The 128,967-nt window shown below is 40.6% G+C and overlaps 5 protein-coding genes across 7 annotated transcripts; 3 read left to right on the top strand and 2 right to left on the bottom strand.

Moving 5' to 3' along the window:
• Nucleotides 1-12,282: 12,282 nt before the first annotated feature.
• Nucleotides 12,283-21,072, top strand: c1ql4a (complement component 1, q subcomponent-like 4). The gene is made up of 2 exons (XM_031746948.1): nt 12,283-13,101; nt 19,725-21,072. The coding sequence occupies exons 1-2, from the start codon at nt 12,556-12,558 to the stop codon at nt 19,902-19,904; spliced, it is 726 nt and encodes a 241-aa protein (XP_031602808.1). The 5' UTR covers nt 12,283-12,555; the 3' UTR covers nt 19,905-21,072.
• Nucleotides 21,073-23,692: 2,620 nt separating this feature from the next.
• zgc:153867 (uncharacterized protein LOC337226 homolog) lies at nt 23,693-29,152 on the bottom strand. Of its 2 annotated transcripts, XM_031746826.2 has the most exons (7): nt 29,031-29,152; nt 28,599-28,626; nt 26,366-26,509; nt 26,090-26,263; nt 25,799-25,876; nt 25,278-25,312; nt 23,693-24,201 (listed from the first exon to the last, which is right to left on the bottom strand). In XM_031746826.2, exons 1-6 carry the CDS (start codon nt 29,031-29,033, stop codon nt 25,284-25,286), a joined length of 456 nt encoding a protein of 151 aa, XP_031602686.1. In that variant the 5' UTR covers nt 29,034-29,152; the 3' UTR covers nt 23,693-24,201; nt 25,278-25,283. The 2 variants fall into 2 exon arrangements, with proteins under 2 accessions (XP_031602686.1, XP_039460521.1); XM_039604587.1 differs by lacking the exon at nt 25,278-25,312.
• Nucleotides 29,153-39,060: 9,908 nt separating this feature from the next.
• Nucleotides 39,061-42,701, top strand: neurod4 (neuronal differentiation 4). The gene is made up of 2 exons (XM_031746815.2): nt 39,061-40,016; nt 40,967-42,701. The coding sequence occupies exon 2, from the start codon at nt 40,973-40,975 to the stop codon at nt 42,029-42,031; it is 1,059 nt and encodes a 352-aa protein (XP_031602675.2). The 5' UTR covers nt 39,061-40,016; nt 40,967-40,972; the 3' UTR covers nt 42,032-42,701.
• A 4,870-nt stretch (nt 42,702-47,571) lies between these two features.
• Nucleotides 47,572-50,109, bottom strand: birc5b (baculoviral IAP repeat containing 5b). The gene is made up of 4 exons (XM_031746938.2): nt 49,936-50,109; nt 49,146-49,255; nt 48,709-48,823; nt 47,572-48,621 (listed from the first exon to the last, which is right to left on the bottom strand). The coding sequence occupies exons 1-4, from the start codon at nt 50,059-50,061 to the stop codon at nt 48,538-48,540; spliced, it is 435 nt and encodes a 144-aa protein (XP_031602798.1). The 5' UTR covers nt 50,062-50,109; the 3' UTR covers nt 47,572-48,537.
• An 8,001-nt stretch (nt 50,110-58,110) lies between these two features.
• On the top strand, nt 58,111-110,423 carry znf385a (zinc finger protein 385A). Of its 2 annotated transcripts, XM_031746896.2 has the most exons (8): nt 58,111-58,399; nt 84,790-84,941; nt 90,500-90,610; nt 95,907-96,081; nt 102,296-102,655; nt 106,121-106,305; nt 106,558-106,650; nt 106,966-110,423. In XM_031746896.2, exons 1-8 carry the CDS (start codon nt 58,390-58,392, stop codon nt 107,212-107,214), a joined length of 1,335 nt encoding a protein of 444 aa, XP_031602756.1. In that variant the 5' UTR covers nt 58,111-58,389; the 3' UTR covers nt 107,215-110,423. The 2 variants fall into 2 exon arrangements, with proteins under 2 accessions (XP_031602756.1, XP_039459828.1); XM_039603894.1 differs by lacking the exons at nt 58,111-58,399; nt 84,790-84,941 and adding an exon at nt 87,753-88,122.
• The last annotated feature ends 18,544 nt before the right edge of the window (nt 110,424-128,967 follow it).

The raw sequence follows: 128,967 nt of genomic DNA, 5'->3' as shown, positions 1-128,967 counted from the left end.
GCATTTTAGAATGCTAATAATGTATGAACAGCATAGCACGAAATGACATACTGGCTCCTTTGAAAAGATTAGAAACAAATCCAGATGGAACAGATGAAGCTAAAAATGAGTGTTTCCACAATCATAAAAATGTTGATGCAATGTAGCAATGTTTGTATTTGAGCAGGAAAAAAGAAAAGGCAGAGAAGTTGCAGACATGTGTTGTATCCTAATTTTGAGTAGGTATTGTACGTATATTAAGTAAACTTTTGCTTTATGTATGTGCTTTATGTATGTGTTATCACATGATGTGGCTTGCAATAAAAGCATAAAATTGCTAAAATGACATAGTGTGTATGTGCTGTTTGCTTCAAAGTGCTGCTAGCATGACTGTAGACTACACAAATGCAAGCACACTGTGGTGAAAGTTTTTTAGCCTTGTTTCAGATCATCAAACACATTTACCACCACCATGTCTGACTGCTGGTATGATCCTCTTTTCATGAAATGCTGTGTTAGTTTTACGCCAGATGCAATGGGATGCAAACCTTCCAAAAGGTTCTGATTTCTTTAGATGTGGTTCTGGGTTCCTTTGTCACTTCCTGGATAAGTCACCAATGTCTTCTTGGAGTAATTTTTGGTTGGGTGGCGACTCCTGGGAAAGTTCACCACTGTTCCAAGTTTTCTCCATTTGTGGATAATGGCTCTCACCGTCATTCTCTGCAGTTCAAAGCCATAGAAATGGCTTTGTAACCCTTTCCAAACTGATGGAGCAGATGTTCCTGCTTGATCTCTCATGATAGCATGATGTGTTGCTTTTTGAGATCTTTTAGCCTACTTCACTTTGTCACATCTGTAGATTAGGTTAGATTAGATTAGATGAAACTTTATTAATCCCTTGGGTGGGTTCTGTTAGGGTTCAATGTTGAGAGAGGAATCCATAAATAACCACAGATCCAGGCGTGTGCAATTTAGACGGCATTTTAATGAATACACATGTGCGGAGTCCGAACGCTGTACAGATTCAGCGTCGAACTGAACTTACAATAATTAGACAAAGGTTTTATAGAGGTGAGCATTGTACCACCCCCTCTTCTGTTGTTAGGCAGATTTATACAGCATACATCACTCAAAACCACAAATGTTCTGTCAACAACCTTTAACATAGTTTTAAAGAACATTGTCTTCGGGTCGGTGCTTCCCCTCAGCTCGTTTTCGCTATCGCTTCCCTCTGGGAGATCTGGTGCACTTCCTCTAAGTACTTCGGCACAATTCTGCAATTGCAGCAAAAACCCATCTTCACTTCTTACTTACCAAAATAGATCTATTATGGTGTGTATGTGTGTGTCTGGAGTGTATGCTATGTATGTGTCATGACCTCGTCTGCACCCCAGATCACCTCACACCTCTCGTCTTAGCCAGACATAAGGCCCGTGCTCGTGCACAGCTGAACTATGTGTGACTTCTAAATGTCACACTCAAATGATGATACTCAAACCATGAAGGAAACTTACTCAAACTGAACATAAATGAAACTTAAGACTTACTCAAAAGGATATAAGTGATAAATGATACAAACTTAACTCTTAGCTCTAAAGAATATAAGGATATAAGGATATAACTCCAGGCATATGTCATGTAAGCAGGTGTGTTGCCATTCCTTTCAGAGCTCCTGTCCTCCTCACCGTGTATTGGCTGATCCTTAACGCCTGCCAAGAGTTTCTGACCTTCACTTGACCAGGAGCCACAGCTCTTTAATAAGTTCAAATGCAATCATGTATATAAGATTAAAATCATTTTCATAACACAGGTTTTCCTTCTCAGATCTGCCAATATGTTTGCTCCTCCTAATATAGTCTAAAAGCAACCCCAAGCAAAGCAATTTGAACTTTCCCCTATCGGTGATCCCTCTAACTAAGTGTGTGTATGTCTCGTCTGTCTGTGGGTGCACAGAGTGTGCATCTGCTCTCTGAACAGTTTCACTTCTGCAAAAGCATGTCTTGCAGACGCATTTCCTGTCAGCCTGCAGTCAGCTTCTCACCCACTGAAGACTTCAGTATAAGAATACAAAAACACCCAAAAGCCCCAAAACTATAGACCCAACTCAACAATCTGAAGTGAAAATAAAATAATAAATCAAAATGACAAAACATAATACTTCCACCGGGAAATTCGGTTTCCAATAGCACAGCACCGACAGAAGTTACAGAATAGGAGCAGAAATATACCATATATACACATATATAAATACAGAGTATACAAAAGGGATAAATAGAATAAATAGGAATAAGAATACAAGGGAATTGCACATTTCAAGTATTGTGAGTTTATTGCACCGTTGGATATTAACAAAAAGTATTGCACAGTGAAAAGGCACTACAGCTTAGTTGTTCCCCCCTCCTTTGTCCTCCTATTTCCCCTCCCTCTCCCCTCCAGAGAGGAGTTAAACAGTTTGATGGCGTGTGGGACAAAGTATTTATGTATTTATGCTAGTTATCTGTAGAGAGATAGTGAACTGAGCTTTCCAAAAATATGCTTAATTCATGATTTAAGGGCTATTACGTTTTCACACAGGGCTAAGTACATTTGGATAGCTTTTTTCCCCCTTAATAAATGAAATCATTTAAAAAACGCATTTTGTATTCACTCATGTTATCTTTGTCTAATATTAAAATATGCAAAATCCTAAAAAATCAGAAAGGTGCAAATACTTTTTCACAGCACTGCAAATGTCTACAGAATATTTAAAATAGAATTGACAAGTGGTCCAGATTGACTGGTTTATGTTATGCAAATCTGAACTTATCTATTTACATGCAGTGATATTTTTGAGAAACAATGGGTGTCTTGAAAATGGTAATCCAGGTTTACATGAAAAAAAGGAAAGACTTGAATGATCCTGAGGGGATTTGAGGGTGTGAACCTGGTTTGAGGGAAACTGAAGGCAGAACCTTCTCTTTTCTTTACCTTTCAGTAATTACCAAGCAAATAAGTGGCAAACAAAGTGTGTGTGTTTCAGAGTGTGTATTATCAGTAATGTGAAGCAGCGTATGTGCACTGTCGGGCTTTACTTGTATTGTATGTTTATTTTGCCTTTAAGTGCATTTACACACAGTTAGCCATGGTCCTCTGACAAAAATAACATGGCTATCGATCACCTGTGTAGCTATAATCTCCATTGCCACTGCTGGACCATGACTGCTTAACCACAAACACACAAAGCTTTGTTGTTCTTAATATCCCCCTCCAAAGTAGCCAGATCCTCTGTCACCTTGAGCCTGGTGCGTCATGCTTGTGTGATTGCGCTAAAGGTCACAGCTTGTAGCTACTGTCATTAGCTGTCACTCTTCCGCACTCCCTCCCGTTTCCCGCTTCTCTCCTCCTTCAAGTCGCTCTCTGTCACGCATTTCTTTCTTTGGCTCTGGAACACGGATCAAAGTGCCATCCTTAGTTGGACCTTGAAGGTTGAGGAAAGTGAGAAGCGACCCAGATGCACAATGAGTGTGCTTTGTGTGTTTGTGCATGATGTGCAGTGAAGCTGATGAGGGTAGCTCTGCCGGGAGCACAGTATCTTTAAGTGTTAGAGCGTATCAGACGGTTATGCCTATTGCAATTACACTTGTATTTGAGGCAGAGTCTATTGCTATTTGAGGATTCACTGCCTGAGGGGGGAGGAGGAGAAAATATGTGTTTTTCAGCACTTCAGTGACTAATCAAGGCCTAATATTTGAGACTGCAGTGAGATGATAGATGATTGCATTTTTTTTTTTTCATGGACACGTAACACATTGCTTTCTTTACAGAAACGCAAGAAGAGGCAATTCAGCATATTGTTTGGAAATCCGGCGAAAATTGTGAAGACACGAGTAGTAAAGAATCGTGGTGCATTCCAGCACACAGAGCGGGACCACGTGTGGTTAATTGAAACATGTTTGAGCGAGAGGAGAGAAAGAAAGAGGAGAATTAGTAAAGAGACAGCAAACACAGATGTGGCGTTTTATCTGTTGGGGAGGTGAGGGGTAATCACTGCAAACTTTAATCAGTTCAGATCAATTATTCATGGTCAGGGGCCTATCGAGCTGATTTCTAAAATGCCCCTTCTCTCTCGCTCTCTCTCACTTTTTCTGACAGCCCTGTATGAATAATTCAGACTGCATTTACACAAAGAACTCCATCTCTGATACCTGATCAGTCAGTTAGAAACATTATGCAACTGGGAATGTCAATTAGAAATGGGAAAATGGGTCTCCTGGTATGTTCACAATAAAAAGAAAAACAAAACCACTCAAGGAGAAGCACAAATATAGCGAACGCCATGAAAAGTCTTGAAGAACTCCAAACTTCATTATTCACTGAGAGAGAAGTTCTCAGCCTTAATGGGTTCAGCCAAAGTCAAGATTGTCCCTACGCTGTGTGTCTACTCATCATCCATCAGTTTGTCTATTCACTAAGTGGACCCCACACACAGCTTGCACTGCGTCAGACCAGCTCCATGTTGAAGCTCTGATCGTTTCTTTTGCGCCTTTCTCCTCTTGTTCTATCAAAAAGACTTCTTGCAGCTCCCAGTGCTTGTTCAGATTGATTTGGCTGCCTAATCGCTGTTACCCCCATGTTTTGCCAATTTTTTTTAATTTATTTTTTTACAGGCTGTCACGTTTGCTTTTATTTTTTTGGTGTCTGATTAAATTCCTCACTATTTGGTGAGCTCTAGTGGGCAGGCTATATGCAAAAGTCCCTACCAGCCTTTGAGCTGTCCTTCCCCTGGTCTTATTTTGCCATCGAACTCCATTCTCTGCCTTCGAAGAGAGAATAACTTCTCTAGTGTCTTATGGTCTTTCATATCCATCATTGTGTATTGAAAACTACCTTTAAAAGCTTCTCTAATGCACAGTTTCTTAACTGTGAAATTAAACAACATGGCCTTGAGTATTGCTTTAATTGTAATTGTGAAAATCCATAGGAATTTTGATCTTTTTGATCTTATGTGATGATCAGTTGGACGGCATGATGGTGTGGTGGTTAGCACTGTGGCCTCACAGCAATCGGTGCGCACGTTTTCTCCGAGTTTCTCCGGTTTCCTCCCACAGTTTCAAGACGTGCATGTTAGCTTAATCGGTGCTTCTAAACTGTAGGCATAAATCTGACTATCTAACTGTTTCTATGTGTTAACTGTGCAACAGACTGGTGACCTGTCCAGGCTGTACCCTGCCTCTCTAACCATGACCACTCAGAAAGGCTCCAGCCCCACTGCAACCCTGAGCTGTATGAGTGGAAGCAAAAGGACATATGATCATCATTTAGATTTCCTAAACTGTAACTTAAAAAATAGATTAAAAATTTTACAGGTATGATAGCAGGTGAAGCCGTCAGTGGGTCTTGAGTCTGGGACACCAGTTTCACAAACAAGCTTTTGTTTTTGACAAATAACTGATCCATTAAAACAAAATCAAACACCAGTTGATAACACACTACATGGAAATTTGAGGGAAAGAGATACTTATATATATCATGTCATGGCTGAGATATTTCAGTCTAAACTAGTGTACCAACTGACCCACCATACTAATGGAAATCTGCATCTGCAGCCATGCTGCTATGCGTAAAAAGCATGCTCACACCTGAGAAAACCTTGCAGTTGTCGTGCCGCCTTGCTGCAGGACTTTTGAGGGCATGCCCTTAAAGTTGGTCTGAAAACTCACTAGTACAAGGACAGAGAAGCTAGTAGGATAAGTGTTCAATAGCAGAAGGGTGGTCAGGGAGAGAAAGGCAGATAAATAGACACTGTAGAAATGAGAAAGTGTAATTCTTGCTTGGCACAGTTTGTCATACCGTACCTGACAGCCACCAGCCATAAGTCACCAAATAATCACTCTCAATAATTCAGAGGGATCTCTCCTGTCCTCCCTTCCCCTGTGCCTGCCCTTGTAAAGCATTCCCATGACATGAGGTCAAACCACATGGCCACACAGACATTTTAAGCTGCCTGTAAATGCAGAACGTTTAACTTGACTGACTGTATTTCAACAGGGCAAGACAACAGATTTGGGGGTGGCAGTGGGGGTGGGGAGGGGTTTATAAAAAAGCAGGAAATGTTGTTCATGCCTCCCAGCAGTCCTGCATCTCAGCAACTGGACTAATAGGCTATCACAGTTGACATCTCCATGGGAACGTCCCACTGTATCACATTCCACTGCTGCTTCCTTTCACACCAATGATATCTTCCTGTGAAAGCATTAAGAGTTGATGATGTTTTGCTTTCCTTTGTCTTGCATTTCCAAATGTGTACTGTTATAAACACAGCGGACCATTGCACAGTTTGTCAGTGGACAACAAAGAAGACATGCTTATGGAAGGAAATGTTGCATATAGTCCACACAAACCTTTTTTATGGCTGGAAAGATAATTAAATAAAGGTTGTAAAGGGTATAAATGAAAAAAATAAATGGAGTGGGTAAATATATAATTTCCCTGACAGCAGGTATTTTGGTTGGAGTGACTGGACAGTCTATTCATCCTCGTCACAGTGCTGTCACAGTTCTGCTGCAGTCGAGTGATGACCATCCTTGTCAGACCAAGTGCTGTCTGTCTCTCTCTGAATGATAGAAATGTAGAATGTGTCCGTACAGATGGACGGATCAATTTCTTTCAACGTGTCCTCTATTCCTCTGTTCTTTCTTCTGTCATACTTTCAAAATCACTGTAATCTCTCCTCTCCTGAAAGATTTGTGTGTGTTTTTGTGTGTGTGTGTTTGTTTTCTTTGACCATCTGGATCTTAATCCACACCTATACACCGGTAAGGTTTTTGCTCTGACATCTGTCCCCGCTGTGTGTCACTTCACGACCTTTTCTCTTTGTGTGTGTCCATCATCTCTTTTGTCTGCGACTGCTGGCTTGGGTGATCATGTGTGTGGCGTGTGTTTATTTCACAGTGTAGCACAGGAGGGGATCGCCTCCGACTTGGGGATGCTCTGAAAATGTCATTGTTTGGTTGCGCTCCGCTTTATGACACAGTTTATACAGCGCCAATGATTTTTCTTCCCCAGTGTGGCCCTTTTGCTTTGTCTGCCTGGAATCATGAACGGTAAATAAGTGGTAATGGGAGTGAATGGGAGGGGAAGTCAGCCAACGTCTTTCTGTCATCACTTTAGAAGGTTGCGACCCTAAAGCACGCTGGCACAGAGCTGTTAAATTATTCAGGCTGTGTCTCAAGCCCCGATCTCTGGAGAAGACGGGGCTGTGATTGCTGGGAGCTGACTGACTGACATTTGCACATGAAAATCGCCTCTGTTTCCCCCAAACACCGGTTCTGCTCAAAGAAAACAGTAGAGGGACCTTGGTTCTGGAGGGTGTAGCGCTGAGCAGCGGAGGGCTGGTTTGGTTGCGGTGTAATTAGAAGAACAGTGCTGCACAGCAGTGGAGGCATTGCTTTTTAAATCTGCTGCAGTGAACAATCAGACCGATTTCACACGTCTGTAACTCTTGGAGAAACGAACTAGGAGAAAAGTTCTGATGTGTGGTAAAATTGGACTTCAGTGTAAATGAATATCCTGAAAGTGTCAATATAATGAGCGTAACCTTACCCTGAAAATTGGAATGGCAGAGCAAGACCTAGGGGACCGGCTGACTCATAAATCATCTTTCTTTGTGGGGTCAAGGGCCATTTGAATGAGACATGAGCAGAAATGTGATTTTTAGTTATGAGGATATTTTCGCACCTATAATGCAATAATACTTTGTGCATATCTCCAGCATACATATTGATTAAATGCCAGCATTTGTGTAAATAGAAATTTCAGATGGCTGGGATTAATGCTAGAAAGAATCAATGTTTTCCAAAAGGCCATTGCATGCTATCTCACCGAATGGTTGAACGTCCATATAATGATGCATTACAGTGTACATGGTTTGGATGTGTTGCAAGTCCAGCAACGTGCATCATAACTGCTCACTAATTGCAAATTGAGGTTTGTTTTATTGCAATTTATTATAATCTTCAGTAAATTGTTACTAAAACAGTCCACACAATCCAAGTTGTTAACTGTTATTTGGCCAATTAAGCTGGAGAGCTTTTGATTAATCACACTCGATCCAGAGTGCAGTTAAAGTGAGTGGGAGAGTGTGTGTGAGTGGAGAGAGTGAGAACATCCCTCTGTATGCTGGACCATGTCTCTGAGTTGATGGCGAATGGAGCTGGTGTAGAGGGTGGGAGGAGGCGGAGGTGAAGAGGTGCAAGGGATAACTGGCCCTGTTGGGAGGGAGGCTGGAGGAGAACACAAATAAAGAGAGGGAGGGTATTCGAAAGGGAGAAGGAGAGGGTGGAGCATCGGACAGATGACAAATTGTGATTAATAAATGTGGTTCAGGACGGCAGTGTGGAGGGTTGTTATTAATAGAGAGAATTAGAGTGGCTGTGCAACTCAATCTGCACACTGTCACTCTGCATCAGGCCCCATAATCAGAGCCTAATGAAACAGCAGAGCACCAGGATGTAGGCACATCCACACTCATCCACGCTAAGCTTATAAGCCTACTCTTTCAATACAGTACAGCACACACTCCCAGGTAAGAAATAAAGTAAATAAAGCTTTCCAGATAGTTAGCCAAAAAATAAACAGACATCATATATTTTCAAATGCATTTTGTGCCATGTTTTTTGCATTGCGCTTTTCTTTTACTCCACCATACATCCAACTGGAACCGCATTTTCAAGAGACAGACTAAATGAAAGAGTCCCTTTTATATTACTGATCTATGTTACTTTTGATTTAAAGACAAGACTTGTCTCACTGTACATTATTTTTTTCATCTGTACAATTTAACACTTGTCCCGGACCACCTTTATGCCCCTAATGACCTCTAAATTGATCCACTAGAGTACAATCTACATAGCAAAGAACAGGACCTTGATAGTTGAAGAGCTGTCAGTGTTAACTATGGAAGACGTGCATGGTGGTTCCCCAGGGAGTAATAGTCCTCCTACAGCTATGCACCTCTTGGGGACATTATGCCATCATCCATGAAAGAACTGATGCTCAGTATGAGAAGTTTGCAAAAACGTATCACATGTCGTATGCAACGTATCTATTCCTGGTTGATTCCTAGTCTGCGAGCAAGAAAGATTCCGTTTTTTTGAATGTGAAACTATTTGACGATTGCTATGGATCGCTGCACTGAAGAATTATTATGTCTTTAAGAAACTATGCCGACAAAAGAACAATAGCAGAAGACAAACATAACGTGAGTAATGTGGCCATAAATAAGTTTCTGCTTCGCTCTTACTTATTTACACAGAGGAGTTGAGAGAAAAACTGGTGCTCGGATTATGCAGGCGTGTGCACAAAAGACAGAGATTTATTCTTGGTGTATCATAATATATGAAATTAATTATTAAACAAACTAATAACTCAAAAAGCCCAGTACTTATTCTCCTATGGCCCTTTTGCTGCTGGTGTCAGTCGATTCTGTGTGAGTCACAGTGAAATCAGAACAGGTAACATGATAAAGCAATTGCACTGAATAAAAAGAAGACACACTTCATCAACATAATGCATAATATTGAAATTTTAGGTGAGCGCGAATAGTCAGGGGAATGAATCAAGAGGAGAATAGGGAGAGAGGGAACAGACAGCTGAAAGACATGCACATATTTCAATATTAATCACCTCAGTAATATTTTAACAGGCTTTAAAAATCCAATCCTGAGCATATTGCCTCTGACTGTTGGCAATGATTATCTTCCCCATGCTGCTTAGGAGCTCTGAGCACTGTTCTAGTGGGACAGACTGACTGACCTGCAAACTGGGACTGACACAGCATTTAACTCATCCCGGTGCTGCCCAGCTGCACCAACATCTCCCAACAGAAATATTGCCCGCTATCGCTCCCCAAACCTTTCCGACACCAATTTCCCACTAAGTCCAAACCATCCTTAGAAAGCCACCTTAAAACTTGGTGATTATTTATCTCTCCATGTCCGGTGGGATAAGGTGATGATCCCTACATTACCAGACAGTGGTCATCGTATTTGAGGAGATGGAGGTCGAGGGAGGTGGGGGTTGATGAAAAGGGAATCATCAATACTGAATGCAGACCTATTCCCCTTGCTGCCACTGCTTCGGCCATTAAACTTTAAACTCGCAGATGTGTGATTGTGCCTGTCAGACAGGTGACACGAGACTCCAAGGAAATGATGATATGAACTAAAAATCTGCCCAATATGTTTCTGAAATGAAATGTGACCACCAGTGAAAGTGATGCCGTGGTAACTAAAACTGTAGGGAATGCTGATACAAGGATGCAAAACTTGCCTTTCCAGAATTAATGGTGTAAAATCTCTTTGTGTGTCTCCATACAGCCACTATGATGCATGTGTATAAACACTGAAGTGGAGGCATTGTATGTGCCTGTGTGTGAGTTTTTAGGTAAAAGAAAAAGAGCAGCACAATGTCTGGGGCAGGGTGTCTCACTAATGAGGCTTTATAGCAGTGGGATGCGAGTCACACACACAGACAATGGTCTGGGGAACATTTAGTGTCTCCTCTCCATTCCTCACACATCATGCCGAGGCAGCTTTTACTTAGTCACCATGCTCTGTCCTCCCTTGCCTGGCACACAGAAGATGAAAACATCTGCCTTCCTTTTGCAACACTCTATCAAACATTTTGCTTGCAAAGAGTTTGCCTCTAACAACAGGTGAATGTCGGGCTAGCGAGATACAGATGGAACAATATGTGTGGTTTAGTCCACATTTGTGTCAGTTTGAAGGTAAATAAATGCAGCATAATGACAATATGAACAACAGCAACATAATACAACAGCCATAATAATGAAATAATAATATTTGCTATTGTGTGTATCAAAGAATTTAGCAAAAAAAACATCCGTTTTAGCAAAAAAGAAAAAAGAAAAAAACAAAAAAACAAAACGGGGATAGCGCAAGGGAGAGAGAGAGAGAGAGAGAGAGAGAGAGAGAGAGAGGGGAGAGAGAGAGAAATCTAACAGGTGTAGACTAGGACTGCCCATGGACCAAGCGCTGCGAAAGGCGATACAGTGGACAGACCCTCTGGATAGGAGCGTCAGAACGGCGTGCGCTTTTCATTTGGAATTGCGTTAAAAAAAAAGTGCTAAAGCAGATATTTGCAAGGTTTAAATTCCTCCGAAGTTTATATCGTTTAGACTTTTTTCTACCTGGAAAGAAAGGAGGGGATTATGCTCTGATTGAGAAACTCACTTTCCTGGCATTTCCTGCGCGCCCGTCGGCTCTCCAGCTCTCCATTTGGCACCGTAACGGTCCAAAGTCCTTCAGTCATTTGATGGGACGCGTGAAGTACACTGAGGCACACAGATTTTTTTCCTCCAGAAATTAAGGGATTATAAAGAGCCGATGGTGAGTTTAATTTTTCAGTTTTATTTAGCAATTTACTTTTAACCACAGACTCGCTGCAGATATTTTGCGTGAATAAATAAATCACCTGTAAAAATATGTATATCTGTTTGGCTTATTTCTATAAAAAATTAGTCCTATATTTATTTTAAACTGGACATTTTAATTCAATCACTTTATTTTAATTTCATTGTTTTATTTTTTTTCTTTTAATGCTGTCTTCCATTTAAATTGTGTACATGTGTGTAGTAAGTCAGACCAAATCAGTTATTGAGTGTCTCTGCTCTTTTTACCATCCTTTTTAGATCCAGCTATAGCCAGAAGAGGAACGTTTGAAAAGCACGCCCAAGTCAACAAAATCGCTTTTGGTTTCCTGAAAAACATCTTTTTAATGTGAACAGATAAAAGTGGGAGGTCATAGGATGATTGTGTCAGCCAGAGATCTTTGATGAACTTTTTTTTACTTTCAGCCATGGCATTAAGTGAGATGCACACATGAAGTGAAATCCTCTGCTTTGGAGGGAGGACTTAAAAGAAGATTTTTCATTGAAAAAAACACAAAACAAAAAACACAAACTGTAGATTATTCTTCATCCAACAAAACAAACAAACCTCTACTCCCTCTTCAGTGAGATGAATTTGGCACCAGCTCTCATTTCAGCATACTTCTAATTAAGCTCCGGTTTCACAATCACCATCTCACTGCCAACTACGGTTTCTGCTTGATGCTGAAAATTGAACAGAACTCCAGGACTCCAGGAGAAGTCAGAAAAAGGCAAAGCAGACTTAATCATTTAAATTATGTTTTTTGTACCATGTCACCACAAATCTGAAACATCAAGATTCCTGTGCTTACTTCTCTAAAAACTGCGGTGTGTGAAGTTTGTATTATTTCAGTCATATAGTCATAATATTTTGAACCCTGGACATTTCAGTTTTCTCTTGGATTTTCTCCCGTGGTTGTTTCCTTCGTGGCTCTCTGCCATTTTGTGCTCTCATTCATAGTCGCTCCAGTGATACGCTCTTTCCCCCCCCAGTCCTCCTCATCTCTTTTGCAAATCATACTGGTTCTCTGAGAGGCTTCATCCTGGCCGGCACTATTCCAGCCAAGGGGGAAGAGGACTTCCTGACGCTGGCCGCTTCACGGCTCAGCCGCAGGAAACGCGTCATTGGAGCCGCTGTAGGTGTAGCAATGGTTCTAATACTCTTGGTTGCCATTCCCTTGCTGGTCCACACAACCAAAGGAGGGAATGCTGGAAATGCAGGGAGCCATTATGAAATGCTTGGAAGCTGCAGGATGGTATGTGATCCCTACACCACGTCTCAGCCAGGCCAGGAGCTGACAGCTGTGTCTCCACCCCCCCAGGATTACTCTGGAAAGAAGATAAAGTCTGGGCTTCGAGGGCCTCCAGGGATCCCTGGGCCTCCAGGAGAACGTGGACCCCCTGGAGAGCCAGGCAAACCAGGGCCACAGGGTCCCCCAGGTCCAGGCCCTGGTGGCTATTCTCCCTCACTCTACACTCCCAAAATTGCCTTTTACGCAGGGCTACGAAAGCAGCATGAAGGCAATGAAATACTGAAGTTTGATGATGTGGTGACCAATGTAGGTAACTACTATGAGCCGAGCACTGGCAAATTCACCTGCCCGCTGCCTGGCATCTATTTCTTCACCTACCATGTTCTAATGAGAGGTGGTGACGGGACGAGCATGTGGGCAGACCTGAAGAAGAACGGACTGGTGAGTGCAAGTGTGTGTGCGTGTGTGTGTGTGGATGCGCATGCATGAAGACTCTGAAATAGAGAATGTATAAGTATGTATTTGTATGCATGCACACACATGACCATGCAGCAGATTTATTTATTTTTTATTTACTGCTGACCATCCTGTCTTACCATTGACTCATATTCACCCCTTTAACATTGAGCTCTTCAGATTCAGAGCACATTCCACTTAGCAGGTGGCAACATGACAGCCAAAGAATGAAACGGCAATCTTTCTCCTCATTAAGGCGAATTCATGCTATACAGTCTAAAACTGTGGCTACAGGTATTTGCATTCCCACATGTACTGTGGCTAAATGACAAGTGGCAGAATGCAGCCGCTGCCGCCGAAAGGAACAGTCTAATTAGTAAGTATCATACACAGAGCTTGATTATCGCCTAAACAGAAGTGCAAAAGAGCACAAGAGAAATGTCTGTCAGAATGTGGACCAGCCAGTTTACACCTCAGCTAAATAAATAATGAATGTAAAATTGACAGTCCACTCATCCCCTCCTTCATTCCCCAGACACTAATTAAAGACAGAGGGGCTGACGGGGGGAGGGGAGAGGAGAGGTGGGATAAATCACAGGGATTTTATCAGAGAACTCCAAATTCAGGAAACATTCTTCAAGATTCTTTTTACGCATTCATTCATTCATCAAGGACTCTAAATGCAAATACACTCTGCTCTGAACTTACTCTCTAGACATGTAGTGTATCAAGGACTGTCGGTCAACATAGCTCAGTGCTGGTTCATGTGTACAGTTTACTTTATCATTGCAGCCCTACTAAAGTAGGATGATTTAAACTTGGTTTTGAAGATGCAAAATTAATTGTTTAAAATAATTCATCACCCAGTGTTTGATATTTGATGCACTGTTATATATGCATGAGACCACAAAGGTGAATATGTTTTTAAGGCTGTCTGCCTAATGCTCCATATTGTCATTCAAGTCATTTTAGACTGCTAAATAATTTATACATCTTAGATGAGATCCCCTGAACACCCGCTATACTTTCCTCTCCTAACCCCTTCCTAGCTTGTTCATTGATTCTCCATTAATTATCTTTTCACTCAACTCAATTATTTAACCTCACCCAGGTCCATTTGACACCCGTGAGCTGGCCTCTTTAAACAGTTCTGTTAAATAGAGCACTCACCTAACAGGGAGCTACCCAAACAGAGCTGCCTGTAGATGGAAATGGAGTGTAAATGAAATTCTGCAGAATGCCTGATCATGTTTGGAGTTATTGAAGCCCTGAGGCAGGCGGGTATTGTGCCTGAGGCCAGTCAGTGGCTAGGGTTTACTAAAAGGGCACTGTGTTTGACAGGTTGCATTCCTGGCTATAGAATCAAACAGCCTGTTTTACCATTGCCGTAGGTGCTGAAGCTTTATTGGATATTTTTTCTCTGCCTGCTGCTTTTTTTTCCTTTTTTTTCTGTTTTTTAGTTGATCGAATTGCTATTGCCACAAATTTGCCTTTCAACTTGTGTTGTTGCCTATCTAAGGTCATTTATAACCTTATATGTTGTGTTACGGCAGCCAGGCCAGGGGAATAATCTCAGAAAGATTCAGCAAGAATGAATGAAACATGAGAGACCGGACATGGCAGGGACATGCTGAGACGTCCACTTAAAGACTCTGAAAAGGGAGAGCAAAACAAGACAAGTGAGTTGATGGCAAGATCAGGGGTGGAGCAGAGGAAGATAGATGACTTAATGGAGGTATGGAGACAGTGGGCTGGTAGACGATGCATCTGGGAGGCTGGTGGTGAAGGCCAGGATGAGATCAGGCATGATGACCAATGGACTCCCACTCAACACGTCTCGACTTGACAAGTGATCAAGGTCGACTAGAAAAAGAGAGAGCGAGCGAGAGAGAGAAAAACAGGTCTTGCGAGCTCTGTTTATGCACTAGTTGAGCAAATGTAATGCTTGTTAGAGACACTTTAAGATGAGTGCATTAATTAATTCAGAATGCCGATAAATGCCTTCTGGAAATATATGAGTTGTATAGCTTCATTTTTATCTCAACTGATAATGTTTAAAGCTGGCGTGCTGCACGGAGTCTCCGAGTGTGTCACATGACATGATCTCAGGAGGATGTGCTGACTGGGGCGAGGCTTCCATGGGATTCCTATAGATCCAATACCTATTACCTTCAATAAATCCCCTCCCTGTAAAGCCTACCTGCACACACCTCAATCTAACTTTCACAAATCATTGCAGCATGACACCGTTTCAGAGCCAAGGGATTTGTGATTGAAGGAGGGAGGTCACACTTCAGCTGCTTCCATGTTTGTAATCGACTTACACTTTAATTCTAACGTATGACATGAAAGTTTGATCAACACTTTTCTTGCCCAGCTGATTAACTGCCCTTTATATTATTTGCACGGCCGCAAAACACAAGAAATAAAAATGGGTAAATATGCTAGATATCTATTATATCATTAAGATACTTAACGATTCAATATATCCAGCCTTGCTCTGCAGAAATCATTTTAAAAGCCCTTCTCATTGTTGACAGTGCTCTTATAAATGTGTTGAATCCCTCCATCATCAAATCACTGCCTAGATTATAAGAGTTACATTCTAGTTAATATTCCAGATTGGTAACAAATGCTATTAGTACAGACCCTGCTAATGTTGGCATGCTTTATGCTGTGAAGGATGATAATACACCATGCATAGCTTCTCCACTGTATGTCTCTCCTTTCCCCTCATTAACTGATATGCAAGCTGTTCACCTACTCATTTACAATTCTATAACACTCCACTCTGTACATATCTATATATTAAACTTTCTTGGTGCAATATGCAATGTAGACAAACAGACACCGCTTTGACTCTCATTTTATCTCTCCCTTGTATTTTCACCTTACACAGGCTCTTTTAATAGCTCAGTTAAAGGTCAAGTTATTTCACACGGTAATGTTAAAATGTCATCACTTGCTGTAATGACCGGTACCTGAATTAACTCCCACAGAAGGAGGCGAAGAGGGAAAGACATTGATACACAGTAAGATTTGCTGTCTGAATTTTGATTTTTAAAAAAAAATCTGCTTAGATGCTCCTGATTAAACACAATAATTAAAAGAAGTCACAGTGCGCACAGGTGCCATAGACCACTGACTACAATACAGAATGGCAGGTAATAGCAAGCTAAGGCACGGTTCAGTGCTTAAGTCGCTTGTCGCCATGTAATCCCTGGGCTCCCAGAGGAGAGGGAAAACCTATTCAATAAATATTCTATTTCCACAACATCGTGCCCCCCACCCCAACACCCCTGCCATGTGCAGGAGTCCCTTAGGTAAGTTTAACAGCTACTTTTCTATTGTCTCCGCTCTAAGAGGTCAGTATATCACAGTGAATGAATCCTGTCAGTTTTATTACCAGTGGAGCAAAGCACCACAGATAAAAACAAGACTTCATATACCCCCACATCTCCCTGGTCTCACAAAATAGCCTCGCTTGATCAGTCTGTTACTCTAGGCCCCCCTTCCTCAACTCTCTGGCCCTTGTTTTTCTCCACTCTCCCTTCATTTTGTCTATCCTTGTCTGTCTTTTGTGCTGCGGCTCCACTTGTATAGAAAATGACACTGCAGCTGCTCCTTACAACCCCCCCCCCGCCTTCTTTCTCGCCCGTGGCCCTCAGCTCCCAGGCGTGTTTACTGGAGGCCCTATAATGAAAGGGCTAGGCGGAGACAGAGACAGCCACAGGCAAGCCCCGGGGGCCCCTGCCTCACGGCTCACAACCCTTCCAACTCCAGGATCAGCACTGTATGCTGCCTGCTTCACAAGGATCAGTTTGTGTCCTCCAGCCGTATCCATCTCTTCTGCCGGCTTCCTGCCCTAATCCCACCACGTCTCCCTCATGCCTCTCTGTCTGGTATCTGCATCACTGGATGGGTTGTATTAGTCCTTCAAGCACAGAAACACAAGCTGAAGTATCTATTCACATAATGTCATATACTATTTAAATTGTATATGCTGACTGATCAATGCTATTCTTATGTATAGATTTAAAAAAAAAAATTATTAAAGTCGTTAGAATATGATATGGCCTGAGGGATGAACAGAGCTCCCTGAATCGCTTTCCATTACACTGTTTGGCCAAAATAATGAGCTGGATGACATATCCCTGGTATCAATAGGAAGTCACAACAACAGCATCACTGTCAGAAGCAGCCAGTGATGCAAATGTTTTATTGGCTGTCACTACACGTGTCAAGCAGAACAATATAACCTTTACGGATGACAGTGTATTGGTTTTGTTGTTTGAGAGATGGTCTTCTGAGGGTCTAAGAAAGGGTAAATTACAACTAATGTTTAATTAAACTAATTGGTCAGGTTAGCAAAAGGGTCTCCAAAATTAGAAAAAAAAAGTACGGTTCAAATTTTAACAAAAATTGCATTTGTTATTTGCTAAATGCCTAATATACATTTTATAAATTCTGTAAATGTTTTTCTTTTTAGGCATTTAAATGTGAATCAACTGGTGATGATGAAAAATACATGTGAGAAAAGTTGCTTTTGTTGATATTGCTTTAAATATAGAGAAAATAGCATTAACAAGGACAGATAATGATTTAAAGAATGTAAGATACACTCAGCTTTACATGAAGCATGCAGTAAGTTGGTTATTAGGTCTTTTTGAGATAATCTTTTACAGATTTAGGAAAATGTAAACATTATAGGAGCAGGCTACCTGCTTAAATGAAAGGAATTAAATGAAAAGAAACAGAAAGTGTTGATCTAATGTATGATAAAATGTATATGAAAAAAAATCTATTTTTATTTCTCTTCCTATCTGCTGTTTTCAAAAAGCAGCAGCCCTTTGTGGCTTTAGTCAAATCGTTGACTACCAACAAATATGTGCATCCATTCAATCATTCATTAGCTCATTCATGACTTTCATGAAAAACACAATTTTTATGTGTTTTTTTAAATAACACATTAAAATTAGAAATATAATTTGATCTAAATCAGTGAGAATAAGCTTTTCAGATAAAAGTGTTTTTAGGTCATAAAAATCCCCCATAAACTACATACTATATCTGTAGCATTCCCTGGTGGACTGGAGAATATACATTATATTCCATCAGGGAATCTAATGTAATGAAACAAGACTATTGGAGTAGCCTAACAATAGCTGTGGTTAGTTTTACTGAGTGTCTTTTATGCTGCGAGCCCCCAGAGACTGACTTCTCTGCTCCTTAATCAATCTGGTTTAGAATGGACAGGGCCATGCTTAACAACTGGTCACCAACATGCAGTATCATCTCATTTAGGACCACCTACAGATATTATTCACGCAATACAATCCAACTCCAGGCTGGACAGATGGTTAACAGCATGTTCAGTTAAGGGAAAAACAGATTGGTGCAGTGGGAAACAAGCATATTTTTTTCAGTTACAGTAATTCGAGCCGTGTTGCTCTGCGATTGACTGTTTTCAAATTGATGCATGCTCATTGGGGAGAAAGAGGCACCGGTGATGGGAATGACATGATCGTAGTTGAGTTGCAGATCATATTCTGTGGCTGTCATGGATATGTGCGTGGCTTGTCTGGCTGCTGACATAGATTGAGTGCTCCCACCGTAGATGGACACTGAGCCAGACATAAGGCCACTGATGGCTGACATGTGTCTGATGATTGGAGCTGCTACATCAGAATTATTGATACATCCTACTTAGAGGGGTTTCTTTCTTTTTTATTTTTATTTTTTTAAGGAGTGCTGATGTTCTATGTATTTTTGAAAACACTGGAACTGCTTCAATATTGTTTAAATTCAACTCTGGAATGCCTGAAGATTATTTCATATTGCAAGGCATATACTTACTATCTATCCCCCTTACATGTATATGCAAGTTTAAATAACACACTTAATACAAATCCTATTTCTTGTACAACAGTAACTCAATCTAGGCATGTGTATTTGTCCACACACAGCAAATCCAATTAAACGTGTTAACAAACAAGTAAAGATCCACTGCTGCCTGCTCAATAATACCAAACTCACGCACAGCATGCAAATGTGAAACTGTCTAGCTTAAGCATAGCCACTCAATATCATGCATATTGAGCTGGTCCGGCATCATAAGCAACAGGTCAATAGACGATGTGGATAGCGATGCTGTTTCTCGGCTAAACCACTTTCCCCATAGACAAAACGTTGTCTCCAGTGAGTCCGCTTGTCTCCAGCACCATGCAGCTCTCCATCACCCAGCATTTTGCCCTCAAGTCCCACGAGCAGCTGATCAATAAAAGACATAGTAGCTGTGTTCACCTCTGAGGTTACAGGTCAGTGTTCCATCCATGTGTGTAAGCAGCATCACTGATGGAGGTTATGTCACAGCCATAACTCTGAGGTATAGGCTGTAATAATGAGTTACAACCCATCCTAAAATAAATAAATATTTTTAAAAAATACAGTTTTAAAAATAAGCATAATGTGATGAATGTGGAGACAGATGCATGACACTTTTTGCTATATGGAGCTCTCGCTGACTATGAGGCGGTGTCACTGGCAGCTGTTTGTGCAGTTTTGTCCGTGTTCTAATTGTCAATGTGTATGTCCTCTGTCGGTGACAGGTAAGAGCAAGCGCCATTGCTCAGGATGCTGATCAGAATTACGACTATGCCTCCAACAGTGTGATCCTGCATTTGGACGTAGGTGATGAGGTGTGTGTGCAGCTGGACGGAGGGAAGGTCCACGGAGGAAACACAAATAAGTACAGCACCTTCTCCGGCTTCCTCATCTACCCAGACTGAATTTAATCCCTGCAGAGTGCAAAAAATAAAAAAATAAAACAAAACGCCACTACCAACATACATATAGACACACTGACACTTACACAGACATATACGTATGCAAATTGATGCACAAACACAGAAATGCAGTGCACACACAAAAATATGCACATAGATGAATACAAGCAAGCACACACACACACACTCACATGTATCTGCATAAAGACATTTTGAAACTGCAGCCTACAACAAAGTAATAAATGAAAATCAGAGATAAATGGAATAAAGTCAATCTTTGCCAATAGTCAGTTATTGGTGCCCTTTGAATACAAATATGAATTTCAGAATATGTACAATATAGGTTCAAATTCAAATTCTACATTGTGGCTCTGAAATATCTAAAGGATTCTAATGTATTATATATTAAATGACATTGTGCAAACTAGAATAAATGAAACACCATAAGTCTGGCTGTCGTACTGCAATGATGGTGTTAAGGATGCCATTAATTAACAAAGCTGAGACAAATGTGTTCCAATCTTTACCTGCACAGCATTTATTTACACATTTCTGCTCCGCTTTCCAACAATCTGTTTGAATGGCCTGCATACATTTTGCAACTCATCATTGTAAAATACTTTCCTCTAAGCTTCAAAGTGAATTACACCAATTGAAATGAATTAAATCCCCGTTGTGATTCAGCAAGCATTGGGACGATACTGATTAAAGCGAGGCCATTTGAATAAACAGATGCTTGATTCCTCTCTCCTCTTTTGATTATGACACCGAATGTCACTTGGCAAGACAAAACAAAGCATCTGAACATTGCAAGGAAACATATCACAATGCATTTCATCGATGGCACTTTTGTGTACTGAAATTTTAATTGCCAAGTGCATTATATTGTGCGTGTTTGAGAGCACGTGCGTGTATGTGAGTAAGTGGGCATGTTAATATGTGTGAGTGGATATATAAATCATGTAAGATACTGGGGAGGTGAAACATTGACAAGTCCAGTGTTTTATTTTCATTAAATGTTGTACATTTCACACCTTACTAGAATTACACTGCCATGTCTGAGATACCTTGTCAAAGAATCACCATATGTAAAAGAGTCGTTTTGGGATGAGCTATGAAGTATATTGAAACGTTTGAGTTGACAGTTGCTATTAAAATATCTATACCTACACTTTCTGTGTTCTTGCATGTTGTTTTGGCATGGTGAAGGTCAGTGCTAAATATAGGCACCTACACTCATAAACATGCACACGACCTTTTTATTTTTATTTGAATTGACCAGCTGGACTGACTTGAATTGAGTAGATGACATGACTCCGTGGACCTATAGTCAAAATCGAAACAGCAGCCTGCTTCAGTGTGGATTTCCAATATATGTTAAGACACTAAGACACAAACAAATATTTGACAATATTGACCTCAGCTTATAAAAGACTCCACTACATGCAGGTAATGTATACATTTAAATGTAGAATCAGCTGTGCAAACAATCCAAACTGGTCTTGACAATTATCTATTATGCTTTTGACACAAAGCTCCCCATTAACGAAAAAATACAACTGTTTTCTTTGCAAATATTGGCTGAAATCTGAATTTACTTCTTAAGGCTCAGTGATTTTATGGACGTCATACTCGGCTCTTTCGTTCTCTCCTTCCCTTCCTCCCTCCAAATCCCACTCTCTCACACAGACACTCTGTTACTCACCTAACCCAAATCTTAACCAACTTAAACTAAGTGTAAAACTTAATAATTTACATTTTGGACACTAGATTTTTGTCCCTATAAGGAAGATAATAATGTTATTATGCAAATAACATTTGAGCAAAAAAAGCAATGCCAGTCCCACACACTTATCCCCTTTGGTCTCTTTATGTGAGACTATCATGACATATCAGGACACATTAATTATAATTAAGGTATAACGCTATTGTAAACATGTTTACCAAATTCCCTCACTCGTTCACCTCAAATATTTGATGAATCAAACTCACGGTTATTTTCATTACTGTTTATATTCTCAACCCAAGAAAAAAAACATTGAAACCCATCAAAATTTCCTAAAGCCTAAAGACGCATCATTTCATGTCTTATTTTGTCCAGCAGCAAAGCACGCTCACATTTGAGAAGCTGGAACTAGTGCATTTTTGCCTCAGAAATTACTCGAGTGATTAGTTTTGGAATTTTCTGTCTATTGATTGAAAGGCTGAAAATCTCAGCCCTGGTGTTTTTTCTTACCCACGAGCACCGAAATCATATTAAAAAGAATATGCAGTCTCTTATTAATCACATAAAGAGTTAAAGTAATTGGAATTCCAGGTTTTTTTTAAGTTATCTAAGTGGATCAGTAGCTTTTCATTTTACCACAAGAATTTGTGCAAACTACTAACCACCTTTATGCTTATTAATAATCATTAAAGTCTGATATTACACATGAAATTATCAAGATTAAAATGGGTGGGCAATATTTCAGATGGTGCATAATTATTGGGTGCATTGCACAAAATGTTTTTAAAGTTCATAAGAAGGCCCAAATGTGATGTAAAAATAAAGTTTGCTCACAAATTCCCAAATCTTGCTTTCTGTGAATAATTTCCCCACTTTCAGGACCAGTAGCTTTCAGTGTAGGCACTTCATCACTTTTTAAACCAGTAAGAAAGAGACATCATCTCCATGTTGAAGAGAACGCATCTTGAATTTTTCTTAGATCACTGGCTGAAAGTGAAGTATCTAATTACAGTAGAGAGCTGAAGACAGTCTAGACGTAAAGGATTTGGTGAATCTGTTGCTCCTGAGCAGAAAAAGGAGGATGTAGCCGCACCGTGCCTGGGCCCAGCCCCCGGCTCTCTCTCCTGGCAGATTCCAGTTGAAAGTTAATTGGACGGGGAGAGGTCTGAGACAGGCTGTGCTGAGGCCCATTAGTGATTCCCCTGTCGAATGCAGAGCCACGAGGATCACAGACTCACAAATAGGAGGATTAAAATAATCAATAGCCTTGACTTCCATCGACCACACACATACACACACACACACAGAGTAATTAGTGGACAACCTATTCAGCACTGGACTATGACACCCTCCTGAACCTTACCCCACACACACATAAGCTCCACACTCCAATAGCTGTAGTGCCTAATGAGGGGAAATAGTTGTGGCTGCTTGTGAGGAAAGTGAAGAAAAGGTCAGGAAGCCACCAAACAGCCTTCTACTGCTCATGTCTGTGCTTTGTCATTTCCTCATTTCTCTGAAAATTTACAGAATGGCCACAAGAAATATAAAAAACAAAACTTTTTAATGTTTCGAAACAGCTGCTGCAAACAGATGAGATCCTACATCAGAAACTAGTGTTACCATAAACACAAACTCCTGTACAATAAATCTAATTTGGCTGGAGTTAGCAAAAAGGGCTTTTGAAGGCATGTCTTTGGTATAAACTGTAAATTCTGACAGTCAATTAATGCAAGTGTAGTTGTTTACAAATTTGCTTAAGAAGTGAAAGATCACTGGTTTGATTCTGGGAGGATACAAGAATCCCCTGGGGATTGCACCGGGAAGGGTATCCGGTGTAAAAATCAAAATCAAATGTGTGCAGCTATCCGCTGTGGTGACCCCATGTGAATAAGGGAGCAGAATAGAGTAGCTTTCTGCACACACTGAAGCCTCAAGCAAGACAGATATCAGCAGTAATACTGCCCTCTTGTGTCAGCAGAAAACCCCCCCACAAATAAAGAAAATCAATATAGACAAAAAATATCTTTCACTGCATCATACTAAATCAAACAAAACAACCACATGGGTTCCCAGAAAACATTTATTTAAATGCAGCAACAAAATCTGTTTGAATTCTAAACACAGAAAACTTTTTTTCTGCCTTAGTATGGCTTTAAATACACTGGTTTACCGTACAGTCAGAAACACTTTTATTCAGCCGTAGCAAGTCTTAGCCAATGACACAGCAGTTTGGTGACAGTATATGTATTTTAAAGGTCTTATCTAAAAAAAAAAAATTATAATAATCAGAAGTTATTGCATAATGATTTATGTGTTCTTACATGATGAAATGCTGCTGCAGGTAATATAAACCCAAATGAATAAAAGTTGGTCACACAGGTGAAAAGGCCTGGAAGCAAAACCTGGATCTTTTGTGAGGAATGTAAAGGCACTTCTTAAATTAAAGATGGAGTAATAACTCATGGAAAGAAGCTAAATGGAAAAAGGGGGTACATGAAAAAAAAAAAAAAAAAAGAAGAAAAAAGTGGGTTGCTCTTCGTCTTCACCCGCTCATAACCATTCTGACCAGTTCTGCAAAGGAGAAATAAAAGAGACAAATGTGAGTTTCATGGTATCAGTTTTGATAGAGACCTCCTCCAACTACAGCATGTTGAGGTAATGCCCCCTCCTCATCCGGCTTTGCTGAGCCTGGGTGGAAGATGCTGCATTTGGAGGCAGATCTCTCCACATTCTGCTCGCCCAGAGCAAAAGAAGGGTTGAAGAGGGGGATGAGAGAAAGAGGTGAAATCACCTCAATCTCCTATTGAGCCAAAGCAACTGGAATTCTAAGATCCAAAAAGAGCTGGTTAGAGAAGCCATCCTCGTTGTATGCTTTCCTCTAGCTGAGAAGAAGAGAAAAGCGAAGAAGGTCAAGGGAGCTACAGTCCAGTTGAGAGACGGCCAGCTACAAATTCAGTTTCCAGTAATACAGAGGAAAGAAACAGTCAGCACAGGAGCGACTCATTGCAATTCTCTTGTTAGTAGAAAAAGGGACTGGTCCACTCTCCCAAAGCTGGTGACTATACCATCTAAAAATGTAAAACATGACTATCTGAAAAGGTACATCTTATATGTGTGTTGCATCTGTGAAAAGACTAGTACCTCTGACACCAGTATAGTAAAGGCCTGTTTAATAGCACCAGTGACATGCAAACGAGATTAGAAGAGCTGCATGATAACCACACCACCACACCAGTCAGTTCGAATGCCTTCGCATCATGGCCACCAGGCTTTTCCTGAATGAGACCAGTCTCTTCCCTGTGTGTCCACCATATCCCCATATATAGAGGGGGGAGTCATAGACAGATGCAGAGGGCCATGCTGCAGGCCAGGGGCCAAGACAGAGGGCTGCAGGAGAGAGAGGGACAGAAGAGCAGGAGGCTACACATGGGTCAGAGCCTCAAGTAGAAACAAGGAAGACCACCAGGCTTTCCCACATACATCTATGGGTCAAATCTACTTAGCAACAGCGCATTGTCCCAATTTACCAATACAAACAGCACAACTAAATCTGACTAGCGTTAGGATGGCCTAATGCAGCTGGATTATCGGGAAACTAAAAGCAGGAAAGCCTGGAGGTGCTATCCAATGGTATACAATGCCCGTACCGGCCCTCAGCCTGACATGATGTGACGAACAAACGCTGTGGAAGAAGAACATTAACACACTGTCAGACGCTGACATTTAAACGGAGCCTCTTACAGAAGTCGATTAAACAGAAGAGGTAAGAACAGGTATAAGAAGACGCCAACATGAATGATACGGAGCCCCCTGAAAGGTCACAGGAAGGAATTTTGCAGGATTACATTTACGCTGAAGTACAGGAACGTTTGCATTCCTTCAGATCCATATGAACACTTGATATGTTTAATAGTACATTTATGTCTATGTGACACTTTACTTTTTCCCCTTTCAAAAGGCTCAGTGAAATGGACGCCCAACTCAGCCATACATAACTTTAAGCTACATTCAGTTGACTTTTCAGAAAATGCACAATAACTGAAGTCAGCATAGCCTACACACAATGTCATGCATGAATTTTGAGATGAGTTGAGATGATGACATCCTGTTGCATTAGCTTAATTGTAGCCAGCATCCCATCTTGACCTTTTATATCATTAGCTCTCACCTTCGTAATTGATGCATCCATTTGCATCTTCGTGTCCTGCCAAGAGCGTCTCTACTTCCTCCTCTGTCATTTTCTCACCTGATAAATGGAACATAACAGAAGTAATTTAAAACTTACAAATTAAAATGTTGGAAAGATAAAAATACATTTGCAATTCCCTGGATATCAATTTGTATACCAATTTCAGGAACAATACGCTTCTGGAACTTGAAATCAATGTTAGTGTGATCCCAACCGAGTCCAACATTTCCATTTGAATAGCTATTAAAAGATGATAACAATATGGCTTGCCTAGCGTGGTGAGGACATGACGTAGTTCTGCTCCCATTACTGTGCCGTTGCCCTCCTTGTCAAAGACACGGAGTCCCTCCACGAAATCCTCCATTGTCCCCTGATCTTTATTCTTAGCAATGGCCTGGAACATGGGCAGGAACTGCTCGAAGTCTAGCATTTTGGTGTTCATCTCTGCAAAAAAGTAAAAATAAATAAGACAAGCCTGTGTCAGAAAAGATTCCCTTTTGTCACTGCTGTATGTAACACCCAGTAAGTTCAATCTTGTTCCCTCACCCTCGGCCTTGGGGTTGCCCAGGACTTTGAGCACCTCGGCGTTAACCGGATTTTGCCCCAAGGCCCGCATGACATCCCCACACTGGCTGTAGCTGATCTTCCCATCTCCTGTCCTGTCGAACAGCAGGAATGCCTCCTTAAACTCTGCAGGATACACAGACACGTGACAAATTAAAGTATGAACATGAATTATTCAAGACGAGATGTTCGTGAGTATGAGCAGAAATGATAAAGAGATAGGAAATGAACTGGAAATGAAAGCAGAAAAGCAATGGATTGGAAAAGAACATGAGAACAAGCAGACTAAAGAAAGATGCTAATTAAGACTAAATTGTAAACTTACAAGTTATCTGGCAAAACAGACAGGCTGCAAAGCACCAAACTGATAAACCTGCCCAGCTTTTGTATGACACTCAACGCATGAAAATGTTAGCCAGTCTAGCTAAGATAACTGATCATATTGCAAAAACTTACACTTTACACAAATGAATCTTTGGTAAAGTGTGGTGCAAAGTTTGAAAAAAAAAAAAAAAAAAAAAACGACAACAAAAAAACAAAACACTATCTGCACACCATCTGATGATACTGCAACCATCACTTCCTCAAAAACACTTTACTACAGTTACAGTCGATTTACTGCAGTTAATGCCTGCATTTTAAGGGTTTGTGTATTTCCCACCTAAACTATTTCACAAGTTGTGTTCATTCTTAAACAAAGGTTAAAAAGACTCAAACCTGTATTAATACAAGGCGTCAAAAGCAGGCAAATCTCTCTTACAGGCAGTGACATGTTTAGTAATTTTACTAGAAAACAAATGCAACAAACAAACTCAATTCAGCCAACCGCTGCAAAAATATTAATCGAATAACAGTTTCAGTTAAGCTTCATGCTGATCTAGTATCACCTCTAATAACTTTTGGACACCCTTTTTGCTTTGATCAGACAAAAGGCCATCTAGCACAATAGTCTTGGAGGTAGCTTTTGAAATATTTTCTTGCCAATGATCAGAGGAGCTTCATTTAACACCATCACTGTTTGGCAACTCCACATATTAATATTTTATACTACTAATGAATAGTTAATAAACCTCTGAGGCACCTATGCCTTCTAAAGCCTTTACATTAAAAAGTATTGAGCATCTTTGTTGTTGCTCAAGTGGAGTCAACTTTATCAACTGTCAATGATCTAAAATCAGCCATTCTACAGTGTCAAACAGTGAAATAAATGCTTGCCTAAGCGCTAACAATCAGGGAGACACGGAGCATGATTACACAACATCCGGGCAGCAGGCAGTTCCTAATGTTATAGAAAAAAAATATTCGCCCCCCAAAAAACAAAAAAAAGGCACAGGCACTGTTGTGGAGTTTGTTTTTTTTTTTCCTGTTCTGAGGAATGTCTCTCTTCCTTTCTCGCCTCCGAGCACTTTTCCCAGCACCATATTTGGTTATTAGAGGAGTGGAGAGAAGGAGGAGGAGAGTGAGAGTAGCTCTGGCCTATTATGTCAGCTATGATTAAACAAACCAGCCCTAGGACAAAACCCATCCACCACTTTATCCAGCACCAAAAATGGGCAGAGTGGAGATGAGCTATTTGGAAGATAGCAGGCAAAGTCAATGATACACTGACAAAAGCGGGAAAGCCTGCGCTCTAACAGAACAAGGCTTATGAGAGCAAATATGGACTCTGGCCATGATTGGCTTTTCAAAACTTCTAGCTGACCACATATAAAATAAAATAAACCAAAACAAAACTGCAGCACACATCAAGGCCGGTGAGTAGTACAACATTATGTGCAACTATGGCTGACTTTAACATACCAAACACCAGTGCAAAGCAGCTATCATACACATTTACGACGGATTTGGCTCCACAACCGACATGCAGATCACACCCTAAAACACTCCGAGATGGCCATCAGTTTAGTTTAAGGCGTTCCCTTTACAATGACTTACCATGAATCTGATCCAGGTTAAATTCAATCTGGAAAAGGACAAGCAGTTGCAAGTGGAAAAAAAGTGATGAAACAGTACGGAAATATAAAAAAGGAGAAACAGAAGGAAAACTTAGGTCTAAGGCCACGACTGCTACTGCTGCTGCTGTGGCGGACGGAGGAGTTAGAGCAGGATGATAGTGGAGGTACAGGGCAAAGTGTCATCTGGAAAAAGCACGAGTGAAAGAACACCAAACAGGAGAAATACGATGGACATGCCACAACACAAAAGCAAGACTCACCGAGGATTTGATCTTCTGAGAAGTCAGACTGTTTAAAAAGAAATTAGGCTACATGAAAATGGTTCCTTAAAGCTGTGCAAAGCTCGCTCGCGTTTACATCAAAGGATCTGTGAAATACTTTACAGTTATTTAGATTGCCTTAACTTGCAGATAATATTTCCCACCGTTACCACATTCACCAATGCTTAACCTAAACGCAGTCATTACATTAGTCGACAAGTCGTATAATTGTTAACTTTATCCGCCATTCAAGCTAGTGCTAGCTTATCTGAAGTTGTACTTCCGCTTGTGCCCAGCGGTCCAATTCGGATATTCAACTTCATCTTAACATCTCTGCAAAGTTCGGCCATTTTCTTAAAAGACTGAAAATAATACCTAACTGTATAACAACTGCGGCAATGCTAAAATGTGAATGAGGGGAAAAAAACCCACCATGGTTGTGTCGGCTAAGGTGTGTCCGAGACGACGGCAAACCAAAGAATGTGACGGGTCGAGTGGAAGGTGGGGTGAGAAAAACCAAGCAGGCGTACGTCATCACGCACAGGACGCAGCTGACGACTCGGCAGCTGCCGCGCTCCATATATAGAAACAAAGCTGAAGGTATGGTATGTGATTTACAATACAGGGATATGGAGACTCAGAGCGTCTTTAAACCATTCCTTTTATGATTAAGGTGGCAAGTAAATGGAATAAACGGCTTAGGCCTTAAATCTGATTTTAGGCTAAAAGTAGATTATGATGGTCGGCCTGTACTTTCCTTTATGGTTATGGTAACGTTATTCACAAATGTCCATTAATTAAAATTTATATATTTTTTTAAATTTTGTTTATCACATTGGGAAGAATGATGCTATTGTGATGATGTAATGATGTCTGCTGCTTCTTTGCAGGCTGTGTTTAAGCCACATTTTCTTCAAGCCATATTTTGTGGCAAGCCCTCAATCCCGCTCACACTGTAAAGTTGGACAAACCTTGTTTTAGCTCTCTACTCTGCAAATGTTTACAGGATCAACATTTTGCATAGTCATAGAATTGGAAAGATTCTGAATTTTTGACTGAGATTAAACTTAAAGGAGTTAATTATTAATTCTATCATTAATCAATGAGCCACTAGACCCCTTTTAAAAGAAATTATTTTAAGGATGTTATATAACAAAAAACACTTGCGTGATTGAGCTAAGGGACCTGCATTAGTGTTGTGGGTGTCTGGCCATCCAGGAAAGATGGATTTTTTGAGTATAGTGAGATCATGGACTGATGTCACATCACTTTATAGGCCAAAGATCTTTTTTTATTTCCTAGATGGCGGCCCAGCTTCTTGCCATGTCTGTGAAGTGGGTAACTTAACATGGCCCACATATCCTCACCAGCTAAATGGGACAGTCTCACTCTATAAAACAGTGCATGCAGTGGCAACACTTAAAGCATATGAGGATGGCAGCAAAAGCTGGGGCACAAACCAAGCTAAGCTATATAACTGCACATATAAATACATTTTTTTTAATTAAGAATGATTGCCTATTCCTTCTTTTAACCTTTTAACATTACAAGCCCACATGATTTTGACTTGTAATGTTCAAATGTTTTTAAAAAGTGGTCAAGGTTAACTCAATTCCTATATACACCGAGGTTTTTATATCAGCTCGCCCTTAAAAGGACTAAAATCCCCATAAAGCAATGTTATGACATTCAAAAGTATTCAAAAATCCTGCAGCAATACTGGTTTATATTTGTTTAACAGATAAAAACACTTTTTAACACTAATCTTGTAATGCCAGAAGGACACAACTGGTGGCTGGGTATTTATAGCTGACAGTTAAAGTGTAGTGTTAAACACACACTGCAGCTGGTATACACTCACTGACCGCTTTATTTGGTACATCTTACAAGTCCTGGATTAGACCCCCTTTTTTCTTCAGAGCAGCCTTAATTCTTGTGACATAAATTCAGAAATGTGCTGGAAACATTCCTCATTTTGACACGTCAGCAGGCATTTGCTGGAAATTTATCAGCTTCACATCCGTGATGCAAATTTCCCATTTCGCTACTTACCAAAGGTACTCTGTTAGAATGATATCTGGTGACAGTGGAGGCCATTTGAGTGCAGTAAACTCACTGCAGTGTCATGTCATCACTGTCTGAGATGTTCTGAGCTTTGTGATATAGTGTGTTATTCTGTTGGAATCAGCCATCAGAAGATGGATACCCTAAATAAAGGGATGAACGTCTGTAATACTCAGGTAAGCTGTGGGATCCAGATTGCCAAGAAAATATCCCCCACACCATTATACCACCACCACCAGCCTGAACTGTTGCTACAAAGTAGGACGGATCAGTGCTTTCACGTTATTCTGACCCTTACTGTTCAAATGTTGAGGCAGAAATCAAGACTCATCATACCAGGTAGTTTTTCCAATCTTGTGTAATCCAATGTTGGTAAGCCTGTGTGAAAGGTAACCTCAGTTCCCTGTTCTCCTCTGATAGGAGTGGCCCTCGGTGTGGTCTTCTGCTGCTGTGGTGATCTACGTCGGGGTTCCATAGCTTTTGCATTCAGATATGCTGTTCTACGTGCCTCAGTTGTAACAAAGGTTTGGGTAACAACCAGTCTTGCCGTCCTATTGCGTCAAAGCAGTTTGCACGTTAAAAATCACCTTTCTTCCCCATTCTGATGCTTGGTTTGAAATTCAGCAGGTTGTCTTGACAATGTCTACAAGCCTAAATGCCTTTAGTTGCTGCGATGTGCTTGCTGATTACACATTAGCAAATAATAAATCAATAAAGTGCTCAGTGAGTGTATGCCACTATGCCAGAATAGTGGATGCAGATAATTGTAAACAATGAAATTAATGCAAAGTAAAATAATGTCACTTTCTAAATGATCTCATGATCTTTTGACAGAAGAACTTATCGCTTTATTGAATTTTTGAGGGTAAGCTAAGAAGTAAATGTTTTAAGATCTTTGGATACAATAACTGTAAAACATCAGAGAAGTATGAGAACGTCTGTTCTTTTGTTTTTTAAACTCATTACTTTATCTAGAAAGAAAATAAGAGTTTGCTCACTTTGAATTTCAGTGGTGTTAACTTTCTTTTTGTAGAAATCACTCTTGTGTGGGTGTTGAGATACAGGCCAATAATTTTTTTGAATTATCCTTCTGATGAGAGAAATAGCACATGCTGTGACAGGAAACTGTCTCTAAGGGGGCCACTCACTGACTGACAACCAGTGCTGCTTTTACTGTCCCATTTCTTTGATTAGCTTAGATTCTCTCTTGGTCTTTTTTAATTAGCTGCACAATTAAAAGAAGCTACTTTGCAAATAATTAGAGATATTATTTGGAATAAATTTCATAAGAGACCACTATTATGTATCTTTCACTGAGCTTTAATCTGTTTTCTAAGAGGCATTAATGACATAGCGGGTGTAAAACTAGACTGGCTAGATACGATTGCCATTGCTGTAGTCATACTATATGAATGCCCCACATAAGCTCTGTTACAAAAATATGTACTGCAGACAACCCACTCACCTCCAAAGTACTGGGATCAAACGGTGAATCAGAGGGACGGAGCATCCTAGGCTTTTGCTCCGGTTTTGGAGTTGCAGGAGCTGAAGGCATGCAGGGATACGGAGGACCGAGTCTGGGCTGGGTCACTGATGAGGGAGACTTCTTAATGGAGGGTTCTCTTTTTGGAGCCATTCCTGATGTCCTGGTAGAGTTACACTCAGTGTCAGATCGCTGCACTAGCAGCCAGTATGGCGCTGAGAGAAAAAATATCAAGCTATGAAGTAAGTTGGGTGTATCCTGTCGAGAAGAGGGGGGAGGAGATCAGATTTATGATGCTGATGATGCTCAGGGACTGGCAGGTGGATGAGGCAGAGGTGAATTAGTGAAGCAAAGTGTAGGAGGAGTGGAGATGAAAGTGAGGGTGTAAAATAAAGAAGGGCCAAATATAGAAATCACCATCCTCCTCTGACTTCATTTATTTGGGTCAGAAGAGTGTGTGTGTGAGAGGGAGAGAAAAGAGAGAGGATTGGGTGCTGGTTTATGCTATAAATGCCTAGAAACAGATACAAAGCATTAAAGAGCTTACATTTCCTGAACCAAGAGTCTAGAATATACATAGTTCAGTGAATTCACAGAGTCTGACAAGTGTATAAGGTACTATGAATGGTCATTGATTGGGTTGTTGGGGTACTGAAGTATCTCCCAGACAGGCTGTACACCAGACAGATCACCAGTCTATCACGGGTCCAGCACAGGAAGACACACATATTCACAGCCACAGCCATGTCTTTGGATTCTGGAGTTCCTGCAGGAAATTCACACAGGTACATCGAGAAGATGTAAACTTTACAAAGAAAGGCCCCAGCTGGCCAGGTTCACCTTCTGGCTGTACCACTGCACCACTGTGCTGCCCGAGATTGTAACATTCATTCTAATTTTATGTTAGGGATCACTCAAGGTTGCTAAATTTATTCTATCGTTTTATTTTATTATACATTTGGGGTTAATTCACAATAATATTCACTTAGTTGTCCTGTCTCGTGTCCAAAAACAGTTGTAGATTTTCTAGTGCAGACTCTGCCTATAAAATATGAAAGAATATCTAAAAGCACTGACAAATCAAACATGTGTTTCTACCTGCTTGCCCTTGTGACAGAGACTCAGCTAGAAGAAGCTTTATTTTTACATTGTGATGTTGTGCTTGTAACTCCTGTAATATTATATGCACTACTGTATATGTAAGCCTCTATGGTAAAGTGTTATAGCAAGCCATCATCAAACCTCAGACCACCATGGTCCAGTTTGAAATGTGACAGTGTTCAGTAGTCAAAACAACCCTTTAATCACAGCTCTGATCATCACACAAGCAGAAATGTTTTAATTTATTTCCTTTGTGTTTTCTGTGTTTTCATCAATTAATCATCTGCTGATGATTTACTGGTTGAGGCTCATTCTCAGTCAACAGCTTTGTTGTCAGATTAAGTTTTTTTTCTTCCCCCAAATAACAAGATATGAGTGTGTTCAGGATCAAAAATGGATCAGGAAAAAAAGGACAGCAGTATTTGTGGTTTCATTAGTTCAGTTTCTTCTTGAAATGAAACTATTTCATTGTCATTTTAAACAAAATTAAAAAAGCCGATTTGAAAAATATTTTAGGATTTGATTTTTGGAACCAACCCCCCAAAATTTACATATACAATTAAACCAAATGATTATTATTTGATTCACCACATTTAAATGCACATTATTCTATAAGTTTATCCCACAGGATAAAGTTGCATAAAAATGTAAAAGATGTGACCTTTAAAATAATTGCTATCTATTCAAATTTAATTGAGAAACAAATAAATAAACCCGATGTAAACCTCCTGCGGCTGCCCTGCAGTACCTTCACGACCCACCAGTGGAGCGTAATCCATACTTTCGGAATCACTGAAAAACGCCATCAGACGTGAGATGGTACTCTCAAAATATATCACTAGATGTCACAATTGCACCACAGCACCGTATGTACTCGACAGCTTAAAAATTTGCCCTTAAATGATGATGAATGAATACAATACATCCGCTCACGCGTTTTAATGGGCCTTTATGGGTGAAGTTTTTATAATAAATTATCGAACTTTCAACTGTCAGTGTCGAAACTTTTTACAACTTCTGGTTTCGCTCTTCCAACAGTCTTTGCTCTCCGCTAGTCAGTCACATTTGGGGACAATCCATCGCGCGTTCAATGGGCCTTGAAATCATCATTTATGTGTCCAGTGCGTCTAAACAATAGCGACATAAGACCCTTGCTGTGCGCCCAACGGCACTTCTGGTGCTTTATAATAGCCGATCGAACATGCAAAACGAGGGTAGGAAGGAACAAAATTATCAGCCCATTATCAAAATAAAACGAAACAAGAGAAAATATAAATAAGGGAAATATTCAGTTTTTTTTAAAATTCACAATATTTTTTATATCCTTTAGTTTATTTTTCAGCGTTAATCCTATTAATGCTTTCAGGATGCAGCCCATTCACTTGCCAGCTGATTGCTGATGAGTCTGCCGAGCAGACAGCTCAGTGTCAAATAGTTTAAGAAGATTACCAGGGCTTCACGTTTTCCTCATCATTTCCAACAATAATCCACCGCAAGAGGCTAATAACTCTGAGAATACCCTATACGTCTGCTTTGAAATAGATTATCAACCACATGCTGTAATTAGTAAATTGAAATATTGTCCTTTTGTGTTTTCCAGGTGTCTGTGTATACTTATGAAATTAATTTTCTAAATAATTGGGGGGAAAAAAACACTACCATCATCGGTTTCTTTATTTTCCACTTTGCGTTGATTGTTGTGAAAGCAGATTCAATTACTTCAACTTAAAGGAAATGTTTCAACAGATCCTCTGAGCTGCCCCAATTGTCTAATGAAATTATGGCACTTCTACCTAATGTCATTCAAAGTCCCCCGCCTGCTACAGCAAATCTCCACACCACCTGATTTATTTTTAATGATATTACACCCCTCGGTCGCCTGTGTCATGGTAATAATCAGGGCTGCTCCAGCTGCCTCTAGATCACATTAGCCAGGCTTAATATTGACAGTGCCGGGCCCACTGAACAATGAAGCTATGGGGATAGAGGGAGCTTAGAGGCTGCCTAGCCAGTGGGTATTCTGCAGGAGGTAGTGGAGATGCAGGCCAGGATGCTCCAGTTCCCTATGCCCCGGAGGACTGGCACCATCATTAGGCAGCATCTTCTATAGTCCTGTGGAGATTTAAACCCACCACTACCAAATCCAGACCCCACCCAGGCCCAAGACATCAAAACCATACTGACAGGGAACAATGAAACTAGTGGCAACTTGATTCCCTGCTATTTCTTCACTGGAAGGAGAGACCTGCCAGGACAGCAGCTCAACAGCTGCACCTTGTAGGTTCCTGCTGTGACAGAGTATTTGGATAAGGTTCAAGGAGAAGCAATCTGCAGGGCTCACCTTATAACATCATAAAATAGGCTGTTAGAAGTTCACCCTAATGGACATACAAACCTTTTTTATCTAAAAAAAAAAAGAAGAAAGAAGTATAAATAATTACATAATATCATGGCTAATGCATATATTATTTTGATTTATTAACTGATTTTTCTTTTTTTTTTTTAACTAAATGTATTATAAGAAAAAGAAAAACCTTTTGCATCCAGATCTGATTAGAAAAGTGCTTTTATCCGTTAGACAAATTTATGTTGTAGGCTTGTCTAGTTGCTGTATTTGCATAATGGTCACACTGGGATTCAGACTAGGCCACTTGTGGGACACTTGCACCTGATCACAGAGACACTATGGCTCTTTGCCAATCACACCTTCGCAGTTGATTCTCCCAATTAAAAAATCACCTGAATTTGTCATCACGTTTATCAGGTTGTTCAATGTCAGTTGAATGTCTGTATACTCCGATTTTATCGTCTATCCTAAATTGTTGTTTGGATCGAAGGGGATTTTGTATTGGGGGCCCACAGATTACTGCCGTTGATTAGTGGTTGGGTGTAATCCTTTCAGACCCTCTCTCTCCAAAACACCCCTGGGATATGCCCATCTCCCAGAGGACCGGCAGCATGGCAGATGGACCCCCCCCCTCCCCCTTCGGCCCCCTCTAACAGCACAACCAAAAACACTGTTGATGTCCTGGGACGGAGGTTGTAAAGTATCCTGAATATGAAACCACAGGCACCTTTGTTTAATGGCTCTCTCCCCACTTAGTGAGAATTGCCCTCAGGCCCGATTCCCATTCTGTAGGCACATTTCTGCTCGATTGGAATGTTTTCCAAATCCATTAGCCCAAAAGAAGAGGAATAAGCTGCAAACAATCTACTCATATTTTGGAGATGAAATGCTGCCTGATCTTATCTAAATGCCCTTTGTGATCCAGGAGACTCTAATTTATTGGCACCATATGGATATGACAAGGGATTTTCCAGAAAAAAAAAGGTATCAAGTTGAACATGGAATTATGTTCAGACACAACAGGATAAATAAACCGTACACTTTTCTGTGGAGCATCACTGCACATACACCTTTATTCAGTCTGCCATGCTGAATGTCAGCAGTATGAAGTTCATCTAAATGGGCCACAGTCGCCAAAGTGTGAAAACTTAACATTTGATCTCTGAGCTCTTTACATTTAATTTGCACAATTTAATTTGGGAGAAACACTTCATTTAAAGATCTTTCCAGTTTCACCAAAAACAACTGAGCTTAAAAGTCTACAATAAAAAATTCTGAGAAGTCTGCTGTGTAATCGTATTTAGCCACGATGAACAGCAAATGGAAGGAAGACTAAGACTTCTTAACACGCAACATAAAATAACTTGAAATCGGTTGGATTAAGTGCATGTAAAATAGATGCCGACAGTCTTAGAGAGAAAACTGCATCATACACAGTAAAAATGGGCTCAGGACACTAAACTTTGAACAGTGAAGTTTCATCTCTCTCTAGCCTAACCACCCTGTGCCACATCACCCCGACTCCTTAGCATGCCAGCTCCTCTCACAAATCCAAGCTCGCTGCATCTTTTATGCGTACAAGGGGGCTCAGCTTTCAGGAGCGAGCCAGGGAGCATGTGTGTGGAGCTTTAATTCCTATTGTATTCGTGCAGTCTTGGTGTGTGTGAGTGTGTCTGTGTTTTAGCAAAAGAGGGAGCGGGAGATAGAGATGAAGAAAAAGACAGGAACAAGGACCCATCTGTCAGCACAGTGCACCAATCCCTCCCATTCCACTCGGAGTCCCAGGGGACAAGAGCGCGAGACAACTCACTTGTGGCAGTGGTTTTTTGTAAGGAATGGGGTTGCCCCCATTAATACCAACAACAGCACTTAAAAAGCTAAAGTGGGGCTGGTACTCTTTTAGTCGTGAACATAAACTTGTCTTGGACAGCTCATGCCAAAGCTGACTATGCATTTCTTTTTTGGCCAATCAGTCAAACCAAAGCATACATTAAAATCTGATTGATGTTCACAAAATCTTCATTTTTAAAATCCATCCTTTACATCTCTTTGAAACACAGTACGTCAGTTCAGTAGACTGTGTAACTTTACTTGTTGCAAAGTTAAATATGTAGAACTATCCCAAGTTCAAATCATGCAAACTCATCAAAAGTTGGTTCAGATCATCTGTGTTCACCATGACCTCTTCCGGAAGGTTGGCTTTCTATGTTATTGCTTAAATGGGAGCAGGGCAATTCCCTTTCCGTTAGTCAGTCAGTCATTTGGGAAACCGATGGGGATTGTCGGAGACTGCTAGGCTCCAATTCCCCATGCAGGCTGCAGGTGTGGCGTGGCCATACTCACACTCCTGGGACAGAAGGAGAGTGTATGTGTTTGGGGGTGTAGAAGTGCATCCACCAGGGGAGCTTTGGGCACATCATATTAGCCACATACACAAAGGACAAGGCTTATCTTTCTGTCCACATACCTTTATGGCCAGTGCACTGACCAGGAGTGATTAGAGAGGTGGATAAATACTGTTTCAAGCACAAGATATCTTCTCGCGAGTGACGCCTGAGCATCCAAGCAACAGATGCCCCCACCCCCAGTGCCTCCCATGTTCAGCCATCTGTTAGCCTGTGTCTAATAAATCGTTTGATAAGTGCCTGTTTTCAAGCGCTTCTTGTCGATTAATCGCGTGATTATATCTTTCCCCCCGGAAATACTGCATATCGCTCTTAAAAACAAGGAAACTCCACCGGATAGTCGAAAAAGTTAAGTCACGAGCACAGCTGTGTGCAATCGCGTGCACAATTGGGATCAATGCGGGGGCACGTGCGACTCGCGAGACCCCGTCTGTCAGTGGCCGGTCGTAACAATAGACCCCCACTGAGCTGCGGCTCGCCACGCACGACGACTGGCGGGCGTTTCTCGTGCTGTGGCATTTGTAGTGAAAAGTGTGCAAAATGACCAATATTTACATAAGATTTGTGAAGCCTAATAAAAGATCACGTGGTCTACGCTTTTGAGTCAAAGGCTCTACTGAAAAGTTAAGTTGTTCGTGTTTAAAGTTTAAACAAAAGACGAACAAACAAACAAAAAACGGCATAGAAAGCAAAGCGTAAAAGCAATTAGTCATAAGCCAAATGTATCATTGATAATCTAGTAACTAGATGGTGTAGCTGATTACATTTACAAATTGTTTCTCACAAGGATAGCTGATCTAAATGTGTCTCGATCGCTGGACCAATCGACTCAGTAATCAGATTGCCAACTCCTTTGGGCCAAATATGACGCTAAAAATTGAAGGAAACAATTGAATGAGTGGTTGAACAGCGCACACACCTGCTCTCCGCACACCACGCTGTCAAAATCACTTAAATACGCACACAAGGAAGAGCGTCTCTTAACTCATTGAAGATCAAGCCCACACTGCGTTTAATGAAGTGGAAAATGTATAATCCAACCGACTAATGAAGAGATAGACAATCGATTACGATGGTTAACACACTCACGCAGTAGCAAAACAGTCCAGTGGATTTTACGATTTCTGTGTTTTCAGATTTGAGGGCAACAACAAGAGATCTTCATTCAAGTCAGATCTAATTGGAAATCTAACAGTAAACTCCTGCGTAATGCTGAAATCTGTGATGGGAAATTATTGAGATTATTATCGAGTTTGAGTTATTTTTTTCTTCTTTTATTAAAAAAATAGCTTTAACATATATTTAAATTTGCGCGCAATCGTGGTACGTGTAGGCCTATAGGGGCATTAATTTTGCAACACAACTTAAAATTAGAAAAAAAGTAGGATAAGGCGTGATTAGCAGAAGGTTAGAAAATGATTAGTTGTGTTTTAGACATAAATATATTTTTAGATGGTGGTATTCTAAGCAAAGTCACATTTGGGGAAAGAGTATTATGAAATCTGACCGCTGGAAGGATGTGTATAGGCTATAAGATGCAAAATAACACTGCAAATTGCATATGCTCCTTAAACTGCTACCAAGTGTTTTCAAGTTCCTCTTTGTTGGCCGCTGTGCATTTCTGACCTCCTATACACCCATCCTTTCGTAGTTCACGGACTTCATGATTTAAAAAAAAATTGTTACGCATGTACCCTGTCGCACTCTCTCGCTCGCTGCACATTTGCCAAAACTTCTGGTCACGAGCCCGCCACGCGCGTTTGGATAAGTTGACGGTGGGTGGGGCGGCAGAGGGAGGGACTTACCCGGTTAAGGCAAAAAGAATATCAGCCCGATCGTGTCATTTGGAGATGAAAGTTCCAAGTGTACTCATGGCCATCTGAGGGAGCAGAAGATTAAGGGACACTGGCCGGTGCGCGAAGAAAGAAACACAGCAGTTGTGGACTTATCACTCTTTTATTAGTCTGTTAAACATTTAAAAATCTGTTGTGAACGAAGCGAAAACGGATCCCACACAGGTGAGTTGACATTTTATGTCCAAGTCTTGCGAAATAAATAGAAAAAAAAAACATATAGCTATTATTCTAAATATGAATCACATTAGAGCAAATACATTTAACACATGCGATTTTTGCAGAAAAAACCTCTTAAGCTTATTTACATCTGTGAAAACTTTTCAAATCACCCAAGCATCATCCTATTATTTACAGTTCTATCTTTTTTTATGTTCAGTGGGATGTACAGTAAAGACAGAATTACGAGCCCAAAGTTCACTCTACAAGTTACTTTAAATTGTCTCACAAAGTAGGACTTTTTTGCACAACAATAGCAAATATTCTTCGTTTGACTTAACATTAAAGTAAAAAATAACATTTAAAATATGATTTGGGGGCAATATAGATTGCTCTGCAAAAAGTATACTACTACTACTACTACTACTAATAATAATGATAATAATAATAATAAAGGTATTCTAACAGAGAAATGTGTGTGTGTGTGTGTAGGTGTGTGTGTGTGTGTGTTGGGGGGTTGCATGTTTGTTGATTTGTATGTTGCCTGTTTAATCTTTGAGCTTTATATACTGAGTAAATCCTGTGGTGTCCCAGATTGACAGCGTCTCTGAAAGACTGGAGAATAACAGCAGGGAACCATTCATCCATCTCATTCTGAAAACAGCCATGTATTCATTAATATCCAAATTTCACAGTGAGATTGGTTTTAAATAATTACTGGATTTATTTCAGAACTGTTATGCGACAGAGGTGCTTGCACTTCATATAAGTGATCTGTCCATACTGTCCTGCTGAAATGAGAGCACTCTCAGTCAGTGTGTGCTTCTTCTGGTGCCCATCAGTATTAAATAATAATACAATTTTATCACGTTTTGGGGGAATAGCCTCAAGGATTTACATTCACAGACACTGAATCCTGAAGTATTGAATTTGTTGTGTGGGCTCTTTTTCTTTAGATCAAAATGATGACCAAATCATTTGGGAAAAGTGGGGATGTGAGTGAGCTGGTGAGCTCCCTCAGCTGGCTCGATGACGACGGCAGCTCACAGGATGGAGATGAAAGCCCAGAATTGACGGGGCGCCATGGCCTGACTGTAGGGGGCCGCCTCCGCTCCTGCACAGAACTGGGTAGTGAGGATATGGAGGAAGAGGAGGAAGAGGAAGAGGACGAAGAGGCTGGAGCAAATGGAGAAAATGCTCCCAAAAGGAGAGGCCCTAAAAAGAAGAAGATGACCAAAGCTAGACAGGAGAGGTTTCGTGCACGGCGATTAAAGGCCAATGCCAGAGAACGTTCTCGTATGCATGGGCTAAACGATGCTCTGGATAATCTGCGCAGAGTGATGCCTTGCTACTCTAAGACACAAAAGCTGTCGAAGATTGAGACTCTGCGGCTGGCCCGCAATTACATCTGGGCTCTATCGGAGGTGCTTGAAAGTGGCCAGTCCCCAGAGAGTCATGGATTTGTGGAGATGCTGTGTAAAGGTTTGTCCCAGCCTACCAGCAACCTTGTGGCTGGGTGCCTGCAGCTGGGACCCACTCCGATGATTCTTAATAAGCTGGAAGACAAGTGTGGAGGTCCAGGAATGGGTAGTATGGTGGCTGGCCATCCCCTCAGCTACCCATCCCCAGGCCTTCCCAGCCCACCCTACGGCTCCCTCGAGGCATCGCACCTCCTCCAAATAAAAGGATTCAAGGGGCCCGTATATGACAACCCCTCCCCTAACGAGTGCAGCAGCAGCACTCCACCATACGATGGGCCCCTCACTCCCCCTCTCAGCATCAGTGGCAACTTTGCCCTGAAGCAGGAGCCTTCTCCGCATGAGTCAGAGAGGAACTACACACCCCACCATGCTCACTACCTCTCATCCCACCATTACTCCACTTCCACGACAGGCAGCCTACCAGGGGGGCCTCAGGCCCACCCACTCTTACAGGCTTCTCGCTACGAGCTGCCCCTGGATGTGGCCTTTGACTCCTTTGCTCCGCCTCACCTCATCACCTCTCAGATGGGTACCATCTGAAATGTGATAGTACCAGTGAATGACTGTTATGAATAGCCAGAGCAGAAGCACTGCTCCTGTATAAACTGCTGTAAAAAAGGATGACTGTGGTACTGAGTGTATAGAGAAAAATGTTTGCTTTTATGTTGTCTAGTACTCTGGGAGAGCACTGAATGCTCAGAGAGAAGACTCATCACCTCAACTCAATCTACCTGATACAAACATGCACCCATGACATTTATTATTTTATTTATTTCACTTTTGTTTATATGTTAATCTTCTCTTGAACACGTTGTTCCGTCAGTTGTTAAAAAGTTGAAGTAAAAATTAGTTTACCAAATCAGATGTCCTTGCTGAAGCATTATGTTTGAACAAATACTTTATTATTTACATGTCTACATATAAAAAGAAATTGATCAAAAAGTCACCCAATGTGCACTGAGGCCTACAGCCAATTTCCTTCTGAATTTAAGAAAAGCAATGCATTTATTTATATCTGTATTTAATATTTATTTTGATAATGTCTTGTCTGTTTTATATTTTTCTCAGCACAGTTTCTGTTTCACTGTCTTGGTTTGATGCCAGCCACTGGTAGCTGTACTGTATTTAATTTATTTATTTTAAGTCTTTCAGGTACTTGTTCATTTGGTGTCACAATTTTTGTCATACTGTACTGTTAATATTTTGCTGTTTCGCACTTAATTAAATAAATATTCTTATATTATATGCTATTTCCATAGTAACACGTGTGCCATGTCTTTTTGTGATGTTATGCTGTCATCCATTTCTTACATTTTAGTTTAACAGAAAGACGTACGTATGCACTAATTGGCTGTAAACACAAGCTTGGTACGTTGATGTTAGATTTCTTTTTGCGTTTTGTATTGCACTTATATTATAAAGCGCAGTGGATAATACAGAGATTATTCTTTTTGCTAAGACCTCACATCAGAAGATGAATTCTTTTCATTAACTCGATTACAATTTCAGTTAAATTACAAGTTCCGGCTTTAAAAAAAAAATTAAATATGAGTCAGCGACAGCTGTTACATCACTCTCAGTAGCTTTGTGCATCGTTTTCAGAATATCCCTGTAATCTGGTCATGATTACCAGCAGGTGTAGTATTGGACATTTTTCTGTACTCATAAGTGCATTTTTACATGCAAAATACGTATTACACAAACAACACGAATAGTTAATTAGTATATTCTGATTTTTGTAGCTCTAAATCATTTTACATTAGAAGAGTGTGCCAACTAAAAAAAAAAAGGAAAATCGGCAAGACTGGATGAAGGAGTACTTTGTGGCTGGGAAATAGAGATCTGTTGCAGGATATGAGTGAGTGCATGTGTGTGTGAGAGAGAAAGAGTCTGTGCATGATGTCATTCAAAGGCTTGCTCCGGGGTTTCTATCGGGTCAGGCGGGAGGCTGTTGTGGGCCATGGGAAAACAGCTCCGGGGAACAGGTGAACGTGTCACAGCTCTGTGCCTCTATCGTTGGCTTTCTCTTCCATGTGTCCCATTTTCCCATCTAGCTCATGCCAAAACACTGAAGGGCAAGAACTCATTTTCCAGTAATTCATCCAGTTTTACTGAATGATAAATAACCTGGGTTTTCTTTGAGACACAACACATGTGTATGAAGGATGCTATATAGTAGCTACGAAGATTAGCTTTTACGAATATTAAAATAACGCAGTCTCAACATATTAATGCCGTAAATGGGTAAAAGTTCAGCAAAGCAGCAATAAGGATACATCAATCCAGAGATAATGTAAAGCTGGCAAAGTTCCTAAAACATTTATATCACTCAACTAATGACTGGAGTATCAGTTTTGACTTTCATGATTGTGCTGAGGGACATGATGGCTCTTGAAATAAACAAAGAACAGGGCGTCAGAGTGCAAAGATGAAGTGCATGAGTGTATTTATCCTTGTGGTCCTTTGGCCAATTGTAAAAAAAAAAAAAAAAAAGAAAAAAAAAAAAGGGGAAGGTGCTTTTGGATGCTGTTCTCTAAGAGGACTCCCCCTTTGTTTCCTTCAGCTACCCCTCCAAAGATTTGTCATTTCCAGTCCTGGCAACAGTGGAGAAGGGCTGGAAAAGAAAAGGGAATGATTGTTTTAGTGGGCGCCACTGGTCTATTGTGAACGCAGCCTGTTCTTTCTCTTGACCTGTGACCTGTATTGTTGTTGGGCTCCTCGTTTGGGGAGGTCAGACAGCTGGGGGAACGGCGGGGGGGCTGATGGACAGCTGGGCCAATTTGGGGAGAAAGAGCAGAGAGTGAGAGCATAAAAGAGAGAGATGGGAGAGGCAAAGGGAAGTAAGTGTGTTGTGGAAGAGTGGAGAAGAGCAGAGAGGAGGAGAGGGCAGCAGAGGTGACTGAGGTCCTTGCTCCTCAATTGTAAGTTTGTCCCCTCTGCTCCTGTGTGTCAGCCGTGGTGAAGGAATGACACATAGCTCTACACGCAGGCAGACACAGTGTGAGAAAGTACTCGCAGAGTAGCTGATGCATGCTCTTTGTGTCCTTGCTATTTGGATACAGCAAAAGCTGTGTGTGTGTGTGTGTATGAGAGAGAGAGAGAATGTAGTGGTTCTTTTTTTTGGTGGGTGGGTGGGTGGGGGTTACGACTTATCCTCCATAGTCCAAATAATACATGAGTGGGTGGATATGGAAATAATCCCTATAAATTGACTTTGGATACAAGATTAGAAAACACAGGACAGTCGTGCGCATTGGAGCATGGTGGAGATTTTCATGCAGCAATTTCAGAAGATTTAGAAATATATACGTGCCATAAGCTTTTAAAATGTTGTTTTTTTCTTGCTAGTTTGCACAAAGAACCTAAATTATTTTAAAATGAAAAAAAAACAACAATAATTATTGCGATAAAATACTTGAAAAATAGTAGAAAGGTTCATAACTTTACAGTACCATATAACACAGGCGTCACACACACATCAAGTGGCTCTTGTCTATAATAAGGGCATGATGATGAGGGTCTCGTAATGGGAAGGGAACACATGCTCTGTGATGCCATCTTGGCTGAGGCGACAGGCAAGGGAACACAACCTGTAGCTCAACCCCCTGGGAGAGTGAGGTCATGTCAGATATCAGCACACAGGGGTTATGGGAGCTGCACTTCAGCTAATGATTTCTCAACTTTAGTACTTTTTATTGATATATAAATATAGCCCAGTAGTTGCTGACAACATGAGCCTATGTGGCAATATAAGGTGATAACCTTGAGGTTAATTATCTTTTCCAGAGGAATCCAACATTGCAGACGCCCCCCAAAAGTACCATGTCTGAGCTGAGAGTTTGTGAAGTGCACTATAAAGCACAGTTTTCCCTCTAATTCACTTCTCTGCTTATATTTTTTAGTTTTCGTGTACAGCATGCCTAATCCGCTGGCTAAACAAGAGTCGCTCACAGTAAAATGAAAAGGTCCTGATCCATAGGAGGTAGATGGAGGGATAAAGCATTGTGATTAAGACTGTATTAATGGGGCCATAGGACACTGGAAGGCTTTAATCAATGTCTGTGTGCCGATAATCCCTCTGCCTTTAAGCTGAGGGTGAACACAGTGATTTCCCCTCCTCTTGGGCCTCAGCGCACATGCATAAACACACATGCTTGCTTCTGTGGGGTGCATAAGGCAATGGGTGGCTTGGTTGAGATGTGGAGCACCCCCAAAACAGAGACACCCTACACTCAGGAGCAGCTGGTAGGAGGACCAAGATGATGGCTGGAGAAAAAAAGGTGTGGGCAAAGACAGAAAGAGAAAATGGAGCAGGGTGTGATTGAATAAAAATAATTAAAAAAAATGTACTGAGCCAGAGGTTTAACTTCATTTATTTATTAACTACATTCTAAGTAAGGTGTTTTTAAAATGGCAGCTTTCAGTCATAAAAAGTCAATGATGTTTTTTCCCTCTGATAAAACACTAAAACATCAACTGAAAGTTTAAATATCTATATCAATGTCAGCAAAATAATAAAGTAGAATTTAAGGGCTCATTCTAAAATGTGAAACGTGAACTCAGAAATGGAGACATGCACAGGAGGAGAAGAAAGAGGGTAGCTCCCAGGTTCATTACCTATGGAAGTGGGTGTAAAGGTGACATTGTGCATGTGGATGAGGGGTGGACCTTCCCCTCCCAGACTTCTCTCCGAGCATTAGGGTGTTAGAGTTAAAGAGCTTCTAATGGGATCTGGATGCTGTCGTGTTTACCCTGGCCCCCCTGCACACGCCCACTGCATTGTGGAAGTTTCTGGGCTTAGGGACACCACAATGGGCTGAGTGTGGGGACAGATGGAGGTCCCTTTGGAACAGGGCACAAAACACAGCCAAGGTAGAGGGACTGCGGTGTCTTAGAGGAGAAGCAGCCAGCATGCCGTAGAGCCAGAAATGAGAGAAAATTTGATGAAAAATGAAATGTTTATTTTTTCCCCCCTTTGTAATACAATGAACAGTGCAACTCATTGTCCTTAACCTGGCAGTCTATCAGCAAATTCATCATTTAAACACATTCACAGACTGTGGTCCACAATCACAATGGAGTCTAAGCTTCTGTGTCAGCTGGCTTCTTTACATGCCAGTCATTTATCCTTTTTATAATATTCCCATCAGAACTTTTCAGACTGAGACAAGAGCGTGAGACTATAAAAGTTACATTAACATCATCCTGCCTTTCTCAGTGTATCCATTGCGCTCATGACATCTTTTGATTTGCTCTTTGTTTATGAGGGGTTAAACCAGGTCATATGAGGGGGTAAATGCTGATGTCATTCATTTTGGGCACTATGGAGAATCAGAGAAGATTCAGTGATAGATGCTGATGAGAAGCATTGGAGGAGGGTAGAGGGAGGCACTGGTTGCAGGAGCAACAGATGGGGCCGGACTGGAAAGCCCAGGTTGTAAAGTTTCTGTTAGTAACATCTGTCAATTTGTCCATCTGCTACACTTGCCGCTTACAGTTTATTAAAGAGAAACCCATTCATGACAAATCCTTTCTCACAGTTATTAATAAGTTTAGAATTAGATCTGCATGTGTCATAGTGCTCTGCAGACTCCCATTTTATACTGTAATTTGTGAGGTTTATTCAGGTCTTAAATAACAGGGTGGGAAAAGTGAAAGGGCATCTTCCCAGCTCAGTTATGATACAGTAATTTAAAAATATTTTACTCCATTCCCACAGATAAGCTCATCTGTTACATCTCTGCCACTTGAGGACAGAAGTCATACCAAGCTATTCTCTTTGTTCATTTTCTGGAGCACACATAAATAAGTGGATTGACACAGAATGTGGGTATAAGCCCTGATTAGAGTTATATTAGCAATTATTGCACACATCCCCCGTATGATCCATGTATTCACGCAAAGCCACACCACTTACCTAAGCACCTCATCAGTAAAAAGCCTGGATCTTTCCCCATACTAACCCAACATACACCTTCATATCCTTTAACTTTTTAAAAATGAATGCATTTAGCTTCAAGAACAAAATATAGTTTGAGGAAATATTTTACAACAGCACTGCAAGAAAGAGACCAGAGGAAATGATAGAAGCAGAACAGTTTTATTAGAAATGTTACATCACCTATGGGCATTTTACTTTAGTTTTGTCTAAAAATATTCTCTTCAATTTGCTCTGCAGTGAGCGGATAAGAGAGAATTAAGCATCTGATCTGGGCTCAGTGGCCAGAGTGTTACATTAGACATTAATCCAGAACAGTGGAAGGTTGGGGAAGGGATAGCATCTCTTAATCCTTCGCGTCATCCAACCAAGCCTTCCATAAAACACAGTGAGAAACAAACAGAGCCCTGCATCATGTTTCTCTTGCATAAAGACAGGAGGGGAAAAAAAAAAAAAAAAAAAAAAAAAAAAAAGTCAAATGATTTTAAGAGTTAAACTGTTGTTCTTCAAGTGCAAAACAAACCCAGTTAAGTGCTTATCATGCAACCATCGTTCCCACACCTTCTACTGTCAGCTGCAGCATCTCTTGAACTTCAGTCCCCCTCAGAGTTAGAGAAGTATCCTGGCAAGCCCTCAGTGCACTGTCCCTCTATATGTAACAGATGTTACTGGGGCAACAGTTGGTATTGAAAAGGAGGGGCTTCAGGCCATCTGTCCAGGGTCAAGGTTTGAAAAGGGGTGGTAGGGATGGTGGCACGTTCAGGGAAACGTTAAGTAAGTGTTTGAAAAGAAGGAATATAGCCCGCATTGTAATCCAGCTCAATGTGCGCTTTCATTTCAGAGTGAGGTGCATTTGTTAAGGTTTTGATGAGAGATCGGGAATTTCAGAAAGTGTATCGGCGTTATAGGATAACTGCAGCTTTAACACAAAAGCACCATCTTGTGGTCAAAGACTGTACTGTAAACAAAGTGTCGCATTCGCCTAAGGCTGAATTTTATGAACTGCTATCCAATCCGACCAGTGAGTCAGGCTGCGGGTTCTTGTTGAACACTTAAGACTGGTATTGAAATAAAATAAGATGCAATAAATAAATGCATAGAATCAAATTTAGTCCAGCTGAGATTTAAGCGCCTCAAGCGTATGGTCTATGGCATCCCTCAAAAAAGCCATCTTCTTGTGACAGACCTTTTTCTAAAGGGAGAATGATGGGAAAAGAAAAAGGGTAAGAATTGAAGAAGAGTTAGTGTCTTTGCACACAGCCTACTGAAGGGCACTTACGTAGTAAATCTTTAGCCTTTTTTCTTCCAGGTGACAGAATTCAGCCATTGTTAGCTTGGTGAGGTCTTTCTTCATGGTTAAGAAGCCACAATTAGAACGTCTCTCATGTTCCAACCTTGTCAGATGTACATAATAAGCAAAAACACGGTTAAAAACAAAAACATAATGCTGATTAAGCAAAAATCAGGAGCCATGACTTATCAACTTCATGTAGCAGTCAGTCGTCTGCTAACACGTCTGAGTATTCTAGATAAGAATTAAATGTTTAACTACCGCACCCCAGGTTGTGTGTGTGTGTGTGTGTGTGTGTGTGTGTGTGTGTGTGTGTGTGTGTGTGTGTGTGTGTGTGTGTGTGTGTGTGTGTGTGTGTGTGTGTGTGTGTGTGTGTGTATTTTTGTAATATACACCCCACACACACACAAAAATGTTTTTCTTACCAGGGATCATCATCTGGTTCCCAGCCCTCAAGCTCGAGCAGACAGAAGAAGCAGCAGGCAACATCTGGCTCATTCTCAGTGGGGCAGTGGACAAACCCAGCTTTGGCCATCTGCAAATGTAAAAAGCAAGACACCATAATGTCTGAAACCTTTTCTTGCCAGGCAGACCAAGAATTAAGAAGTTTTTCTGCAAAGGAATAAGTTTCATTGAAAATGAAACCTGACGATGGTCTCCTTTTGACTTAAGAGGGTAACACAGCACATGGTGTTGCTCATAAAGCAAGATGTCAGCAGCCCATTTATCATGACAAGACTAGAAGGTAACGGGACGAGTCCGTGCACTGGACACTTGATGAAACTGAATCTGGCACCTGCCTAACCATAAATCTCACGCTGCCAGTCTTTCATAAAAGTTTGTAGTGGAATACCAATGATTATATTCATCAGTTACAATTATGATTCATGGAGATGAGTGTAAATACTCCTGTGTACATGCACAGTTTGAACCATCTACACTTAGACTTAATTGCATATTCCCTTTAAATACTTTGTGTCAATACAAAACAGAGTCATATTTGGAAAGCAGCTCAACTATTTAAATTAAAAAATAAAAAATATTATTTTCCTAAGAAGTACCGGTTAAACCGACCTGCTAGAAAATAGATTTGACCAAAGGTAACAGCCATGCAAATCCATAACATGTTGTAGATACAACAAATATGATGGAAACAAGCTAGCTAATCATGTTCCAAAGCATCAGGATTTCAGCTACTTGCAATGGGTGTCATACCTTTTCAGGTGTGCAGTTGCATTCCTCTCTAAATGGCCAGTCTACAAAACTTTGCTCACGTAAATCATGACTGTACAGTTTGCCAAATGAGTAAAACCGTTTTGCCAGCACATCAATGCTCGCCATAATTTTACCAAGAACGGACTCAGCCTGACATGTGCTTAAATCACTGCCATGCACACTTCTGCAGCTGTTTTCACTTTTCACTGATTAAGCTCTCCCCAGGTTCAAGGCTGTGAAGATCTGTTTAAACTTGCTTTTGTTATTATGGTCTACCGTTTTTTTTGTTGTGAATATCTTTATTATATTAAGCTTGAAAGTTGTTATACAAGTAAAATTTTACTTACTTAGAACTGTGGACAAAATTAGGTAGCAGGCCCTGCTAGTAAAGAAGAAGAACCACTGCAGATATACATTGAGGGAAAAGCAGTGAATGGGAATGAGTCAAAAGTTCTATTAAAAGTCATTTAGGTAAAGAGAAAAACACCAAAACAAAACAAAAATTTAACTTCTGAAATGAGGTTTTCCACACCGACACCTAATGTTTTTCATTGTTTGTCTTTGTCTTTATTGTTGCAATAAAATTGGCAACCTAACCCGCCTTGCCTTCTCTCCTTCCCTCTGGCTTTGAACCAGCTTACAGTATTAACCACAAATATGATCAAGCATTCTTACTGAGAAATTATTAATAAGCTTGAGTTTTTTCCCCCCACATGTGCATGTGTCAGAAACCTAACAGTAAATAGAGACACACTAGCCATTAATGGTTTTTGGTGCTACTTTTAATGGCATGTTTATTGCTGAGAGAGACGGGGGCAGTTTTTGTCCGCAGTGAGTCTCTGTTACTCTGTAACGCTACCCCTGAGGCCCCTGGGTGCTAAAAAATGCTTACATCTGTAAACTGCTGTCCTTTTCCCCTTCTAACCTTATCTTTCTGCAGAATGCATGGGGCAGTGGGGGCTGCAGTGCCTGCTTATAAGGCTGTGAGTGTGTGACTTTAATACTGCATGCATGTCACACTGTGTACACACACACACTCGCACACTAATCACTGGAGTCACTCTAGGAAGTGATGCTGTGTAAGGACATATCAAACAGTAGGCTTTGAATGAGTTGGACATTCACTGTACAGCTGATGTCACATTAAGCTAGCTCCAGTTGGCCTATGTGGTGGATGACTGCTTACTGCAGAATAGAATTTACCTCTAAATTTCTGCATGTGAGTGTTATGTTGTCACTCTGCTTTTATTTATATCTGAATTTTTGCTTTTTTTTCATCAGCTGCTTTAGCTTTTATTCAACACTGCTTTTGGTTTGAGGTACAGCAACTGTGCTGTGATCCAGTGGGACCACAGGGTTTATTTAGAGGTTGAAGAATTTGCAGATGTATAAAGGCTTGTGTGCTTAAAAATGTTGGAGAATTCACTCCACATGCTGTACCAAAAATCCTTTCACGGGTGGGTAATTTTCATCTGTTGGTATTGGACCTGACTTATTATTCCTCACGCCTTCACTGACATTTGACTCCCCTTTCTGCCCTCTTTCCTGCTGACGAGTCCCCGCTACAGCATTCGGCAAACGGCTCGCTCCTTCCCCGACACGACTGCTCTCACCAGGTCTGTCAAGATTAGCTGCTGTACTCTCCTGCTCTCGCTTTGTTTTCACACAGGGCGGACAGTAAGAGGGAGGGAGGAGGTATGATGTAGAGAGGTGGAGAGGAGGTGACAGAGGCAATGTGTATGTATGCGGTCTCTATGTCCACATGTCCTTCATATTACTCTAGTATATGCTGTTTCCTTTCACTGATCTTGGGAATCTTTTCAAAATAATGAGAATTTAATCATTTTTCTTCTACTTGCAAAAACCCAGATCAGTTTAATTGTACAAGGATTCGACAAAGGAAATAGTTGTTTCTCATTTTACCTAGCTAGTGTTAGAGACTGGACCCAGTCATTAAGAGCAGGAGTAGCTGAAGTCAATGTGGAGCACAGGTAAGAACTGAACCTAATATCATCTGTCTTCTGCAATGTGTCTTCTTCCATTTAAAATGATAGAGTATGCTTGACTTTTATTTTTCTTCCATTTTAATTCAATATTGCAGCTGTGTGGTGCAGTTTTTGGTTTTATAAATATGCCTTGGTTATCTCAAATTAGATTATATTTGGCAAATATGTGAACAGGTGTGCTTGAAGGTCACTGCTTGAAGGTCTTTCCTTTTCTCAAGTATACATCTGTGGAGATGAGCGCTGTCCTGACAGCTCCACCTGTTTCCTGCTGCTCTCACATCCAGACTGAGCTCCACATGAGTTTGCTCAAATTTCACACAAACATTATTCAAGGAATACATATTTGAGTGAAACGTGTCCCCGTTAACGAGTAACACCACTTGTGTTTAACTGTTAGAAAAAAGCTAACTAAAGAATCATTTGCACACTTTCTTCATGATGATGTATGATGTATGCTAGATTTTAGATGTTATCTGGTTGACCCATGTTGAGCTTTAATAATAGAGGACTGGCTGGAGAGATGATAATTAGTCTAAATAACAAACACTGCTTATAATGTGTTGGCTTAGAGCAGAATAATGCTAATCATCATAGTAAAATTTCAGTAAATAAGGAGTTGTGATGCAAGTGTGTGATCTGAATATGGCCGGAAAGAGAGGCGCCCTGTGCTCCTGTGGTGCTGGTGTAAAAGTGTCAGGAAAGTGTGAGAGTGTGACAGTCAACAGCGACATTCTCCACCTCCGCAGGCAAGTGTGGATTCACAGGACAGGCACACCCACCTGTGTACACACATCCACATACAGTGTTCTCACAGACAGTAAGTCTCTCTTTCTCTTTCTGTAGGAGAGAGTCATTGAAACTTTATTAACTTTCTTTATGAAAACAAATCATAACAATCATCTTGATAGTTTGATCAAAAACATGTTGCTGAAAGGTAAAGAAATAAAGGTTGTAAAAACAAGGCTACACGGTGAATAAGTAAAATAAAAACAAGCTTAAAACATTTTTATATTTATAGAAATACTCTCAAACACTTCATAGTTTAATTCAAAATTAAGGGGGAAAATTTGTACACAAGGGCACATGTGTATGCTTCTCTAATAGTGTGTCTGATCAACTGTTGGAGTCCAGCTTAAAGGGAAAAAAATGGATTTCATGCTGGTAAATTATTTTTTTCGTACTGTATCTGGAGTGACAGGAAAACATTTTTCTGTTCTTCTGATCTGTGTTTTCTGAAGGGGGACAAAGAATTCAAGCAACATGGCCACATTTCCTGCACATATCCACACCTGATCAATAGTCTAAATTTAGTGGGATGATTATCCCTCACATTTGGAAAGTGATATGCCCGTCAGACTTGCAGGCTCAGGCCGATTCAAGGGGAATGCAGAGGTCCTTGTGCTCCTTCTCAGCTCCACTTACTCACCAGACAGACTGTGTCCCATGACAAACTCATTATTTGGTTAAAAAGAGAAAGATTGCTGTTTTCCTTTGACATGGTGACTTATTTGTCACATTCTAAGGCAAAGCCAAAGTACGCTGATGGCACCTGCCTGGCCGGCTCACTTTTGACCTTCATAGGCAGCCTCTAAATTCACCACCGCAGTGACGAGAGGCACCCAAAGCCGAATATATGAGCGAAGTTGGGCCTGTATATCAGCATCACCATGCAAAAAAACACACTTTAGAAGAAGAAAAGAGAAAACTAACATGTCTGGAGAGTCACATACTGTAGTGCCTGCAGGACCCGGAGATGAAATATGACTTGAATTTATGATCAAAAGAAGCTGCATTTTGACTGCGCTTGAGCTCTTGAAGAGAAGTGAGTTACAGTCAATCTTGCAAATTTCAGTGAGTGTAGATTTATTGTGTGTTCCCCCAGTAGGAAAGGAAGAGGAAGACTTATCTTGGCATTATTTGAAGGGTTGAGTTAGATGTGCACTCTCTTCCTCAGGTTTGATATACAGTATTTCTCACAGGCTGTTGCTGAACATCATTGGACGAGTATTTATAAGCCTTTCATACTCAGCAGTCATTCCTTTTGTATCTGACACTGGCCTCAACAGCTTTGTCTGTTCAACAAATCTGTTGTATATATTTTTTCCACTTGAGTAAGGTGTACCTGTCTCAGTTTGACAGGCTTTAAGACCATAACCAGTTGTGTCGGCTTTCTGTTTGGTTCCCTTATTTATTTCTATGTGTGCTGATGTGGCTCTGGGAACATATTAGCCTTTCACTCTACATGAGATCATTTTACATTTTGGAAGTTTTCCAAATGCTTGTCTAGTACCAGAGCGGATATTCTGTTTATGCTCAAACAGAAGCAAGGCACCCTGTATTAACAGGCTTACACCAATAGAGGGTAGCATAGATTAAACATGAACTAGAATCCAGATTTACTTCTGCACACTCTGGGACTGCACCTTCAGACCTCGAGGGAAAGCAGGTCTTCAAATGTTAGCCTTATATTTTAGGGTAAGGGTTTCTATGGTTACTGTTAGGCTCACTTTAAAGTGATGATGAAGTTCAGTATTAGTCTATTCTGTGTTAGCACTTTAAAAAACACATACCGCTTAAAAAATAGAGTTATGTATAAAAGTCAAAGTTATCGTAAGCGTACTTTAGATTCAGCACAGCGTCCTCAGAGGTAAGTGAAAGCTGACTGATAGAAACGGCTCAAGAAACAGAGTAAAAGCAAAGTATGTTAAATGTTTTGTAAACAAGTTGCAGGATTGTTGATATCGTCCTTCAAAACATGGTATATCAAAGTAAATGTTCTATTAATCATAACAAATCTCAAGAGTAATAAAAATGATAATCTTAAGAAGCATTTCTATATTATATGAAGTTAACTGTCTTCTAGACTACTTAAATTATTGTACTTTTCTTTAATCCTGCCTTATCTCAGCTATTGCACTGACCTATGGGGTAAATTATACAACATTCAACATACAACGCACAACATATGTATTATGATAATTTACATTACCTTATTATAAATTATTAGTTTGTACAAAGGGCAGGTGTACGACTTTCTTCTTCCTGCACCTTTTAGTTGACCTATAGTCATTGTGATTTTATAACTTTTGAAATAAAATCAGAAATAATGATAATAACATTTTTAATCATTGAAGGTACAGATGCATTTTTTACACATACATTTTACACTTTCTTGCAATACTTGCAATACTCCATGTAGTGTGACCTAAAGGTTTGTAGAAGTAAAGCACAACTTTCAAACTTGGGAAATCTGACAATCTCAGGGACACGTTTGAATGCAAGCAAATTCCTTTAAATGCTTGCTAAAAATGACTAGGCACTTTAAAGTTGAAAAACAAAAGCAGTGTCTAGCAGTTAATACTCTGCCAATTAAATCATTATAATTAATTGCTTGTGTAGCGAACAGATGTTTCAGCTGAATGCAACATTGTGTCTGTTTATATACACGGAGCTAATTTTTAGGAAATTCCCCTCCTCTACGATTTAGTTTCTGTAATCGGATCACATTGTTCGTAGTAACACTTTTAGAAAATAGTTTTGTAACTATAGACATGTAAATTAAATATGACCATATTTGTCATTTCCTCCGCTGATTGTGAAGCAACATTAGTGAGTGAAACACCTCTAGCAACACAAGTGGATGGGAGGTGAAATGATGTCAGTTCATTATTCATTATTATCATTCATTATAACAGGTCCCTGGTGGACAACAGAGGCATAAGTGTCTCTCTCATCGAGAGGTGACAGAGATTAGCTTTAGAAGGCTCTATGAACAAATAGAGGAACCAATCATAGTAGAGCAGCTTCCTCCCTTCTTGCTCACTTTACATTGTGTTTCTCTACATCACCTTTCTCCAAACATACCAGTCCAATAATACCATCTGTCCTCTCCCCAGTGGCCTTCACCTTATCCCTGAGCTTCTTACCCCTGTCCCCCTCTCCTGCCGTCTGCTTTGGCCTCCCTTCTTCTTCTTCTTGTCTTTGGACGATACAGGATCTCTACGCTCCAATTTCACCCTCTCATCATGACATCCATTAAAGTGGCGCTGGGCCCTGGGCCCCCGTTGGCCCGACAGCACATTAGCTCTCGGCCCATTGAACACCAACAAGGACCGGCTCTGAATTATTGATACCAACACAACTAATGAGGAAACACTATCTCAGCTCTTTTGCTGACACACACACACACACACACAAATGTTGACGGAACAACTTGCAAGCACAACTATATTAATAACAACTATTGTTCCAGCTGCTAGTGTCCCATTTTCGAAAACTAATATTTTCTGTACTCAGTCCATTTCCTGCAGACGTAATGTATGTCTGCGTGGTTTGTCCAAGGAGCCAGAGGCTAAAATTCTTCTTCTAACCTGTCTGTTCCTTTGCACTTAAAAAAATGCTTGTTCCACATCAGTAAAGTCCATTATTCTCTCTGCTGGATGTGTAAGATCTTGCTTGCAGTTATGAAAGAGGGAAATTTTCTGTGTCTTTAAGAGCTACCATATGTTCCATAATACCAGCAGTTTTTAGTCACTGGATTTTATCCAAACTTAGAGTCTGTAAGAATTTGCGTGGGTGTTTGTGGCACCTTTGACTGCCAGTGTTTACATACAGTAGCCTAAACGTATGCAGTGGAGCTGCTGTGAAGAGAGGTATTGGAGGTGTCAGCCAGCCTCCTTAGTATTCACTCCAACACCCTGTGACTCACAGCCTCAGCCTGAGAGCGTGAGAAGGGTAGTGGTGGGGCTAGAGATAGAAGAGAAAGAGGGAAAGAGAGAGCAGGACAAGAGGAGGCACTATGAACATCAGGCAGCATTTTTTGTAGCCCCAGGCTCACGTGTTTATATCTGTATGTGTTTGCAAGCATGCCCGCCCAAGGGGATTAATTTTTTGACAGCTTTGTTAAGCCTTCTCTTAAGCGCTGAGCTTCTCAATAACATCGTGGCTGTGTGATTTTCAGAACGTCTCTCTGTGATTCCTCTTCACAAGGGAAGCTGGAGAGAGAGACAGAAAGAGAGAGGCAAAGACTAGTGCTCAACATGACAGCAGGCATTCTTTGAGTGGCTCCTCGGTGTGGAGGAAGTGGACCATAAGAATCTGGCTGTGAAGCTCCTCTTCATTCACTGACTGCATTGCTATGGTCGATAGTTAGATTTTTCCGCAGCCCATTTTCTGTGTCCGACTCTGTCTGTCATTGTCTCAATATTCAATCCTTCTGGTTGTCTCTTCTTGTCACTCAGCGTCTCTTCATTCCTCTGTCAGTTTGTATTTAGTTTAATCTCTGCCCCTCCTTCTTCTGCTTCCTCCGCTCTGTCGCTTTCTATTTAATCTTTCCTTTTTGCTTGCTCCCCCCTCACTCCCACTCCCAGACTCAAGTCCATCCCCTTTGATGAAACCGCAGATGTTGATAAGAATGTGTAACTTTTTCTGGGTAGGTTGAAAAGATGGAGGGAGGAAAGGGAGAGAAGCACAAACGCGCACAGCTAAAAGGTTAATCCCCTTACAAGTCCACACACACATGGAGTCAAAGGGTAGCGAGGCGGAGGTAATAAACAGCGAATGCAACAGACAGACGCGAAAACCAGGCTCACTGTGAGGGGGAGATGGGTGAGGAGTGTGTGGCAAATAAAAGTGAGAAATTGGTTTTGGGAGACAGCATTTTCAGTCAAGCTCTGTCTCCCCTTCATGACTTCCACTCTGCATGATGACAAGTGCCTGCTGCTGTTCCCATTGGTCGAACCTGCCACCAATCAGAGCAGAGGCATGTAAGGTGCCTTTAGGTTATATCCAATCCCTAAAAAACAAGGAGCAGAGAGAGGGAGAGAAAGCCAGAATGGGAAAGGGAGTTGTGTGCTTCATAGAGAGAGACCAAAGCAGATGTTGACTTTAAAGTAGATCGAACTGCTTTCCTTTTGAAGCTGTGAAGTGATACAGTAGAGAGGAAACTGGTTGTCAGCTGTTTGTTGGAGACCACAGCACAATTCCTCCTGGCTGCTGTGGAGAAGAAGATCTTGGCTCCGTAGTCTCCCCCCCTGCCAGCGTGATTGGCTGTCACACTTTAGGCTCCCCCTTCTCTCTTTTTCTTTTTCACTCTCTCTCTCTCTCTCTCTGTCTCTGTCTCCTCTGTACTGTCCTGAGGCTTACCTGAGCCACCACTGCAGAAAAAGAGGACCCCCCTCCTCATACACACACACACACACTCGCGCTGTTTCTCTCTCACACACTCAGTTTTTCACCTGGAGAGAGCAGGCGCAAGGGACGGCATGTGCAGCAGCAGCAGTCTCTCCTCACATCTAGCCCTACCTCTCTGAGTTGCCTCTTTCTGGAGAGTGGAGAGCAACTCTGAAAAGACATTTTGGAGCCATTGTACCCTTGGAGAAAACAGGAGAGACGGGGGGCAGTGAGGGAACACTTGTCAACCCAGGGACACCAAAGGCAACGCACAGCAATGATTTTGGGTGAGTTGTCGCTTTTTGGTGCATCGGATTTTAGAAGACATCAGTCAGGCTGTTGTATCACTAATCCCTGCTTAAACTTGGCCACCAGCAGCTCTGTTTTATTTATTTTTTTAATAGTCTGCTTGGTTTTGATTGCACAGAGACATCTGTCAATACCAAGCGCCTGGATCAACCTTTAAATTACGGATAGTGTTTGTAATTACGCTAATAGTGTGCCATTTATATGGCAGGTGTGAGTGATGACATGGAAGGTCAAAGCATTTGCCGCTGGACTGTATCATTATGGTCTGTTTGGTCACATGACCAGACTCCACCACTCTCATGTTCTGTCAGAAGGGGCTAAGTGACAAAGATGGTTTCACCTGAACTTGGTGATAACTGAGGCATGCAGTTTTATACAAACAGTCAGTGCAGAATTCATGACTTTCTTTTGATGATGTGTTACTGTGGCACTCAATTTCTCCTCAACCTTGCATTGCTGCCATCCTGACTAATGATAAGCATCCAAGTCATCAAACACATAGCATTTTAAAAAGAAGATTTAGTCCTTAGCAGGCAGGAGAGTATAGATTCCAGTTACTAGACATTGTTGTGTTCTGAGTCAGCCAGCACTTTCTTCTTTAGTATGCTGGTCTCATAGTGGCCATGTCTAGGAGAGGGGATTCTGTGTGGTCTGTGTGCGCTTCACATTCGGCTTGTAGATTCATACAGAGGAAGGGGAGCTTGCCACTATCAAAAAGTCCAGTGATATGACCAATCCATGGCGTGCTGCCCTGTGGATATACAAGGAATGTCAGCTTGTGAAAATGTTCTAGAGTCTTCTTATTTGTATATGGCCATGACTGTGAGGCCGTGTGTGCTTATTGCCCATGTATTACTTCGAAATGTGTGTGCGCGTTGCCGCACGCTCTCCCGGAGAGGCCACTTTGTTTTAACGCATGCCTGGGCTGATTCAGGCGCAGTTCTGCTTCTCTGCTCTCCCGGCAGGCATGTTTTTCAAGCAGATAACTTTAATGATTATGGGGAGTCATGCAGTCTGAGGTGTGGGAGCTCAAAGTGTGCGTGTACCTGTGAGCTAAAGGTTTTCAACCAGTCACTCAAGTTTTTTAGAACAGCCATCAAAGAGATAACTTTTTCACTTTGTCAAGGTTTTTATTTTTATTTATTTTTTTGTTAAATAACATTAAAATGTATCTCTATTTTAAGGGTTATATTTTGCGCTTCTGAAGCTAGTTAAAAATGAACAATTACTCGACTTGAGCCTCATGTAACAGACAAGTACTGTCTTGATCAGGTTGCAGGTGGTAGCAGCTCCCGTAAATGATATTTGGGTAGGATATCTTAACACCAACATTCCCCCCCTCAACTACAACTCTACCGATTGAGACTAAACTTTAGGGTAGTTATTGGAGTGTGTGTGTATTTGAATTTTGGTGGAAGCGATATCACATGGAACATAACTTCTGTTGTGCAGTAACATAAACTTGGCCTTTGCGTAAAGACTAATATCAGTGTTAACTGCTTACACAGATCTTTTTTTTTTTTACAGAAACGGTGATAATGAACTGTAGCTCTAACGTTCAAAATCTGTGTTTCTCATTGCATCTAATGATTTGTCAAATCTTTCCACTTCACACCTGCTGAAAAAGCTGACCCAAGGCTTCTGCTTATTAAGTTATCACTCAGATAGGCATCTTTCATTATTTCTGTCTGAACACTGAGATTTTCCCGTGCCTAACATTCTGCTCCATTTGCATGATGATGTGGCTACTGAGTGATTTGACATTTCTAGCTTTCTTCTTCTGAAAAGGGTAATGTCATTGTAATGACCTTTACAATTCTGGCACTGGTTGATGTCGACCTCCAATCAGCAAATTTCCTGATTAAGCTCCCTGATATTAATCTGCAACGTTGTGATAACATATCTCAATTGGAAATGTGTGTCGTTATAAAAATGCAGTTAAAGAAAGAAATGTGTTTTTGAGTATGCCTGCGAGAACCGCATGCTCCAGCAATTGTGTCTGCATGGCTACTGGTGTTTTTCTCTTTCCACTGTTTTCTGTGACCTTGAGCAAACAACCTTTACCAGTGCGGCTCTGTCCCTGATGCTGTACACAATTCTTTTGTAATTAGCTTTGTCGGCATTCTGGAGGCCTGACAGAGGCTTTTGGCTGCTGTAATAGTAATGACAATTCTGAAGTTGATCATTGCAATGGCAGTGTGCTTATATACAAAGCTGCAGGCAGCCAGCATAGCTGTCTGTCTGCTGTCTGTCTGTCTGGCATGGGCTCTGCACCGAGGTATTGGTATGAGACTCCTGCTGGTCAGTACATGCGTGTGTGCGCATGTGTATGTGCGTGCGTGTGTGTGTGTGTGTGCATGTCTGTGCATGCGTGTGTTTGTAGATAAAAAAGAGAGAGAAACAGCAAGAGAAGAATGGCGAGTTAATAACGAACATGATCACTGGGCTCCTGTTAGTGTAGAGCTTCTCAGTTGACTGTGGCGTCATGGTGATCAGCCGCCATGATGTCTAGCACAAACCATCTACGCCTGGAGTGAGCTCCTGGTGTGGAGTCCACATTTAGACAGGAACTGTCTGTATTGCCCTCTTACTGTCACCAGATATTGCATGGTGACTGTCTGACAAGCATTCCTGGTAAAATCGACTTTGTTAGCATCATTGCAAAGTTTTTGGGGGAGGACCTGTCATGTCATGAGCAGTTCATGTTTAAACGTTGCTTCACGTCTCATCTGTCTTGTCTGTTTGAGTCAGATCTGACCTCCCGAGCTCAGGGCCATGCAGCCGATCTGTCTCTTTGTTTTTGTGTTTGAGCGTCCACTCCTACCTCATCTGTCTCCATAAAGTTTATCTTTCTGTTGCCCTGTCTGCATAGCTATTGCTCATTCCATTCACCGAGCTCTGCAACCCCCGTCTTTTAATTGACTGCACAACTCACCTGGTTCCAGAGGTCAAGTCAAAGACATCATAAAAAATTGTGTTTGAGCAGATCAGCAGTGCCCCCTCATCCCCATTTTCTCCATGACTGCGCTGCTCTCTTTGTTTATGTCAAAATGACATAGTAATTATAACTCATTAATGAGCCAGATATTTGGTATTCATGCCCCAGTTTTTTTCCTCTATGCTTCTTTGCATATCCATGATATAAGGGGAATACTTGAGAGCCGCTGGAACTGCAGGAATTCCGCAACCCCATTTTCTACCTTTCTGCAAAGTGGACCTCTGGTTTCACCAGTTTGTTTTGTAGAATATCATGATGCCTTTCAGCAGGAAGAGGTAAGACTATGGCATTGTGCTGTGTGATCTGTGTGATGAGTAGCTCAGTGTGCTTGACCCACTTCACCTTTATAGCTGCTCTGCGTACCAAGGCACAGAATAAAAAAGACTTATTCCCATGACAGTAATTACAATATGCCACAAAGGTCAGGGCTGACCTAGCATGTAAGATAAATGTGGCACTCATTTGTAGGAGACTGTATAATGTGTGTGCGAGGGATATTAGGTGGATATATGTGTGAGCAGGAGCAAGTGGGAGGCTTGCCACTTCTTTCTTTAAGTCTAGCTCACCCCTGGTTTGTGGAGATCCCTCTTCCATCAAAAAGCTGCTAGGTCTCTTCCCCTCCCTGCCTGGCTTTTCTCTGTTGCTCCATTTGTTTATGCTGGAGTGACTGTGTGTCAGCAGGTTGTCAATACTGTCTGTAAGAGACTCTAATGAATAGGCCTGTTATTGGACTGGTGGGATGGAAACCCATTGTGTTTGTTTTTGTGTGCACGTGTGTGTGTGTGTGTGGCACACTGCAGAGCCGCAAAAGGTAAAGGTGTGTGATTTTCTGACTCCCATGTTTCCACTGGTCTCACTGCAGCGCCCTGTATTATAGGTTTCCTTTTTAGTAAAAATTAGAATGATCCTGGAGTAAACATGGTATTTTTTGTACGTTATAGTCATACAGTTTTAAAACAATTGAAAATAAAACTGATTTGTGCCGTTTATGCAGCACCCACTAGGGCCCACGGCACCTGCCACCACCACTAAAAAAACCTGGCGCTTTGCTGCTGCGCTGTGAAGCACAGAAATGCACCTGTGCGTGATTATGGTGTCACATTAGTGCATTCACCAAGGCAAGCTGGCTGACTACTTACTGGGAATCCTGGGGCTACAAGACACCTGGGAGTTGAAGCCTGGAAAATGTTCTGTATGCTTCAACAGTCTGTCTGATCACAAAGTGGAAAGAGGCACAGATGATTCTTCACACTGCAGCTCTCTAGTGTTTTCAAAGAGACAGTGTTGCCTTTATCATGTAGAGGTGTAATATTTTTTGTCATCTATTTTTTCTGAAGTCTTTGCTTAATTATGCTCTTTTTTTCATGACAAAGCTTACTAATAACTTTATTGCAGATTGTCTTTTATTTCATTTATGTCCGTAAACTGTGACTTTCTTTTCTGTAGGATTTCCTGTGTGCAACACTAAATCGTTAATAAGTTTATCCACATTCCCTATGTGTGGTTGCTTAGCATTGCACAGGTGTTCTCTTTTGCCCATACTGGTATTGAATTACCTTGTGTCATACAGCTGCTTTGATGAAAGACTGGAGATCAAAAGCTTTGCTTCCTGTTTAACACTGAACTGCCACTGGTTAAATATTTAAGCAATCAGTGTTTTTACATTACATGAAAATATAAAAATTCACATTTTCAGCTCTCTCTTTTAAGATACATAGATATATATTTATATATAAGGGTTAGTGAATCATAACTGAGTTATAAGTTCAAAACAACTCCTGTGAAAATGCTGAGCACTTACATGGCACTCTGTTATGCAATGGTTTATTTTATTCTTCTCTAACATAATTTGAAATACTTGGACTATTAGGACAGTGCAGTGACATAAATCTATAATAAGACCATTTTTATATTCACTGCTTGTTGAATTTTTGATTTAATTGCACATGAATTCTGCAAATTAAATTGAAGAGATCTGAGTATGGACCGGAGACATTCAGTGTATACTGTTATTATCTGATTCAGCAGTTTGTATGTCATATATGAAATTGTGAAAAAATTCCTATACTCAAATGTTCATTTGATCTCTTATTCCTTTTGTTTTCTCTTTACTGATCACGCTCATGTATAGAAAGAATCAAGCATTTATGATGATGTGATGATCTGATAATTCACTTGCAGTGTTGTAAGGTTCAAATGGCAGCCAAGCGTAAGAAGGTTGAGCAAAGCTAACGTTTGGCTGCGATAGATGTTGCATTAATCATGCCTGTTCTATTTCTGTGTGCTCAAACGAGAAGAGAGTAGAAGTGGAGGGGGAAGAGAAAGAGGAAAGCAGATAGATAAAATGGAGTGAAAAGTGTCCTCATGAAAGAGAATTAGCTCTTTCCAGCTCTGGGGGGGAAGAGGAAATTCCTCTGAGTGCTGTTGAGATAGGGTTTCACACAAAGACAGAAGAGAAATCAATTGAGTTGCAGCAAGGTCATTTCATAGGAGCATGGCTAGCAAGGAGGAAGCTAAAGGGTAGAAGGAGGATCTCCATGGAGCAAGCACAGAATGAGAAGCGGGATTGAGTGAGTAGTGTAGGAGGACTGGGACCTAAGGGATAAAGAAGGAAATGAGCAAACAGTGAGATGAGGAAGACTGGATGTGGGGTGGAGTGACAATTCTTTGGTTACAGCTAGGCTAAAGGGTGAAATCCATGCTTTCTTGTGACAGCAAACATGGAGCACTTCTGTCTCTGTATCATCTGACTCATACCGAGAGGAAATATGAGCAGTATATCTAACATACTGCCGTCCTAAAGCTCTGCCTGAACTTCATTTATAACCACAAGTACATGTCCTCACTATGGTACCTCAGTCATCCAAACGAATCTTACTTTGCACTACTACTTTACTACTGGGCACACAGACTGAATGAATGCTACCAGCGTTTGGTTCCAAGAAGCCTTAAGCTAGCTTTTAATCCTTAATGTTACATGAACAGCTCAAAATAGCTTAAATCTCCACCCCTAACGCCTTCCCTCTGCCAACTAAATCTCTTCCAGCATGTTTAAATGTATGTATGATGCTTGATGATGAGTAGCAGAAAAGGCTGGATGACAAAAAGGCGTCAGTAGGTTGAGCTCCGACCTGCCCTCTGTGGAGTCTTGCCCATTGACAGCTAGTGTAGCTAGAGCTATCAGAAGGGTTTAGCGCAGTCTTGGATGAGTGCCGGGGAAGCCTCACTAGCAGGTAGTTATGGAAACCGCATGGCGTAGGTCTTAACACAGGCGTCTGGTATGCACACCTGTCTTTGAACAAGTTCTCCCCTGAACATGCGGCCCTACCCCTAAGTAGGAAAGCTGGAGGGATGATGAGGGACTCTGCCGGGACCTGCACCACAGCTCCCTGCCCCTGCCTTGGGGGTGCACAGGGAAGGTAAAGAGAGGTGTGGATTAGAAGGCTGTAAGGGACACAGGGGTGAAGAGGTACCTGAGGTCATTCATGTGTGTTTTTATCTGCTGGAGTCGTGTATCTCATAGAAAAAAAACACCTTTTTGCATTTATGCATGTAAAGATTTTCCACTGGGCAGCTTTGCCTAATGCAACAGCAGCACACACTGTTGTGGGATGCACAGATGGAGGAATGGTTGCTTATATATTTAACATAACCTTCAGCTAACATGCAGTGGCAGTAAATGTAGTTCAAAAGAGCACTGATAAAATGTAACAAATGGAACCGAAGAGGAAGGATGGAAACAAACATTTCCATAAAATTAGCATAGTCAGGATTGGTGCACTTGTCCCAGAGAGACAGGAATTACCGCATGAACATAAGCGACTTCACATTGCATTTTTCAAATCTGAATAATGGTGGTTAATGTTTGGGCTTGTAGTGGTTTTGCTTATTAACTGTAGCATGAGACGTTTGACAGTACAGCAAAGCAAAACATTTGCCAGCCCATACGCTATAAAAGCAACATTTCTGCCTCCAGCCTAAATTTTCTCATTTTCACCTGCAATGGTTTGTGTAAATGCGAGGTTTTATTTACAGTAGCAAAAAAGATGGCTTTTGTGTTCGTTCTAGGCCAATAATCACCAGGCAGCCACTGCCACAAATCTTCATTAGAAGATTAGCCTGCAGAGAGACAGCTTTTGTGTATTCTTTATTTACTTTGGGGGGTTTTGCTGTTATTAGTGGTGCTGCATACACCAACATCAGCCTTGGTTTCAGACTGCTGCCAGTTAAAATTTGTGAATATGCGCAAAGTTCACCTGAGACTCGCAGTCTTCAAAACACATGCACGACATGCACACCAACAGTCTGTCCTTGTGGTGTTTTATTTTTCAAATCTTTACCCTCCTCTGTCTGTCTTCATCTTTCCCATGCATATGCTCAAAACAATACATATATAATGCTGTCAGCTTGCTCCCTTAAGGTGCATCAGCTGCCCAGTAGGTACTCATACTCAAGACAGAACAAATTAAGGTCACAGCAGGGAGAGGACAATGCCATGTGTGTCTGTGTGTGGGTATATATATATATATATATATATATATTTTTTTTTTTTTTTGTCTTTTCCGACCTCCAAACAGTAGCATGACTCCAGAGAGTGGTGTTGTCAAATGGCTCCTGTCCCACTCAGAGGACACTGACCCTCACTGCACCATTTTGCAGGATAAAAGGTGCCATCCCCCACATTTGACTTGAAACTAGGAAACAGAGTGACGACTGAAGACCGTGGTATTAAATTTCCCTTTTGTGCCTGCGATTGTTGTTTCTCATCCTCAGCTATTAGTTTCATTGTACCTCTACTAAGAAAACCTATTGTGTTTAATGTTTAAATTTAATAACACTTTCAAAGTGGTGCCAGTTTCAGCAGCACCGGCTAAAAACAGAAAAATAACACCTTTTCTTGAAATTGCTTTTTCTTTTTTCTAAATTCACACACCATACTAGATAAAAGAAAAAGGTAAGAAAGAAGTAAAAGAAGGACAAGCTGGAAACTGAAGCGTCTTCTATCATCTGCAATCGGTTTTATTCTCCTTCACTAAAAAAAAAATAGTCATATTGTCCATATATGTCTGGGTCCTAACTACCACATTGTGGACCTCGACCCTTAGCTGCTAACTGGTTAGTTTAAGTCTTTTCACATCACACAGCTGAACGCTAAAATTATGACACTTTAAAACCTAATTTCTCTCTAAAAAAAACAAAAGAAAACTCTTTTGATTCCACTGTTTTATCCTTTATCCACTGGCAGTTTTTCACCCGGCCCTAAGCATGAAATACTTGACCCATTTCACTAGAAACCAAAGATGACTATTGATTTTAATCATTTTAGACCAGCCTTGTATTCTTCAGAGCGCTGAAACAGGGCTGGTCAAAGTAACTAATGACCTTAACAACAGCCAACTGTTCACTGCTAATTTTCCTCAACTTTTGCCCAGTTTTCAGTCAGTCTGAATCAAGCAGAGTTATTGGACAGACTCTTTTTTGGCAAATGGGACTCATTTGTTAATGATAAATGTTTTTTTCTTCACCTATGCTGTCCACGTGATATGTTCCAAAAGCCTCTATCCATAGCCATTTCCCCCCTCTGTTTATATGCTTCCACTGGAGCATATTATTAGAAAGCACAGTATTGATTTTTCTTTTCTATTTGTATGTACTGCATCTTCTACTGTAGCTTCCATTTAAAATGACTATACAAAGCAACCAAAAACAACCAAATCTGTCATCTTGTCTCTTTGATTACTGCCATTCTGCACACTAGCTGGACTATTCAGCTTTATTGCTCCATTGTTATGTTGATCTTCATGCTGATCTTCATAAGGTCTTAGTTGCTTTTTTTTAAAAATTGTCACATCTTGATTATTGCAACTCATTATATTGGATTGTAAGATTTTGATATTGTTGATCATTATAAAGCACTTTGCTGCAGCTTTACAACCATGTGTGAAGCCTTAACTCCTCAGACAGGGTTCTTATTTCTATCCATACCTTTTTTCTGTTTGCTTCTTCTCTTATTAATATTCTTATTAATGTATTAAGTAGCTTCTATTCTTTTATGTAATGGTGGGTTTAATGCAAAATCATTGTTATTCCTACAGTATTTGTATATATAGTTGTATATTTATTTAATTCTTTCCCACCACTGAATGGACTAATGGATGAATGTATGAAGTGATAGATTTCTTGTGGTTTTAATCTATTTATTTTGCTCCTTTCTATCCACCTACCAACTCTTGACATGAGGTTGCTGGGTTATCACACTGGCTTTTCCTGGTGGGTCCACAAGTTCCAGAGGGCTTGTCTCTGCCAACCAAAGCCTCAGACCTCCCCTCAAGGGCAGTATCGTATTCTGCCTGACTGTGCGTGCCTGTGTAATCCATAGCTGCAGGGAGAGTGACCTTCACAGCAGGCAGCCTCACAGTAGGCTGCGTCGCATGGGCTCAGGAAAGAGGACAGGCTGGACAAAAAGGGTGCTGAGGGCAGGACACAGCAGTTCTTAGATAATTAGCCTTTCATATTACATTTTTCTACATGTTGGTTCTTCTTTTCCTAAAGGAGCAGATATATATTTTAGAACATTAAATTTCAGGGGGATATGTTTTGGTGTTTCCTTTAAATACATTTCCTTTAATGGCTCTAAATTACAGTGAGTGTCACTTGCTTTCGGTCCTTTAAAAAGTCTTTTGTATCATTCACTTTGTGCCACAGATATTAGATCCCATGGGTTTAAATAGTGAAATGCTCAATCTTGAACATTATGAGGAAATGAATTCATCACCACCTAGTCTGTCTTAAAGCAGCTTTCTGCAGTTTGCGCTGTCTCTAGGACAAAATGCTATTTATGATGTAAAATTTGCTGTCGGCGTCCAGTGCACCCTCCTGAAGTAAAGGTGAAGCCACAGCCGGGAAAAAGTTATTGACAGTTATGGGAGGAGATGACGCAGCCAAATAAGTCTCTGCTCATGAATGATGCATGTCCTCACTGGCCCTGACGGAGAAAGAGAGTGAAGCTGGATGACAGCTGGGGTGCTGTGTGTGCATGGTGCAGAACAAGGTGAGACTCTTTACTGTACAGCCCAGCGCCCTCCCTTCCTGTCTGTTCCCTCTTTCCTTCCTTTAGTTTCTCTTATCCAACTACACACAAATATACACAAAATCAGGAGGCGGAGCTGTTACTCTCCACAGTCTTCGGTGTTCCTGTATAACCAAGCAGTGACCTTTACGATGCTCTGATTTCCTGCGTTCTCCTACCCCTTGCTCTGTCACTCTTAGAGACCCGCTCTCTTTTGGAGTGTCCCTCTCACGGAGCCCCTCTTGTTCATCAGAAACAATCATTGTGTTTTTCTTCTCACTGCCCTGCTCTGCCGCAGTCTGAGCCTCCAATAGCAGGATGGAGAGAGATGAGAGTAAAGGGGGTGGGTGTGGGAGGTATGCAGCATGCAGGGTACAAACGGGAAAGTCTACATAATGGTTTGTTGTCGTCATCACTGTAGCGTCACAGCTGTCTATCCTTTTAGCAGCAGCTAGAACACAAACGCACTCTGCATCATCGGCGTGCCATGGAAACTCAGTATAAGAACAGAACCAGACATGAGAAAATGACACCTCTGATTTAAGAACTGTGTAAAGCTGTGGTCAAACCTTTAGAAACTGCAATAGCAGCCTTTGATAAACACATGACATTTGGTCACAGTGCAGATTTTCAACAGAGCACGTTTGCATAAAATGGGGAATCAAATCGAACTGAAGAGAGTTGTGTTATTTGGTTGTGTTGTAAACCATTGTGTCATCTGGTTCTCTTGGTCCTCTTCTTTAGACAAATGCACCTGCATACATATGTCAGCATTGACCTTAGGGGTTGCATCAATTGTCACAGAATCTGAAAATCTGACGTGTCCTGTTTGCTATGTTTGAGACAGTTGAGAAAGGGTATTACTTGGAGGATAATTGCTGGTGACAAACTACCTCTTCAGACATGGCTACATTGACTTGGATAGAGTATTTGTGCAAGGGAACCTAACAGTGATAGATCTAAACACTTTACGAACGGACCCAGCGAGCATCTGAATAAAACATTGTGCATGGGAACCACATCACTGGGGAAAGCCATTAATTCTCAGATTAGTAGCAAGTGGCTAATGTAGTCCATCACTGTGTAAAGCCGCGTAGCCCTGCACCACCCAAACAAACACATCAATCTGACTAACAGTGTGTGTCAACATGCTCCTTGATTACCATGCTAATCCCAGAGCAACCCACAGGAGCCCAAAGGAGATCATTAAAATCTGACATGCACACTTGAATATAGCTTCAACTCAAATTTCATTTTTTACACACACACACACACACACACACACACACACACACACACACACACACACACACACACACACACACACACACACACACACACACACACACACACGCACACACACACACACGTTCTCTAATATTCGAAGTTTACAGGCCATAGGTAAAGTGGTGTTCTTGACAATGAGTTCGATTTAAATGAGTGCTCCTGTTGTGCGTTGCTATTGCACAGATTCCTCCGTACGCATAAACAAATGATGCATCTCAACAGTTGATATTCAGGCACAGATTTTATAGCACTTCAGCGGTAATGTCATGTAAATGTGTTGTGAGTGTCAGAGATTTCGTGTTGTGTTAGTGGAGCAGAGTATGCCTGGAGGGTGCAGCAGGATGAGGGTGTGCGTATGTGTGTGCACGATTGAGTGTCTCTGTTGAGTGCCTAGTCTTTAGGTTTTCAGTGTTTTAGGCTCGAGTTAAGATCATTTGGAAAATGTAAAGTTTTAGGATAATAAATAGCTGAAATGTTGGTTTCATGTATAATAAGAAAAAGGGAGGCACGTATAGTGCAGGGTAGGTATTTGACCTGGTTCAAAATACTATTTAATATCAAACCACAGTGTTCCTGTGAAATAATGTTGCAACTTAGCTTTCCTACCTGATAAAAAAACACGTTCTGTCAAGAGCAATGTGTTTTTATTGGAGGAATGCAGACCCTGTCTGCACTCTGTATTCCCTGTCTCCTAAAAAGTTTTCATATAACTAAAGAAACTAAAGTTCTCAATTAACTTGGAAGAAACACTATTTTTATCTAGACCTACATTTGTAATCAACACATCCTTTCCATTTATGGTCTTGTTTTCCTGCTGCTGCTGCTCCTTTTTAGATAACTAAACATACATCAAATGGAGCTGCATTCTTGTCTCACATAACTCAGAAAATGGAGGAAAAGCTTCAAATGTGACTAGCTTTATAAATAGCTCTATTTTATTTTGAGCCATGATCTTTTACTAAGCTCACCTAACTAGTTTCCGTGCCTAAGTCTAACTGAAGAGTCTGTGAAAATAAAACTTGAAAGTATTTATGAGGACCCAAAAGAATTGGTGAAATAGATACTGATGTTATCTATAGTAAATATACTATAATCGCAATGGGATGTGATGAGGAAAGCAATGTTGCAATGTTGTGCATTTTTGTGTTGTGCATCCTCCTTTGCTTGCTTGACATCTTTCATTGTCACCTGGCTTCCTTAGGATTGGAAATATGCTGCCACTGCACATGGTAATCTCACACATACACACACATGCACACTCACTCACCATGGTACCATTGGGCTGTCTTCCAACGTTAATACACAGGGCTGACGATGCTGTGGGACTGCGTGCACGTCACACTGTCACAGCATAGCAAAGGAATAGAGAGCGAGGGAGAAATGGAAGGAGGAGGATTAATTTTGGATGCATGGCATGTGGAGTTAAGATAACCATCTTTTTCTGCGGCTCTTCTCCAACACATGGTTTGTTCAATTACCATTTACTGCAGAGACAGAGAAGGGCAGATAGAAAGAGATGGAGAGAGGAGAACAGTGAAAGGGAATAGCGGGAGCCGTGGAGGAGGTGGAGGGGAGGCGCTCAGTGATGCAGGGGATGAGGAAGTAGACGTGAAAGAGTTGGAGAGAAGGGAGTGAGTGCAAAAATAGAGGAAGACGAGGAAAAAAATAAAAACCATTCTGTAAAGGGGTAAGGAGAGAGCATAGGACACGGAGAGGGACGTGTGGTGTGCACAAACGCGTCAGAGAGAGTGTCACGTCCTTACCTGACACCACTCTACCAGCGGTAAACATAACATTTCTGCATCGTGGTTTGATTGTGTAACAGCTTCGTAAAAGCAGGGCTTCTGTTATGAAACGCTGCCACTGTTTTTGCTTTGATAAGTGTCAAAAGCTGCGAGTGTAGCTTAAAAAAAATTACTTATTCAAACAGACTATTCCCACTGCTCTGCATGGGGTACCAACTGTACCAAATTGAGATATTCTGAGATGGAGCTCGATCCACCAGCCCCTCTCATCTCCCCCTTCTTTCCAGCATCCCCACTTTTAAATCCTAATCCCTCCCTCCTTATCTTTCTTCAACCCTCCCCCACAACTATTCCCCCCCCCTCTCTCTTTCTCTCTGTCTCTGTGGCTTTCTCTGGGTCCAGTATATGGAGCAATTACAGAGATGATATCCACTGTCAGTCAGCGGCTCACAGATGAAGCTGGGCCTCTTTAACATGCTAATGGAACGCCAGATTCAATCAGGGCTTTGTGTGGCAGAGGGGAGGGCAGAGCCGCTCATTAAAAAATAAATCATAATAACAAAGAGGCCCAGGCAGCAAAGGCAAGCAGCACCTACACTGCAGCATCGGACTTGGTTTTCCTCTCTGCTTTCTCAGAACCCTCTCCTTGACTACTGTCCCTCTCTTTATGAGATTATGTCAAATCAGCACTTTGTCCTATCAGGCTTTGTTAATCTTTCTCCCACTCTTGTCACTGTGTTGGATATGTAAATTTTGGAAAATTTTACATGAAGCCAGTGGAGCCAACATCTCTTCCTCCCATTTTCAGTCTTTGTGATAAGATGAGCAAAACTGGAGCTTCTCCATATGAAAAAGAAACTGAAAGAAGAAAAAAGTAGTTTATTATTTATTTGTATTTTATCTCTGAACATCTCTTTGGCTATATACCACAGTTAGCTCAGGAACATGGCTCCTTTTGTCATTTTGCACATACAACATTAACTCCGGTTTCTTTTTTAGTTAAACCTTTTGGATGAGTTGGACTCCCATTTGCCTTCAGAACTGCCTAAATTCTTTGTGGCTTAGATGCTGGAAACATTTCCCACAGATTTTGGTCCATATCAACACGATAGCATCGCACAGTTACTGCAGATTTGTAGACTGCACATCCATGATTTGAATTATCCACACACATTTTAAAGGTGCTCCACTGGTTTGAAATCTGATGACTGTGGAGGCCATTTGTGTACAGCCAACTCATTGTCATGTCCGCAAAATCAGTTTGAGATGATTTAAGCTTTGTGACATGATGTGTTATCCTGCTGGAAGCAGCTGTCAGAAGACGGGTACACTGTGATCATGAAGGAATAGACATGGTCAGCAACAATACTTAAGGTAAGCTGTGGCATTTAAATGATGCTCAGTTGGCTGACGGGCCCAAAATGTGCCAAGAAACATCATTACACCACTACTAGCAGCCTGAACCACTGATACATGATGGATGTATCCATGGTTTATGTTGTTTATACCAACATTTGTTATCACAGTAGACAAAGCAACATTTCATCTAATGTGCTGTTTTAATTTTAGTGAGCCTGTGCAGACTGTGCCTAAATGGACAGAGTTAGTGTCATGTGATTTCCTGATTAGAGTAAATATATGCATCAATGAGCAGTTGAACAGGTGTACCTAATGATGTGGCTAGTGAATTGATTATTGATAAGCATGAGCTTAAAATAAATAACTTGAAAAAAGAAAGAGGGGCCACATGTATAAGTCATACAGGACATGCAAGCCTTACATGAAACCTAAGTATTTACTATTAGACAGCATGATAAATGATTTTTATTTCTATTCCTTTTGCATATCGATAAAGACATTTATTGACCTTTTTGGATAGATCTCTCCTAAAAAGCAAAAAGGTGTACTTTCCTGCTTGATAAATTGATGTGTATGTTGGCAAAAATATAATTCTACCAAACTGAAGGTAAAACCTCTTAAGCACCTTACAAAGTCAAAGAGGATATTGTACAACTGATGAGCAAATTGATTTAGATGCATAAGCATTGGCAGGTTACCCTTTAGTATCTTATGGCTCTCCAGTTGGAAGCCGGTGTTGCTCATCTCCAGGTGTCCCTGCTACCCTGTTGTAGATTATGATTGAACACAGCTACAGTAAGGTGTCGTCAAATGTCAGCATGAATGTTTGCTTCACAAGTCTTTTGCTTCACAGGGATGAAGCTCTGATGTAATTCAGCTGTCACATTTAACAAGCATATTGCACCACATTCAGTGTCTGATATCCTCATTACTCTCATTACCATACTGCTTTGGATTGCTTCTCAAAAGCCAAGCGCTCCTTTTATCCATAATGCGCTTTGTTTAAGATCTCTCCATGGAGGTGTGATTCATGGATGCTCAGTTCCTCTTTATTCATCATGCATCAACACTAAAAAAAGAGAGGCAAGTTTGTGTGTGTGAGAGTGTGTGTGACTGTGTGCCTTTTGTGCTTCACATTTCTATAGACCAAAGATTTATTATAGCCAAGATCAACCTGAGCTCACTGAATAATGCATCACCTGCTATCATGGAAAAATATGCTGAATATGTCTCAGCTGAGCTTAAAGGTGTGGAAGTGGGAATGAAAAGTGTAAAGCTCGCTCTCGACTTAGCTTGTAAGTACGAGACAACCAAAGGAAAGTGTTCCTCTCAGCTTTGACAAACGAGTTTGGGTCTGGTTCACAGAGGTTTCCCTTTTTCATAAACGGAGCACCGCCATGGGAATTAGCATCCATGCGGGGAGTTTTTGTGTGGCCAAATTTATATTAAAAATCTCTTCAAGAACTTTTTCAGCTCAGCATTTTGAATTTGAGAATTTCAATTTTATGCCTAAAATTCCTTTGTGGCTTGCCTTCCATATCTGACTGTAGTTCTCATAAAAAAATGAGGTGATGAGTTCTGATTTAAACGAAATTGTCATTTCTCGACCCCAATGACAAATGACATTACAGCAGAGACCCCAGAGCACTTAAAGAGATTGAGCCGTGGTAGGATTGCTCAGAACTGGACAGAGAGGCGCGTGTTAGAGGACATGCTCGTTAGTTATCATATTCATAGAAATGGCACTGCAGGCCTGAAATGAAAGCAGCACTTGTCAACCTCATAAAGTATCCTCCCCCACTCTATTAGGCTGATAGCATATTGCCCTCCATCCTCCTTGGGGAATGGAAGTCAGTGAAATAGAGTGGCAAACACAAGCAGGGGCACATTATGGTTGCTGCTCCTCAAACACTGCAGCTATATAGTGTTTAACTCCCAGCCTCCTCCTTCCTCCAAGTCATCATGCCTCCCTCCTTTCTCTTCCTTTGGGGTGGGGGTCTAATCTCAGAGAGAATCTCATGCCTTTGTCGATCTCCTCCGAAGTGCATTTGGGTTGATCCACCTGTTTATTGTTGAGTGATAGAATTCCATACCTGAGGGCACTAGTCTCTGAGCGGTGCATGGGAATGAAGTCACAGGCTATTGTTCCACCTGGGTGTGTGACTTGAGCCCTGAACAAGGGAATAAAGGGAGGAGATGGGGTGGGGGCAGTGGGTGGGGGCTGGGTGGCATGGAATAAATGGGAAAATGGGAGCAAGGAGGAAAACAACAAACAGCCAAGGACAGGTAGAGAGAAGGGAGATAGAGGAGGTACATGCTCCAGTGTGCTTCCTTCCCAGAAGAAGAACGTCATCTTGTCATCCTGCCTTCTGTCCCTCCTCTCCCTTTCTGCATAGGTGTAAGCGGCTGTTAATACAGTAAATCAGTCTTTTTCAACAGACACAACAAAGCAATGCCCCCTCTCCCCCTCATCATCCAGCATTCCAACAGTCCATCCATCACTGACTCAGACTTTGCCTGCAGCTAGTGATACTCAGATGCATCTCCTCTGGACAGCAACTGTGATCATCTTACTAACCTGACTTTTGGCAAGGGGAGGAGCATTCATTACAAAAGAAAACTATATGAAAAAGGTAGAAACCTGAGAAAGAATGAGAACAGACAGAAGACAACTTGAAGGGAAGCATGGCAGAATATAGAATTTGCTCTGAAGGTTCTTTTAGCTTTTATAAAAGTGTTAAAAATGTTAAGGTTTGATCCCTGTAAGTGCTCACATTCATGTCATAGTTGTCAGTTACAACTGACCAAATACAAAATGCGACTGCACAGTATTTTTCTTTGTCTCTTTTAGCTCCACGACAAATATCTTTTGATGATCAAATGTGACTCAAACGATGGCAGCTTATAACATCAGTATAAATTCACAACAGCTGCAGTGTATTATAATGGAGGGTTACATCTCAAAGAGTGAAAACCCCTTAGGAGCTTCATATAGTGCATATAAAACAGCACTCTTTGTAAAGCTAATGTTCATGTATACAGGCAGAAATTATTTAAGACTGACATTTGGTGGCTTTTTATGAGAGTTACAGCAACATAAAATATTTTTGGCTTATTTGTAGAAGCCTCAGTTCTACAAAAAAAAGACTGAAACTGAAATTAGTGGAAGCAAATTGCTGTGCTTTGCATTTGCCAATAAAGGTGCTGAAGCATTTAGAGTTTAGTTTAACTGCCCTTATTTGCATCAACACAGGTGATTCTATACTTGTGCTTGGTTTTTGTGTTTATATCTTTGACACTAAGCAAACTTCCCAATCATTACTCACAATTAAGTGATGATACTTTCATTTTAAGTGAGGCTGCAAAATATTGCACCAAGCATGCATTGTATGCTTTTGTATCCATGTTGAACTGGGCCCATGGCTTAAAGTTAGAAAATAAATTCAAACTGATTCCCTGACGAGGGCAGCCACACAGAGAGTGTGTGTTTGCACATAGAGTGTTTGTGTGTTTGCTTTATGCTCTCATTTTGACCCTGTGTGCCTTGTCTCTAGCTTCTGCCTGTGTTGAATTGCACGGCAGTGTTCGCTCTGTGTTCTCATCATCCCTGGCTGTCCCCTCCCATTAACCCTGACAGCTATTCGTCTGTCATTATTGACCTCAAAACAGCACAAACGCTCACTGTCATCGCAGACACTCGCATACACACACACACATAGACAGACATGCACAGACTACACACTTGCTAAGCCTTGCCCTGAAAAATCATTTTACGCTTGTGCTATAGTTCAAGTTAAATTACATAGCACTTTTTATGACTGTCGAGATAAATATCACACTGGAATGCAATGAGTCTCAGGCCAATTCAGACTTATTTTCATTAAGTCAGTTCCTCCTCCTGCCCTGAATGGTTTGGTGCAGGTTGTAACATGAGAACCAGCAAGTGGCTACCCCACCAAAGTGTCTCATTTTAAGTGCCATCATTGATTTAAGGTGGAACCACACAAAAACTGTATATTAATCGTGTCAAAAGTAACAGAGAAACATCATTTTATTGGACCACCTTTACTGGGAAACTTTTTGGGAGATTTGAATTTCTAAAGCTGATGAAAGCCCTAAAATATATACACTTAAAGTCCGTGTAGATAGACCATCCCACTTGATCTTTGTTCATGCATGTCTATATCAGTGTGTGAGTGCCTCTATCTACACATACCCTACAAAAAAACAAAAGCCAGTAGCCTCCAAAAGTTCAGTTGCCAGCAGGAGATTTATCTGGAGGATTAAAAGGGTGTGCATCTGCTTCTGTGGATCAAGCACGTGCACTGACCCTCGTATGTATTGGCCTTCAGTGTTACCCAGTGTCCAATTCTGGACACTGGGTAACACTGAGTTGTAGATTGGCAGCTGGGGGTAGGTAGGCAGGGATCTCAAATGCAGGCTGTCTTCACCTCATTCCATGCCATTATTTTTGCATTATACCTCCTCCCCTAGTGCCCATCTTTCTTCTCTCCATGACTCTTGGAATCCCCAGTCAGCTCCTCTGCGTCTAACGAAGAGACAGACTGGCAATTAAATCCTCCCAGCCTTGATTCAGCTACTTAGAAGAGATCAACGTGGGATCTTTTGGGGGGCTTTTTAAGGCCTGCCACTGTCATATTATCTCAATAGGGTGTCATTACCATCCCATCCAGGCTATCATTAAGCACAATATTCCCCTCTGGGAGAGACGGAAGGTTTACCTAGCTGTATATCAAGCATGTCTAGTGCATGTGGGATTTTTCTTTTTTTTCTGAGGAGGAATAATGTGCCCGATTTTATTTGTAATATTTTAAAGGAAAGCTTGGCTTTTAGTAGATCTTGAGTTCCCTGATCAGATTGGAAAAGACAAGACTTTCTGGTGTGCATTTGTGTGATCAGGATGTGGATGATGAATTCATGTTTGTTTGTTTGTAAAACTGCATGTAAAGCATGGATCACTCACTGAAAGCTAGTTTAACTTTGTTTGACCTTCAAGTTGCTGGCATTTTTATTTTTATTTTTTAAATTTGAGCCACTCAAAATAAAACCATTACTGCTGTAGCATGTACTTTTCTTGTACTTTGCAGTACAATTACAGTAAAAATGTGAAATAGCTCTTCTCCAAATTGGTAGGTTTGGTTAAAAAAAAAATCTAACAGACCTACAATTAGCAGAGAAAATTTAAGCTTCTGCGACCAATGCAGAAAAATGTACACAAATATGTGTGAGTCCCTGCATGTGTGTGTGTCTGTGTGCTCATAACTCTCTTTCCAGTGTATTTTGTATTCAAGACTGAGGCATGTCCTAACTGATACCTAACATTAAAGTCTTGGAGAGCAACCACTGTATCCCCTTTGCAGAAACTAATGTCTCAGATTGTTTTTATACGACCTAACAGGGAAGCACACATCTTTCTTGTCAAAGACAAACACACACAAACATACCTTATATGCAACGCGAACACAAACAGAGAAGCCAACTCTCATTTGTGGCAGTGAAACAAGTTTCAGCTTCCCCAGCTTTCCCCCTGCATAATCCTCCTATTAAAGCGTAGCATAACACCAGCAGTTCCAGGCAGCAAATCAAACAGATCTTAATCTCCATCCACCTATCTAGTGTGAATGTATTAACCTTCACAGGAAGCTAGAAATTAGCATTCCATGATTATAAAAGATGGCAGAGATAAGGTTTGATGCAAACTTGCAGCTTTTATACTTCATAATCATTTTAGGTGCTAAACTAGGAGCTTGATGTGACTGCTTTGAAATATTCAGATGCACTCAGCAGCACACTCTTGTGGTTGCTTGCTATCAAAACTGCTCATGTTTTCCAAGATTTTGCATTGTGACACGTGGACCCCTATACGAGCCTTGCTGCATTCGGTGCTGTGTCCGATGAACCACATCGCTACCTGTCATTCACACTGTGCGAATCCATAATTCATTCCTAGAGCCAGCTGTGGCAGCTATCTGAAGGACGGATTCTGCTGGCACAGCTGTCTGTGAAGAGAGCATTGACAGGTAGACAGAACAGGATACAGTCTGTAGCAAGTCACTTGGGGCTAATGACCTGTACAGTGCCCATTGCTGCAAAGATTTTGAGGTGACAGTTGACATATCAAGACAAACCTGTGTTACAGGTTGCGGAAACATCGCCTGTTTGTGTATGTATGTGGACGTAAACTTAAAGGTTCCCTTCTCTATGAAGGACACAGCTTTAAACTCACGGACACAGGTGACTCAAGGGGAATTATGCCCTTCATGAACCCGACAGGACAGTCTTCTACTTGTGTAAAAGTGGGTGTTAGAGAAAAACTGCATTCAGTCTTTTAGAAAACTGTATGTGCGCACATGCTTGTTTCTTTGATGTGCATTGGTTTGTCTCCTGTGTGTGTATGAATCAGCCATCTGTAGAGTGTGAGTGACTTTTTTTTTTCTTTATGCATTTGTTCAGGGCTTTTGGCCAAGCCTGTGATCCTGCTGATTGCGCTTGTGGTCAAGTGAAAGCCAGCCACAGTGTCCTGTTGGGGCTGAGACTGGAACAGGAATGGATAAGGGTCAAAATTTCATTCTTTCTCCCCTTCTTATACCCTGTGCCCACTCTCTATCATGCTGCCTCCATGGCCTGTAATGAATTGGCTATTCTTCCAGACCTGGGCACAGCTGTGTACAGCACAAAATTCACACTGAGCTGATCATAAGGCAAACAAGGAAGGAATAAGAGTAAGAAATTTAGAAAACAAATGGAGACAGATGACCAGCTGCTGGTTGCACGCTTTAGCCCGTGTGGAATATGGAATTGTAAACTAGCCTTGATCCCACATCAGCTCACAAATAGTTAAATAATAATGAGATTTTTATTAAGGTCACCATACTCTCCTGTTTACTGGTTGTGAAGACAGTTGTCCATCTGCAGTACTTAAATCTGCTGTAAGCGTGTCCATTTTCAGGCAGAAATCATCTTCTGAGTGTCAGACTGGACTGACGAGCATTTATGGTCTGTGGTGAACTCCTTTTTAAGAATCAGAATACTTTATTAATCCCTGATGAAATTTTGTGGCCACAGTTGCTCTAAGACAATAAGAACAGTTACTGACCAAACTTAATTAAATAATACAATGTATTACAAGGTTACAAAATACAACAAAATAGCTCAATTATAAATATCCCAGTATATAGCAGAAATTAAATATATATGGGTTGAAGCTGAGGTGCCTCTCTTATTAAACTTTTGGAGCTCTGGTCTCTTTAAATGATGTCGTTGAATCAGAGATCTTTAATCTGAGAGCTCAATGGACCACATGCATACAGGCGGTAAATAAAATCACAGTTCATTATTGAATTTACTTCTTCACATAAAATGTTGAAATCCCAAATTATTTTTCTTAGTTGTCATGGCACGCCATTGATTTCAGTCAGGTGCTATGCATCCAGACTTACCAACACATCTGTTGGTTATATTCCTGCATCAAACATATCTGCGGCACTGATTATAAGTTCTGATGTCTCTGTTCCCTCTGGGCAATGAGGAGGACAGGTGCCAGCTTCAGTGCCCAGCAGAAGGGCAAGTTGGCATCCTCACCGTTTCCACCTCCTTCTCCCTGCCCCCACTGCCAACAACCCTGGCACATCTGTGGCCGTCCAGCATGGCTGGTGCCAACTACCCTGCGCCCATTGTTCTCCCCTGAATGCATCCAACGCCCATGGGAAAGAAGGCTGAACACAGTGTGGCACAATCTACACGGCCTGTTAGATAATCTCAAGACATGAAAAGATTCTCTTAGCCTAGATTCTAGAAACAGCTCTTTGTCTAGCAGAACGGGGGAAGGAAAACACACGATGGTGTTTTCTCCAAAGATTCTTACCAAATCAGCTCTATTTCTTTTCTCTTTTTTCCCCACATTCACTGGAGTAAACAAAGCCTTGTATGAGCTTAGTATTACGTTTTACGTTTGCATTTTACATTTTATTATATGTAAAACACTGGTTATCGTATGAAAATCATCACCCTTAAACATGTTTTCCTTTTTGATTCACCGATTGATCGAACTGATTTTGAAATAGCTTCTGTTCTTTTCACTATCTTCACATTAGTGCATGGTATCATCATTTTGGGTGGGGTGGGGGAGGCAGGATCAGGAAATACAAAAGAAAGACAGTAACCACATTAATTTGCTCTGACCAACCATCAGTTATGTGCACTTGAATTTTCAGTTTAGCCTCCACTTGTTCAACCCCAAACAGAAACAGCTTTAGGGATTAAATGTGTCACATGGTGAAGCAGGACTGAGGGTCATTTATTAGTGCGTATGCATAAATGGAATGGTAAATAGACTGGTATTTACATAGCACTTTTCTGCTCTAACTGAGCACTCAAAGCATTTTTTTTGCTGCAAGCCACATTGACCCATTCATACAAACATTCATATAATGCTTTTTTCTATGCATTTAAGCATTTCTCTAAATAGCATGCATAAACTCACATCTAATGTATGAATGGGGGGCAGTTCAATATCTTGGCCAAGAACACTGACATTCAGCTACAGGAGGAGTCGGCGTTACCTGCTGTTGTATTTATACAGTGAAAGCATGGGTGTGTTTTTTAAGTATTGGCACATATAACTACTTGGAGTGGTGCTTCTTTTCATGCTGTCTCTTGCCCTCAGTAATGTTCATAACCTAGACCTAACTCGATATTCTGACTAAGGTCCAAAACTCGTAGTGGTCCTCACAACAAGTGAATAATAAAGGCTCATATGAAGACACACACTTCAAAAAAGCCTGCAACACCAAGCCTTCTGGCAGCGTCCCACAGGCTGTTTATGAGCTCTGATTATGGCCCCTGTTAGCCTGGTAGGATTCCTGGCATGTCAGAGGGTTTAACAACATCCAAATCACTGTCTGAGTTCTCTCAGCTCTTCCAGGCTGCCCTGTCTGTCAATTTCTACCGCACATGCACTCTGACAGAACAGGCTCCAACAGCCACAAGGGAGTACTGAGGAAGGGAATATCAGAATACAGTGAGCAAAGATCCTGTTTTGTCATCACTTACTTTTGCATGCTGTAATTAGTTTTACTAATAACAGTACACATAACAGTTCTTTGATGAACTGTCAAGGACTTTTGCGATTTAAAGTAAATTGATTTGTTTTTATTTTAGTCATTTAAAGGGTAGAAAACGCTGTAAAATGGCAGTCACAGACAGCCAAGTTGCTTACTCTGTTTGTCCTCCGGTCTACAACAAAACAATTATAGTTATTTTCGTCAAAGAGAGAAAAGCAAAAAACCCCAAAAAATTAATATATGTGTAGTATTTGCACAGAAGCCATTAGAGGAGACTTCTTGTTATTACTCATTTACAATTTATTGTTTTATCAGCTCTGACTTCACTGAAGTCTGGTCCTTAAAAGCCAAGTGGGAGCACTTAAACACATGCACTTGTTTACACACTGCACATAAAATGCCCATATGTTTGCGAAAATGCATTTGTGCACTTGTCATACTCCTGCACCATACAACAATTTGTTCAGTTAACATTGTAAGGAGATCCCCAGAGAGAGATTAATTTAATAGGATAAATATATGGTGCAGCCAAGCTCTGATTTATACACGCTGACAAACACACATATGTCCTGGGCTCAAGGGACGACTGCTCTTCTCACTCCTGTCTGGTCCTCAGCTCCATTCACTTCCTCGGATTTCAGCTCCTTGTGCTGCTGCAGAGACACGTTTTGCCCTCCACTCAGCCAATCTCTCTGTAAGCCTGCCAGACACTGCCTGACCCGCTGCCAGTAACGGTCTCAGTGTTCAAGGACAGACTCACTGGGGAGCTGCAAACATTACTGCTGTGCAATTTCAGCTAACAGTGTCACTCCATACAAGCAAAACACACATTCACACATGAACTTGTACAAAGATGCTAAAGGAGACGATGTATCGAGACATGGCACGGCGCCATGATAAATGCAGTGAAGAATCATTGTATTAGTGGTGCAGCCCTGATAAAGGACAAACTGGCATCATCAGTTACTTCTAATCTCTCATCAGAAGAAGCTACATTTACGAGGAGTTTAGATTAAAGGGTGATCTCTGCATATTTACAAGTGTACATATTTAATTAGGAAAACTAAAAAACCTGTCACTTTTTTTAAGCCTGAGTTAAAATGAAAGAGCTTAAGATTGCTGAGTCAGACTGCACCAGCTGGAAAACCAGCAGGCAAGAAGCCTCAAACTTGTTTCACATGTTGTAAGAATAATTGTGTGGTTTTGTGCTTTCATACACGTGTTTGCATGTGTATATGTTTGGTTTGTTTAGACTAGAAAATTTAAATGCTTAACTAGAGGTAATGATGCAGTCCTCTGCACCTCGAGGCCTACAGATGCGTAGCAGAAGGCAGCTGAGACAGCACTTTCACTCCAGCCCGACAAAGTCAATCCCCCCCACTCTCCTCTCTCTCTCTCTCTTTCTTATCCCTTTCTCTAACACTCCCTCTAATCCAAACTTCGGCGACTCCATCTGGCAACATAGTCTTCAAAGCAGCAGTCATAATATTTTCTCTGTTTACATTCAGTTGACATAAAGCTTGATGAAATCGCAGAGGTGTCAAATAATGCCCAAATTAGCATGTGAAAGTGTGGAGGAAGGTAGAAAAGCACTGCTGTGGGAACCACGGCGAGGGATGGCAAGTAACAGAGCAAAAAAAGTAGCTTAGAGCAATCCCGAAAAGGAGAGCGGCAGAGCTTTAAGTCTCGGAGGAATTTGAAAGCCATAGAAATCCAGTTGCGGATATTAAGAGGCTTAATCTAAGAGCTTGCTGAGGCTGAGTTTTGCTGTTTGGGCCCCATCACTATCATCCTTGACAGAGGTTAGAGAGGAGACGAGAGGGAATAAGGAGGAAAAGGAAGAGAAGCCAGATGGGAGCAATGGGGAGAATAGGAAGCTGCGTATCATTAAGGCAGCCTCACATGTTTCTTATACGCGAATTAAATATTGGCTTAGTGCACATTGTGTGTGTGTGTGGGTGTGTGTGTGTGTGTGTGTGTGTGTCTCTCTGTGTGCAAAGGTACCCTTGCAGTAGTTTTCTTAAGTGACTGCATTTTTCAATTTCTTTAGAAATCCAGCCAAATGAAGTATGTGGTACTTCTTCTTTCATTCATACTATAATTAGACTCAACTAAGTGATCCAGCTGTAGTGCACAACACAGGATGACATAAAGCAGCGCTGCCTGAGATGGAACTCATTATCATCAAGCTGCAGATGTCTCCCAGGAGAGGAGAGAAGAAGAGAGCACACTGGCAGACAGGTGGATAAGAGGAATCCCCTCTGCCTCTGTGGCATCCTTTTCTTCTTCATGGCATTCCTGTTTCGGGGATGTGAATTATACAAAGTCAACAAAACCCTCAACATCACTCCATATTTATTAAAGCAATGTCACACTTTGTAGATTCAGTCTTGCCAACACGTCTGGTAAACCAGAGCATCTGTGCAGCAATCAATGAAAAGCCCTTAACTGACCAAATGCATCTTTTTTCCTCACTGTGTAGAAACTGTATGCTTCTCTGGGGCGTCACATAGCTTTGTTCTGTCCACAGAGAGATAATTGCTTTTGCAGTGAAATTATGCTTTATTGTGCATTTTGGAATTCAGCTGCACATTCCAGGAAACAACTGTACACAGTCTGTTATAAAAAGCACATGTTTTTGTTGTTTTTTTCCTCCACTCTCTCTGTCTCGTGCTTTAATTTGTATTCTTTAGGTATACTATATCACCTAAAGACGCTGTTTAAATTCTCTGTCACACATTTGAGTAAACACAGCCCAGAGCCTGGGCTCATGAATGCTGGAAAATACCGTGCATACTTATGTATCTCTGTCTCTTTCTGTGTTTAGGAGGCATCAATCGGGCTGGGGCAGCAGTGCCGACATTCTTACGGACCCCCACAGTGATCCAACCCCACTTGGACATGAAGCCCTTCCTGCAGTTCCCAGTGGAGACCCCCCCTCCTCCACACAGCATGAGCCTCTTCCACAACTTCAATACGGTAAGAGTTGATGCAGACAATAAGCACAAACACTGCAGTCTTTTAAGTCATCGACTGCAGCGAGGAAACGCACGACACAAAATTGTAAATGTTGTAGTGGGTGCAGGAGGTTACCACCGTTATGCTTTAAATTGCAGTCTTCTCTGCGTACAGTTTTGAATACAATAGTAGCTTTAAGATATGTCTAAAATTTTAGGTTGTGCTGCCACATCTAGATTAACAATGTATGTTGAGACACACTGGACTGTATATTAAGGAACCAGGACTATTTTCAAAGGCGTAAAATGGTAGCCGTATAATTAAAGAACAGTTTTAAGGCCATCCCTATAACTAACAACATCAAACACTGCAGTTTGTTTGATGTAATATTTTTTTATTTTAAAGGAGAGGAGTCTTCCTGTTTCTTCTACCTCAGGCATTTAGATTAGACCATAGAGACATTTACCATTTCACCAACTCAGCATAATGTGGCACCTGCTCTTCCAGACTCCGCTGAACAATGTCAACACATTTCTCATCAGCAATATGTAAATTCACTGAACTGTACATGTACTCTACTGGGGCAATGCTATTTACGGACCATGGCTTCAACAGGGTTATGTGTCACCCTGGTATATTTAGCTGCAGTCTGCAACAAGACAACATAATAACCTTTCACTAATTGGAAATATCTGGCATGAGGTTTGACTGTGCATGGCCCTACAGGGATAGTAACAGGAGTCCAGACACTCTTAAACACATTTTAACAATATAGTCATTTTAATAGGCCTCAATGGACCATGACATAAGTGGAAGCATTTTCACTACCAAACTGCACTACACCCAGCAGACATGCATTAATAGAGATACTGAAATTATGCAGGCACTCGGTTTCCATTCTGGCCTCTGTTAGCGTAGCCTTAAAATCATTCTTGCTTGATTTTATTTCCTGTCTTGCTGCCTCTGCAACACTCCCTCTAGACTTCCTCTCACCTATTCTGTAACGTCCATCCGCTCACCATCCTCCTCTTCAAAGCGTCAACTAGGTAGGAAGGCCCACAGGGACGCTGTGAATGTTAATAGGTGTTGCTGCTGATGACTGCGAGGTAACCCTGAGTGCTGTTTTACAGCTCTGTGGCCAGGAGATGGGGCCATAAGAGAAGCTGTAAGGGCATTCTGACCTTACAGCGTACTCATAGTATACGCAGCGCATTCAAAAGCGTGAAGAAATGACTCACTAATATATCACTGTTGGTGTTTGCAAGGAGAGCTTCTGTTGCCTGAAGTGTATGACATAATCTCAGATTTTATTAGATATGTGGCATGTATGTGGTGTAAATATGCTGCAGATATGGAAACCGCTTTGGTTGCCCCTAAATGAGGCTCTGTTGTGGTGTTTTTCTGGGATATCCTAGCTCTCAGCTCAGAGTTTATTATGTTCAATGTAGTGCTGTGAAGATGAGTAAATTTATACAGGAAGATCTAGAATAAGAGAGTAAGTGTCCACAGCTCCATTTACATCTCATACTGTTTTGTTTTGGAGGTTTTTATATGGATTGTTAGGCTGAACTGGGGCTATTTCACATAACATTTCAAGTGCTTTAGATGTTTCCTGGTGTTTTTCTGCACCATTGCACAGTAACACATTCTGATCGACAAAATATCTCAATGAAGGTACAGCACTGTAGCAGCAAAAACACTGAAAAACGTCCCTGCAGTGAGCTGGCAGCTAGTTGTTCCATCATTCTGCCTTAATAAGTGATCTGCGCTGAGTTTGTACAGCCTTAATGAGGCTCTACTTCACATTGAGGGTCCTAAAGCCATATACAGCTTTTAATAGTCCTTTAATGTGATTTGTCCTCTACCTGCCTGTCTCGTGCAATGTGCCTGTAGACAATGATGAGGCTGAATTATTTATCTGCATCAGCTGGTGCTGATACAGACACATGCTCATAAAACTCAGAGTAAAACTCAGAGTTGTGTTGCCTGCACTGTTTGCTGAAGCTACACAATCACAAGACTTCTTGGTGCAGTATAATCATGTGCACTTGTTGAATCTTAACTACCATATATATCTTTTCTCACTCTCCCCCTAACAAAAATAATTGTAGTACAGCAAGACATGACTAATAGCTCATTATCTAAACAGTACACATTTATGTTTTGTCCAGCACCACATGTGGCCCTGTCATCACTTTGGTGTGAATATGTCACATCCAATAAATATTTGTCTTGCCAGAGTTTCATGCAAGTGTGAGTTCTGGGTTTGTGGGGGAGATGCAGGCTACAGTGGTGGATGACGACATTCGATAGATGGTGTGAATTAAAGATGGGAATTGCTCTGCCTCCTCCAGTTCATCAGGACTGTAGGCCTTCCAGTTTATCATTTCCCTTTAGCAGTGCTAGCATGTTTTTCTAGCAGCTGGAAAGAACACGGCTGTGGAGCTCTTGTACACCTTAGTCACATGTGAACCTCAGCTCTGGCTCATAGGTAGTAAAAACAAAGGTGAACTTGCACTGAAAACCTAAAGAAAGCCTAAACAGCAAAGTCAGGAATCAAGAAGTTGATTAGTTAAGAACCTGACCTATGAGCATGATTGATAAAAACACTGTTATCAGTAAATTGTTACCAATATCCATACCAAGGCTATTCAGCACTCCTAGAAGAGTGAGAGTTTGGCAGGAGGAGAGTAGGACACATAATCCTGGGTGCACACGGGCAGACTGACAGACCATGGGGAAGAGTGAGAGAGGGAGAGGGAGAGAGGGAGGAGAAAACTGGAAAACAGAGAAGGAAGTGCATTATAGTGGAGTGTGAGGCAGAGAGGGAATGTAGTTGAGAATAGAGGAGGAGGAGGAGACTGAAAAAAGGGACAGGCACTTGTTAGGTCATGTGTTGAAAAAAGAAGTAAGGGAGAGATTTCTCTTAAAGCATCTCAAAAGAGAAGCAGACAGTGTGCTGAAAGGAGAAGAAACAAAGATATCGTAGCTACCGATGCTTCACTAGGCATAAGCTCTGTTTTTGTGAGCTAGTCTGTATTCAGCATTGACTACCTACCAAGCAGGCTGAATGAGTAAGGATAGTGCACCACACACTCTGAGCCTTGCACATGCTGAGACCCAAACACATACCTCAGCCAGCAGCACACACACAGGAGGACCAATGCAGCTCCAAGCTTCTACAGACAAAGAGGAGATGAAGGTAAGTACCTAAAATTCAAAGAGCTTGTCACATTTTTGTCTGTCCAACTTAAACTGGGCCAGCTTAAACGTAATGCAGAATTTGTGCTTCAAAGGCTGTTTTCGTCTGGCACAGTGTGGACCTCACTGTGACTGTCACAATGGCTCTACTGAGAGTCACGCTGTAGTGCACTCTCCCCTGGTGGGTTTTAGCTGTTTCAAACAGTTTGATTCTGAGAGTTGATCAAACAAACTGAAGAAAGAGTAACTAAGAAAGAATGAAAACACAGTAAAGAATGGGAAGAAAATAAGAACTGTAGAAAATGAAAGATGAAAAGAAACTCTAGAACAGAGGATGTTGGTGAGTTAGGACGTGTGTCATTGTGCGGTGTTGGGTGATGCTTGGGTGATATTTGAGTGTTTGGAGTTTTTAGGCTGCTTGGAGATGTTGACATGACTGCAGAGTGATGCTGAAGTCAGCGGTCTGCGGTCTGTGTGCTTTGCTTACCTCTGCCAGATTGCTCACCACATTCACACAGCTCCACTATTACATGAAATTTCCATTATTTTCCCAGATAAATGTAAACTTTGTAATATGTTTCTAGATTTCTAAGTTTTTAATGAGAATGTACAGTTACGAGCTATAAGAACAAGCTTTGGAAAATCCCTCTGCAGTTACATCATAGTGCTCTCCTCCTATTTCATGAGAACATGTTTTGGAGAGCGTTTGGAGAAGAGGCCATGCGAGCAACATTCCAAAGACATTTGCTGGCAGCTGGACTGTGTTTTCAACAGCTGAATTAACTGGATGGGTCATAACTGACCCACACCCAGACTGGTGGAATGACTGTGGAGAAGCCCATGATTCATACGGTTACGCCACCAGGCAGGTTCAAACTCTTGCTAAACTCTATCTAGTCTGGGTCACATTATGGACACAGAGAGAAAGAATTTTTTTTACACTTTGGAAAGATAAAACACAGTGTCACTTTTTAAAAATTAATAGGAAGCTTAATGCAGTCCTGGTGTAGAAGTTTGTGCTGGCTAAAGCTTAGTTCTTGTTGTTTAGATGTTCACACAGTAAACATTTGTAATTTTTCAATATATCTTCCACCCCCACCCCAGCCCTCCCCATTAATCTGTCCTCACAGCCAGAGCAGCAGAGCTTTCTTTATACGGTTTCTTGGGAGAGAAACAGAAACAGTCTTGGAACGTGGAAAAGAGATAAGCATGCGTGATGTGAGGATGTCCGGCCTGGGCCTCTTTCTCTTTCCCTCTAACTCTCTGCTCTTCTTTCTCTCATTCGCTCACTCATTTTCTCCTCCAGATGCTATGTTTCTCTGCCTTCCGGCCACAGCTGGGTGGCCGAAATGTCTTGAGGCTCCTCCCCTTAATCTTTTATTTTTCTTTATTTTTGCTTCTTTTTGTTGGGAGTTGCCAAGCAACAAGCACTGTGAAAAAAAAAAAGTTATTTGAGTCTAAGTAACAACAATATTTGTTTAAGCCCCTTCTATCCTCTCCGTCACTCCTCGGGATGTTGAGCTGCTTCTATATTGGATGAGACTGTGCCTCTCAGTGTAACAAGGCTTAAAGAAAAGCTTAGTAAATAGTCCAAAATACAGTAATGAATCAAAAGTGAGTTATTTTGCATCTGCCTGGCACTGCATTATGCTTTCATTACTCTTGGTGGACACACTCGAACGTTTCCTCGCTGTCTTTTGAATTCAAAACACAAAGTGTTGTATCCTTTTGTTCTTCAGGCCGCAGATTGCTTTGCTTTATTCTTTTGCATACCCGCGCACTGCTACATCAGTCTTTGTTTATCATTGTTGCTTACTTTAGCTGTAGACAGTTGTCTGAGGTCGAAATGTAAGCCAGCCACTGAATCCAGAGTAATGCTAAGGTCAACCAACAGTGATTGCTTGATAAATTCGGCTTCAAACACAAACAGTCCAGTACGGACCGGGTCTTTTGTGTCTGGGACAGAATTTATACGGGCAGCTTAACTGCTGAGGGCTGCTAAGCAAGTTAGTTAAATTTATACAAGGTGCTTAACACCACAGAGATGATGGATGTCCCAGCTGAAGCAATTAGCAGAGGGACAGTATTATGATGGATCCATGAACCATCAGATTCCTAATCGTGGGGATGCAACAGGTGTCTCGGTTGTAGCAACAAACTGTCAACACTGCTGACCGCTGTTTGCTGAAGTGAATTACAGATATCACCGAACAGACTCTGTAACCACTCTTTAACTGTGAACCTTATGCATTCTGCATGTGGTCATTTTGGTCTAGTCTATTGCACGTTATGACAGCTTGGCCCATTGAGCTGTGGCACCAGTGTGAATTATACCTGACAGATTTCTGCTCCTTTCCTCTCTGTTTTCACTCCTGCAGATGGACCCGGTGCAAAAGGCTGTGATCAACCACACCTTTGGAGTTCCTCTGATCAAGACCAAGCGACCAGTCATCTCCTGCAACGTCTGCCAGATCCGCTTCAACTCAGAGGCAAATAAATAAATGACAACACACACACAACATCACTGCCTCTCATCTTGTTTTCATTTTCTTCATGGCATTGAAAATATTTTATTTTTCTCTAAGTAAGAATCAACCTTTTATTTCAAAAAGTTTTGAAGGACTGTTTGTCCTGGTTTGCTCCCCTGGAAGCTGGAACTGACAAAGCGGATGTGGTGCATTTGTTTGGGTTATGTTTTGGCCGTTGCGACCTGACTGGAATTTAATTTGTTTTAAGGCAGCGTAGACTAAAGTAGTGCACTGCAGCACAGAGGCTTAAGCGATCCTGATGAATGTGTGAACGAGGAATAAAATTCTGGATTTTGGATTTTCCTGTTGTTCATCAGTACTGATAAGTTTGAGCTTAAATTTGTATATGAGTACATTTCCATTTCTCTCTATAGAAAATATAAACTTTAAACAGCTTAATTAATATCGAACTCCTAATTGGAATTTATTTGCACGTTATACCCTCGGGCAATTTGCAGACGTGGCTGATGACAAATTAATGAAAGCAAAAAATCATATGGAAGTATTTTATGAGTTGTGATGCCAAATATCTTGTCTGTTTTTTCTTTTTTGTGTCAACAAATAGGATAGACTCATGACAAAATCAGTACCAAATGTCATATGTGTAGTGTATAATTTGGCTGCAATACTCCCTATTCAGTGTTGCAGACTTCAGGGCCAGGGCGTTCATCCATTCACAATACACAACATTAAGGAGTGGGTCAGGGCTATATATACACATCAGATCTACAATCATGGTTTCCGTGTGGTCAGGGAGCTGCAAGGCTGTAATCATGAAGCTTCTCTTAGCCGAGATCTGTCCTGTATATCTTCACAAGCAACAGGAAACAGTTAACTCAAGATGTTTATATAATGGAATACTTTAAGACCCAAGGATGGAGAGTCAATACTGGCTCTTCAGTTAAGATGTGTCCTTTTGTATGAAGTTACAATCACTAAAGAATCTGAAGACTTTGAATATTAGATTTTATGGTTAAAATGTTGCCTAAAGAAAAAGAAAGAAGATACTTGCTGTGCCTAACCTGTTGTACTTTTGAACTAATGGAGGTTAAAATTTAACCAAAGCAAGCACAATTATTTAGAAGTATGCAAGAAGGAGCATTTCTGCTTGGAAGCAATGTGCATGTGTGAATGATCTTTACACCAGCACCCTGCAGTTTACCTGTCAGAGATTCATTTCTTCTCTTTGTCATTCACTGACGTCAGCTTGAGAGTGATATCTGGCCATGATCTTCTCTGCTCAGGGAAAGGTGACTCTTTTTCCCTTAGTACTGTATCAGTGTTTAGTGCAGTGGTGTGTGTTGCCAAGTTTGGGAGATATCACGCTGTAGAGATCTCTGCTTTCTCTTGAATGTAATAAAACAGATGGGCATTTGGTGGCCAGAGAATCAAAGAAATACTTTTCTTTTCAAATCCAGCATCAATATGCTTCTCATTCTGGGTAGGTGGATGCAGGACCTGTGTGGTGGCTGTAGTTTGGGAAAAGAGCTCCTAAATTAAGCTCCTCACAACAAAGTTTTTTCGATGGCTACTAGAAAAAGATGTTACTGTCAAAAATATGCAAAGCAAATGTCAAAAATATTTTTTTAACTGACATTGCCAAAACTCGGCCACTCACCCCAAAATAACTTAAATCTATAAATAACACTACAAGCCAAGTAAAATATGTGTTACGACCCGATTCAAAAGCCACAACATAAAGTGAAAACTGACAGAGTTTGTAGAAACATTGCCTTTTTAAAAATGGCTTGAAAGTCTCAGCTTAAGCTTACAGCCCACAGTGAGGTCTGGCAAAAAGTGGAGTCCAAGTGGGCCTCGGGGATGCCTATGTCCACACCTCATCAAATATACAATAAGCAATAAGCAATTAAGCCATCTTGCAGTATTACTGCAAGGAAAGTAGATAGCAGAGGGATGTAACAGGTAAATTAATTCGGCTATATACTGTCCCTTTAATCGAGTAAAAGTCTTGTTAATAAGTTAGTGTTTTTCCAGATGAGCATGTGGTCTCCCCATTGACTCCCATTACCTGGACACAGGTAAAATCATACTGCAGTACATCATCAATGTCAAACTTGCAGAACTGCCCCACTTGTGACTCCCTATCCACACTTTTTGCGCCTCAGGCATACAAGACTGATGGGGTACTGTCATCACCGAGTGGGCCGCGTGGACAAGTTTGTGAATGCGATCACTTGAGAATGAGGCAATGTCAGAGCTTTAAATTAAAAACATAGGTGTATCTACTAATATCTTTGATAAGTTTGAATCTTAGCGATCTCGTTCCTAAGGTCAGAGGTCAAATTTTATTAAAATCTTGTGTTTGGGATAAGTCCAGAATGTGGCTATTTAGAACTTTTAAATTGATACCATTTATGTGAGAATGAGAGGTAGTACAGGCGGGTGCCAGTATTTTTGTTTTTATATCAAATTCAAGTGAATATTTGATGGATGAAGATAATACAGTGAGAAATACTTCAGGAGAATCTGATGTTGCATTCTCAGCTTCATTTTCAAGCTCGGGCACTGACCTTCATGTAGACATTCTTCTCCTTTATCTGCCATATGTGAGCTGAAAACATTTTGGGGTCAAAGAAGAAAGCAAGTGGGCTTTTTATGGAATGTCATGGCTACTGTATTTGTCTTGCTTTACCTTCTGTCTCCCACCCACGTTCCCTTCATTTCCCACATCATTTTGCCATCATTTTTTTCTTCCCATATGATCATTCTCTACTGTCTCTCTCTCTTCTTTTGCCTGTCTCTCTCTCTCTAAGGAACCTTTTTTTCCTTCTTGCTGGCTGTCTCTCTTTCATGCTGCATTATTTACTGTGTGGAAATGCCCAAAATTGCCTGCCACTACTTATTATAAGATGCATTCGTCAAGGGCATGGATTAGTGTCTGGCTCTGACAGCCCCAGTGCATCTTGGGAAAGTGGTAGAGAGGAGACTTGAAGGGGAGGGACAGGAGGAAAGGATAAGGGGGGAGGCAGTTTGTGCCCCATTGTCTCTGCATTGTGTGTGTCCGTGTAAAGAACTAAATGGTGGTTTATGCAGAGTAACCTTGATGCCACGCTGCATTAGTGACATCACAGGCTCCGTGGAGCTGCATTGACCAGCGTCACAACTGCTGCAGTATGCTGATATGCATCTCTTATTTTCATCCGCTTCCTCTCTGCTCACGTCACATTTATTTTTTTTCCGCCAACCATATTCACTTCGCTTCTTGCTTGCTTTTTGTCTCCCTTTTCTTTTTCTCCCTCTCTTCCGATTTCTTCCTTTGGAACTGCAGCTCTGCAGTAGCTCTGCTTTAATAACACAACTCCCCCCTCAGAATGATGATCATGTAGGAGAGCAGTTGTTCAGTTCAAACTCTCTGCATAATGAAACACATGCATCACAAACTGGTGTGGTGCAGTTTTTCTTCTCTCTGAGATTTGTGTCTCTTTATATCCTTTCCATTCTCAGTGCAGCATGTTTTTCGTTTACCTTCTCTGACTTTCAGTTCCCTTTGCTTCCTTTTCCCTTCATTCTCCCCCCTCCTCTCCGCCCAGGACCTCACAGTGACACTCAGCTGCTTGGTAGTTGATCCCTTTGACTTGCTGGGAGAAGTCAAGAAAACCTCTGTGCCCTCTTTGCCACGCACTGCCATATACCTTTTAATCTCCCCACATTCCCCTCTTCATCATGAGAGATTACTTCTCTTTCAGCAGTCTACACCTCCACCCCTTTCTGCCTGCATGCAGCTCTCTCCACCTTGATCTGTAGGCTTTGCAAGTACACGTCCTTAAGACCCCTTTGACAGGGTACAGTTACAGCCTGATGTGTCATCCTGGTTTAAAAGACACATGTGATCTTCTTACTTGCTTCAGCCAGTGCTCAATGTTTGCCATGCCAGCTCGTGTGATAGATGCTGCCAGGCGCAGGGACACACTCACACACACACACACACACACACACACACACACACACACACACACACACACACACACACACACACACAAAGCAAATATAGACAACAGGGCTCGGTAACATTACTCATCACCCCCTGCCTGCTTTGCCCAGCCAGTCTATCGCCACACTTGAGCCTCTGGTCAGCACGATGTCCGAAGTGTCAGTCAAATTCCTGAGGCAGCTGTCAGCGACTCATCCCTGGTAACCAACTGTAATCCTGCTACTTAATAAATATCTTCATCATTGGTCCCTTGATGCAATCATTTGGCCGACACAGCACGTGCCATGGCACATCAGTTCACTTGACTTACAAGTGCAGTACTGACTGAATATGTCTGTATCAGCAAGTAGCTACTTATTTTTTCATAGTTGGACACATACTGTGAGAGAGGGGTGATGAAAAAAAAGGGGCCATAACCCTATATTTGTGTGAGTGTGTGTGAGTCAGTGAGCCAGTGAAGTGACGTGTGTTTCTGTTTTATAGTCACCATACTGTGAAGCCAGACAGCTATGTATAGCAACCCTGCATCACATCCGCCGCATTGTTCCCGACTTACAAACATCTGTGCAGTAACACACAGGCTAGAAACAGACTCCCATAATGTCCCATATTCTCTTCACAAATAACTCTCTTGTTTACTCAGTGAGCAAACACATTAGGAAGTAGAGAGCGTGTCATCAGGAGATTAGACACAGTGACTTCCATAATAAATCTCTGCAGCATTTTTTGTCTTTGCTGGAATGCCGGCTGAGCGTGCGGATCCTCATTTTATCTTTCCTGCCAGATATTACAGACAACAACGTTGATGCCATGTAGTAGGTAGATGATGTATATTCTCCAAGACTATGCATATTCTATTAGGGAGGGAAGGGTTAGAAATGGACTAATGAGCCCTCCGGGCTTATATGGCAGTTTCCTGATTCTTAGGTTAACAGGCATGGCAACTTCAGCCAAGTGCCAATCCTCCATATAACGTATACTGTTAATGTTTCAACACACACCTTCATAATTTATTCTTAATTCAAATAAGGGGACAAGGAGGGCAGGCAGTTTTCAGAATGTCTGTGTCACTTCATCATTGCATCTCTCTTAATATCTTGCATGTGATCTATCTCTCTGTTCACTGCCTGCTGCTCATCATGACTTTAGTCCCCAGAGTATATTAAATATCATGCTGTCATAATGGCATGCATGCATGCCAGGTGTCACACCGAGTCTAATTCCACCCTGTTGCCTACCTGGGCACCTTGGCATCGGTGTTCACTAATGAAATAACCTTGTTTTCCTTTCCATGCTCTTCTTTAGAGCCAGGCAGAAGCCCACTACAAAGGGAACCGCCATGCCAGGAGAGTCAAAGGCATCGAGACCTCTAAGAGTCGTCCTCAAGAAGGAGACAAACCTCACACCCTGCCCCCCACCTCCTCCCCATCTCCGCCTGGAGCTCCTGGCACAGCCCCAGACAGCGAGCCCAGCAAAGCAGGTGAGAGAACAGAAAACTACTGCCACGAGCAAAAACTGGAAAAAGGCTTGGGAGAACCTTGTTGAAATAATCATTTCAGTCCACGCAGGATGGTCGGCAGCTTATGGTCTTTGTCAGAAAATGAATTGGAAAATATGCAAGAATAACAAAGGCATCTAATCACAGTGGCTCCGCAGCGTATTGCTGTTTTTATGAGCATCTCATCTCTATTTGTCGTCGGATTTAGCCGCAGCACATCTTATAGTAGACAGTGCGGTTCCACAGACTGCTGAGACTGGTAATGACTGTCCCACCTAAAATCTAAAAAATAAACATTTAATTTAGCAGATTTATAGCTGAACACATTTTTTAGTTGCCAGTGCCATGGGAGACTTTTAAGTATAATTGTAATGAGAGTTCAAAGGAAAATGTTGAAATGCAGAATATCGGGAAAGTTGCTTTGACCTATAGGAGTTGGAAATAGCTGAAGCAATAACTTCAAATTGCCTTTACTGCCTAGTCACAGAAACATATATTATTAAACCTAATTGAGCCTTCAAGCTCAAGTAGGCAGAATTATACAAAAGGAAAAACAACCCCAACAAAATTTGAAAATAGACTGCCCTCCTCCTGCAGCTCTCCACTCTCTTTCCCAATACCCCGCCTAATAAATGCTAAAAGCATGTCCAGTCTGATAAAAGACAGACTTTTGGCTTCGTGTGGGATTCAAGCTCTGCTTTTCCTCACCTGATCAGGTCTGAATTTGATTGGCCAGACTCTTTCATAGTGGATTAGTTATTTCAGACAAGAGGATATTCAGGAGTCTATTTCCCATTCAAAACAATTACAATATGCCACAAAGTTTGTATGAATTTTCTTTTTTCCATTGACATCCAGACTATTTTGGCTTTTCCCAGCTATGATTCAAAATTTTTGGTCATTTAAAAAAATCATTTTCAGTCACAGTAGGGTGTAGTGGAAGTAGACCTCTTACACTGAAATCAAACATGACATGAAAGGCTGATCGAGTTAATCATCTGTATTAGTCAAGATAAACAGCAAGACTTTATTTAGTCGTTCAATCTAAATCTGGTTTGTGTCAATCCATTTAGTCTATGAGCAGGAGAACATGGTATGACAACATGGCAATTTCTCTGCATCAACCCCTCTGTGGTGTGTCTTTGTACACTCTGGAGTAAGCTACTGGGAGGTGCCACACCATCCAGACCACATTCAAAATAGAATACGTTGCCTGACCCTACACTTGTCAGTAAAGAGTCCTAAGACTGATTAAGACAAATGAATAAACAAAAATCTCATCCAGCCTTTAAAAGGACAGAAACAGCAGCTTATCTGACTTTAATGAAAAGTAATTAACTGTAAGCAGATTAATTTATTAGTTAATATGATGCAAGACATGATCAAAGCAGTGCAAGATCTTTCTTTAGCAAAGGATCTTTAACTTTGTTCCCGTTGTCTTAGTTTTTCCTTTATCCCTCTGGCTCATCTTTGCATTTCACAGTATAATTTAGAGGCTGGGCTCTGTGCACATCTGCCCTTCTTCTCTGTCCACCAAACATTTTCCATTCCCTTAGTGCCACCACTCTGGTCTCGGATCAAACGCCAGCCAATGAACAGACCAGTCGTGTTTTGGTGACATTTACAAAGGTTTCTGTAGCTGACTGTTTACCAGACATTTCCACCTTATTGATGGGAGGGCACAGAGCAAACACGATAAATTAAAAGATGAAACTCAGGTCCAGTAAAGGCCTCAATGCAGCACACCAGAGCGAAGAAGCAAAGGTTTTCACATTTCAGTGTCTGTTTCTGTCCATGAACATAACACTTAAGGTTTTCTTATAGTTAGTCCCAGGCAAGTACGAAGGCCAGTCCTTTGTGCTGTCTTCTCTCATGGGGGATCTAAGGTCAACTTCAGATAAGTCCTCATTAGTGAAGCTTCCTGCAGTGAAGTCCAAGATCATGAGAAGCCAAACAAGCCTGCAATGATCGAGCTCTGAAAGTAGCAACATGTGAAAAATGCCTTTTTCCAACCAGGGGTCTTTCTTGTGACCTTGGAACCTTGCCTCTTCCTGATTTTTTTGCATGCTTGCTTGTGTGTATATATGTGTGTGTATGCATGCCCTGAGTGTGATCTCAGTGGCTGGGGGTGGGACGGGTCTCTAGGAGGAGAGCCAGATGTCCATTTCAAAAACTGGGAAACTAGTGTCTGGGGGACAGACATTTATTTGCGCTGTGGAGCTTTGGTGGAAATCACCTCACAACATAGAGCAGTATTTGTCTTTGACGCTGAGCAACATTTCTTATCAACAGCCTCTTTGTTGCTCTCAGATTTCATGCAATATCAATATCATTTTAGACATTCAGATAGGGTGGGCTAATATCAGATATATCTTTTGTGAAAAACAATTCACAATAATTTGTGATTAACATATCAAAAACAGAGTATATATACAAACTTGCTGAGGGCCGAAACAGTGATAGGTTATCCAATATTGTTTAAAGACTGCTTCTTGAACCTTAAAGATTTTCAGAGCAGGTCGTGAGTTTTACACCAGTCAAAGGATATGTGGTTAGCGTTGTCCCCAAAAAAGGAAGCACTTGGCTCTGAGAAATTTGGACTGGCGAGCTGAGGTTTGGCTAAGCCTGCAAGTGATGGAGAGCCAGCTGTTGTACTGGAGAGAAACTCTGGTCTTCCCTCCTTCCTTCCTTTCCTCCTTCTCCCTCTGCTGTCTGACACTCCCATCCTAATGAGGGGCTCTGTTAAAACCACCCTGATATTATAGCACTCTTTGGTCCACACAAACATTCACAGGCGCACACACCCAAGGTCAATTAAACAGATGACTTTCATGTGAGGGTTCAAATTGCATGGCTATGAGGTGACTGTAGTATTGAGTTACACTGAGCTAATGTTTGCTCCATCCTCTGTCTGTTTATTGTTAGCATTTGAGTATAATTGAGGAAATCGGGGAATTCACCAGATTTTTGCCTCCTTTCTGGACTATTTGATGAAACTGCCTGAAATAACAGTACCTGATATGGGATGACTGTGGATGTGTGGGTGTGTTTATGTGTGTGTGTCCGTGTGTGTATGACTCAGGGTTTGGATGCAGGCCAGACAAGGAAAAGGAACCCAAATGCATTATGAATGTGGCTCAGCTCTTGTAAGGCCAGCATTGAGTTTCGTAGCTCGTTAATCATTGAGAATGGGCATGATGGGGGCAGTGGTGACACTCAGAGTCATCCTGCCTAATCCTGGCACACATATAACACACACACACAAAGAGACAAACCGCTCACACTTAAAGTCAGTACACTAGTCCTGCGATAAACCTCCTGGAAGTTTTGCCTGACAAGTAAGATGATGACTTATAACTCTAAATACTGGAAGCATCTTTTTATGGGGGTGGGGGAACATTGGATCCAGGAGGGTGGAGGGTGGGGATTATATTACATTAGTTTCTTTTGGCATTTAAAGTAAACAAAGCAAAACTATCCCTGTGTAATTTTCCACCTACACACAATAGAATCATACCAACAATAACTCTTGTTTCAGTAAATAGACTGGTTCTTATATAGTGCTTTTCTACTCTAAGTAAGCAGTCAAATGCTTTTTTACAGCTTGGCTCATTCACCCACTCACACAAACACTTTTTCCTCTGCAAGTTATTCTCTGATGGATGCATCAGAGAACAACTTGGGGTTAGTATCTTGCCCAAAGATACAGTCTGGAGACTGTGCCAGGGATCGAACCACAGACCACCAACCTTCCGATTAGTAGGTGACCTGCACTACCTCCCAAGCCACAGCCACATACATACAGTTTATGTGCTATATATGTCATGTGTAAACATCATGCTGTATCAAATAATATTATATCAGACAAAATAAATGTTCACACTTCAGGAATAGGGATTAAGGATAGGGATTGAAGAAAACACTGTATTAAATCCTGCAGCTTAAACAACAAAACTTTTCCACATGGACTGCATACCATACTAGCTTTAATTTCCTGAAGTGGATCAAGGCAATAGAGGCATACTAGGCCATAGTGTGAAACATCTGGATTGAGTTATCCTTTTGTTGACCTCTCCCCATGAATAATATTGTCTTCTGTTGTAATTTGAGGTCAGCTAAGAGAGGGAATGGTCAGTTAGCCAATAGAGAGCCAAGTTTCATTAGAGAGTATGCTGTACTCTTAAACAATGGAGTAACTGACAGTGGGAATCTTGGGGTAAAAAAAAAAATAGCGCTTTGTATTGCTACCCTGAGAGAATGTTTCATGATTTAAATTTTAGTCAGTAAAAATTACAAAAGAAACATTATTATATGAAAAAGGTTGATTTTCAGTGGATTGTTTTGGCCCAAAAGCCTAAAAGGGTTAGCCTTGAGCTGAACTTGTTCTAAAGGGGAAAAGTGCATGACACATTTACTGTAGTGCTGTATAAGGTGCAATAGTGACTGGATGTTGGTTTGGTGTGGCAGAACTCCAGGCCATCATGGATCATGAAGTCCCTCATTACTATTTGGCCAGCCAACACCATTCCTACTTGATTTTAACCGAAACCAAATGTTATAGATGTGGATTTGGGGTTTGTTTCTTAGCATTTCTTTGCACCTTGAAAAAGGCACAGACACGTGCCTAAGTGTACACAAAGCTCATAACAGTGCGGAGAACTACTTTGGTTTTTCTGTTATGCTGCCTTTTTGCACTTACAGGTACAAGCTCTGTACTCAGCTTAACAAGTTCAGTCAGTGCTGTGAAAAAGTGGGCATATTATGAGTCATAAACCTCAAACAGCACTTTGATCCAAGACTGCTTTATGGGGTCCTCAATGCCACATAGAGCTAGAGTCTTTTTTCTTCTTCTTTCTAATGGAACATCTGTTTGAGAAATGCTCTGTGCAGCCAGCAGCTCTGCAGCTGGAAACTTCCAATCTGGAAAGAGAGGGAATTCTAATCTTGGAAAGTAGTGGAATGGAAAGCACTTACAATGGCATCTTCATGAGAGATGATGCAATGGAGTAGCCAGGCCAGAATATACCAAACAATATAAAGTCATAAGACTAAAAGTGGAACAATAGATAAACATATCATGGTCTCTGTCATGTGAAAAAATCACATGCTCTGTGAATGCATGATAGAATCTATAAAAGGAAGTTAAGCAATTAGAGTGAATTTTTGTTTTCTTCCCAGAAAATATCATATATCATCCCTTTAATACCCTAATCCATAGAAACCTGGTTTTGGCGCTATATCCTGTGGAGTGGAGTTAGGAGAAAGGCCTTATAGTCCCTGCTAATGAGGGTAGCTCTGAATACTCCATCCAAATTTAGATGTCTTGTTTGAGCCAACACTGAGTGCTTAGTGAATAGCGAAAGCTCAAAGGTATGTGAGTGGCTAGTCTGAAACGTATACTGTGTATAAACATGTTGTGCGGTAAATACAGAAAATGTAACCATGAACAGCAGTGAGGAAGCATTAGAAAGAAAATCAGAGGGCATGGAAAAGAAAAAGTGAGAGGAGTGCTCACTTAAAGATATTTTCTTTGGATTGCATGTATTGCTCGATGACAAAGCAAATGCCATTATTACTTCTACCCCAGCCAAAAATAACGGGGGTGGGACAGAGGGGAAAAGTCAAAACATGCTCAGGTTCAATTATCTGCTTCCTTGGAAGCATTTCAATAAGATGAGCCCACATCACTGACAAATTGACTTGAAAACTTCAAAAAGCTTGGAAACATTAAACGCTTGCCCATCCGTTCGTATATTTGGGTCATATGGTTTCCTCCTCTGATCTACTTTATGTGTTACTCAAATTAAAAGGAACTCTTTTGACCAATTATGGGTTGCAGTATAGGAAATAAAAAGCACTTCTAAATGTGCCTTATGTGCTTTATGTTGGTTGTTCTAATCTATGGAGCAGACTTTGGCTTCCATATTCAGCTGGGAGTGGTAGGGATGTGGTTACACAGAGTTTCCATGTTTTTTTATTGCTGTTTGACTTGTGAACTTTTTGTTCTTCGTAATCATCTTCATTTAGTTATTTAGTTTTACATTTAATATGTTACTTTCAAGCTGGGATAGGCTCCAGCCGTGGTAAGGACAAGCGGAAGACAATGGATGGATGGACTGATGGATGGATGTGACTTTCATTATTTTTTCCTTTGTTTGTCTGTTTTGTTTTTCTTTGTTTTGTTTTGTTTTTTTAGATGAAACACGGCCTATGTCACGGATAAATGGACCCCTACTGGCACCGGGGCCCCTTCCACCTCTTCAAACCCCACCTACCCCACCCATGGACTCCCCTGTGCCATCAGTGTGCCCTCTCATTCCCACCCCTACTCCTCCGCTGGTCCCCCCGACCTCCTCTTCCCCAGGCTGCGGGAGCGGCAGCACCAACTCAGAGCAGGTTGGATCAGGAACCCCGGTTTCAGGAACCGTTGGCATTTCAGCTTCAAACAGCCCATCCAATCCAGAGACTGAGGAGGACAAGGCCAAGAAGCTGTTGTACTGCTCACTGTGCAAGGTGGCTGTGAATTCCTTGTCACAACTGGAGGCGCACAACAAAGGTAAGTAATCTCCGAGCAATGATATGTTGAAATAGTTGAGCTTTCCTGAATTTAGCTTGGAATAAAGCCATCTGGAATTAACTGTGGCGCCTTTCTTGTTCTGATGAAGTTTTTCCCAGATCTTTACAGCTTGGCTTGGATTCCTCTCTGTTTGCACAAGCCACAGTGTTTTTGATGGAAACAAAATGTATCACATCCTGCCTGGACTTTTGCCAAGAAATACACATGCAAACACTTGCAGGATGTTGCTTTGAATTCCTAAAGAAGAATTTAAAAATCACAAAAAGTATCAATTCTAAACAATTTTTTAGGGGGGGGATTTCCAGATAATCAACTGAAGGAATTGCTCAGTTTATTGAAACCCCAATTTGAATTTCACTGAGGCTGTTGTGCACTTGCAGTTAAATTGGCAACTATAGTTTTGTATATTTTTACAGCGTATGAGAGTTGTCTTTTAAACAACTCCCAAAGGATCTACTGAGTTCCTGGAATTATCGCAGTAGTCTTAACACAAATTCAAAAACAATGAAAATGATGATTAATAACACATTACTGAGTTGTTATAGCATCTCATAGGTATTAAAACAGAAGGTTTTCTGTCTAAAACAATGTAAAAGTTGATTTTTGAAGACTTTATGTTATAAATTTACACTGGGCTTCATCAAACCTTACCACATTTAGAGTATTTAAAGACTGAAAAAATGGCACTGGTAAGTTTCTTTGGTTTCATTAATTTAGTAGAGAGCATTAAAAGTATACTAATTAGCAGATGAATCACTTTAACATTGACATGCTTGGTCCCTGTGCGCAAGCATTTCTTGTTTTCAAGGGTCATCTGTACCTCACCTGTGTCAGTCCAGTCTTTAATACTGGAATCCTGCCTGTGGTCAAGCCTACGTTCTTATTTTACACTTGGCACAATTAGTGTAAATATATTCCCCGCTGAAAGATTCGATTTTAGGAGCAGAGAGCATGACAAATATTCCCGGGAGCCATCCAGAAGAAAAAGAAATTGCAAAGGAGGATGTTTAAGGTGTTAAAACCACAGCGTGAACGGGAAAATAAAAGGAAATGTTGGTTATTGTGTGGGTGAACTCACCACAATATGGGTTTAAATATTCTGTCAGGCGGCTTCAACACACGACAACACTTTCATGGTTACATATACCCAGAGGAACTGGGTGCATCCTATAATCCTTTCTGCACTGCGTATTTGGATAGCTGCTGCATGTCTCACAGGACAATATGTATGTGCTGGCCTTCCTATCTGTCTTTTGGGAGTATAGTATATGCACATGCACATGCATGAAGTACACTTAAACTTCACCACAGACAGAGGCCTCTAATACACCTTATAAAGGACTGACTCCGACAACAGTATGACTGTATCCTCTCTGCTTAGAGTACTCTTAGCCTGAGCCAGCTGAGTCAGACATGAAAGCAGCTAATAAATGCTGCATTTATAATATTCACTAATATGTATATATTACCCTTTGTAGGTTTTGGAAATTCATATTTTTTGACCCTCTGATTGGTAGTTTATCAATTTCCCAAAAACACATCAGTACTTTTGTGTTGTACCTGTCTCCAAGAAAACATTTGCACATTTACTGTGTTTATAGTATTTAAAAAAGATCATAGACAGCTTAAACATGATCCTGGGTCAAAGCCTGCTGGCACCCAGTGGGCTCCGGAGTTCAAACCCTGAATGACTACAAGTTGAAATAGCTGAAACTGCATGAGGAAAGCCATCTGGAAACAATCAAGTTCACTCATTCTAAAAATCAGAGCTGTGTGTATTAGCAGGGTTCAAAAATGGAAGCATATGTCACACAGACACCCAGACATGAACAGTATGCGTGGCACACCATGAACTGCCCAAGACCAGAAAAACAGGAATAAAGATTTGTAAGTCATGTTACTTCATGTAACGTTCATGCAACAGTTTAATTTCAGTACTGTTGTGTGCTTTTGTGTTTACAAATGTTGTCCCCTTTTGTTTGGTTTACACCCTGAGTCAACTTTGCAAAGACAAAAAAAAAAAAAAAAAAATCCACTGGGCCAGCCATTGCCAGACCAAAATAGAACAAAAGCAAAAACAGGCACCCAAGAGCACATTTTTGGCCACAAGCAAACCTTTCTCCACACTGAAGCCCACAGCCTCCGCGCTCCCCACATCCACCCCACCCTGATGACTTGTCCAACTTCTGTAACCTTAACACTGTTCAAAGGGATTTTAGGGAGTGGGGCAAATTAGTATTTCAAAGTCAGAGCCAAAGACAGTGGAATGCTGTTTTTTCAGTGTAGAGGAGCATTGCAGTAAAATGGAGTGGGAGGTTTCATCCAAGTACAAAATGTGTGATTATTTAATGAGAGACTATTTTAGCACACACTTAATAATATGCAGTATGCAAAAACATATTTCTCTATGGTGTCCTTTTTGCAGCTGCAGTCAAGGACTTGTACAAATAAAGAAAATATTGTAAATAGGAAATTTGCTTTTTATTTATTTATTTATTTTCATTTTTTGACTCATGACTGAGTAAATAACATCAGGCCAAATGGGCTCTGTCGATCAGACATCTGACGGGGCTAATCTGTTTTTATGTCAAATGGCTTCATTTCCGAGAAACAGCTCTAGGAGTTACAGTAATATATGTCTAGTGCTACAATCTGCTATGTAACCTGCCCTGTTTCTTTACTCAGCAGTGTTAATGTTTGGAATAATACTGATCTCTTCAAACGGTAAAAAGCAGGGTGCCATGCTCTTACAGCATAACAAATGTCTGATTGAAGAGCCATTTAAAGACCAGACCAAGCCTGCATCTCATAAAAATGTGCTCCTAAATTTCCAAACACTGACATTTATTGTCAGTTTTTTTTTATGTGATATTAAAGGCTCAGTGATTCACATTTTCATTGATAATGCCAGATGTGGATTATGGATAATGGATATAATATTGTACAGTACACACTCTTTGGCCTTATCCTAAGCACTCCACTGAGTCAAACATCATGAATCACTTATATTATTAGGTTATTATTAGAAAGGCTTTGAGTTGACCTTCCAGATCACTAACTGCACAGATGGGTGACTGCTGCCCTCCTGTGGTGAAAGCTTTGCTATACAACTTCAGGCAGAATTCATTCTTTCTGTTGTGCTGTGCTATGTGGTTATTCAAGCCAGTGGATTGTAGTTTGGTTGTTTTTTTCTGCCATGATGTGACGTTTTTCACTGTCTTTGTTCTGCGGCAACAATTTTAACTACAGAAAAAATTCTGTCCAGTCTCATTTTACTTCAGACAGGTGGAAGCAGTATGACTCATATGTTACAATTAACATGTCATCGCTGGCACCGTATTATTTCATTTTATTATATTCGCTTTTAAATGTGTAGATTCACCTGGGCTGGTGACATTGCTGACTGTGTTTTACTTAGGTAAAAGTGTATTTCTTTCTGTGCAGGTACGAAACACAAAACTATCCTGGAGGCACGGAGCGGGTTGGGCCCTATAAAGGCATATCCTCGCCTGGGCCCCAAGCCCAGTGGAGAGCAGGGAGGGGGGCCGGTGGACCCCAACACTCAGGAACGAACCTTCCACTGTGAGATCTGCAATGTGCGGGTCAACTCTGAACTGCAACTAAAACAGGTAAGGTAGCAGTGGATGTATTTCTGTACCTAAAATCTAAAGATTAGACTGCCATTTAGATTTAGATTTTTAAAGCACAAGATCAATTCAGTGGTCAATATTCTAAATTTTAAATTATGTTGTTTTATTAATGTTTAATCAAACAATTGTGTAATTACATAGCTGTATTTTTCATTATGTTTATTCCAGTTGGTGTCAATGGTGTAAGGCAATAGGAAAAGTAATGCAGTTTGCTGTGATCTTTATTTTTAGCACATATCAAGTCGAAGGCACCGGGATGGCATGGCGGGCAAGCCTAACCCTCTCCTCAGCCGACACAAGAAGCACAGGGGAGCCGATCTAACGGTAACATTTTACTGCTGGTTTTTAGCTCCTATGACAAAGCACACCTGAACTCCAGAGATCAGATAGCCAGTGATATTTAAGGTTGTGAAGCGTTGGAGTTGGTTTGATCTCCACAAAAGCCCATCAGGTGTTCTGTCCTCAACCTCCTACCTCAACCTAACTGAACTTTCTGAATTACAACAGTTCCAAAGAGTCTGAAGTGAACGGTGTTTGTTTCACTTACATGTTTTGACCTTCTGAAACTAATCATTGTTACCCTCTCTGTCTCTCTCTCCTTTCTCTCTTGTCTTGTACTGTTTTTTATTCTGTTTTTAGTCTTCTTTGACCTTCTCCAAGGATCTCACCAAAGCTTTGGGTGCCGGGCTGTTGCCCAACCCCTTGGCGGTTGCGGCAGCAATGGCCGCCGCAGCGTCCTCAAACCCACTGGCTCTCCGCGCGGCTGCTCCCGCACACCATCCACCTCATCACATCTTGCAAGGCCCGCCTCTCAGTCACGCAATCCTGAGACCTGCCCCAGGGCCCATCCGCACCACCCACGGGCCAATCCTCTTCTCTCCTTACTGACACATAACCATCTGACTTCAGCCAGTCAGGAACATCCACTCCAAAAGCACACTGTGAAGCTACAAACATGATCAACTAACAGCAATTGATAAGGGGGGAAAAAATCTGATAATATAAATATCTGACTGAGAGAATAGCAAGGGAACAGTGGAAAGGAGTACAAGCATATGTCTCTATTTTTCCCTTTACCTGAAACTCTCCATTCACTCTCTCTCCATTTCAAAAGACTTTTTGAGTGATCTGCAGATGGAATTATCAGAGAGGGATAGTCATTATGCATCAAACTCCCTTGTACATTTCTCACCTCCTGGTCCCTCCCTTGCACTGTGGCCCTCTCGTGGCCACCTCAATAGCTACAGAAGAAACACATGCAGACCTTTCTAGAAACGTTCAACCACATGTAGTGTTACATAATTATTCCGGGACAGGTTGTTTTTTCCACCTGTCATCATGGCTAAATGTGTTCTTCTCATCCTATGCACCTCAAAAACAAAGACAATAATGTTATGTCAGTAGGGTAGCTGCTTCCATCAGTCTTTGCTGTGTGCGCCACATGTAGCTGTACAGGCTTCAGCGGCACTGTACATGTCCTGCTCCGTGCCGGAGGTCAGCAGCTCTCCAATTTGTGACATTAGGTCTCCGCTAGATACAACATGACTTTGGCTGACAGGCAGGTGGTAGCCACATCCGAACATGTCTGATGGTTGGGGGGATGAGTGGAGCAGAAAAGTGACTGTGGGGGATTGTTCTTTGCTGTCATTTCCTGAGAGGGTGAGGTGAGAGGAAGGCTGGCACGGGTCACTGGATGGATTCACCACAGGCAACTTGCAGACATACACAGGCCTGGACAAATATGTGTTTTAAAATAGATTGTACCAACAAAAATTGCTACAGGGCACATCTGCCAACCTCCATAACAGTCAGAGAATAGGCTCACCAAAGGGGAGAGGAGACGAAAGAAGCAGCAGAAATCACACATTAATACATAGTTGTACTGCCGGGTTTAAACACTCGATCACCATCTTTAGCTTTGATTGCATTTTATGGAAAGAATTCTGCAGTTTTACGAACAGCAGTTTGAAATAAAGTACTTGAGAGAGAGAAAGAGAGGATAGGTGTTATGCTTCAGCTTGGATTATTTCAAAGCCAATCATCATCCTCACATCTTGCTGGTCTTCGTTCGCAGGCTGACTGTGTAGGTGGCCAAGTATGACTTGCGTACGACCCTTTGTCCGAATTTTTTTCTGCATGCCACCTCACAGCAGGATGCTACACAGCATTCTGCATCACTCTGTTGACCTCTCCCATTTCTGCACTATCCTTCTCCTCAACTCCCTATTATCCAAAGGTTCATATGAGTTCATATGTGGGAGACACATCAACACTGGCAACCATGATGCTGAAAGGCAACAAATTAAATAGAGGAAGTTGAAAGCCAAATACATTCTTTGACAAATGATCTTGAGCTGAAGCGACAACCAAGCCAGAAGCCCAGAGAAGCCGCCCGGAGCGGGAGCCGAGACGTCCAGCCCAAGGCATCTATTGATACTTCCTGTCTTACAACTGAAAGCCATGAAACACACCATGATTTGTTTTCTTTTACAAAGACTGGTGAGCACTTTGTTTTTCTTGTTTGGTTTGGACTGTTGGTTTACATTTATATCACACATTTAAAAAAAAAAAAGAGCAAAATAGAAAACATGATAAAAAAATATTTTTGTAGGTAGGAAATGTTATTAACGTCATCAAGGGAAACAAGGAAAAGGGTGAAATTATCAGAGAGTGAATTATATAAGGGACTCAGCCAGAATGATATAAACAGGCAGATCAATTGACTCAGTGGGGAGCCACAAACACTAGCTAAGCAGCAGCAGCAGACTTATCTTGCCTGACAGCTTGAAACTAACACCCTTTTCTGAACGAGATGTACACTGTGCCCTTTCATTGAGAAGCAATGAGCTCTAATGTCTTACCTTTGTCTGAATATTGCAATGCAATGAGCAATTTTTATCAGAGTGACTTGTTATCATTGTGACATGTTGTGACATATTGTCTGGAGTCATGTGTAAAGTGGGAGCACGCCAGCTGACTGACTTTTCTGTTCTTCCATGAGGAGTGCAACTTCTTGAGGGGATTGAGGTGGTGACGGAGAGACAGAGGTGTAGCTAGAGATAGGGACTGACCCTTCATATTAAAGGGCCTTTTTACTATGGTAATCTCTGCTTGGGGAACAGGGTACAACACCAGGTATCAAGGGATTAAAGCTAGATCTGTTCAACGGGTTTTTGTTTTATTTGGACTTAACGAATTGCATTATGTTGTTGTTTTTGGGGGGTTTTTCTGTGTGTGAGAAATATGTCTAAGTGAAAATCTAGAGGAACATTATCAATGCCATTACTTAAAAAGAGAAGCTGGCTCTGTGTCGGCTTCCACCATTGTGCTCTTTTTGTTGCTGAACGTAATCTTCAAGTTCATTTTGTGAGTGAAATGCTATTCCAGGATCCTTCTTTTCTTCCTGTTGGTGTGTGTACTATAAGTATTCTAGTGTGTGTTGGGACCTGCTCTCTCCCACTCCCCACCAATCAGAGACAGAGGCAGCCTGGATCTATAAAGTGGCCTAACACAACTATGGGGACAAAAACCTGCGTGTGTTTGGTACGGTGAGATTCATCAGTCGTTCTGGATTCAAGTCACAGAGTTGACCAATAACCGAGCCTTATCAAAGTACTGCAAAGATGTCCCTGGTAGGTCAGTCAAGTAGCACCACATGTTCATATTGTCCTTGATATGTTCATAAAGTGGTAAATACCAGAGAGTCATTTTCATCATTCACATGTGGGAAATAAATGGTATTCCTATTTTCTGGGCAGGTATTTCATGTTAGCTGTGTTTAGGCTACTAGCCTTAGCCTTATTCTGCCCTCGGTCTTTCTCAGAGCAGAGAGAGAGAGATGGAGAGGCTATGGTGTAATTTTGTCTTGCCAATAAATTTATTTTTGAATTTCATTATTAGAGGGACAAAGAGTTTGTATGGCGAATTGTAGCAATACCTGACTCATTCTGGCTACTCTTGTTTATTGCAATAAGAAAATTTAACAATAAATGTGTATGTGAGTAAAACATTATAAATGTAATTTAAATGAAAAAGAAACTTTATGGTAAGTACTACTGGTATCAAGAGAAACCATGGTGGAAAAAAGTAAATGTCAATAAATCATTAAATGATACTGTCTGTGGAGTTTTTATGAATCAAACAGCGTGGTGCTTTCTAATGCCATCCATCCAACTGCATGACCCTATCTGACATTGGGGGAGTGTCCAGTCACAGAGCTAGAATTAAAATGAGTGAACTGCTTAAAATCAGGGGTGGGGAACTCCAGGGCTCGATATCACCCTCGGTCAACACACCTGAATACAATAATTAGTTCATTACCAGGCCTCTGGAGAACTTTAAGACATATTGAGGAGGTAATTTAGCCATTTAAATCATCTAAAACTTGCAGGACACCAGCCCTTGAGGCCTGGAGTTCCCCACTCCTGTTATAAATATCTAATCAGCCAATCACACTTAATGAATTTAGGCATGTAGACATGGTCAAGCCAACCTGGGGAAGTTCAAACCGGGCATCAGAATGGGGAAGAAAAGCGATTTAAGAGACTTGAAACGTGACATGGTTGTTGGTGCCAGCTTGGCTGGTCTAAGAAACTGCTGAACTACTGGGATTTTTCCACACAACCATGTCTAGGGTTGAAAGAGAACTGTCCAAATTAAAGAATACATCCAGTTTGCAGCAGTTCTCTGGGTGAAAATGTGCTGTTATACCAATACCCAATTGCTTCAGGGTGAAAGGAAAGCATCAGTAAACTGAACAACCACTTGATACAACTAAAGTATGCAGAAGAGTACTTCTGCAGGTACAACAGCAGAGGGGCTATAGCAGCAGAAGACCACACTTGGTACCACTCCAGTCAGCTAAGAGGAAAACTGAGGCTACAATTTGTACCCACTCACCTAAACTGGACAACAGAAGACTGGACAACTGTTGCCTGTGTCAACATTGAAAATAAATGTTTTAACAGTCACAAGAACACAAAGAGAACAGTAAAGACAATAAATGGCTCTGTGACACAAATTCTTTTTGTCTTTCTTTTCTATCTAGTTTGTTAGGAAAGGTGATTATTATGAAACATATTATGAATCTATTAAAACAAAGCTCATGTCTCACTGATATGTCGAACCTGTCAGAAAGGGTTACAATCATAAAGTGACTTATTTTAAATAGGTCACAAGTAAAAATGGCTGCAAATCCCTGCATGAAGGTGTAATTTAGCTAGACAAATAAAACAGTTTTAAAAACATAGCCCACCAACTCTATGAGCTCAGAGGTCAAATATATATTAAAAGATAGCTGAGGTCATGAAATTAACATTTTAGTCATAGGAAAACTAGACAGTGGGAGGACAGTTGGTGACACTGGTGTTTGTTAAAGCTTTGGGACCTTAATAAAAAAAAAATCTAATGGTTGAAAACTGCTGAAGATTTGTTCCACAAGAGCATACAGAAGAGCAATATCCTTTGTGACAGCAGATGCAACTATGAGAAGAAGTAGCTGACTGGTCCTGCATTGAATCTTCTAATGAAAAGCAGCATTGTACTGCCTGGAGACTATTGCTGATTTCTTGTGATACACAGCCCTCAAGCTGTGTATCACAGCCCATGTGCCCATGAGACTTCTTTTGAGCATTACCAAACAGATCGACTGCTTGGCAGTAGCTGTGTGATTCTTATATCAATACACAATTTGGCCACTAGATGGTCCTGCTGTGATTACTGAGAAGCAAGTCTCACAACGCAAGCACGTCAGACTTGTGTAACACTGCAGTTCTTCAGTTAAAATTATGAAGACTGATAATCACGTACATTCAGTATTGAATGTACACCACGTATAAATATCTATTGTTTGACTGCCTGTCAGCAACGTACAGATGCAATGCATTGCCATATGGCAGAGACAGGCTAAAGGGAAATTGTACAGATGGCTCCTATGCTACACTGTCTTTAGTTTCAAAAGAGAATTTTACAAGTTTGGGTCCTTCCATGTTGTTATTTTAGGTGCTGAAGCCTCGTAAGAAGTACAAGTGTGGGAATAAAAAACACTAATAAAAATAAAATATATTGCTTTTTAAGATATTCATTTGATTATTGCATTTTAAGGAAAATATATTTGTTTAAAATTATAGTGGCACGACTTCTTCTTTTTGTTTTTTTGCCTATAAGAGGCAGACACGACAAGTTCTTTCTCGAGAGGTCCATGCATTGAGACGTGGAAATAAAACAGTGAGGTGGTCAGAAAGAGGTTTTCAAATGGAATCTGAAGAGGCAGAGATGCACTTTTCTCTTAATGGAAGTCTGCTTTTGAGTGGAGAGGGTGTGTTTCAGGTCTACTTTTCTTTCTTCCTGACCCTCTTCTTATTTCTAAGAGGGTTTTTTTCTTTTAATAGTTTTGTATGTTGCAGGAAAAAGAAAGGTATGTAGGGAGCCCTCCTGGTGGCATAGTTGGAAAAAGTATAAGATATCGTTGCATCCCATGAGATGGGATGGTGGGACGATGTATACCCTAAACATCAGTAACTCAAAGTTTCAAGTTATCAATACACGGCTATTAGTTAAAAATACAGGCTGTGACAATGTGATAAATCCATTACAGTCATATTGGCACACTAAGTGGGGGTATTATCACTCATAGAGCTTTATATTGATTCTAACATTTCACCTTATCATACCATCCCAAATAAGATATGTTGATTTAACTCACATCCTATCTGTGTAAATAAGGAGGCACACAACATACAGAGTTTGCTGTTTCAGTTTATGTGTTCATGAAGTCACGCAATGCAATAAAGTGCAGAGTACCTGGAGCACTTTGGGCAATAGGTGCAGCTGTTCAAGCAACAGCAACCAAAATCTACCATCAAAAACAAAAGCGTTCAAATACATATTCACAAAAGTCACTCAACAAAAATGTTGCATATAAAGAGCTCCTTCTATGTAATTGTAGATGGAGCCGTTTTACATGTGTGCTAACAGAGGGACAAATCAGAGAAAGGTGATTTCTACACCTGTTTTTAGTCCTAAACATACACACATGAGACACACATCTTGGTTTCACTGCATAATTTGCCATACAGGTGCTTCTTCAGCACTTCAGCAAGTTTAAACTCTATAAAGTCATCTGGGCCAGTTTAGTGCATGACAAATAAATAATCATTGCATGCTGTGCAATCTTCTTCCAACTTAAACATCTTTTTAAGTTCGAATTTAAAAAAGAAAAAAATAGAAGAAAGGCATTTTGTGGAAGAACCTTTTCAAAATCTGTAGAAATTCAAAGAAATGTTTTCACAGTGACTCTAAATACAGTAGAGAAAATATGAAGACTAAATATATAACCAGTGGAAAATTCTTGGAGGAAAAACGAATTGTAACATGCACAAAAAAAAGTCATTAATTTGACATATTCTGAGTATTAATCCACTTTCTGTATGCAAGAAATGAAAATAGATATTAGTATAAACTGTAAAAGTTTCTGAATTATTGAAAGTCATGGGAGCCCACTGAGATATTTTTTGAGCAAATAGTTGCCAGTGTAACGACTCAGTGTGTTACAAAGCCTGTGTTGCATTTCAACTACACTGTAAAATGTAATATTGTGTTTAATTAAAAATATTAAATAGGCTGAACTCAATTTTTATCAAATTGTTATTAGAACTCAATTTAAATAAGTTACCAGTACTTTTTATGCAAAAACGCTGATAAACTCCATTTATTTGAGTTGTCTTAACTTAGAAAAACTAAGTAAGCTGGAAGTTTTGCTTCTCAGTGCGGAAGGATGAAAGATGTGTTTTGAAAATGCCACGTGACTACCGTCCTCCTCCCTCTCGGATCAGTCCGCATGTTCACGGTGCATTTTTTATGGAATATGTTGAGCAAACCTGGAGAAGCGTCAGCTCAAGATATTATTGTTGTCATTGCTGTGGATCTTTACCTGATACACTGACTTGGTGAGTAAATGTTTACTCTTATTCAAACTGATTTTGTGGCTTCTCTTAGTTTAGCACCAGGTTTAAAATCTTGCTAGCTAGTTAGTGTTAGCCTAGCGTTGCTGCTGCCGCTGGGCTCGTCTTACTTAAAAATTAACACCACAGCCTTAAAAACCTTACATAAAACTATGTGGTGAAATTTTCTGTTGATTGTTTGAAATAAATAAGTGAGATAAGAGCCCAGACAAAATTCTTCGGGAGGTGCAGCCGTTAGGGGTGGGGGGTGGATAACAGAGCTCTCCGAAAACGTGGAAGCACTTTTGCAAATATGTGATATTTTGATAAATTAAGTAGATATTTGAGCATTACATAGCTACATTGTCGCCTGAAAATATCTTAAAAGGTTATTTTGTGACCCAGAAAGGGTAGTCTGGGGAAAAGGAGGATCGCATTTGTCGGCCACGGTTGTCGGAGACCTGTGCGCATTTGTAAGCGCGGCAATGGCGGAGGAGCGCCGCTGAAGAACTTATTACTTTTTCTGGGTCACAAAATAAACTTTTAAGATATTTTCAGGCGAGAATGTAGCTGTGTAAATTTCAAATATCTGCTCGATTTATCAAGACATCACATATTTGCAAAAATGCTCCGACGTTTTCGGAGACGTCTTTTTTTTTTTTTTCATGCTTTGTGGCAGCTTTAGAACATCTGTGGCATCTATTAATGTCAAATCTAGCCTTTATTTAACAACATAAGCAAACTCTATGTTACAATGGTTGCACAGCCATTAAGGATCAAATCAGTTTCTGAAAAATGTTCTGTTTTTTCTCCCTCTGCTTGCTTCTTACTGTCTTTGAGGCTCGGGACCAGCACTCCTGTTGTTGGACAGAAAGACATCAACTCAGTGGTAAGTATTTTGGTTTTCCAATATATTAGCAACTGTCAGTGACATTTATATTAATCAGGCTGAACTTTAATCATACTTTAGATCAGCCTGTTTTACTTGTTGTTTTATTTGTGCTTTGGTTTGGGGAAGTTGTTTCTTTACTGATCTTTTCCTGTCTTCTGTTGTTAGACTTGAGATATGACTGCACTATGCTGTTGCTGGTGACCACAGTTAATTCTACAAGACATGCTGTGTAAGTAAACAAACAACAACAGTTTGGTCTGCATTTCTTGAAAGATCACACCCCCCAAACTTAGTTTAGAGAGTCTACACTGTATATAGTGAAGTCTGCAAGTTTTCTAACAGCAAAATCTGTTTTGTGCCCAAAATCATTTTGCACATCATTGGAATGAAAGTTATTGGTAAATGGCCTGTATTTATATAGTGCTTTTCTGGTCCCTAAGGACCCCAAAGCGCTTTACATATCCAGTCATTCACCCATTCATACACACATTCACACACTGGTGATGGCAAGCTACGTTGTAGCCACAGCCACCCTGGGGCGCACTGACAGAGGGGAGGCCATGTTTGCATAGCCCTTTTTTAAAATGATGCTTTCATGACATTATTGTGTGTTGGGTGGTGGTCAGGGTTATCCAGACTGACAATTTGGGACATTGAATGTCACCTCTCCGGTGGGGAGGGAGCCTGAGATTGTCTAAATTGGAGTCTGTTTTATACCAAATGCAGAAAAAATGTTTTAAGAAAGCAATTAAGTTCATGTTCCAAAAAATATGATTGTTTGCTTGCAGGACAACAGGAGAGATGAGTCCTCCGTCACAGATGGTGTGGTCAGTGAAGATGGTCGCCTGCAGGTTCAAGCTCATTGCATCTCCAACCCACATCCACTGCCACTGTACTTAAGGGAAGTTAAAGACTTTCTTCTGCACTTACATTTGGATCACCTCGATCCATGACAGTCATTCAGGCAGTAATGCCTGGACTGGAAACAAGCATCCTTAAAATAATACAACATTCCAGCTCATGTGTTGGAATGGAAAACAAATGTGTTGTTTAAATTAGAGACTGCACTTGTGACAGAACAACAAATATTTTATTTTGATTATATAAGTAATGTAAGTACAAAACAAACTTGTGGTAGGCCTAAACTTATTTTCAGAATAATTAAATCTGAGACTTTGTTTCATTGTAAGATTATAACAGTGATGGCAATATAATTGTTTGTTGTTCAGCAGAACAGTGTCCAGTATGTTGGCTGTTATACTTTGTTGTGTTTGAAAATAAAAGTTGGGCTGATTTTAACATCATTACAAAAATTGTTGTTAATTATTTTTAAAAATATTCATGGTACCACAAATTGTTTTTTCATTTAGTTGAACTTAACATGTTTGTCAGTAGGTAAACAATTAGTATTGTACAGTCAGAAATATCAAGTTCTTGTTAATACTGCAAGTCTGCAGTATTATGTCTGTTAGGACAACTAATGTATAAGTTGTCCTAACAGTCATCTTAAGTAAGCTTTACTTAGTTTTTTTGAGGCAACGAGTTTCCATAATTTTTACTACTTAATACTGCAGTATTAGTAGTAAAATTATGGAATTGTTGCTCAAAACTAGTAAAGTTGCTTAAGATGACTGTTAGGACAACTTATACATTAGTTGTCCTAACAGTCATCTTAAGTAAGCTTTACTTAGTTTTTTTTTGAGGCAACGAGTTTCCATAATTTTTGAGTTCTGGGAACTAACAAGGCTGTACAGTGTACTCAAAATGAGTAAGTTGCCCTAACTTGGTCATCTTACGTAAACTTGATCCAATTTTTTTGAGTTCTGGGAACAAATGAGCTTGTACAGAGTACTCAAAGTAAATAAGTTGTCCTAACTTAGTCATTTTTAGCTAAGCTTTACTCAATTTTTTTGAGGCAACGAGTTTCCATAATTTTTTTGAGTTCTGGGAACTAATTAGATTTTACAGTGTACAGAATGAGCAAGCTGAGTCGCAAATCAAATTGTAATCACAATTCAAACCCCACGGATAATTAATATCATATCAGATACAGAGCTAATGGAACCACCAGCATGAAAAGACATCACTCTCTCACTCTTACGGCTAAGGTTAATTTAACCGCATGCTGCCTCCACCAACATGACATGGCAGGGTCAGGTACATCAGAACAGATAATTAGACCAGACTCTGCAGATAGCCTGGAAGGAGACAGAGAAGACGCAATGGAGCAAATGATTCCATAATGCAATTTCTTTAACTAGTTGCAATATCGTGTTGACGCCAAATGTAGCTCTTTCTTTTTTCAGTTCAACTTGTCATCTTTTTTTTTTCAAATGTTGAAAGTCTTTCTGTTCAGTGCAGTGTTTGTGCAACATCGTTTACCAGAGTTACACTATAGCATAGGCTCCTCGTTTCAGATAAAAAAAATAACTGTTTGTCATTACTTTTAATTTTGGACTTCCTTCCTTCATTTGAAACATGTCTCTCATTTGTTTCATTCATGTTCTTTCTATTTTTTTCTTAACTACAAAGAACAGTCTTAATAAAAATTAAGAAACCTTTAGACACCCAACAGGCATCCGAAGAAGACATGAAATTAAGCGATCAATCCTCTGACTAATATGTTGTTCTCCTTAGGGAAATTAAGTCAGTCCTCAACAATAACCAAACTGCAGCTCGGGGTCACTCACAAAAAACGGTCCCAGAGGAAATGTGTGGCTACAAAGAGCCCATGTAACATAACAATAATGTAAGTGCATTGCAGCAGACCTTGAGTCTACTATGCTGGTCATTATGAACTCTTGAGAGACAGTTGCCCAATGTGCTTTCACGTAGCATCTCTGCAGTTTCAAGGCTGCGCTGTTGGTGACCGGATCTCATAACACAAATGTGAAAGAATGATCTTCAGTCCTTCGTGCAGGAGTAGGCGGGCCAGTCAAATTGGCCTTCTGTTTTATCACAGCATGGGTCATGGAAGGAGTGAATTGAATTAACTATTACGAAGAAGTGAATTGAAACCCATGAATAAAATCCACTGCCTGCACTGATTTTTGTAATTGCGACAAATGTGATAGGAAAAAAATGCACAGTGCATTTAAATAAAATACATTAAATATCTTTTAAATGCTTGAGAATTTGAGCCCTCTGCCTGTTTATTTTCCCACAATGCACTGAGCATTTCTTCTTTACTCACCTCTTTTTGCCCTCTACGGTGCATCTGGAAAGTATTCACAGCACTTCACTTGTTTCACATTATGTCATGTTACAGCTTGTTAACAAAATACGTTTTCACCTGTAAATTCTACACACAATACCCCAAAATGACAAAGTGAAAAAGTTTGTTCACAGCCTTTGCTCAATACTTTGTTGAAAAATCTTTGGCAGCAATTACAGCCTCAAGTCTTTTTAAGTATTAAGTTACAAGCTAGAAACACCTATTTTTCTTTGCAGAACCTCTCGAGCTCCATCAGATTGGATGGGAAGCATTGATGCACAGGTATTTTAAGATCTCTCCAGAGTTGTTCAATCAGGTTCAAGTCTGGACTCTGGCTGGCCCACTCAAGTACATCCACAGAGTGGACCCAAAGCCACTCCTTTCTTATCCTGGCTGTGTGCTTAGGGTTATTGTGCTGTTAGAAGATGAACCTTTGCCTCTATTATTCTGGCATAATTACTTCTATCCACAACAAATAAATCAAACAAATAAAAGCTCTTAGACAGCACCTCGCGTTTACGCCGGGCTGTGAGCTGTCCTACCTTTAGGTTCATACCACCCCCTTTTTAACCAGAATCCCAGTTTAATTTATTTCTTAACACCTCTTATCTCCAAGGATGTCTCTGTACATTGCTGCATTCAGCAGTTTCCCTTAACCCAGGATAGTCTTCCAGTTCTTGCTGCCGAAAAAAATCCCCACAGCATGATGTTTCCACCTCTGTGCTTCACTGTTGGTAAAGGTATGGTACGGGCCAGGTGATGAGTGGTCCCTGGTTTCTTGCAGTCATGATGCTTGGCATTCGGGCCAAAGAGTTCAATCTTCCATCAAGTTTCATCAGACTAGAGAATTTTGTTTCTCACGATCGGTAGTTTCATCTTTTGCAAAACTACAGCAGGGGTGTCATGTACCTTTTATTGAGGAGTGACGTCTGTCTGGCCACTCTACCATAAAGGCCTGGATGGTTGACTGCTGCAGAGATCCTTCTGGAGGGTTCTCTGCTCTCAGAGTGACCATCAGGTCCTTGGTCACCTCTTTGACTAAGGCCCTTCTTCCTCAATCACATAGATTTTCCCAGTCGCCCAGCTCCAGAAAGAGTCCTGGTGGTACCAAACCATCCATTTAGAGATGATGGAGGTGCTCATTGGGACCCTCAGTGCTGCAGATGTTTTTCTGTACCCTTTCCCATATCTGTGGCTCGATATTTAGTCTTCCAGCAATGAGAGAAGTTCCTGCACCATATAGCAGTATATGGACATCTACACTTAAATAAAAATTTTAAAAAAGCAGAATTTGCAACAGAACCTTATTTTTCTTTAGTGCATCCATTACAGCACTGTGTAGAAAACATAACAGAGAAGCAGCTGCAACTCCAAAAGTAACTTTACTAGTATTCATTTTTAAAATATTTGTGATTACTTCTTCAAGGTTAAAAAAACAATATGACTGTAATACTATCATTTTAACATACTGCCCCTCGAGTATTTAGAAGCAAATATACTACTGTCAGTACTGTACACCTCCTTGCTGTTGTGATTACCTAAAAGGCACAGCGAGACACAGATGTTCTTCCAAGAATTTTCTATTTAAAGCTTCCATAATGCATGAGCGTACACCCTGAAGCATTTCAGGAAATGATGGTGATGAAAACTATGGTGGGGAGAGCAGCGGATGAGAGAAATGGTGACACTGAAGCTTGATGGTCAGACACTGGATGCAATGTGAAAGATAGGGTGTCACTTTTAATTAGAAGATGAGTTACTGACGAGAGGAAACAAATAATGTTGTCATTCAGCTGTATCCTGTTGTGACAGCCACTCACTAATTATCTTTCTGTCCTGTCATGCATCTGTTTTCCTTTTCTTAGCTGTTAAAACCAAATATCATAAATGTGTCTTGGTGTCTAGTGTAGCATATAAATAAACAACCGGATGATTAATAAATCCTGCCAAAAACTGTCAGAGGAAAAATGTATAGTTTTTTGATATAAAGCCACAAAAAGCTGCAACCTAAACATCTAGAAGTTAGTTTCCTGATTGTTCACATGAATTGCTACATCCTATATAATCCACTGTATATTACAGACTGACATGACTCTGAAACGTGCCATAAATGTGGATTCTTTCAATCTGACAACTGCCAGCAAGGGGCAACTCCTACAGTGAAGTTTCTGGAAATGCCCACCTCTGACGAATGACCATTGAGCAGTTAGGCTACAATGACTGCAGGCAGATGTAAGATTTGGTGCAAAGCTACTTTTGTTATTTTTTTATTCATCAACCGTTTATTTAAAATGGCACCTCTGGTGAGCACTTATGACCTCTACCAGCAGCAACACCTAATTGGGCAGGCAGCTACTGATGAGCTACACTTAGCTCTAAGGTGTCAGCAGTGTTTCCATGCTTCCCAAAAGGCAAATGTATATTATAGCCTTTAATGAAAACTATCACCAACAGCACCCACAAATACTTTATTATTACATTACATTAAAAATGACCTAAAAAACCCCAATCAGCTCCCCCAGTTTAATCTCAATCTTGATTTCTTTGTGAATCTTTAAATTATGCTCAAACTCGTGGGGAAGCTTGGCCTGAACAACATGGAGAGAACAAACAGTTGACTGAAATCAGCACTGGTAGCACTGTTTACAATCATTACACAAATACATGTGCTCAGATAGTAATCAGTTATATTTGTGGCTAATATTATATTTTTATCTTGCAGCATCTCACCATACACAAAGTAGCTGCTCAAGAGCCTTGAAGCCAGAATCACAAAAATCATCAAAAATATTTATGAGTTCTCATTTGCAGGTTGTAAATGTTTTTCCTAAATTTTTCCTAGAAAATTTTCCACTATTACCTGAAACAGCCTTGAGACAACAGTGGTAGTGATTTGGCACTATATCAGTAAAACTGAATTGAATGAAAACAAGTTGCTCTGAACCAGTAACTTGACTTATAACATCAATAAAAGCTCAGTTTCAAGTTTTATTTAGGATAACATGATGATTTTCAAAATTATATTCATATTTATATAAAATTAAGGATAAATTGTGGGTGTCTCATGATTCAAAAGTCAACACCATGAGTGCACAGAGTTTCTCAGTCAAATCCACTACTGGCTCTTCCCCGTCCTGTCCATTTTTAGAAAGTTGTCCACAACCTAATTGGTGACATCAGTCTTTTATATAAAGCCTGTGAGCTAAAACCAAAACCCAGCATCAAAGAATTGCAGTTGACTTCACTAAATCAGCATGTCAGTTAAATAAATCACAAATTCCACATTAAAGGCAGATGTCGTCCTTCTTTCCATTTTGTTCCAGCATCCTTCCCACACAGGTGTTTAAAGTTATTCTGGATGACTGGGCCTCTTTTCAGACTGAAGGTTGGCCAATGTTTTAATTGAAAATACTTTTTTCACAGCAATTTGATAGAAAATGATGTTTAACACATTAGAATATACATCTCTCTATAAATATATATATATGTATATACACACACGCCGAGCTGGCACGACTTCGCATTTATCTCTAGCTCTCATGCATGCAGTAGGCTCACTTAGCATGTGGGGGGGTCTAGGCTTAGGACTGGATACAGACGACCCAGGCGGGAATTGAACTGGTGACCCTCCTGTCAAAAGATGTGTAATCTCACCGCTATGCTACCCAGGTACTAGAAACTTGACAAATACCAAGGGCTCAGAGAAGAGCTCAAGAAGATGTGGCGAGTGAAGGTGACAGTGGTCCCAGTGGTAATCGGAGCACTAGGAACAACATCGGAGATCTCGGTCCACAATAGCGCAGTCCTAGGAACAGCTAAGATACTGCACAGGACCCTCAAGCTCCCAGGCCTCTGGTAGAGGACCTGAGCTTGAAGGATAGACCCCCCGCAAGGGCGAGAGGGGAATTTGTGTATATATAAATAAATATATATTTGTATGTGTATATATATATATATATATATATATATATACATATGTAAAGAGAGAGAGAGAGACATATAGATACATATTCCATTAACTGTCCCAGATACTGACAATGTGTGTAACCAGGATTTAGGATTTATTTGTATACTTCAGAACTTTGTATTTTATCTAGTGCTGCATAACAGTCAGATCAAACAAACAAATTAAAAAGATTTATTGAGAACAAAAAAAGATGGAATATTGACATGACAACAGCAAAAAAAAAACCTTTAAAATCAGGTTCTTATAAGTCAACAACCAATAAATAAATATATGTCTACAAATTACAATTGAAAATACATGTTTACTGTCCTTTGACCAAATATTTCCCAATGAATATTAATATGCAATTTAAAATATAACCTTATCAGTTGTTGTTGGGTTTTTTTGTGCTTGTGTTTTGAGTATTTAGTATTTGAATGAAAACAATCAGCTATCAGATTCTTTAATGTCTTTTAATTTCAGGAAATAAAGATTTGGAAAAACATTTTTGTCATTTGCTTTATCATGTTGGCTCTTTTAGATCGCTTATGGATCTGTTTCACTTGTGAAGCATTATATTACACCAATAATATTTATATCCCTTTCTTATATGTTGCAAAATTGCTAACCAGCATTTAAGTGTTGCTCACTTTGTTCACTTCCCTTTGACCATGTATTTATGGACAGTGTATTATCATAAGCAAACCACACTACAATCATTCTAATCAGAAGATGAAACTGACAGATAAAAATCACATTATATAGTGCTGCCATATTTCTAATGAATTATAATGCATGTGAGTATCAGATAGTGATGCCTAATGAGTTTTTAATGTGCACTCCATGCTCACAATAGACTTGAAGTCTCCTCCTCCTGGCATATTATCAGGTTTTATCATAGTTGGCTTTCTCTGATATCCTCTCGTTTAAACAGTCAGCTTCTCCAGTAAGTGAGGTGGAATAAAGGTGTAGTCCATCTGCCATGTCAATGACAACCCTCTCTTAAGACAAACCTAAAACACAATCAGTAATTCTACATGGACTGAGTGATTGGCTCTCATGTCTAGCCTGACAGACGTGGTGCCAGCTGTGTTTACCAGGACATTGTGTGTTATGAACATAATCACTTTACCAACCCCTGCCTACCCGTTATGGATGGCACTTGTCATTTACAGAGGAGAGCCCTGGGCCATCAGTCATCTCTATGTGTGAGTGTGTTCCTGCACAAGTGTTTCATTGTGTTTTGTGAGGGTGGGGCTGGTTGGGCTTTTTTGCACGTTCTGTGTGTCTGTGGAAAGCAACAAAACAAGATTTACTCAAATACAATCACTGAACAGAAACATTTAAATGCCGTACTGTGAGCATTCAAAAATTACACTTGCAAGCTCACATAGCTAATCAGCCATTACATTCAGAGCAGACACTGGGCATTTATAACTCAGTCCTGCTGCCCAAATATTAGTAACAGCCATGGCATTTTTGTGAACTGTGGTATGACTTTATTTAGAACTCCACTTGCCCTCCAGCTGTTTTGATACATTTCATTACAACGACATTAAAAGTCTATTCACTTGTATTCACTTTTTTTTAAAGATATTAAAAATAACACTAGAACACACACATTGTACATATGTTTTAGAAACTGAACATGTTTGAAGGAGGAAAGCAACACGTATAATTCAGTTATTTAAAGTATAAACAAAATTTAGAAATGAGTGAACTAAAGGCAAAAGGCACCCTTTGTCTTCACACGATGCACACAGACGTTAAACGTGCTGTATGCTCTAAACTGGCAGTTTCAGTTCTAATCTTTAACAAAGTGCCAACTTAATGATATTACAATTATTTTCCAATCCCAGTACAGCATAAGCTAATACTTCATACTGCAGCAATTTGATTGTAGAGACGCTGATTTGAAGATCAAAAACACAGACTGTTTTTTGGGGTTTGCCAAAAGGATTACATTTATACTACTGATACTGGGTGATAAGCTCACAAGTGAGCCGAGCCACAATAGCAACTACCCAGCAATCTTAAAACTTACAGTGTACTTATTTTATTGAGTTTTTATCTGCAGGTTTCTATCCAGCGTCCTGAAATTGGTCAATTTAGAGTAAATTTAGAGTAAAATCTACATTAATATTGTTTTCAATAATCAGATGATAAGAGCACATTTTTATTATTGAGCTTATGTAAGGAAATATATAAGAAAGAAGAGATGATTCACTGAGAGTGTGAGGTCAGCATTTGCAATATGGCATCCAGAAAAATAGGAAAAGTTTTATGTAAAACTTTTTATCACAGTATGCATACGCAAAGAATTTAATAGTTCAACACAAAGAATTAAATAGTTCAAACAATACAGAATCAAACAGAACAGAGAAGCTTGAACAGATGTGTTTTAAGACTGGCTTTAAAATAGAGAGGGAATCAATATTGCAAGTGCGGTACAGGAAAGAGTTGGAATATCCATGGTGGTCAGTCGATCAGGTGGTATAATGAAAGTAACTGCGCAGGATGATCTCAGAGTTTGGGAAGGAGTGGCAATGTGCAGAATATCAAAGAAATATGGAGCTTTATAGGGATACTTGAAAGTAAGATGCAGAAACTTAAAATTAATGTGATATTTTACAGTTAGCCAATAAGGCCATTGGAGGACAGGAGTAACATCTTCTACAGATGGGGTTCTCGTAATGACAAGAACAGCCCCATTTTGAACCAGTTGAAATGTATGGAAAATTTTGTTTGATAAGTCAGAGAGGATCGTATTACAATAATCAATACGAGATGGAACCAGAGCATGTACAAGTATAGCAGTACTGTTAGCTGTAAAGGAAGGGCTTCGCTGACTAATATTGTGTAAGTCGAAATATGCAGACCAAGGGATATTATTACTAAATTGTTTTTCAGTATTTGAGGAGCTATTGAAAACGACATCTAAACTCTTAACCTTGGAGCAACCAGAGAATTGTCAATACATAGAGAGAATTTATCACAATTTAAAACAGTTTTGCTTCCAATTAGGACTTCTGTTTTGTTTAATTTGAGAAAATTAGCAAACCACCACAATTTAATGTCACATAAGCAGTCACTGGGAAAAGAAAGTAGGAGAGTGAAAATAGGCTTAATGGACAGAAAGAGTTGGGTGTCATCAGTGTAAGAATGGAAATGTATGTCACTTTTTTTTAATGTGACCTTGAGGCAAAAGATAAATAATAAATAGAAGAGGGCCTAAGACAGAGCCCTGGAGAACACCAATGACAACTGGGCAAACTTGTTATCTGAAATGTTTAAATTGTACATACTGATTACAATCTGAGAGATATAATTTAAACCAGGCACATGAAGTGCCAACAATATTGATAGATTCTAATCTCTTTAAAAGAATATCAGAGAATATGAGAGACTGTATCAAAGGCAGCAAGCAGATCGAGAAGCACAAGAATAGTTAACGACCCAGAATCAGCTACCATATGTGATTTTGACCAAGGCTGCTGTTTTATTGTGGAGTGGCAGAAACTGGACTGAAATTGTTTAAACAGATGATTGTTAGAAATGTTAAACTAAATCTGTATAGCAACAGATTTTTTTTTTTTCAATAGTGTTTGACAGTAAAGGTGAATTAGCAATTGGATTACAATTATTTAGGTTTAAACTGTCTGCACCAGGTTTCTTAACAGGTAAAGGAATAAAGCCAGATATTGGGTCAATGTGACAAGTACTCAAAATTCATGAGTTTGACACTAGAAGGGGAAGAAAAGTGGGAATCATACAGTGTACTATATGTAGAATTATGCAGAGACAGCTGCTGATGAATATAGCTGACCTTAGTATTGAAAAAGGCCAGAAAAGTATTACACTGCTCATTGCAGTAAAACTGTGGTGGAAAATTGGTGGCTGAAGGGTGCTGTACAATAAAACAAGGAAAACAGCGATAGTATTCCTTTCACTAGACCTAATTAGTGCCGCATAATATTCCATATTCTTTGAATGCAGTTTTAAGTTGGTGTGATTCCAGTGCGAAACAGGGAGCAGAGTGAATGAGAAAGTCAGAGTTCTCAAAGCAACAAAAGTATTCAGAAAACTGTGTAGTGCATCATTGTAAAAAAAACAAAAAACCAAAACACTTGTTCATCAGGAGAAGATCAGATGTTATACAGTTCTGCGGAACAACACCAACAGATAAGATCAAGAATATAGCCCTTAAAGTGAGTTGGAAAATCAATAAATTAGTAGTTACAAAACTACAAAGACCAAATGAGAAGGCACTCATAAGAGGATTAGTGACGGTGTTCATATGTATATTAAAATCTCCGGGTAAAATAGCATTAGAGGATATGGAACAAACTAAATTTGCAAAGTAATTTACAAAGACCTCATTTAGCTTGGGCATTCAGTACACTGTAGTAAGTGTCTACTGGGAGTAGGCCCGCTGATTTGTAAGACAATAGCCTTAAATGAGGGATAATGAGGAATAGTTTTAGAGGATACTTTCCACTTCTTGTTGTAGAATTAGACTGCCACTACAACCAAGTGTACAGGCCAGCCAGAGGTAAACAATCCCAGGAGAAATACCTCGATTCAGCTGTCCAAAATTATTGTCAAGTAAAACTCACAGCACTCAGCAAATCACAAAATAGAGGAGCGATGCTGGTGAGTGACTGAATGTTAAATAGCCAGAACGACAGTTTGTTCATCTCAACTGTGGCATTAGTCAACCTTGATAGGTTAGCCAGCAAACTGTGGTCAACAGTCCATCCAGATCTGAGGATGGTAGAGGGTAGAGTGTAGACTACAATGATAACACTGGATTTTGATCATGACAGTTGAAGTTCTGTTAAGAGCCACAAATTGTTTTGTATTTTTGATGAAAATGACAAAAAAATATCCAGGTGATGATACAGTGGTGGGTCAGAAGAATGAAGTCAAAGCTGAAGAAGCTCAGCTTTCATGTAATGAAATGGATCACAGCGATGGTTTCAGTTTGCAGTCCATCAATCAGTCATCTGACCTGCTGATGACCATAGATGGTACAAAATAACATTATTAAAATCAGAGTCGTTCCTGACCTAGTTTGTCACTACAACATTCACATTAGTTTATCAATTGTTAATATTAAATTAAATTAAATTAAATATTGATTAGTGCATCTTTCGTAAATGTGTCTAATCTATATTTTATTTTTAGTCATTATTACTTTTATAAAATCAATAACAATTACTACCACCTTAAATCAATCCAACAGAGCTAGGAGAATTCTCTTTGGGTTCACAACATGAGCTAACACACAAAAATTGCCAATAGCTGCTACAAGTTTCCTTTCAAGTGAAACACAGATATCCTGGTGTGTCAGTTTGATCAATAGCTGACCCTCACTCCATAAAAGCAATAACAGCTGTTTCTTGCAGATAAAACAGGAGCAACATATTAAGAGAGTGTTCCATGAATAATGTGTTTCATTGACTTGGTCTCCTGTGAAGAGACCACATGAAACAAACAAATGCCAGAGGTTTGTTCATAGGCAAGTAATTTTATTGTCTGAAGTTACTGCTATGCAGGATTCATGTTTGGTCTAGACTTGTCATTCCTTGACTATTTTGAATTTTGGCAAGGATGGTCAAAGCAGCCATCGGTCTGCAGAGGATCACACACCTCAAAGCTTTTTATGCGTCTTATTTTGAAGCAGCTGACCCCATAAGCAAATTAAGAACAAAGGACTAATTCAGGAAATGACTGTGGTGATTGCTGTGGTGATCGCTACAGAAAAGAGCTGAGATCAATGAGTCCAGATTATTTCCGACACTGTCCTGGGAAATTTCCCAGTGTCTCAAGGGTCTCTGTCAAATCCCAAGTGAAAAAAAGGGCAGTTTATTTGCTAATTGTGCATTCATACACTCTGTCTTTATGCTGCCATTACTCCAAATATGGACATGAAACTTTGCTCAAATAGATAAACAAACATCCACCATCAATAAAACACTTAATAACAAAATTTCTGAATCAGAGGGTGAATAATGCATGAACTGCTTCATGATTTCCAATTTCTGCCTCAGTCAGTATGTTGCTCGCTTGATCTTGTATTTCCGTAATTGCTCTTGACACAATTTTATGAGCAGGCCACGGACAAAATAAAATAAGCTCCACAGAGAGGTCACATCAAAACACACTCACTCACTTTTATACGCAGGTGTGATGGAAGCTCTGTTGCATTGTGGGTGCTCAGAGGCATCATGGTAATGACCTGTGAACTACATTTTACATCACCATCATCTACCCACATGCCCCAAAAGGCACACCTCCCAGTCCAAAATAGTGGTTTAAGAGCCTGTTCTCTTAACCTCTTCATTGGTTGGTTTGGCAACTCGTCTATTTTCTAGCCAGTCTGAACACTGAATAGAGACTGCATGGAGCGAGATGCAGATGAAAACAGAAAAACAGAACGGTAAAACAGAGGTGGACATTAAAAATTGTGTTTCAATCAAATTGTTCGGTTCAGCTTAGAGATTTTAATAAAAAAGATGATGTTTAGCACATGACATTACTTCAAGTTATTGCTTCTTCAACCTGGTTTCAAGCTTATATAATAGGTATAAAGTCAGTTTTAAAGCTAAGGTTAACAGAATGAATGGTGATTTCAGTCACCACTGGG

The sequence above is a fragment of the Oreochromis aureus genome, linkage group 20 (genome assembly GCF_013358895.1).
Source record: "Oreochromis aureus strain Israel breed Guangdong linkage group 20, ZZ_aureus, whole genome shotgun sequence".
Taxonomy (NCBI): Eukaryota; Metazoa; Chordata; class Actinopteri; order Cichliformes; family Cichlidae; genus Oreochromis; species Oreochromis aureus.
Note: the sequence above shows the minus strand (reverse complement) of the source record. Positions and strands in the feature narration are given on the sequence as shown.

Excerpts from the sequence above, each read along its gene's own strand:
- c1ql4a (XM_031746948.1), top strand. The coding sequence starts at position 12,556 with ATGGTTCTAATACTCTTGGTTGCCATTCCCTTGCTGGTCCACACAACC. Across the intron at positions 13,102-19,724 it reads ACCTGAAGAAGAACGGACTG|GTAAGAGCAAGCGCCATTGC; the intron begins GTGAGTGCAAGT and ends TGTCGGTGACAG.
- zgc:153867 (XM_031746826.2), bottom strand. Across the intron at positions 26,510-28,598 it reads CTCAGAAGATCAAATCCTCG|AGTTTAAGGAGGCATTCCTG; the intron begins GTGAGTCTTGCT and ends TGTATCCTGCAG. Across the intron at positions 25,313-25,798 it reads TGGATGCATCAATTACGAAG|CGTTTGTTCGTCACATCATG; the intron begins GTGAGAGCTAAT and ends CTTCTTCCACAG.
- neurod4 (XM_031746815.2), top strand. The coding sequence starts at position 40,973 with ATGATGACCAAATCATTTGGGAAAAGTGGGGATGTGAGTGAGCTGGTG.
- birc5b (XM_031746938.2), bottom strand. The coding sequence starts at position 50,061 with ATGGCGAGCATTGATGTGCTGGCAAAACGGTTTTACTCATTTGGCAAA. Across the intron at positions 48,824-49,145 it reads GAACCAGATGATGATCCCTG|GTTGGAACATGAGAGACGTT; the intron begins GTAAGAAAAACA and ends ACATCTGACAAG. Across the intron at positions 48,622-48,708 it reads AAAGGCTAAAGATTTACTAC|AAAAAGGTCTGTCACAAGAA; the intron begins GTAAGTGCCCTT and ends TTCTCCCTTTAG.
- znf385a (XM_031746896.2), top strand. Across the intron at positions 106,306-106,557 it reads CTGAACTGCAACTAAAACAG|CACATATCAAGTCGAAGGCA; the intron begins GTAAGGTAGCAG and ends CTTTATTTTTAG. Across the intron at positions 106,651-106,965 it reads ACAGGGGAGCCGATCTAACG|TCTTCTTTGACCTTCTCCAA; the intron begins GTAACATTTTAC and ends TTCTGTTTTTAG.